At 42.5% G+C, this 144,179-nt stretch overlaps 2 protein-coding genes and 1 long non-coding RNA gene across 5 annotated transcripts; all 3 read right to left on the minus strand.

The window, feature by feature from the left end:
• Window positions 1–10,623: 10,623 nt before the first annotated feature.
• On the minus strand, window positions 10,624–20,311 carry LOC129821914 (protein YIF1B-like). 3 transcript variants are annotated; one of them, XM_055879650.1, is made up of 8 exons: window positions 20,142–20,311; window positions 13,065–13,291; window positions 12,848–12,952; window positions 12,632–12,710; window positions 12,483–12,540; window positions 12,218–12,373; window positions 11,954–12,047; window positions 10,624–11,824 (listed from the first exon to the last, which is right to left on the minus strand). In XM_055879650.1, the coding sequence occupies exons 1-8, from the start codon at window positions 20,182–20,184 to the stop codon at window positions 11,669–11,671; spliced, it is 918 nt and encodes a 305-aa protein (XP_055735625.1). In that variant the 5' UTR covers window positions 20,185–20,311; the 3' UTR covers window positions 10,624–11,668. The 3 variants fall into 3 exon arrangements, with proteins under 3 accessions (XP_055735625.1, XP_055735626.1, XP_055735627.1); XM_055879651.1 differs by having other exon boundaries at window positions 20,113–20,311; XM_055879652.1 differs by lacking the exon at window positions 20,142–20,311 and adding an exon at window positions 14,312–14,634.
• Window positions 20,312–28,064: 7,753 nt separating this feature from the next.
• LOC129821915 (HHIP-like protein 1) lies at window positions 28,065–45,150 on the minus strand. The gene is made up of 9 exons (XM_055879653.1): window positions 44,582–45,150; window positions 37,177–37,823; window positions 36,844–36,987; window positions 31,441–31,769; window positions 31,174–31,300; window positions 30,827–30,972; window positions 30,332–30,413; window positions 29,829–29,911; window positions 28,065–29,705 (listed from the first exon to the last, which is right to left on the minus strand). Exons 1-9 carry the CDS (start codon window positions 44,867–44,869, stop codon window positions 28,699–28,701), a joined length of 2,853 nt encoding a protein of 950 aa, XP_055735628.1. The 5' UTR covers window positions 44,870–45,150; the 3' UTR covers window positions 28,065–28,698.
• Window positions 45,151–53,477: 8,327 nt separating this feature from the next.
• LOC129821916 (uncharacterized) lies at window positions 53,478–89,827 on the minus strand. The gene is made up of 3 exons (XR_008754427.1): window positions 89,619–89,827; window positions 57,043–59,661; window positions 53,478–55,129 (listed from the first exon to the last, which is right to left on the minus strand). It is a non-coding gene; the product is annotated as an uncharacterized LOC129821916 (long non-coding RNA).
• Between the last annotated feature and the right edge of the window lie 54,352 nt (window positions 89,828–144,179).

The raw sequence follows: 144,179 nt of genomic DNA on the forward strand, positions 1-144,179 counted from the left end.
TTTGTAGTCCTGAGCTGTTTGATCAGGATACGATGGGGATGTTACCATCGCGGTGCTGCCAGAACCACCACCAGTTCCAACGGACCAAGGTTCAGCCGGTCTCCTCCACCACTTCAAGACCAAGTCCCACGCCATCACCTAAGCTCTCCAATCTGGTACAGATAATAAATATAAAAGACATCTCAGATAGTGAACATTTGGGGACTGAAACTGGTTATGAGGAAAGGGAGAATATGTGGTTGGCCTAAAAAACACTTAATGGAAAGGACTGTGTCGTATGTGAACATGCCAGACCTATTCTGGCTGCTCACCCATTTGTCCTAAGTAATGGGGAAGGTTGGATGTGCATATTGGAAAAGTTCAAGCCAAATTCAACCCTGTGTAAGACTCTGAGTCTTGTGTTCCCAGTGGTCCCTCCCCAGAAGGTACCGTGGGGAGTTAAGGCATATGGGGGACATAACAGCTGTATCACTGGTACAGGTAGAGGTATAGACTATGGAAGGCTCCCTGCTACTACCTGCATCACTAATACCACTATTAACTAGAGGTGTTGCTGATGTATGGTGGATGTGTGGACCTGCCAGGCGGTTGACCCCATTTTTGAAAGGAAATTGTCGTTGCTCATGTGTTTTGGCCAGTCTGATACCACCATTGCCTATTATTATAGCTAATCAACTTCTGGGAGCTACACAGGACACAGAGGCTTGGGACCAACCCAGGAGACGGCAGAAACGTGACGCTCCTTGGTCCGAGGGTACAGATAACATGCACACCAACCTGTTGGGGGTCCCAATAGGGGTCCCCCACGAATTCCAGACATTAACCAGGAATGATGGCCTGTGGCATCTGATGCCCATCATTGGCCCAGCTATTGTTGATGCTAAAACAAAAGGTCTGGATCAATTATATCTACTATAATTAATGATGATTTGTCAAACACACCCACACAGGACTTACAGGGATGGCTGAACAATTGGATGCTACCTCACAAACCAGTAGACACAATAGACTAACACTGGACATAAGTCTGGCCAACAAGGGAGGTGTAACAGTGTTGCACGTTTGTTCCTAACAATACTAGTCCGGATGGGAGCATTTCAAAAGCTCTGAGTGGGTTGGCAAGGTTATCAGTGGAGATGAAGGGTCTTGCAGGTGTGGAGGAGAGTGGACTGTTCCCCTGGCTGGGTGGTTGTTTTGGTAAGTACACTGCAAGGATGATTACTGGATTTCTGACACTAGTTGTGGTTTTTCATTTCTGTGTTGCCTGTATCATACCTTGTTTGAAGAAGTTTGTTACAGATGTGTAAGGGGCCTCTGGTTGATGCTCCAGTTGGAGAGGCTGATACGAAAACGAGCTTCCGCAGGAGAGTGGGCTGACAGAGGAGGACCCTTGGTTTGCTGTAGATGATGTTGTTAAATGAATAAAAAGTGATGTTTGTCCTCCCTGTGGTGAAGGTTTGAAGTTCCCGGGTGGCGACGAGCCCACCTGGTACAGGTTGTATAGAGGGATGGACCGGAGGGTTTAACATATTCTCGTTTTTTGGTTTACTAATGTGTGGTTGGCCACTCCAGGAGTAGTTATTGGAGTGGTCTCCTTTTTGGTCCTTGCTCATTTACGACTCAACTTACATTGATGATATTGGTGTCCCCAGGGGGGTACCAGATAAGTATAAACTGGTTGACCAAGTGGCCGCAGGTTTTGAATCATCATTTTGTTGGTGGTGTACAGTTAATAAAAATGTGGACAGAATTAACTACATTCATTTTAATGTCCAGAAACTGGGCAATTGGACTCAACAAGGCTTCGAGGCGGTCCATGGACAATTGGCAGCTACGTCCCTGATGGCATTTCAAAATAGAATCGCGGTTGATATGTTATTGGCTGAACGGGGGGGGGTCTGTGCAATGTTTGGTGAACAGTGTTGTACTTTCATTCCCAATAACACAGCTACGGATGGGAGTCTGACTGTAGCATTGGAGGGACTTCGTACCCTTAATGGTAAGATGAAACAGCATTCTGGAGTGGACACTACTATGTGGGACTCATGGATGGATGCTTTTGGTAAATATAAGACGCTGGTTTCCTCCATCCTAGTATCAATTTCTGTTTTTGCGGCCATTCTTGTACTTTGTGGATGCTGTTGCATTCCATGTGCGCGCACGCTTGCTAGCCGTGTTATAACTGCAGCCATAGACCCTAATCAGGAAAGGGCCCAAATGTTTCCATTGCTTGAGGATGGGGAAGCTGGACCTGTCTATCTATTTGAGGACTAAGATACTTTTATGTCACGTCTCTTGTGAGACGTGAAGAGAGGGAATAAAAAATTTGTCTTCTGACAAATTTTATCCCTTAGCTTTGTCTTTTTATACTTTTATGTCACGTCTCTTGTGAGACGTGAAGAGAGGGAATTAAAAAAATTGTCTTCTGACAAATTTTATCCCTTAGCTTTGTCTTTTTATACTTTTATGTCACGTCTCTTGTGAGACGTGAAGAGAGGGAATTAAAAAATTTGTCTTCTGACAAATTTTATCCCTTAGCTTTGTCTTTTTATACTTTTATGTCACATCTCTTGTGAGATGTGAAGAGAGGGATTTGTAAGGAATTGTAATAGAGACTGAAAACTAGTAATAACTACATTTCAACATAAGCCATATTTTATACATAAATACACATACTCCTCATTTCTCTTGGATATATGCTGGACTTATTAAGACACCGACTACAGACACACATAATTCCCCTCCCCCATAATAACCACAGAACACTCACAACACATGCTTGGAGCTCAGGACAAAGAACTGTCTCAGGAACCAATGGAACGTGGACACCAGGCCTGTTCGGGACTACCCAAGACCCAGATCGACCAATCGGAAGGCCAGGCTCGCAGATCTACCTACTTTGCTTATTGTCTATATAATACTGTACGAGTCTTGAAACTTTCTCTTTCCGGACGATTTCATACAAATCAGACAGAAAGAGCCGTGCTGCACGCTTTGCCTAATATCTTTACACTTGAATAAATCTGCCTTATTATACAATTATCCACCTCGTCCTATTGTCTCCTCTTGTTCTCCTGTCAACAGTAAACGTTTTACTAACACTATCCATAGGACTGTACAAAACATTGTACAAAGTAATAACGTGTCTTTTACACATCACCTTCACCCTTTCTGTCCCGTAACCTAAACTGTCACTTGCACTCAACACTGAATACACATAGCCTACATAATACTCTGTATCACTGATATCCAATACTTTCAACAGGACATTTAGGAGTGTTTCTATGGGCTCTGACATGTCAGGTTCTCTGACAAGCATTTTCATGTCTCCAACAAGTCTCTTTACTGGTCTAACAACCCTTCCGTACCTTGTATGTGTCACACTACCCTCTAAATTATTCGTAGAGCTTTGACTGTATCGTGGAACTTGTCCATAACAATGTATTTTAGGGGAGATAGTCTGCTGCTTCGGGCCTGCTCACTTGGGCCAACTTCACGGACTCTGATACTATTCTCGGTGGCCGATTTGCTTGTTTGAAATTGATCACTTGGGGCAAAGTCACTGACCCTTACACTGCTTTGGAGGACGTTTCTATTTCATCAGCCAAGGGTTGCAAGGAATCATCCTCAGTGGCAGGGGTTTCCTTTCTGGGTCTCTGTCACTATTGCTCTGAAATTCGGAATGCTCCATGTGACCAGAGTCACTAGCTCTAGATTCCTGCTTGCTTTCAGACTCTCCCATTGACTCAGTTTCTCCATTACACTCTTGTCCTATCAACGAGGACCCGGAAGCGTCCATAGCCTCGTTCGAAGACCTCTCATATTACCAACCTTACTACAATGGCAGCAAATATTTTTATGAATTCAGTACCACCAAATGAAAGGAAACTTCATTTATATCACCCCTTTTCCTGAAGTGAATGGTTTCACCTACTACTCTACCGCGGACTGCGGCGTTCTTTGATATCTACTGTCGTGGCCAAAAGTTTTGAGAATGACACAAATATACATTTTCACAAAGTCTGCTGCCTCAGTTTGTATGATGGCAATTTGCATATACTCCAGAATGTTATGAAGAGTGATCAGATGAATTGCAATTAATTGCAAAGTCCCTCTTTGCCATGCAAATGAACTGAATCCCCAAAAAGCATTTCCACTGCATTTCAGCCCTGCCACAAAAGGACCAGCTGACATCATGTCAGTGATTCTCTCGTTAACACAGGTGTGAGTGCTGACGAGGACAAGGCTGGAGATCACTCTGTAATGCTGATTGAGTTTGAATAACAGACTGGAAGCTTCAAAAGGAGGGTGGTGCTTGGAATCGTTGTTCTTCCTCTGTCAACCATGGTTACCTGCCAGGAAACACATGCTGTCATCATTGCTCTGCACAAAAAGGGCTTCACAGGCAAGGATATTGCTGCCAGTAAGATTGCACCTAAATCAACCACTTATCGGATAATCAAGAAATTCAAGGAGAGCGGTTCAATTGTTGTGAAGAAGGCTTCAGGGCGCCCAAGAAAGTCCAGCAAGCGCCAGGACCGTCTCCTAAAGTTGATTCAGCTACGGGATCGGGGCACCACCACTACAGCACTTGCTCAGGAATGGCAGCAGGCAGGTGTGAGTACATCTGCACGCACAGTGAGGCAAAGACTTTTGGAGGATGGCCTGGTGTCAAGAAGTGCAGCAAGGAAGCCACTTCTCTCCAGGAAAAACGTCAGGGACAGACTGATATTCTGCAAAAGGTACAGGGATTGAACTGCTGAGGACTAGGGTAAAGTCCTTTTCTCTGATGAATCCCCTTTCTGATTGTTTGGGGCAGCCAGAAAAAAGCTTCTCCAGAGAAGACAAGGTGAGAGCTACCATCAGTCCTGTGTCATGCCAACAGTAAAGCATCCTGAGAACATTCATGTGTGGGGTTGCTTCTCAGCCAAGGGAGTGGGCTCACTCACAATTTTGCCTAAGAACACAGCCATGAATAAAGAATGGTACCAACACATCCTCCGAGAGCAACTTCTCCCAACCATCCAGGAACAGTTTGGTGACGAACAATGCCTTTTCCAGCATGATGGAGCACCTTGCCATAAGTGGCTCGGGGAACAAAACTTCGATATTTAGGGTCCATGGCCAGGAAACTCCCCAGACCTTAATCCCATTGAGAACTTGTGGTCAATCCTCAAGAGGCGGGTGGACAAACAAAAACCCACAAATTCTGACAAACTCCAAGCATTGATTATGCAAGAATGGGCTGCCATCAGTCGGGTTGTGGCCCAGAAGTTAATTGACAGCATGCCAGTGCGGATTGCAGAGGTCTAGAAAAAGAAGGGTCAACACTGCAAATATTGACTTTATGCATCAACTTCATGTAATTGTCAATAAAAGCCTTTGACACTTATGAAATGCTTGTAATTATACTTCAGTATTCCATAGTAACATCTGACAAAAATATCTAAAGACACCGAGGCAGCAAACTTTGTGAAAATTAATATTTGTGTCATTCTCAAAACTTTTGACCACAACTGTACATTGCGCGCGAGGTTGATGGAAACTCTACATTTTCACTTTGTTACACTGAGCTGGGGAGCCAGCATTGTCATCACCACAGACCCGGAAACCCCAAGCCCCTCATAATGTTGGATGTCAGTGGTGAACCCTGTGCAAACTATAATGTCCTGGACAAATCCTGTCTTCACATCACACATGACAAAGAACTTGACCTGTCACTTTACTCCCTCTTCGGCCTCTAGGCCATCAGGCTGCTGATTATCTCGCACACCTGTCACCATCATCTCGCGCACCTGCGCCTCATGACACTCACCTGGACTCCATCACCTCCTTGATTATCTTCCCTATACCTGTCACTCCTCTTGGTTCTTTCCTCAGGTGTTATTGACTTTGTTTTCATGTCGGTGCGTTGTTTGTGTTACGTGTTTATTTAATTAATTTATTAAAACACTCACTGAACTTGCTTCGCGACTCTCAGCGCACATCGTTACATGACCCCAAACCTGTGCGTTTTGGAGGGAATATATTGACGTAACGCAAGCCTACCTTTCCATAACATCAGGGACTCCTCAATGCATAGGTCCTTGTATGGCACAAAGACCTGACCAAATGCTGATGTCAGGCTGGTAAGAACATTTTTTATTTTGTATAACGGGTCATTTAGGATGGCAGTAGCATTGTTGACGAAATGCAGGCATCGCAGCATTTGGGAAAAGACGGTGGCAAAGAAGGAAGTTGCAAACATAGGATCTGTGCTCCAGTATTCTCTTAGGGAGTTCTTCTTTACTATCCCCATGAGAAGGACTGTCACCAGGAAGGCATACAGTTCACTAATTGTGGTCACCCATTTAGCGAGTTTTCCCCTCACTCCTGGCTCTCTCTTCTCCTGTAGCTCCAAGGCATAGCGATTGGTGTCCTCTACTATGTCTCCCACCAGCTCCTCTGTCAGAAACAACTTCAAGCACTGCCTCAGATGAAAATGGCAAGGGGCGTTGCACTCCAGACTGGGACTCGTCAAAGCAAACTGCAGGGCCAGGAGGTGTGAAATGGCTGGCGGCCTTCCAGCGACCACAGAACTCCTGTACTTGATCCACTGTCAGTCTGCCTCCATCACCACCAGCATCTTCAAAGGGAACTTGGACTTTGTCAGTGGACAAGGGGTCCTCAGATTCAGGGTTCTCAATGGCTACAAGATGGGGGGCAGCTCCTCACTGTCACTGTCAGAATCTGATTTCTGACTTTCATACTCAGACTCATTGTCAGAATTTTTTTACATCTCTAGAATTTCTGCATTTGTGAGTTGTCTCATTTTGAAAGACATTGCTAATGCTACAGCTTGGCTCACTAGCTACATACATAAACAACAGTACTGAATGGCTCAGTGTGGGAGTGAGAGGTTGTATGATTGACTGTCGGCACATGCCACTTGTATCAATGAATCACTTTCAGAAAATGTTTTGTGTGGTAATTACTTATATGTTTACTGTTTTATTCAGGTTTTCAAGTGCCGGTGACAAATCACGCATTCTGATTTTTTTTTTAAATAAATTGTAATGGGCACAATACTTGTGTAAAATACTTTTTTGAAGGCTGTACTGATTATGATGAACCAAGCTAATTCCAGTTGTGTGTGAAGATATGTTTGTTGACATACAACACATTCTGGGTTTAACATAATTGTCTGTCGGACCAAAGATGTTATACCAAAATGAGGTGAGTAAGGGTTCACTAATTTTATTGAGAACTTCAGGAAGTGAATGTTGGGATGTGAACGATGGTAGACAACACACCCCCTTCAACATGCATACTATAAACAGACCAAACTAATTTTGTCTTATCTTTGGTTTCAGTGGGAAGAAAAGCATGGCAGCGCACAGAAACGACCCATCGTCAGATTATCTTCGATTTCTAGAGTGTTTTACTCAATTATTTTGATCAATGGTGAGCTCACCCGTGAAGTGATTAATTATAAATAGTAATTGCTATAAGCTAATTCATATTGTAGTTTCTGTCAGCCGAGAGTTATAAAAATGACCACTTGTGTTACGTCAATCTTTTCTCAGCGCTAGGCCAAATATAGCCTACATTTTTCCAGTTTGGATGATTGTGTTATGCTGTAGATACTTCTGTGAATGTCTGAACATTGCATCCAAAAATAAACTCACTTTTTGGTCATAACTTTGTAAGGACTGTTTGTGCAAAATGTTTCTGAAAAAACAGTGTGGCCAGATCAAATGCGGATTGTTGCGTCATTCGAAACTGTCCGTTCTAAATAAGCATTCTAATCACACCGGTTTGATCGTATGTTACAGGGACCACTGTAGAATGATCACACCCATGTGAAAAGGTTAAAGGTCTGCGCACATTGGCTACGGAGAGCGTGATCACAGTCATCTGGAACAGCTGGTCCTTTCATGCATGATTCAGTGTTGCTTGCCTCAAAGCGAGCATAGAAGTAATTTAGCTCGTCTGGTAGGCTCGTGTCACTGGGCAGCTCGCGGCTAGGTTTCCCTTTGTAGTCCGTAATAGTTTAAGCCCTGCCACATCCAACGTGCGTCAGAGCCGGTGTAGTAGGATTCAATATTAGTCCTGTATTGATGCTTTGCCTGTTGATGGTTCATCTGAAGGCATAGCGGGATTTCTTATAAGCGTCCGGATTAGTGCCCCTCTCCTTGAAAGCGGAAGCTCTAGCCTTTAGCTCGGTGCAGATGTTGCTTGTTATCCATGGCTTCTGTTTGGGAAATGTACGTACGCTCACTGTGGGGACGACGTTGTTGATGCACTTATTGATGAAGCCGGTGACTGAGGTGGTATACTCCTCAATGCCATTGGATGAATCCCGGAACATATTCCAGTCTGTGCTAGCAAAACAGTCCTGTAGCATAGCATCCACGTCATCTGACTACTTCTGTATTTAGCGAGTCACTGGTACTTCCTGCTTTAGTTTTTGCTTGTAAGCAGGAATCAGGAGGATTGAATTATGGTCCGATTTGCCAAATGGAGGGCGAGGGAGAGCTTTGTATGCGTCTCTGTATGTGGAGTAAATGTGGTCTAGTTTTTTTCCCCTCTGGTTGCACATGTGACATGTTGGTAGAAATTAGGTAAAATGGATTTAAGTTTGCCTGCATTAAAGTCCCGGGCCACTAGGAGTGCCGCTTCTGGATGAGCATTTTGTTTGATTATGGCCTTATACAGCTCGTTGAGTGCGGTCTTAGTGCCAGCATCGGTTTGTGGTGGTATATAGACGGCAATAAGAACTGCAGTGCTGCTGGGTTTTTCACCCTCAACAGTCAATCATGTGTATCAAGAATGGTCCATCACCCAAAGGACATCCAGCCAACATGACACAACTGTGGAAAGAATTGGAGTCAACATGGGCCAGCATCCCTGTGGATTGCTGTCGACACTTTGTAGAGTCCATGCCCCGACTAATTGAGGCTGTTCTGAGGGCAAAAGGGGGGTGTAACTCAATGTTAGGTGTTCCTAATGTTTGGTATACTCAGTGTAAATGTTGCATTGAGACATTGTGGCTGCTTACACAAGACTAGACAATCCTGAATAAGGAGTGTTCATGTACTTGTTTGAAACTCTAACATGCATTTCATGAACATCATTTCCCCACATTACATTTTTGTGATAAATTTCCAAGCCATTGCTGTATCATACAATATTATGTGTCCCAGTCCTTATACCTGGTTCGTCTTTTCAAGCTGGGGGTTCGGGAGGAGTTTTGTGAAGAAGTCAGGCAGGTTCCAAGATAAACAAGATAAAGCTGAGACTCCTTCTCTGAATCCCCTTCAAATCAACTGTCAACTAAACCAGGCCTAGAAAACTTTCATACCAGTCAAAACTTTCATACCAGTCTTGAACCTGAGGGCCCGGAACGAGTTCTTCCCCTATGAGTTCACTGTCTGCATCTCACCATTGTTTGACTTTGATAACGTCCTGCAGATGGTGCAGACCCTGGAGATGTGTTGACTGTTGGGCGTGCAGCAATCTACAGGAACAGCTGCAGCTGAGCTGCTCAGAGAGTCCTGGACCACAATGTGGAGAGAGACTTCGTCAAGGTCATCGACTGGCCTGTGACCTCATACCTCAACCTGTGCAAGGGGTGGCAATGGTCCCATTCCCCGGGAGACCTGCACTACAGGAAACGTATGATCTCTGTAATTGCAAACAAAGGTTTCTGTACCAATTATTAAGTTCTGCTTTTCTGATGTATCAAATACTTATGTCATGCAAAAAAATGACAATGAATTACTTAAAAATCATACAATGTGATTTTCTGGATTTTTGTTTTAGATTCAGTCTCTCACAGTTGAAGTGTACCTATGATAAAAAAAATTACAGACCTCTACATGCTTTGTAAGTAGGAAAACCTGCAAAAATCGGCAGTGTATCAAATACTTGTTCTCCCCACTGTACATCCAGATATTCAGCTTGTTTGTGCGGTGATGTTTTTTGTATGGCTGTGGACAGGTCGAGGTTATCAGGACTATAGCCTATTACGGCCAGTCTTAAATCGTTGGATAACAAAAGTAGGCTGTATTGATGAATATAAAACTAAAAGTGTGCGGTTTTCTGTCAATTTATACAGCTTGCGTCATAACGGAAGGTCCAAGTCAGGTTGAATGAATTTGCATACAGGGATGGACCATGGCATCTGGGCACAATGCAGACGCAGTGGCAGATAAGATACACATTTAATTACCATGTGTAGACACAACAAATCTTGATCAGATAGCAATCCATGATGAGAACATGTAAATGCAAGGTGTAAATTATGGCTTCTGTTATCTGATTGTGGCAGAGTATGATGCATTTGGTTTGGAATGCCGACTCAAGCGTTGGTTCAAGATTGACAGGAACATCTGTCAAATACATCTGCTAATGTCAAGATAAGCAGGATTTATCATATCATCCTAACTTGGGGCAGAGAGGGAAAAGGGCTAAGGTGTTAATCTTACATAGATACAACCTAACCATAGACCATTAAAGCTTATTTCCTGTTCGATTTTTTGGGGGGATCAATGGAAATCAAAGTTAGTGTGATAATGATATTGGACATGAGACATAATCAGCTTCATAACAGTTACATTTTTAAAAAAGCCATAAAAAATGTGTACTCCAGTTTCAGTTTATTTATCAGGTTGTAGAGAGCATAAGAGGATCCATGTTATTACGTTTCTGTATATCAATTATTCATAAAAGCAATTGAAGCATGGCAACGCAACACCATTTTAGCATGATATTTCTAGTAATTAAGCCTACATTTCAAATGGAAGTTAGTAATTATAACATCTAAACCTTTGTATATTTTGTCATGTTCAATTACAGTGTCATATGCTCATGTTTTTTTGTCAAGCTTATTTAAAAAAGCATCAGCTGTAATGTAAGATTTCTAAATGACTTTGTTACATGATAGAAAGCCTTTATTTGGGCTTCAGTGTGTCACCAAGACGTCAGACATGTACAATTTCCCCCCCCTTATTTACAAACAACACATCCACAAATCTGTTTAAATACATCATCCTATGAATAAGGACAGAGTGCTTTTTTTGTGTTGACTGGACGGCGCAGGCAAATTATGCTAAAGCCCTTCAGTCAACCTAAGTGTGTAACGCAAGAACACAATTAGTCACGCGAAATGGCTTCCCTGCGTAGTTGTGACACGTTACAAATTTTAGGCTGCAAATTCGGCAATGCAATCCTGCAGGACAGACGTTTTGCGTAGCTAATTGCGTCGCATACTTACATAGGCTATACATTTGCCTTAACTGTGCTTCCATCCTTGGCTCAGTCAAAGCTTTTGAGATTGAGGGCCCAAGCTAGATTGCTAATATACAACCATATGTTCACAAATGCTTAGAAAACATAATTGACTAAATTACAGTATACAAAACATGACAAGCCAGTCAATTATTACTTTTAGACAATTACATAAAAAACTATACAAAAAGACAAGTCAACCCTACTGTTACAGTTGTGCTGTGAGACTTGGCAATTCTGATTCCACAATGCCATTTGTGTGTTTTTATTTATCTGTGCAAGTGTCCCGCACCTCCGCAGCGAATGGTTGGGAGAGGTGACGGTCAGTGAACAGTCTTAACTTTCCATAGAGAGGTAGTGTCTTGTCAGATGAAACGCTCCTGGTCAGCTCGTGGTATTACCCGACCAGGTGATAGGTCAACCAGTACATGAATATGGGCTGGGCGGCTGCAATGGACATGGTCAGGTACATCCTCAGCTGGTTCCTGGCCCCGTGGATCAACACGCCTTGGGCTGCTGCCTCAGACAGGAGCTTTAGTCTCAATGTGCGGATCTGAAGAGAGGACCAAGACAGAGGGAGCAAAAATGTAGGTTGTAAACCTGAGTGCAGCAGTCAAGGCACTGGCAGGGGAAATTGGGCGGAGTAAATTAGATTCTAAAGTTAGCTCTTCCTGCTACTCACCATGAAGATGAAGATGGATATACAGCACCATAGCAGTGTTAGGTAATAACCCGTTCGACCAAATAGTAACCCTGCCACGACCTCTACAATCATCCTGCACACACAAGGGAATCCTTCACAATCCATCCGAGTAGTTGATGTGTCATCATGTCTATATAACTTTTTGTTTTGTTTTAAATCAGACGACATCAAAGTTGAAAGACAGGAAAATCCAAAACCACAAAGTCATACTAATCATGTCAGAGAGCGAGAGACCATCCGTACCCCACATATTTGTATCCGGAGAAGGCCACAAGGTCGATGGTGGTGAGGTCTGTGTTGACTGTGACCAGGTAGAGACTGAGGAGGACAGCCAGCACCTCCATGATGAGCCACACCAGGGCCGAGCTGGCCTGCATGCCCAGGATCTCAGGGGTAAACCTAGAGACAGATGGGAGGTTGAGGTTAGGGTAGATACAAGTTTCAGTATACTATTTATACAGAAAACTGGGAAGGTGCAAAAAAGTGAGTCGAAGTGGACCACCTTTACCTGTTCTGTGTTCCAAGTGCTAACCCAGACACCAGGATGTATGTGATGAAACCCATTGCTGCAAAACAATATAAAAAAACAATAGGCTAGTTGTGGGTCTTATTAGTTTGGTTCAGTCAGGGTGGTAGACCTGACCAAATCTCCTTTACCTGGAATGTACAAGTCAGGAGCGTTGATATCAAAGCGTGGAGCCACTGGGGTGTCCTGTTGGTAGCTCACTTCCCAGTTCTAAAACAAAAACATACATCTTCTTTAGTCACCCAATCAATGAGTGTCATCCTAGGGCGTAAGTTCAGTATCAGCTTGGTAGCTCGGAGTCTGGACATGGACACAAGCAATATGAACAGATGGTGACCAGATGGTACCTGGTGCATGTAGGGGAAGACTAGCAGTCCGAGTTTCTTGCCCACGTAAACTGTGTCCACAGCAAAGTAATACTTCAGTTTGGAGATGGGGAGGAAACGATCCAGCTGTAGAGTAAACGGAGCAAAACCAAGACGATTTAGCCCTTCTTAATGGCACTCATGTTGCTACTTACTAACTGGTACGACAACTATTTACAATCAGTACCATGAGTCTTACATTTTTGTCTACCAAGTCTTTGCCCTGGCTGGCCAGGCTGCTTCCGTACGCCATGGCCATGTTGGACATGGGGTCTGAGAGGATGGTCTGGCCAGGGTAGCCCATCGCCCCAACACCCTGGCCCGAGAACCCAGCGGGCTGCACCCTCGACGCTGTGCTGGTGTCGTCAAACAGCTGGCTGGGATCTGTCCCGTCCTTTGATGTGTTCCTCATCCTCAATTTGGGATCTATTACACAAGAGGAGGATGAAACCACATTCTGGTCAGTGGAGTGGGGGATACAGACTGCAAGTACTGCGCAACACATGCACGCATCGTTAATAGCTGTGATGTTATGTGAAGTTTTAAGGTGACAAAAGGACCAACATTTTTTTGATGAAAAAGGAGCTACGCAGTGCACTTTGACACGTAGCAACAAATAGCCTGGCCGAATCAGACAGTGCCAATAATGGGGTCTCTTCACTCCATGTGTAAGACAAACCCTGCTCTCAGTCATCAATTCTGGGTGTGTTTTATCCCCCGAGGGATAAACACACTAAGCAGAAGGACACCCTTACGTCACCCCAGCCTCTTCCTATCAATTTATGCTTTGTCCTTCTTTAACAGACATTCCTTGGCCTGCACTGTAGGCTAATCGTATTATTAATGCTTAACAACAAGATCCCTTGAGATTAGGAACCTCCTTCTCAAAGAGAGATATCTGGCTAGAAGTCAGCCAGAACAAGTAGAGGCTCTATTTCAAAATGGACCAATGAAACATTCAAACAAGGACATTTATAGATCTTCACTTGTGGTCTACTGTAGAGCTGGGTCGATAAAAACGAAAATTTGCGATACTTAACCAAACCAAGGATTTATCGAGGACATTTGACTGAAATCGATAATAATGATAATTAGCTTTGTGACGTTTAATGAAATAAGTTTGCTAATATGGGCTATTGCTAAATGGGCAAATGGTACAATATTACAAGTAGTAGTTTCAAAGGGTCATATAAAAAAGTAACTGGTGCACACTAATGTCAAAGTTATCATTCAATTCATCATTATCGTGACAATTGGGTCAATATATCGTCCAGCTCTAGTCTACTGTGTCAAAAAAGCTTAAAAGCCTATAGGCCTAAATAATGAAATACAATGTTTGTTATTCAAAACAAGCACATCTCTTAATAATATCTGTATTTCTATTTCTGAAAACATTTCATGGGTAGGCCTATTGTTTCCTATCCTTTACAAAATCAGTAAATTTACCATGGCGCTCTTAGCCATTCTCATGACTCCAATTCCATTCCATTACAGTGTAGCCAATCCACGTCCCATTTTGACTTGTGAGTGAAATGGCCCGACGCTGCCCAAATGCTCTGTCTAAGTTCAAATACGGCTCACTTGCGATATGGTTTTGGAAACAGTTGGAACTTAACTTTCATATATGCGAGAAAATAATTGTTCAAATACAAAAGATACACTTGCTGTACACAGTTTAGGAGAGGAAATGGAATTGTCCAATGGAAATGTGAGAGGATGTGTCGTAGCCGAGGCGGTGTGTGAAAACACCTGGGTGCAACTTTGCTAAACTGTGCACAGTAAGTGTATATTATTTGAAATATTCTTTCTCTCCTATATGAGAGTTAAGTTCCAAAGGTTTCCCAAACCGTATTGCTAGCAAGGATTAATAGTTTCAAAAAGTTTATGAAATGTGTATTTATTGCAGATTTCAAAAGTGCTATGTGTTATTTTCTGCAAAATCCTCTAGAGGGCAGAATATGAAAAAAACTATACCGGATACCAAAACGATACCACGGCAACAAAAAAAAGGAAAGAAAGTGGGGTTGATTGTGATTTCCCCTAGTTTATTTATTTTCGGTCTAAAAATCACACTTTTTTTTAAACAGAAAAACAACAAAAGTGGATGTTCTAAGTCCACAACAATGCTTAAACACTTTAGAGGACAATTGTTTTGAAAATTATATATTTTTTGTGTAGTCCCCCTTTAATTCAGGTGCGCGCCAGCCAGTTGTGTTTGGCTAGCCGTGTTTCTGTAGCGCACATGTGATGGGAGTTTTCAAAACAAATGGCCACTGGATTGATGCAAATAATTAGGTCTGCTAGGCATTTTTTATGACCTTTTATTTGCTTTCCAGCTACCCGAAAACGGTTAGGCTATCATTAGCATTGCTAACGGCTACACAAAGTGGTAGACTGCACACAGCAGGGCTCGACATTCAGGTAAATGTGCCAGTGGCACACTGAAAAAAAGATATACTGTCCCGGGTCAAGATCTGACAGGAAAGCGAATGATGCGTGCATAATTTCACTAGGGGGTAATTTTATCTTTAATTTAGCCTATAAAGGGTTCATTCAGACATTCGCAAGTCAAATTCAATGACTTTCAAGGACTTTTTCAAGCACTTAATTATAATTTTCAAGGACCTACATTTGATATTAAATTGATGTAATAGCCTATAGAAAAAAAATGTATCCCTCCTAAATGTATGCATTAGGTTAACGGGCTACTGATGGGGATGATTGACTGGCCCGGAGGGTCTCCAAATCTCCTCTGTATGTCGACCCTGACACACATAAACGGGCATTCCTGTGCTGTTGCTGCCACTTCAGAAAGTTGGTTTATTTTTGGTCAATTGCAAATTGCCACGATGATTAAAAAAAGCCAATTGTGAACCAAAAACTAACATGACCAGGTACCTTTTTTTCCACTGGCACCCTTGCAACCAATAAAAAAAAAAGTGTTGCACTGCTAACTCAAATGGTCGCAGGATCGAAACCTGAATGTGCCAAAAAAGGTATCTGAATCGCTGATTTCTGAAGATGTCATCATCAATAATTGTAATATTTTATCTTCTAACATGTCAAAATGTATATGTAGGCTACATGTGAATAGTCATGGATGTGAGCTGAATTAAACTATATACAATGCTATCCTATTAACTGTTATTCATTAAACAGACTTCTAGAAACTTGCTGCATAGCCTACATTACAATGTAAAATACCATAGGAATGCCAATACATTTTCCCCTATTTGTACTTGGGGGTGGCAGGTAGCCTAGTGGTTAGAGTGTTGGATTTGTAACTGAAAGGTTGCAAGATCAAATCCCCGAGCTGACAAGGTAAAAATCTGTTGTTCTGCCCCTGAACCAGGCAGTTAACCCACTGTTCCTAGGCCATCATTGAAAATAAGAATTTGTTCTCAACTGACTTGCCTAGTTAAATAAAAAATAATGTTCTGGCCCCGACCATCCGCTCAAGAAAATCTAGATGATGCTGAATCTAGATGATGATCCCTGTACTTGGATAACATTTTAATCAAATACATTTTACATGTTTGAAGATGAAATATTGCAAATACCATCTTCAGAAATCAGCAATTCAGACAGCTTTTTAGGCACATTCTTACCACAATTCTGTGAATAATTGAACATCTTTATATACTGTATCTAGCACACTGGCTCATCTGGTTGTGTATTCTACATCACTATAAAAAAACTTGGGCATACTACAATTATATTTCATGCGAAGTTGTCCAATAAGACCTCATTGAGTTGTTTGGCAGTCATATTGGAAAAAGGCTTCTGTGGGTTTAATGTGTGAATTCTGTGATGGCCCTGTATCTACAAATATTTTGAAACACCTGTTCTAGCTGTGTGTGTGCAATTTGGTGCCTTTATCACCAAAACACAGCTGCCCCATTATATTGAATTTTATGTCTATGCTTCCAACATTCCCATGCCAATGGCACAATATACAACACTAGTTATAGCTGGTGCTTTTAAAAGGTTGGTTATATTGTATATCATTTGAAAGGTAATTTCATGACCTTTCAGAACCACATTTTAAACTTTGTTTGACAAGTATCAGGGTTTCCTTTTTAAAGCCATTTATACAGGCAACTCTAAAACGTACCCTAGAGGTCAAAGTTATGTTGGCCTAAACATTCCCGAAAATATGTCTGATGGATAGCTGTGAATCTATGCTTTCCAATGATATATGATTAAAGAGTATAAGTGAACAACAACTTGCTGTATATTGACATTGTTTGTCATAGGGTAAAATCCCTATGGGAATATTGAATGGGATGGAGTGATGAAAGAGAGTGATAACACACAGAAGGCTACCATTGCTGCGCTGCTCTCACACATTTTCCAACTCTAGGGATATAGACCTTAAAAAAAAAAAAAAAAACACTAAGAGTGTCGACCCAAGTGAGCCTAACCGACCCCCCTGGCTCATGGTTACCTTGGATTTGTGAAAGATTGGGGGCTCTATCATAGAGCATAGAGTCTATGCCCATTCATTTCCATTGCATCAAACAACTTCATATATATAGTATTATTTAGCAGAATGAATCACCAACTCAGTCAATAGTACTACCTAGGTTTATTATGGAGCCGTCCAGGAAGTCAGCCACCAGGTCCTACAAATCCCAAGTTCAATTGCACAAGATGTTGCCAAATTGGGACACCCTGTAGTAGGCCATTGTTGGGCTTACCACAGCGGTGCCAGTTATTTTAGCAAGTACAATGCCTTCAGAAAGTATCTACACACCTTTACTTTTCCCACATTTTGGTTGTGTTACAGCCTGAATAAAACGTTTATTAAATAGTGATTTTGTGTCACTGATCTACACACAATACCCAATAATGTCAAAGTGAAATTTAGTTTGTAGACATTTTTTGACATAAAAAAAAAAAAAATGAAATGCCTAGAGTCAATAAGCATTCAAAACCTTCGTTATGGCAAGCCTAAATAAGTTCAGGAGTACAATGTGCTTAACAAATCACATAAAATGCATGGACCACTAATAGTGGTTAACATGATTTTTTTGAATAACTATCCCATCTCTGTACCCAACACATATGTAAGGTTCCTCAATCTAGTAGTGAATTTCAAGCACAGATATAACCACAAAGACCAGGGAGATTATTCAATGCCTCGTAAAAAATGGGCACTGATTGGTAGATTTGTAAAAATAACAGAAGCAGATGCTGAATATCCATTTGATCACGGTGAAGTAATGAATTAGGCTTCGGATGGTGTATCAATACACCCAGTCACTAAAGATAAAGGCGTCCTTCCTAACTCAGTTGCCGGAGAGGAAGGAAACTGCTCAGGGATTTCACCATGAGGCCAATGGTGATTTTAAAACAGTTACAGAGCTTAATGGGTATGATATGAGAAAACTGAGGATGGACCAAAAACATTGTATTTAATCCACAATACTAATCTAAATGACAGTGTAAAAAGAAGGAAGCCTGTACAGAATAAAATAATTTCAAAACATGCATCCTGTTGACAACAAGCCACTTAAGTAATACTACAAAAAAGAAAAATGAACTTTTGTCCTGAATACAAAAGGTGTTATGATTGGGGCAAATCCAACACAACACATCACTGAGTACCACTCTTCATATTTTCAAGCATGGTGGTGGCTGCATCATGTTATTGGTATGCTTGTCATCGGCAAGGACTTGAGAGTTTTCTGGGATTAAAAGCAACGGAATATGGGGCCTCCCGAGTGGAGCAGCACATTTACTTGGCTAATCGTGCCCTAGAAACTCCTTGTGGCGGGCCGGGTGCCTGCAAGCTGACACCGGTCAGAGGACGCGTGACTCCACCTTTGCCTCTCCTGAGACCGTTGGGGAGTTGCAGCGATGAGACAAGATGGAAATTGGGGAGAAAAAAGGGGGGTCAAAAATTTAGAAAAAATATTAAAAAGTAACAGCTATAAGCACAGTCAAAATATTCTGAGGAAAACCCGGTTCAGTCTGCTTTCCAACAAACACTTGGGATTCACCTTTCAGCAGGACAATAACCTAAAACACAAGGCCAAACCTACACTGGAGATGCTTACCAAGACAACATTGAATGTTCCTGTGTGTCCTAGTTACAGTTGACTTAAATCGGCTTGAAAATCTATGGCAAGACTTGAAAATGTCTGTCTAGCAATAATCAACAAGCAACTTGACAGAGCTTGAAGAATTTAAAAAATATTGTACAATCCAGATGTGAAAAGCTCAAAGATTTACCCCATAAGACTCATAGCTGTAATCACCGCCAAAGGTGCTTTTACAAAGTATTGACTCAGGGGTGTGAATACTTAATGTAAATGAAATATTTCTGCACTTCATTTCCCGAGTGGCGCAGCTTTCTAAGGCACTGCATCTCAGTGCAATATATATACAGTACCGGTCAAATGTTTTAGAACACCTACTCATTCAAGGGATTGTCTTTATTTTTACTATTATCTACATTGTAGAATAATAGTAAAGAAATCAAAACTATGAAATAACACATATCGATGTAGTGACCAAAAAAAGTGTTAAATAAATCAAAATATATTTTATATATTTGAGATTCTTCAAATAGCCACCCTGTGCCTTCATGAAAACTTCTGAGAGAGAGAGAGAGAGAGAGAGAAAAAAAAAAATCAGGATGTAACACAAAATGTGGAACAAGTCAAGGGGGTGCTAAATTATTACAAATGTAATGTATGAATACTTTCTGAAGGTGGCTACTGTAGCTCTGTTTTGGGAACAAGTTCTGATTGGACACTGGGCGGAGAGACCAACAAGTACCTAACGTTAGCTAACATAACCAGAGGCACAGTCCCATGACCCAATTTAGAAGCAATGGGGGGGCAGTACGTAAAGGCTTGATAAAAGAAAACGTAACTCTAGAGAGCGAATAGCGCGACCTTCTAACGTAAACCTGAATAATGTAGCCCGAAACTGATCTGATGACAACCTATCTGGTGATATTATCTAATGTGGCTAACCACGAGCAAGCTAGCTAATTTAGTCTTGTGCAACATGGTGTCAGCTAGCTATATTAGCAAGAAGTTTGCTGTTATGATTGATAACACACAAGATATGACAAAACAATTAGTTGGCTAGATACATTTCCCAGGTAGTTAGGTTCGTTTTGGTTTGAAGAGCAGACATGGAGTTGGTTAGCTTGCTAGCTAGTTATTAGCATGCCGGTTAACTAGCTAGCATACGTTAGCTAGATTTCTAGGTCAAAAAGCAAGACATCTTACCAGTACTTTGACCAACGTACGTAACTTACACTGTGTGAACCCACTTTGAGTTGCTGTGTAATCCATGTCCATCAATTATTACAGGTAATTTGGGATATCGTCTATAAAAACGCTGATATGAAACCATTCAATACGCTTCTACAAAATTAGTACACAGCCACACCCATGTGTCATCTGGCCAATGATAGTATCATACAACTAAAAAAAGACAAAGGCGTTCCTGGTCAAATGTGGACCAATCGAAATAATCCACTATAATTATTTACTTACGCAGGGAGTGCAACTTCATGAATTTTTTTAGGTGTTAATTACAGTACAGAACACTATGTTAACTTTAGTACTTTACACCACTGATTTTCACCTATATTTTTGACACATTACATCTCCTGCACAGTAATGTGCAGCTGTATTGCATCCTGTTTCTAATGAGCAATGGTGTTCTAGTCTCTTGCTGCGTTCAAACGAGGTATCCTGCACGTTTTCAATTTAAGTCAACATTTTCTATTACTCCTCAGTTAAATTTACTTCACATTTAGGTAGCTAATGTAATGGTTTGTTTGCCAGTGCAAGTCTAGATAGCACTAGCTGAATTATGCCTACAACAGTGAAGTTTCAGTCCGCTAGGTGCATCTCTACAGCATGGACATATCTCTGGGTGACGTGGACATCCCCATGCATGCGCCTTATCAATATATGACGTTCAATTTTGCACAATCCCATTCTCTGGGCTCTGTCTGCAATCATAACCAGTAGTATCTACCAGGAATAATGAAACATAGAATAATAATAGATGTTTGGTGAGTATTTTAATTATGTATGACCACTGGAGTCTTTGCCACTCAAAATATATTTTTATAGAATACTTTCAGATTAATTTCGTCACTCAAAATCTGCCAAAGCATATTCTGTGGGAGTGGTTAATATGAATTCAAAATAATTTTACATGATTTATATGAACATGAACAGATGAACTTTGAAATGAACAAGGGAGAGGTTAAACATAGGCTAAATCTGGCATAAACTTATTCCCAAACTTTACAATAACTCTGTTGCAGTGGTCCTAGGTTGTCTCAGTATAAGCTATTCCCTCCATCGAGACACTGCTGCCCAGTTGAAGACATTGTGATCTCCACGCAGCACCACAGCACCATGCGCCTTCAGAAAAGCACCCCTTAGCTTCAGAAAATGTCCTTCTGGAGGCATGCAACCATAGTCATTATACCCTAATGTGGGCCTTTTTGCCTACTAGCCAAATAAAGTGCAGAGCATGCATGATGCTTGCAACGTTTCATTGCAACGTTTAATTCCTCGTTCAGTCAGTCAGTATGTCATCCATTGTCATTTGTATGAGTTACAACAGGAACTAAATCAAAGAGAATAGAAGTCATAACCATTTGTTTATGGAAATCTAAATTCTCCAAAGTTCTTTAGCCTACCATTTTAATAATTCAATGTTTCATTTAGGCCTATCCAAATAAATAATAGGCCTTCAACTTGTAGGAATTGCAATTTAGGCTTTCATTTTGGGTACTGGTGTCTTGCCGAATACTTTTAGAACTCTATTTGTGTTTTATAACTGTTGTGAATGGATCTGCTTGTCCGAAGCACCCTAACACAGGCGGGAGGCATAAAATGAATTGACCAGAGGCAGTGGTTGTGGTTCCTTTTGTATCGTTTACTAGACGGGTCTTCTTTCATCCGACAAAATAACTCCAGTACAGGGAACATCCAACGCTGAAAACACCAGTGTAACGAAACAAATAAAAATAAACTAAGCCGTTGAACAAAAGGCCAGTGGCCAAAAAGAGAACGCAAAACAACAAACGGCTACTCCTGTCTTAGACTATCGTCTACACATAAGTTACAGGAGGAACGCTTTTCTCTACTTAAAGCCTGCCTAGGTTAACAGAGAGACAGGGTGGCCAGTCACAGAAGCTTTCTCTGAGGTAGGCAAAAAAATATATTATAATAATAAATAAACAAACAAATCTCTTCTCCTGACACACCTATATAGAGGAAGACACAAAGCAATTAGTGGGCCCAGCTGTGTACTAATTGGCTTTACAATAAGTACCTATCCCCTGAGGAGGGTGCTGTCGTTTCGTCTTCCTCCGCCTGTCCACTGAACTCTCACTCTGTTTTTACTATAGGGATCCCCTTAAAAAGAGACCCTAGCTCACAGGTCTCTAAATATAGCTTCTAAATACATTTGAAACAAAATAGTTGATGAATCACATGCAGTGGCTGATAGGGAAAACATATCTTGCAATAAGAATAGGCTATCTGGCAGAGTTACTCCACATCAAGAATTCCATTTGGCGAAAGGCTCGGCACGCACATACTCAGCCTGACTGGCTCTCGTTCAGGCAAATTAGAAATAAGTGCACTCAGGCTACCCGGAAGGCTAAAGTGAGTTACTTTAAGGAGGAGCTCTCTCTCTGTGGGTCTAACCCCAAGAAGTTCTGGGAAACGCTGTAAGACCTGGAGAATAAACCCTCCTCCTCACAGCTGCCATATGTCCCTTAATGTTGTCGATGTGGTTCTTCCTCTCTCTTTTCCCCCTTCCCCATTACATAGTTTTTCCCTGTAGACGGTCAATGAGTCTAAGGTGCTAAAGGAGCTCCTTAAACTTGACCCCAAAAAACATCTGGGTCAGATGGTTTAGATCCTTTCTTCTTTAAGGTTGCATCCCCTATCATTGCCGAGCTTATCTCTGACCTTTTAAACCTGTCTCTCTTCTCTGGGGAGGTTCCCATTGCTCGGAAGGCAGCTACGGTGCATCCTTTATTTAAAGGAGGAGATCAAGCTGATCCTAAATGTTAGAAGCTAATTTTATATTTTGCCCTGTTTACCAAAAGTGTTGGGAAAACTTTGTCAATATTCAACTGACTGGCTTTCTTGATGTCTGTAGTATTCTCTCGTGTCTGCAATCTGGTTTCCGCTCAGGTTATGGATGTGTCACTGAAACCTTAAAGGTCCTAAATTATGTCACCATTGCCCTTGATTCTAAGCAATGTTGTGCTGCTATTTTTATTGACTTGGCAAAAAGCTTTTCATACAGTAGACCATTGCATTCTTGTGGGCCTGCTAAGGAGTATTGGTGTCTCTGAGGGGTCTTCAGCCTGATTTGCTAACTACCTCTCTCAAAGAGTGCAGTGTATAAAGTCAGAACATCTGCTGTCTCAGCCACTGCCTGTTACCAAGGGAGTACCCCAAGACTCGGTCCTAGGACCCACTCTCTTTTCAATTTACATCAACAACATAGCTCAGGCAGAATAAAGCTCTCTCATCCATTTACATGCAGATGATACAGTCTTATACTCAGCTCACCCCTCCCCGGATTTTGTGTTAAACACACTACAACAAAGCTTTATTAGTGTCCAACAAGCTTTCTCTTCCCTTAACCTTGTTCTGAACACCTCCAAAACAAAGGTCATGTGGTTCGGTAAGAAGAATGCCCCTCTCCCCACCGCTGTGATTACTCCCTCTGAAGGTTGAGAGTACTTGGGAGCATGGCTAGACGATACACTGTCCTTCTCTCAGCACATATCCAAGCTGCAGGCTAAGGTTAAATCTAGACTTGGTTTCCTCTATCGTAATCGTGCCTCTTTTATCCCAGCTGCCAAATGAACCCTGATTCAGATGACCATCCTGCCTATGCTAGATTATGGAGACGTAATTTATAGCTCGGCAGGTAAGGGTGCTCTCGAGCGTCTAGATGTTCTTTACCATTCAGTTTGCCACCAGTGCTCCTTATAGGACACATCACTGCACTCTATACTCCTCTGTAAACTGGTCATCTCTGTATACCCGTTGCAAGACCCACTGGTTGATGCTTATTTATAAAAACCCTCTTAGGCCTCACTCCCCCCTATCTGATATACATGCTGCTGCCCTCATCCTCCACAAGCAACACCGTTCTGCCAGTCACATTCTGTTAAAGTCCCCAAAGCACACACATTCCTGGGTTGCACCTCTTTTCAGTTTGCTTCTTCTAGCGATTGGAACGAGCTGCAAAAAACACTCAATCATGGACACTATTACTGACACTTGTGGCTGCTTTGCGGGGTTTATTGTTGTCTCTACCTTCTTGCCCTTTGTGCTGTTGTCTCTTCCCAATAATGTTTGTACCATGTTTTGTGCTGCTGCCAGGTTGTGTTGCTACCGTGTTGTTGTCATGTGTTGCTACCATGCTGTATTGTCATGTCTTGCTGCCATGTTGTGTTGTTGTCTTAGGTCTCACTTTATGTAGTGTTGTGGGGTCTCTTGTCGTGATGTGTGTTTTGTCCTATATTTAAAAATGTTATCCCAGCCCCCGTCCCTGCAGGAGGCCTTTTGCCTTTTGGTAATCCGTCATTATAAATAAGAAATTGTTATTAACTGACTTGCCTAGTTAAATAAAGATTAAAAATTAAAATAAAGTCTCCATCCTTCTCACACAATTAATTTGCAGAAGGCCCAAGACTATACTACTCCATCTACTGGTATAACGTCGCTATTGAATGCAGTTATAAAACAAGCTATATACTTTTATTTTGGAAATGAAACCGGAAGATGCAGAGCAACTAACGTCTGGGCTAGAGTTGCTTGATTTACTAACTAACTTTGACTAGCTACGTTCGGTTCATGTCCTTTGCAGATGCCACATTACTGATGAATGTTTGTACATATAAAAAAGATCTGTAACCGAGTAAAGGGAGACGTAAAATAAGAATTTAAAGTGTAAATGTTAATTCATAGTCGTAACATATGTTTACAGATCTAATTTAAAGTTTACGTTTCATATTTCATGCATGGATTTTCTTACGATCCTAATGATACCTCAACCTCTTGGCAGCTATCTCCTTCCATTCTCATAGTTCCCAGTGGGAAATTCTACTTGAATGACCCTCCAAATAGGAAGTACAAGCAGTGGTGGAAAAAGTACACAATTGTCATACTTGAGTACAAGAGCAGCTCCCTTAATAGAAAATGACTGAAGTAAAAGTGAAAGTCACCCAGTAAAACACTACTTGAGTAAAAGTCGGAAAGTATTGGGTTTTAAATATACTTAAGTATCAAAAGTAAATGTAATTGCTAAGAAATACTTAAGGGAGTTAATCATAATAAGGGTTACATGGAGAAAATCGGACCTCTCGGAAATGAAAATGGGTGGCCCTTCCTTATTTACATAAAATCTCCCTGAACGCTTGAAAAAAAACAAGTGACCCTCCCCTATACCCAAAATAATAATTAAAACATGTGGATAGGAGAGAACATGTCTACCATTTACCATAACTTATTGGACAGACCAGAGCCTTGGATATGCAGTTTTAGAAACTGTTCTTTGTCCTGTAAGCATTACATGGGGATTTTGATAGCGCACAGGACTCCAGGCCAAATGGTTGTGTATCTGCAGACCACTATGGACCAGAGTAGGGGTGGAAAGATCTCCTATATAGTAAAAGCAAAAATAGCCTTTTAGAAACATTTCATGCAATTCTACGTAATTTTACATATTAGCAGAATCTTTTTTTAATAGTAATTTTACATATTAGCAGAATCTTTTTTTAATACCACACAAGTTACTGAATTTACAGGCTAAGAATGGACAGAGAGATAGGCATGTGTTCATCTTATCATGTGTCTCCAATGACATATCAATGTCTTGTTTGCAACAAACCTGTTTGCAAATAATAAAATCTGAGACATCATTAGGAATCTGAGCACGGTACTGTACTTTCAAATATTAGGCCTACCTTTCCACCCCAGACCGAGTAGGCCTACCAACGCAGAAAAATGTAAGCTTTAACTGCTGGCTACTCTTCTTCCGTGGCTTAACTCAACGAGAGAAGGTCACAAGTGTTTCCCTAAAAGCTGTCTGGGTTTAAACATTTATTGTACGGAAAGTGAATAGCTTAATGAATTGATAGTGACAGAATTCGATTATTTCCCAAGCAAAGTACATTTCTTGTCTCCTCGGGTATAGAAGGTTGTAGCTCAGCCTCTGAATAACAAAGATATCCCCATGTGCATCGGAGTCATGTGTTTTACAGGTATTTTACAGCTTGTTCATAGCATAAAGCATCGCAGACCTAAGCGCTGTTATAGATCACTTTATATAATCGGCCTCAGGTTGGAATATCCATTGCAGCGTGTAATGCAGCCTAGTTTTATTTACACCATCCCAGCAGCCATCTTCAAAATATAACTTTGCTCTGTGCTTCTCCAAGCATGCACTTCGTAGCTTATAGGCTATGGATAATTTGATTGAGACCACACTAAATAGCCTATAGGGACACTTGACATTGCACGCCAAGCAGGCAATCAGAGATGAGGAGCGGCATCTGGCACACATCAATCTATAGCCTTATAAGCAACTCATTCTAAAACAGTGAGAAATCTAGACATTTAGTCAATTACAAGTTACATGACCCTCCACTGGACTAGATTTAAAAAACTAAATAAACCCCTTGACTGAAATTGAAAAAGCATGACCCTCCACCATTTTCATTCAGCTACCCATTATGTAAATTACGATCCATCCCTAAGTATCAAAAGTAAAAGTTTAAATCATTTCTAATTCCTTATTTTAAGCAAACAGGCAGCACCATTTTGTTGTTATTTTTTATTTAAGGATAGCCAGAAGAACACTTCAACCCTCAGACATCATTTACAAATGAAGCATGTGTGTTTAGTGAGTCTGCAAGATCAGAGGCAGTAGGGATGACCATGGATGTTCTCTTAATAAGTGCTTGAATTAGATTTTTTTTTCTGTCCTGCTAAGCATTATAAATATTAATGTCAAGTGCAGATAGACAACAAAATAAATAAACACCAGTCTCAACATCAACAGTGAAGAGGCGACTTCGGGATGCTGGCCTTCTAGGCAGAGTTGCAAAGAAAAAGCCATATCTCAGACTGGCCAATAAAAATAAAATATTAATATGGGAAAAAGAACACAGACACTGGACAGAGGAACTGCCTAGAAGGCCAGCATCCCGGAGTCGCCTCTTCACTGTTGTTGTTGAGACTGGTGTTTTGCGGGTACTATTTAACGAAGCTGCCAGTTGAGAACTTGTGAAGTATCTGTTTCTTAAACTATACACTCTAATGTACTTGTCCTCTTGCTCAGTTGTGCACCGGGGCCTCCCACTCCTCTTTCTCTTTCGGGTTAGAGCCAGTTTGCGCTGTTCTGTGAAGGGAGTAGTACACAGCGTTGTACGAGATCTTCAGTTTCTTGGCAATTTCTCACATGGAATAGCCTTCATTTCTCAGAACAAGATAAGACTGACCAGTTTCAGAAGAAAGTTCTTTGTTTTCAGCTGTGCTAACATAATTGCAAAAGGGTTTTCTAATGATCAATTAGCCTTTTAAAATGATAAACTTGGATTAGCTAACACAACGTGCCATTGAAACACAGGAGTGATGGTTGCTGATAATGGGCCTCTGTCCGCCTATGTAGATATTCCCTAAAAAATGTGCCTTTTCCAGCTACAATAGTAATTTACAACATTAACAAAGTCTACACTGTATTGCTGATCAATTTGATGTTATTTTAAAGAACAAAAAAAAGGACATTTCTAAGTGACCCCAAACTTTTGAACAGTAGTATAGCTAGTTTGACCATGTGTCAATGTTAAGCAAGCTAGCTAACTTTATCATTAGCAATGTTAGCTAGATTATCAAGCTAGCTAACATCTCATTGGTTGAATAATTGTTCAGACTCCAAAGACACTTGAACACATTCATGTTGTATTTACGACTTCCTAATTTCCCATGAGCACACGAAACCACACTCTCCCTTAGGGTCCAGCATTATGCCGCGTTCACGCGCTAGTCGGAACTAGGAAACTCTGAAATGTCCAACTTGCTAAATGGTTGAACGCAGCTCGGCTCGTGTATAACTACAACCTATTGGCAAGTCGGACATTTCTGAGTTTCCTAGTTCTGACTAGCACGTGAACGCAGCATTAGTCCTCTGGATAACAGTGTAGTTTAATCTGGTTCTCCATGGGTGATGCAGTATGCTTGACTGAGTAGAAATGAGGAGCAGGAATGAAATTGAAATCTCAGTTTATTAACCTCAAAGGCACCCTGTACCCTGAAAAGAGTTTACAAATATAATCTGTCAAATTAAACAATAATAAAGCACACAATGTCCAGCATTTTCCTCACTTATATCATCATTATTATTATTTTGACTGATATCACTTTTTTTGTATTAAAAAGATAAAGAAAACATATATATATAGATGTGATTATCAATTCATACAATGTCAAAAATAACAAGGTTTTCAACAAAATGTATTCATTTTTTCCCAGCAGAGGGCAATATTGTAAAGTGATATACATTTTTTTCTGGCAGGGAGGCAAGTGAAGGGAAGGAAAGGGTTGCTGCCTCTGAAGTGAAGCATCAGAACGTCTAGTCTACAATCAACAATTGTTGTTAATCATCATGAATTCGTGTGTGTGTTTACATGAGTATGTGTGGGGGAGTAGAGGGGTGAGATGTGTCTGACCACAGTGGAAGTACAGTACATAGAGGACGTTTCTGTTCAAGCACAGGAGAGTAGTAATGATCCTTTGAGGACATCCTTTGGCTCATTATTTATCCTCGTCGTGGTGGTAGCCACACACCACCCCCACATCCTCATCGTGTGCACAATTGTGCTTGCCCACCTTTGCCCGTTTGCAGTCCAGTAACGTCCTCTCTGTGCCCTCACACTCCACATCATCTAGCAGGATACTGCCACTGCCACCCCCCAGCTCTGCCCGTTTAGCCACACGCAGGGCTACAGGGAAGCCTAGTTGCTGGCAGACCACCGTAGCCGCTTTACTACTAAACAAGTCATCACACACTGTGCCCCACTCCCCCCGTATGTAAATCTCCACCCGCCCACGGTCCGACAGCTGCTCTGCACTGATCAGCCGCACCGACCCAGCCCGATGCTTCCGGCGCCGTTTGGAACCCCGGTTCTTCTTGTTGACCCGGTTCCCTGTGGAATGTTCTATCTTGTCACTCTGGCCTTTCAGGAACTTGTCCTGGGCCTTTGAGAGAGGGGAGTTAGGTCTCTGGGTGGTGGGCTTTGTTGCAGCTGTCCAGTACGTAGGCCTTGGTGTGGTCTGGGGCCGATTGGTCGTAACTCCTAGTGGAAAGGGTCTGACTGTGGCGTGTGGTTGTGGTCGGGTCAAGGGTCGTGCTGTTGGTGGAGAGGGCCTTCTGGCCCCAGTTGTCAACAGTGGTCGGGGCTTCGGGGTAACAGTGGGCCTGGTGTAGGACAACGACGGTCTCTGCCGGGAAGGAGTGGTGGCATGACCTGGCCTGGCCGTCATTACCTGCCTCCATGAGGTGGTCAGGGCAGTTGTAGCGGTACCAGTAGGCCTCTGCTGCATTGAGGTGGGGTTGGAAGGTGTTGTTACAGGTTTAACAGTAGCCCTTATCGTTGCAGGTTTAGCAGTAGCCTTCGGGGTTGCAGTTGGAGGTGTGTAGGTAGGTCTCGTCGTCGTGGAGCGCATGGTGGTCGGAGGAGTACGGAGTGTGGTGGTAGCTGTTGTTCTAGCCGTAGTAGTGGGCGCAGCGGTGGTCGTCGGCTTCTTGTCAATGACAAACTCTGTAGAGAGGAAGTCAAGCGAGAGAAACAGCCCTTTAGAGAACTCCAACTGACCGAGATGTGTTGCACTGTGACTCACGAGAGCCTGCAAAGGAACGCGTGTTTGTTTGTGGTGTCACTTACCCTCCTTTGGTTGGAAGTGAATCAGCTTGCCTTTAATCTTGACAAGAGTTGGCTTGAAGCTGCACTTGCCTGGAGGTGCTCTCCTAGATGGTGAGAGAAATCCATCAAACAATCCATTTATTTTAATGCCGCCCATTACAACTCTATCTCTTACTAATACAGTATAGAGTCATTTGAATCATACATTATCATAACCACATGAAGAACAGTTCTATCATTGATAAGCACATTATATTCAGTAAATTGCCGTTAGGGTAAAAGATTTATCAGATATTCCCTTAGCGTGACACAGAGCGATTACATTAGCTGATTACATAGTTAAAGTAAGAGATGTACTAAACAAACACAGAGGGATTGAAGACCACATCAATAATTGGATGGACAATAAACATTAGTATATCTGGCAAAGGTATGTCTGTTTTGGGAATCTGCCATTAATCCGAGATAGGGATGAATTCCCAGAGCCACTTGGCTGTTGGGACACTGTGACCCTTGTTTAATACCTGGATGGATCCACTATCTTATAGATCACCCCCGCTCTGGCAGACGCACTGGGAGCTCCCGTTGCCAGGAAGTACAGCTCCCCTAGAAACAAGAGGAAAAAAGGATCTAAGACCCAGCACAAAGATATCCAACACTTTCAAAGTGAAATCAAGACAGCCCGTTTCTTTTGAACCCCTTCCCACTCTACTCAAATCAGCTTTGAAGTCAAGTTTTCTGAAAGAGTTTGCTTGTTGAGACTTATCTGAAGCTAAAGAGCATGCACTAAGTGGTACACCACTGGGTTTGAACTGGGTGTGTTATTTCTTTATTTCTGTTCAAAAGCAGCAGAGGCTCATCATGAAATAACTCAGAGAAGCAGACAATTTTCCATGGTTGTCTTGGGTGACTGAATTCACAAGCAGCATGCATCACCTAATGGCCTGTTCATGTACGGATCAGTACGAACAAAACACAAAAAAGACAGAAAAACATGCAAAGCTAGTTGTCAAGGTTACCTGCCTCATCTTCAGCAAAGGATATGATGTATTTGTAATAGCTGTTGATAAGTTTGGGGAATCGGCACGTCTGGTCTTTTCCCATACAGATCTCCTTGTACTCCCACTTCCCAGTGTTTTGGTTCTCCTTCAGTGACATCAGGCGCCTAGGCAGACAAGGAGTCACTCAGATTGTGCATGTGTCAAGTGAGTTTTAGGGCGTTTGAAACATTTGTCAATGATCTTTCAATTGTAAGAACATTTGTGTATCAACTTTTTTTCTAGGCATGACAATCTATGATTTTTTTTGGTGCATTTTAATCAGTATAACATTGGATAAATGTTGGTTATGTTGTATAAACACACACCCACTCATGAAATCCCCGAATATGTAGAGGCCATTGAGATTAGGCATCTGGCAGCCGCGGTATATGTAGCCTCCAGTGACAGACTTCCCCAGTTTGTGGGGGTAAGCAAAAATAGGCAGGATGTCATCTGAGGAGAAAATATTTTTACACTGCTTATTAAGGGATTGAATACATATCTGAATCTCTTCACCAAATAATGAATTGATTCTTCATAGAGAATCAGCCTGCCACCTCTACCAAGTTCTGTTGGAGGAATAGCCTACTCACCAAGAGAGGAGTTGCGACACAGCCTGTTGTCATAGCAAGAGAAGCCCTCCTTGGCTCTCCAGCCATAGTTGCCACCCTTGACGATGAGGTCCACCTCTTCAAACTTGTTCTGTCCCACGTCCCCGCAGAATAGTCGGCCACGGCCCTGCCTGGTGATGAGGTCGCCTCGGTCGATGGAGCAGCGCCACATGTTACGCACCCCGTAGGCGTAGATCTCAGGCAGCGAGCCCTTCTCCCCCAGGAAAGGATTGTCCGACGGGATGCTGTAGGGTTCCACGTCATCGTTGTGGTCCACATCGAGACGCAGCACCTTGCCCAACAGAGTGGACCTACACACACATGGGTTTAACTGAGTTGTACTCATAGGAAAATGTGTGAGTATTTTAGTGTGGGCTTCTGTCATTGTTTTTCATTTGTGTATGTGTATCCAACCTGGTCTCAGAGCGTTTTGTATTATTCTGTATGTAAATCTGAGACACTCCTTTTAGTATGATATGTTCCAAATTACAATTGGTATTATATGTTACGACCTTGCAAAATGTACAACATGTTAGGAATTTGCTAAATATACGACATACAAATTCTAGCTAGGTGGCAAGGTTCTAGCTAGGCTAGGGGTTAGTGTTAAGTTTAGGAGTTAGGTTAACGGGTTAAGGTTAGGGTTAGCTAACGTGCCAAGTAGTTGCAAGGCAGCGAAGTAGTAAGTCGTTGAAAAGTTTCTAATTAGCCAAAATGCTAAAGTTATCCGTGATGAGATTCGAACTTGCAACGTATGGGTTGCTAAACATTACAGTCATACCAACTGTAACGTGTCATACTAATTTGAGTGTCCCGGATTTACGTTTACTATGTTACGAGACCAGGCTGGTGTGTCACAACAGTCATCAAAGACATTTACGATTAATGAAAGTTATAGATGCACAAAGATCATGCCCCCAAAGCATTTTTTTTAGGAGGAATGATATTTATGCCTCTGTGACTTTCTCACTCATCATTATTCACGATTCATTCATGATTATCTGTAATCATGGTAACATCCGCATTAATGAAGAAGTGTTCAGAAACATATTCTATTCTTATTTACAATAAAACTGACTCCAATGACATCATACACTGCTCCAAAAAATAAAGGGAACACTTAAACAACACAATGTAACTCCAAGTCAATCACACTTCTGTGAAATCAAACTGTCCACTTAGGAAGCAACACTGATTGACAATAAATTTCACACGCTGTTGTGCAAATGGAATAGACAAAAGGTGGAAATTATAGGCAATTAGTAAGACACCCCCAAAAAAGGAATGGTTCTGCAGGTGGTGACCACAGACCACTTCTCGGTTCCTATGCTTCCTGGCTGATGCTTTGGTCACTTTTGAATGCTGGCGGTGAACTCACTCTAGTGGTAGCATGAGACGGAGTCTACAACCCACACAAGTGGCTCAGATAGTGCAGTTAATCCAGGATGGCACATCAATGCGAGCTGTGGCAAAAAGGTTTGCTGTGTCTGTCAGCGTAGTGTCCAGAGCATAGAGGCGCTACCAGGAGACAGGCCAGTACATCAGGAGACGTGGAGGAGGCCGTAGGAGGGCAACAACCCAGCAACAGGACCGCTACCTCCGCCTTTGTGCAAGGAGGTGCACTGCCAGAGCCCTGCAAAATGACCTCCAGCAGGCCACAAATGTGCATGTGTCTGCTCAAACGGTCAGAAACAGACTCCATGAGGGTGGTATGAGGGCCCGACGTCCACAGGTGGGGGTTGTGCTTACAGCCCAGCACCGTGCAGGACGTTTGGCATTTGCCAGAGAACACCAAGATTGGCAAATTCGCCACTGGCGCCCTGTGCTCTTCACAGATGAAAGCAGGTTCACACTGAGCACATGTGACAGACGTGACAGAGTCTGGAGACGCCGTGGAGAACGTTCTGCTGCCTGCAACATCCTCCAGCATGACCGGTTTGGCGGTGGGTCAGTCTGGTGTGGGGTGGCATTTCTTTGTGGGGCCGCACAGGCCTCCATGTGCTCGCCAGAGGTAGCTTGACTGCCATTTGGTACCGAGATGAGATCCTCAGACCCTTTGTGAGACCATATGCTGACACATGCACATTTGTGGCCTGCTGGAGGTCATTTTGCAGGGCTCTGGCAGTGCACCTCCTTGCACAAAGGCGGAGGTAGCGGTCCTGCTGCTGGGTTGTTGCCCTCCTATGGCCTCCTCCACGTCTCCTGATGTACTGGCCTGTCTCCTGGTAGCGCCTCCATGCTCTGGACACTACGCTGACAGACACAGCAAACCTTTTTGCCACAGCTCGCATTGATGTGCCACCCTGGATGAACTGCACTACCTGAGCCACTTGTGTGGGTTGTAGACTCCGTCTCATGCTACCACTAGAGTGAGAGCACCGCCAGCATTCAAAAGTGACCAAAACATCAGCCAGGAAGCATAGGAACTGAGAAGTTGTTTGTGGTCACCACCTGCAGAATCACTCCTTTTTTGGGGGTGTCTTGCTAATTGCCTATAATTTCCACCTTTTGTCTATTCCATTTGCACAACAGCATGTGAAATTTATTGTCAATCAGTGTTGCTTCCTAAGTGGACAGTTTGATTTCATAGAAGTGTGATTGACTTGGAGTTACATTGTGTTGTTTAAGTGTTCCCTTTATTTTTTTGAGCAGTGTACATTATTTACCATTAATTTCTACTAGGCAAAATCCGAAACACAGCCAATGCAAACTGCAAATGCATCCAACAAGTTTGTAGGGTCACAAGCTTGATGCAGTCGTTGCGTGCTAAGAATATGGGACCAAATACTAAACTTTTGACTAAATGTAATACACTATAAGTGAATTTGTCCAAATACGTATGACACCTTCAAATGGGGGGGATTAGATACACAAAGTGCTTTCACTTCTAAATGATAAAACAGATATGTATGAAAATACCCTCAAATAAAAGGTGACATTCTGCAGTGTCACCTCATATAAAACATTTGATCTCAAATCCAGAATGCTGAAGTATAGAGCCAAATGAATTGTTTTAGATTCACTGTCCAAATAAATACATAGGGGATTCTCTTTCTTTCTCGCTCTCTCTCTCTCTCTCTCTCTCTCTCTCTCTCTCTCTCTCATATACTCATATACTCATACTATTATGCGGCCCACAGCGTCTTGTGTAAGTATTAGCCTTGGCACGGCCCAAAACCCTCATATCCCTGGCCTTCCACTCATTGGCTGTCAAGAAACCCTCTGCTCATCTTTCTTCTCCTGGGATGAGCTGAAAGGGATGTTTCCACCCAATGCAACTCAATACAATACCGCACCCGAGATAAAGCTGTGATGTGTAGAACCCTCTATTTCGGCATGCATAAATTCTGCTATCCACTAGAGCTACCCAACTATGAACTAGACATAACCCTCTTCTGAGAATAACGCATAACAAGGTTGATTTAGAGCACCTGCTCTTACTCATGCCACTGTTGAAGTTAGGAGGGTGGGCTCATTGTTATGGCTGGAATAGAATAAATGGAACGGAGTCAATCATGTGTTTTCCATATTTTTTTGTGATTCGTTTGATACCGTTCCATTTTATTTCATTCCAGCCATTACAATGAGTCCGTCTTCCAATAGCTCCTCCCACCAGCCTCCTTTTACATCTACATCGTAATATTCTGAACAGAATAGCAGATATTCTACCTCCATTCAGGTCTTTAAAAGGAGTGGTAAACGTCCCTTCAAGCTCAACTATGCAAGACTGTAGTGATTATCACATGGTAAGAAAATGCCCGCCATTGCTCAACAACATTCTCCATAAATATTTAGCCTGGCACAGCAGGTCCAGACTCTGGCCACTGACCAAAGCGCTGTGGGGGTGGCACTCACAACCTGACTGGTACTGATATGCCCTGTCCTTGCCCATGGTTCAAAATAAAATGCATTCTAAGACACAGACTGTCCAGACCTCAGTGGTGTTTTTCCTCAAAGAATGTTTTAGAGTTTCTCATAATATCACTGTGTGTACAATTCTGTCATGGTGTTATAACTATAGAGGCAGGTCATTTTCAGCTAAATGTTTTGGGTTGCCTTTGAGTCCTTTCTGAATGGCCCTGTGACACTATGTAGATTCTGGACACTGCCAATCCCTGCCCTGGCCCCTGCCAGGAGAAAGCTAAACAGTGCCAAGGCTAATATTGTGAACAACTGTACTGTCTGTCTACATGAATGTACACATAGCCTTGAGCTGAGTGTTTGTCATGTCAAATGCTCAGGGGTTGAGGCCATAGATGGCGATTCTCTCCCAATGTTACCAAAGCGTTGGCGCCATTGGCAAGTCAGGTCATAAAATCGCACTTTAATTAATAGCTGCTGAGTGGCATTGCTGAAGGTCCTGTATAAAGTTAATTGCGCTTCAATCCATAAATTTGTCACTCTCTCAATGTCTAGAGCTTGTCAATTTCTAGTCAAAGTTTTTAGTAAAAGATTCTTCTACCCTCCGGAGTCAATTCATCTTCTGGAATATTAAACTTGTTTGTGACAAGTTGACAACAACTCAGACACAAATTTAATCTAAACGACGTGTATTAGTCAACCATGAATACAATCATTACTAGACATTTACCAGGGCAACAGGATTTTCCATTCTTTAAAAATAGAATCATGTATCACTATGTTATCATATGAGAACGTCACATAATTTGGCAATTGAGTAATACAGTTTACAAACCCACTAAAATACTAATTGTGCCCTGTGGTCCCTTTACTGTAGCTTATATTTACATCAACAAAGATGTCACGCTATAGGTTAAACTTTTTGAACTCCTATTTTTCCAGATTTCTTTTATATCAAATAAGTATACTATGAAGAGCCAGATGTATCACATTAAGGGTTTCACTCCACTACTAACTATAATTGTCACTTCTACTCCCTCTCCGGCGCTCGAGGTCGGCAGTCTGCTGATTATTACGCACACCTGTCACCATCGTTAAGCACATCAGCACCTCATCCGACTCACCTGGACTCCATCACCTTCCTGATTACCTTCCCAATATCTGTCACTCACTTTGGTTCTTTCCCTAGGTGCTATTGTTTCTGTTCCAGAGTTCATTTTGTACTCTACCTGTGTTTCTTGGTTTGTTCTATGTTCATTTAGTTATTAAAATATCTCTTTGAAATTGCTTCCCGAATCCCAGCGTACACATTGCAATAATACTCCAACACCACTGTTTAGGTGTCCTTTGTTGAACCATATCTTCAACTTTAAAAACGTAGGTCTCTGAAGCAAACATATAATTCTGACGTTCAAAAAACATCAACATGGGGTGAAGGCTAGATATACACTAAATTACTAAATGTCACCCCTTAATTTGTTTCCCCTGAATTAGTTTTGAAATGTATAGAGCACAGGGACTCACTTATTCTGGGAGTTCCCAAACTTGCCAAAGGGGTCCCCTGCTCTTCCCCCATCGCCGATGAAGATATAGAGGTAGCCATCGTGCCCGAAGAGAAGCTGGCCCCCGTTGTGGTTCGAGGCAGGTTCCACCACTTCCAAAATAGTTCTACAAAGAAAACCACGCATGACCAAACATCACTAAATTCTAAATCTGATAGGATGATTGTAGTTGCAGATCTTTATTTCAAATCTGCTGATTTGTATTGTTTCAAAATGTCAAATACATGTATGTGAATGAGCCCATGACACCACAGGTTCTGATTCAGTCCATGTCATTTGGTGATACTTCTCTTACCTCTCTGAGGAGTGATCTAGTTGGTTCATATCGTCAGCGGACAGTGTGAACTCACTAATGCGGATCCTCTCCTCCTTCTTCACAGACACAGAGTAGTAGACATAGGCCTTCTGCACCAGCGTGAAGCGCGGGTGGAGGGCCATGCAGAGGAAGCCTCTCTCATCCCCTGCCCAGGGAGAGGTGAGCACTGCCTTAGTCAGGTTGAGGAAGGGCCGGTCAATACGGGAGCCGTTGGACAGGTACGTCCACACGTAGCCCAGCTGCTCGGCCACAAAGAAGCGGTGGGTCCCGTCGTCGGCGTGGACCATGGCCACCGGGTTCCTCAGGCCGTTGGCCACCTCCTGCAGGCACAGCTGGAGACAGCCCTCAGGGTCCGCCCGAACATCTCCCAGGTTGGCGTTGAGCCTGTCGTCGGAGAGCACGTTGGGGTAACAGTACTCCCTGTCTTTTAGCTCCAGGAAGTTACAGAACTTATTGCGGTCCTCCTCTATGCCCACTGTGGCGTTGTTGTCGGTGAGCAGGCTAATGGTGTAGCGGCACTGGTGCCAGAACTCAGAGCAGTAGTCTCCGCACAGGCCTGGCAGCTCCCTCATGGGTGTGTTGGCATCCTCAGCATCGTACAGGTGGGCAGAGTAGGGAGAGCACTCCTGCAAGGATGAGGAAAGCTTGTTTGAAAAGTGGCAGAGGTATTGGGGCTCGGACTACACACGCTTATGAGCAAAACTTAGTAGATCTACCTTGTCGGCTGATAACTTTCATAATGAGCTACCACTTAAACTGTAGGCTATAGCCACTTTGTGTAATCTCATATTGAAACTTCAAAAGCATAGTCTGCATGTTAATGCTATGTCGGCAGGGTAGCCTAGTGGTTAGAGCGTTGGGCTAGTAACCGAAAGGTTGCAAGTTCAAATCACTGAGCTGACAAGATACAAATCTGTCGTACTGACCCTGAAAAAGGCAGTTAACCCACTGTTCCTAGGCCGTCATTGAAAATAAGAATTTGTTCTTAACTGACTTGCCTAGTTAAATGTAAGTTGCTCTGGATAAGAGCGTCTGCTAAATGATGTAAATGTCATGTCTGTTCATGATACTGTGCAGCTATTTTCATGATGAACTCTCCCTACGCTTGTAAACATTTGAAATTCAGCGTGTCCTCATTTCCTCCCAGTACTCACCAGACCAGCTGGTAATGACTACTCTGGCTATAAATAAGACCTGTTTAAATGCATCTTGGAACATCCAATCCCTTATTAACTCAAAGCCACACAATTACACCCATTTTGACACTGGTAAACCGTTGGGACAATGATGCAAAACATATAAACCACTGTTACAGCTGGTACTGAAATAAACAATTCTGTTACAAAAACTCTGATTAATAATAGAATGATTCCAAGTCTTAAGCAAAGGGGGCATAATGTGTTCTGGAGTTCTGCTGAGTCATTTTTCATTTCTTTCCATTTAAATCTGGGATATGCTCTCTCAAAAGGTGTCATCAAACAATGCTCAAAAACTCTACATCAAAGCGTTTAACATCAACAACACTTGGCCACCTCAGGGTTTAAATCTGTTGCTGACCATAAGTTGCACGGTGAATTATGCAAATCACATGATTCCCAGGTAGTGACGTTAACAAAAAGGGGACAGTCTGGAGGTGGTATGTGTTACGCACAGCCACATGTCTGAGTTGGGGGTACAGTATAAAACTACTAGGTAAGAACTGACAAATGTGGGCATATACAGTGGGGCAAACAAGTATTGTCAGCCACCAATTGTGCAAGTTCTCCCACTTAAAAAGATAAGAGAGGCCTGTAATTTTCATGATAGGTACACTTCAACCATGACAGACAAAATGAGAAGAAAAATCCAGAAAATCACATTGTAGGATTTTTAATGAATTTATTTGCAAATTATGGTGGAAAATAAGTATTTGGTCACCTACAAACAAGCAAGATTTCTGGCTCTCACAGACCTCTTTAAGAGGCTCCTCTGTCCTCCACTCGTTACCTGTATTAATGGCATCTGTTTGAACTTGTTATCAGTATAAAAGACACCTGTCCACATCCTCAAACAGTCACACTCCAAACTCCACTATGGCCAAGACCAAAGAGCTGTCAAAGGACACCAGAAACAAAATTGTAGACCTGCACCAGGCTGGGAAGACTGAATCTGCAATAGGTAAGCAGCTTGGTTTGAAGAAATCAACTGTGGGAGCAATTATTAGGAAATGGAAGACATACAAGACCACTGATAATCTCCCTCGATCTGGGGCTCCACGCAAGATCTCACCCCGTGGGGTCAAAATGATCACAAGAACGGTGAGCAAAAATCCCAGAACCACACGGGGGGACCTAGTGAATGACCTGCAGAGAGCTGGGACCAAAGTAACAAAGCCTACCATCAGTAACACACTACGCCGCCAGGGACTCAAATCCTGCAGTGCTAGACGTGTCCCCCTGCTTAAGCCAGTACATGTCCAGGCCCGTCTGAAGTTTGCTAGAGAGCATTTGGATGATCCAGAAGAAGATTGGGAGAATGTCATATGTTCAGATGAAACCAAAATAGAACTTTTTGGAAAAAACTCAACTCGTGTTTGGAGGACAAAGAATTCTGAGTTGCATCCAAAGAACACCATACCTACTGTGAAGCATGGGGGTGGAAACATCATGCTTTGGGGCTGTTTTTCTGCAAAGGGCCCAGGACGACTGATCCGTGTAAAGGAAAGAATGAATGGGGCAATGTATCGTGAGATTTTGAGTGAAAACCTCCTTCCATCAGCAAGGGCATTGAAGATGAAACGTGGCTGGGTCTTTCAGCATGACAATGATCCCAAACACACCGCCCGGGCAACGAAGGAGTGGCTTCGTAAGAAGCATTTCAAGGTCCTGGAGTGGCCTAGCCAGTCTCCAGATCTCAACCCCATAGAAAATCTTTGGAGGGAGTTGAAAGTCTGTGTTGCCCAGCAACAGCCCCAAAACATCACTGCTCTAGAGGAGATCTGCATGGAGGAATGGGCCAAAATACCAGCAACAGTGTGTGAAAACCTTGTGAAGACTTACAGAAAACGTTTGACCTCTGTCATTGCCAACAAAGGGTATATAACAAAGTATTGAGATAAACTTATGTTATTGACCAAATACTTATTTTCCACCATAATTTGCAAATAAATTCCATTAAAAATCCTACAATGTGATTTTCTGGATTTTTTTTCTTCTCATTTTGTCTGTCATAGTTGAAGTGTACCTATGATGAAAATTACAGGCCTCTCTCATCTTTTTAAGTGGGAGAACTTGCACAATTGGTGACTGACTAAATACTTTTTTGCCCCACTGTAGCTGCTAAAAGGAACATAAACAAAAGCATGTATTTAAACTAATTTGCTAATTTAAACTTAATTTAAACTAAATGTAAGATATGTTTCGTCATGGCACATTGTGAGGCCCATGTCTTTAACGTACTGTATCTGTGACCAACAGATGCATATCTGTGTCACGATCGTGTGGCGGATTAACGGACCAAAATGCAGCTTTTGGAAAATAAGCCATCTTCTTTTATTATAACACGAAGATGAACACGACACAAAAACACTTTAACAAAACAACAAAACGACCGTGAAGCTACAAACGTTGTGCACAAACATACAGGCTACTAACGTTCTTACATAGACAAACGTAAACTCACGAACAGGAACGGACATCGAAACATACGAACAGCCAAACAGCTCCAAAAGTGAATACAACGAACATAACGAAGACATCACAGGAGACAATCACCCACAAACACACAGTGATAATGCCCTACCTAAATATGACTCTTGATTAGAGGAAAATGCAAACCACCTGCCTCTAATCAAGAGCCATACCAGGCAAACCGAAACCAACATAGAAACAGGTAACATAGACTGCCCACCCAAAACACATGCCCTGACCAAAAACACATAAAACTAACATAAATAGGTCAGGACTGTTACAATCTGTAGTCCAAGTCATGGGAAATGCATAGATTAGGGCCTAATAAATGTATTTAAATTGACTGATTTCCTCATATGAACTGTAACTGTAAAATATTAGAAAATCTTGCATGGGAGAGATGAGAAAAGGGCCAAGTTTTTCAAAAGTTATCTCTCTGGATTTCGCCTATCGGATAGGATTAAATGCATAGAAATAGAATGATTAGAACGGGTTTCCCCATTCAAGTCAATAATTTGACGGTTCTATTAATTCTATTTCTATGCATTTAATCCTAAACCAGATCACTTTTGAAAAACTGGGCCCTGGTCATTGTTTTTTGTCATATGGGTGTTGACTCCTCTGGCCTCTACTGCAGGCAGCCCTGATAATGCAGTCACTTAGCCAACTATAAAATTCTGTTTAAATTCTTTGTAAATACTGTGTTGGATGGGATGGGGAGCCCTGAAAACAGCAATCCGTCAAACTTAATTCCACATGCCTTTTGTTCACAGAGATGGCAACCAGATGTTACAGTACCTTCCAAAAGTATGCATCCCCCTTGGCGTTTTTCCTATTTTGTTGCATTACAACCTGTAATTTAAATAGATTTTTATTTGGATTTCATGTAATGGACATACGAAAAAGAAGAAAAAAAATTGGTGAAGTGAAATTAAGAAAAAACTACTTGTTTCAAAAAATTATAAAAATAAAAAAATGGAAAAGTGGTGCGTGCATATATATTCACCTCCTTTGCTATGAAGTCGCTAAATAAGATCTGGTGCAACCAATTACCTTCAGAAGTCACATAATTAGTTAAATAAAGTCCACCTGTGTGCAATCTAAGTGTCACATGATCTGTCACATGATCTGTCACATGATCTCAGTATATATACACCTGTTCTGAAAGGCCTGAGTCTGCAACATGACTAAGCAAGTGGCACCACGAAGACCAAGGAGCGCTTCAAACAGGTCAGGGACAAAGTTGTGGAGAAGTATAGATCAGGGTTGGGTTATAAAAAAATATCTGAAACTTTGAACATCCCACGGAGCACCATTAAATCCATTATTTAAAAAAATGTAAGAATATGGCACCACAACAAACCTGCCAAGAGAAAGCCGGGGGACCAGGCAGGGAGGGCATTAATCAAAGAAGCAACAAAGAGACCAGAGAAAACCCTAAAGGAGCTGCAAAGCTCCCCAGTGGAGATATGAGTATCTGTTCATAGGACCACTTTAAGCCGTACACTCCACAGAGCTGGGCTTTACGGAAGAGTGGCCATAAAAAAGCCATTGCTTAAAGAAAAGAAATAAGCAAACACGTTTGGTGTTTGCCAAAAGGTAAGTGGGAGACTCCCCAAAAATATGGAAGAAGGTACTCTGGTCAGATGAGACTAAAATTGAGCTTTTTGGCCATCAAGGAAAATGCTATGTCTGGTGCAAACCCAACACCTCTCATCACCCCAAGAACACCATCCCCACAGTGAAGCATGGTGGTGGCAGCATCACAGTATGTCTTTCATCGGCAGGGACTGGGAAACTGGTCAGAATTGAAGGAATGATGGCTGGCACTAAATATAGGGAAAATCTTGAGGGAAACTTGTTTCAGTCTTCCAGAGATTTTAGACTGGGACGGAAGTTCACCTTCCAGCAGGACAATGACACTAAGCATACTGCTAAAGCAACACTTGAGTGGTTTAAGGGGAAACATTTAAATGTCTTGGAATGGCCTAGTCAAAGCCCAGAACACAATCCAATTGAGAATCTGTGGTGTGACTTAAAGATTGCTGTACACCAGCGGAACCCATCCAACTTGAAGGAGCTGGAGCAGTTTTGCCTTGAAGAATGGGCAAAAATCCCAGTGGCTAGATGTGCCAAGCTTATAGAGACATACCCCAAGATACTTGCAGCTGTAATTGCTGAAAAAGGTGTCTCTACAAAGTATTGACTTTTCTGTCGTTTTTTTAGTCTTATTTCTTGTTTGTTTCACAATAAAAAATATTTAGCATTTTCAAAGTGGTAGGTATGTTGTGTAAATCAAATGACACAAAACCACCAAAAATCTATTTTAATCCTAGGTTGAAAGGCAACAAAATCGTAAAAATGCCAGGGGGGTGAATACTTTCGCAAGCCACGGTATGTTACAAATTGTACATTTTATCGTGGAAACAACCCTAGACTAGTACTACCACACGCACACCCACAAACATTGCGAGAGTAAAGAAGGACAGTAGTAAAATGGTTAAGTACACGGTGCAGGGTGAGCTGGTAGGGTTAAAGCTGTGTGTGTTGGTTTCCTTTCCTCCATGAGTCACCAAAGTCAACATAAATACACTCAAAGAAACCTCTAAAACGGCCCTCCTTCCAAAAGGGGTGGGCAGTAATGAGAGAGTGCACATGTGCCACATCGTATAGGACAACCCTTCAACGTTCCACGTTGCCACGATCACTGTAAATGTGAGACTTCTCAGCTTCCAAAGTTGGGAAGGAGGTATAGGATAGGCTGTATTTAGTTAAATGGTTGACGTCAATGTTACTAATTGTTTTGTAACCCAATAGTCAGCCTTAATCCAACCACAAGTAGATGGTATAGTTCCTTCAACTACTTCAGCTGGATTCAACTCCTCACCTCCCTCTCCCTCCTGTCCTCCCTCCCTATCCCAGTGGAAATATGATACTGTATATCCTGTTCAGTGACCAGAGAGGAAATCCATGTTTGGCTGGAGGTCAGTGGGCCTCTTGACAGATCACAAGCATCCCCCTGTATCTTTGATAACTGTCTGGACAAAGGGCATGATTGAGCAGAGTTTACCCTGGCTAAGTGGCCTTGGGCATTGGGTCGCCAGCCACTGACCACACTGCCTGTACCTAAGCATGGCTGATAGGAGAGCTGAGAGCTGAGCACAATAGCTAATTTTCACTGGATCCAAAACCAAACAAAGCTGAGGACACGTTCACATGGTCTGCAATTCTCTTCATTGGAAAGGAGAACAAATATATTCCATCCAGTAGTGATGTTGTGGTACTGTGGTTCAGGCCCCAAAATCCATCATTGGTAACAGTACTGTCGTATCTCATGGTTGAACAGACAAGTCAACGCTTGACATAATCCCTCCAACTGTAATTTGTTCCAATCTACAGCGTGCACATTTGGAAAGGCCTGGGGTATGTAATTATCATGATGTTCACATACATTTCAGTAATGAAGGGGGTGTCAATTTGTAAAAATTTGAATTAAATATAGTTTCATGAAATATGATAGATTAATCTGTATAAAATGTTTTATATCCTGTGATGAAATAGAATTTTATTACAAGTGAAAATGTTTTAAAAACATGCCTGAAGATAATCCATTCTACAAATGCACTCTTAGGAAAAACAAGGTATTATCTTTTTGTGGAAAGTTTTAGATAAGGAGGCATTAGCTAACATCCGACTACTGACAGACTTCAATTTACCTGACAGAGGATGGTGCGTATGTATTTCGCACAGGTCATGTAACCCGAGTAGTCAAAATAGTCCATGATCTTGTAGAAGTTTTGGGAGATCTTGTCATCTTTCTCCAGGTCACAGCAACCAAACTTGGCGTACTCCTTACAGAAGACCAGAGGCTCCCGTGGCTGGAAGGGGGGCTTGTAATCCAGGCACTGGGGATGGGTGTTCCCATGTCGGGGTGCGTGTAGGACCAGTAGGACCAACAGCCAACGGGACAGCAGCTCAACTCCCTTTACACTTACCCTGCTCATTGCAATAGTAGTTTACCCTGCCACCTGTAGGGCTAAGTAATGGAGAGACGCAAGATTCCAAAAGGTCTGTGTGTAGTGGTGATTCTGTCCCTTCCCCCTGGAGCCTGACTGTTGGAGAGCCTTCCTATGTTTGCTCTGGACATGTGCTCTTTCGCGGGACAAAAACGAACGGTGGCGGAGAGCAACAGGCCCTTTCATTCAGCAGTCCGCCCTGGCCAGCCACGATGCTTCCACTCTCCACTCAGAACCTATTCCCTCCCTCCTTCTGCTCCCTCCTCCCCTTACTCTCCCTCTCTCCTCCTCTCCCTCGCTCTCTGTCTGTCCTCCACAGACACATGGCATTCTTTCCCATTGCGGCCTGTCTATATCACCCTGCTGTAGCTCTCCTCCCCCCTCTACATACTCAGCCTTTTCTCTACTTCACACACACCTCCCTACCCTGCCTCAGACAGATTCACTGAATGACTCAGGACGTGTGCTGAAAGAAGAGAGCAATGGATCCTCCACACACCACAAACAATGGCATAGCCTATAAGAAACTGTATGTTTATGATGGATTACACATGGATAATGCTCATGTGTTTCATACAGGCTACTGCTGTTATTCAACAGGCATTTGTAAACCACTTGGTGATATGAAATTGACCTAAAACCAGTAGACATCAACTGAAAATCTGTCCTAAAGTGAATTGAGTCTAACGATAAAAGGCGAGACAGCCTTTGAATTGGCTTTCTGCTGAATGTTGTGTCCTAGACCTACAGGGTATACAACTACCAAAGACATATGTCTTTCATTTGGACTCAGCCACCTCCCTCCCATGTACTTGGTTTCAGATCTGACATATTTGCACAGCACATCTTAATTTCTCTGGTAACATCATAGGAACTGTTTTTATTTCCTCTTGCAACGACATATTTTGAACATGTGGATATTAAACCATCTGCTTCCGGATAAATAAGTACAGCCCGCTATTATTAGAGGAAAGGCTGGATAAGAAGCCCATTAATCAAATGTTGATTATTCAAACCGGTATCTTTTTAAATTTCTTTTCCACTCAGACCTTTTCAGACCTCGCATTGCTGTCTGTGTTTAGTGCTTTATTGAGGTGAAACGGCTGTGAGTCAGAGTGAGTCAGAGAGAGTTTATCTGCTTTCTGAGAATTGTACTGCCTCATATCAGTAAGCCAAGTCTCTTAAACACTTCAGATAGACAGAATTAAGACGTAGATTGGGTCATGACTTTTTGGAAAGGCTATCAAATTATTTTTATAATAGGCTAGTAGTCTGTAGGGTGTAGTTTGTCTTACTGTACCATTTGGAAATACTTCTTCCATTGGCAAGTGGTGCAGTCTATTCCTGCATGTACAATGATAAAACTTAATTTCAAAGAAAGTGTTAAATGATACAGAATGCTATACTTGGGGAGAGAGAGAGAAAAAAAGCAATGTCTCATCTGAATGAAAGAAGCCTGGTGTTTGAAGGTCTGGACCTGGAGACAAGGACAGTAAATCAAATCAAGAGTGCAAAGCCTGTCATCAAGGCAAAGGGTGGCTACTTTGAAGAATCTCAAATCGAAAAAAATATTTTGATTTGTTTAACACTTTTTTTGTTACTACATGATTCCATATGTGTTATTTCATAGTTTTGATGTCTTCACTATTATTCTACAATAAAGAAAAACCCTTGAATGAGTAGGTGTGTCCAAACTTTTGACTGGTACTGTATATACATATATATACAGTGGCAAGAAAAAGTATGTGAACCCTTTAGAATTACCTGGATTTCTGCATAAAATGGTCATACAATTTGATCTGATCTTCATCTAAATCACAACAATAGACAAACACAGTCTATTAACATTCACAGTGTAGGGTGCAAAAGTATGTGAACCCTTGGATTTAATAACTGGTTGACCCTCCTTTGGCAGCAATAATCTCAACCAAACGTTTTTGGTAGTTACGGATCAGACCTGCACAATGGTCAGAAGGAATTGTGGACCATTCCTCTTTAAAAACTGATGCAGTTCAGCAATATTCTGGTGTGAACCGCTCTCGAGGTCATGCCACAGCATCTCAATCGGGTTGAGGTCAGGACTCTGACTGGGCCACTCCAGAAGGCGTATTTTCTTCTGTTGAAGACATTCTGTTGTTGATTTACTACTGTGTTTTGGGTCGTTGTCCTGTTGAATCACCCAACTTCTGTTGAGTTTCAATTGGCGGACAGATAGCCTTACATTCTCTTGCAAAAGGTCTTCATCAACATGGGAATTCATTTTTTCGTCAATGATTAGATTAGATTCAACTGTATTGTCATTGAACAAGTACAAGTACAGGACAACGAAATCTAACCAGAAGTGCAAATAAGAGTACAACAAATGTATAAGTGAAACAATTAAGTACAATGTATATTATTAAGTGGGATGTACAAATGTGCAATGAAGGCAAATGGCAAGTACAAATGGCAAGTCTAAATGGGCAATGAAGGCAAATTGAAAGTGCAAGGAGGTATGCAACTGAAATACAGGAAAAGCAGCAATGAGGTTACCGAGGTAGACATCTACGTGTACAACTGAATAATGTCTTTAATCAGACTTTGCAAAGCAATATCAGAGTCCAGTAGTACCGTGAAGAGTGCAAAGTGAGTAATGCAACAAGGTCCCTGAGAGGCACTACTAAGCGGTGGGCTGGTGGATATGGCTCAGCAGGGTTACAGTAGCTGGAAAGAAACTGTTATTGAGCCTGCTAGTGCGGGAACGTAGAGACCTGTTCCGCCTGCCTGATGGTAGGAAGGCAAACAGTTTGTGGCATGGATGTGAAGGGTCCCTGATGATGCCGCGGGCACTACGCAGACACCGCTTGCTCTGGAGGTCTACGATGGCAGGGATCTGGGCACCAGTCATGTGCTGGGCTGTTTTCACCACCCGTTGCAGGGCCTTCCAGTCGGCCATGGAGCATCCGCCAAACCACACTGTGGCGCAGTTAGTCAGAATGCTCTCGACCGTGCAGCGGTAAAAGTTCACCTGGATCTTGGGAGACAGGCGGGCCTTCTTCAGCGTCCTCAAAAAGTACAGGCGCTGCTGTGCCCTTTTGACCAGGGTTGAAGGTGTTGAGGGTCCAGGAAAGGTCCTCGGAGATGTAGACACCCAGGAAATTGAAGCTGGGCACAAGCTCCACCTCAATGCCATCAATGACAACTGGGGCGTGGCTGCAGCTTTTAGACTTCCTGTTATCCACAATGAGCTCCTTGGTTTCCTTTGCATTGAGGACCAGGTTGTTGTCAGCGCACCATGCAGCCAGGTGTTTGACCTCCTCCCTGTAGGCTGTCCAGGCCCTGAGGCAGCAAAGCAGCCCAAACCATGATGCTCCCTCCACCATACTTTACAGTTGGTATGAGGTTTTGATGTTGGTGTGCTGTGCCTTTTTTTCTCCACACATAGTGTTGTGTGTTCCTTCTAAACAACTCAACTTTAGTTTAATCTGTCCACAGAATATTTTGACAGTAGAGCTGTGAAACATCCATGTGCTCTTTTGGGAACTTCAGACCATGGTGTCCTCCCATGAACACCGTTCTTGTTTAGTGTTTTACGTATCGTAGACTCGCAAACAGAGATCATATCATGTTCCAGAGATTTCTGTAAGTCTTTAGCTGACACTCTAGGATTCTTCTTAACCTCATTGAGCATTCTGCGCTGTGCTCTTGCAGTCATCTTTGCAGGACGGCCACTTCTAGGGAGAGTAGCAACAGTGCTGAACCTTCCCAATTTATAGACAATTTGTCTTACTGTGGACTGATGAACATCAAGGCTATTAGAGATACTGTTGTAACCCTTTCTAGCTTTATGCAAGTAAACAATTCTTAATCTTGATCTCTTTTGGTCGAGGCATGGTTCACATCATTTGTCATTATGAGGTATGTGTGTGTAGATGGAAGAGGGAAAAAATCTACGGAATCAATTTAGAATTTTCTGAAGGCAGCAGTCTCTAAGGTGCAGGGTAGAAGAACCGGTTGATAGCCAGCTAATCGGTCCTTGATGATCTTCTTGACCTTCCTGTGACACCGGGCGCTGTAGATGTCCTGGAGGGCAGGTACAACTACAGTCAATGTATGTTATGTGATAACCTGTGAGTCCAATCTAAGAATGATAACTTATCAACACATCTAGGATCTAAGGTTACCCTGTAGTAATTCAACATAAACTTTTTATACTTCTTTCTCAGGAAACTGTGGTATAGTGTAAGTGTTTTGTACTGAGTGTACAAAACATTAAAAACAGTTGCTCTTTCCATGACATAGACCAGGTGAATGCTGTGATCCATTTTTGATGTCACTTGTTAAATCCATTTCAATCAGTGTAGATTGAAGGGGAGGAGACAGTTTAAAGAAGGATTTTTAAGCCTTGAGAGAGTTGAGACATGGATTTTATGTGTGCCATTGAGGGTGAATGGGCAAGACAAAATATTTAAGTGCCTTTGAACGGGATATGACAGTAGATGCCAGGCGCACCGGTTTGTGTCAAGAACTGCAACACTGCTGGGTTTTTCACGCTCCTGCAGCTATGGAACCCTGACCTGTTCACCGGACGTGCTACCTGTCCCAGACCTGCTGTTTTCAACTCTCTAGAGACAGCAGGAGCGGTAGAGATACTCTTAATGATCGGCTATGAAAAGCCAACTGACATTTACTCCTGAGGTGCTGACTTGCTGCACCCTCGACAACTACTGTGATAATTATTATTTGACCATGCTGGTCATTTATGAACATTTGAACATTTTGGCCATGTTCTGTTATAATCTCCACCCGGCACAGCCAGAAGAGGACTGGCCACCCCTCATAGCCTGGTTCCTCTCTCAGTTTCTTCCTAGGTTTTGGCCTTTCTAGGGAGTTTTTCATAGCCACCGTGCTTCTACACCTGCATTGCTTGCTGTTTGGGGTTTTAGGCTGGGTTTCTGTACAGCACTTTGAGATATCAGCTGATGGAAGAAGGGCTATATAAACACATTTGATTTGATTTTGTGTATCAAGAATGGTCCACCAGCCAAAGGACATCCAGACAACTTGACACAACTGTGGGAAGCATTGGAGTCAACATGGGCCAGCATCCCTGTGGAATGCTTTTGACACCTTGTAGAGTCCATGCCCTGGCGAACTGAGGCTGTTCTGAGGGCAAAAGGCGGTACAACTCAATATTAGGGAGGTGCTCCTAATGTTTTGTACACTCAGTGTATATCTTGCTAACGCCAGTTCCCACTCGCCCTCTTTCTCTCCTTGCCTGCATGCCTCTGATTACCATCTCAGGGTTGAGTATCCATTAACTCCGGAGACAACGCTGGAGCAGTGCATTTCATGCTCTGACGCTTCCCTCTATCTCCAACCTAGGAGCCAGACAGGGTGAGTCAAGGAGTGGGAGAGGGTGCATTCGGATCGCCCAGGAAAGTGATGAGCGTCTGGGGTCGTTCAGGGGTAACCAGTATACCATGCTGCTCTTTCAGAATGATACACAGCCAAATCCCCCCTTTAGTTTAGCATCACTAAGCATAAATTATTATGTGATATGTTGGTTTTATAAACGGTGACTGCTTGATTGTTATGCAATTCCAACATTTGAAAAAAGTGGTGAAAAAAGGTATGAGATGACTGTGTTATGCTTTAGAGTCCCCCACGCTTCTCTATACCAAGTCCCTCTCGTGAACACGCCTTTCCGATGGCCTCCCAGGCACCATCCCACTTCTGGCATCAGTGTAGCGAAGTTGGGGGTACCTCCGACAGGGATTCAAACCTGGCTCTAGCAATTGTACACTTCAGCCACATATGGTTTTACTGTGTTTGTGCATTCCAGATACTCTGACCTGAAAATCAAGGCATATTTCAGTGTTAAAATCAATAAAGGATTGATATTTCACTGTGGCCCAGTGGAGACTGTATTGAGGAAGTGGAGGATAGCACTCTACTCTAGAGTAAATTGCTGTGACATCATTGGGATGGCAGCAAATTAACATGTTTTGTTAAGCTTTAGAATGCCCAGTGGGCTAACAGAGGGGTATTCCCAATATGTGTGTATTCTCTCCCCAAAGACACATATGTGGCAGGACTACAGATGGCTTATCATGGATTGCCTGGAGCCCAAACATCCTAAACTGTACAAAACACACCCAGTGTGTCTTACGTATACACATCAACTGCTTACCGTACTATAAAACTATCCAAGCATGCATTTAAAATGTAATATACTCTGTACTTTCATACCACCTATCAAAACGTTGACAAATATTATTAGCCTTTAACCTAAAGATTTACTGGTTTTCCACAGCGACTGACAGTCAGGCTGACACCAATACTTTTGGTATTAATATTCCTAATTCCTATGTAAGCCAATTTCCTGACATATTATGTAACACATCAGCCAAGTAAAGTTCCCGCAATCCAAGGTTGATCCAGCTCTAAAACGTCAGGTGGATTAGTGCTTTTACCTCGTGGTTCACCCCAGTTCCTCTCAGAGAAAAAAACATTTCAAGAAATGCTTAAATGGCCCTGAAAAAGCCCCGGATTTAAGCTTCAGTCAAATTTCTACTGACACTAATTGATTCTCATTTTAATTGTATATATGAGAAACAGAAGAGCCACATACAGCTGAAGTTGGAAGTTTACATTCACTTAGGTTGGAGTCATTAAAACTACAGTGTTGGAGTCATTAAAACTAGTTTTTCAACCACTCCACAAATTTCTTGTTAACAAACTATAGTTTTGGCAAGTTGGTTAGAACATCTACTTTGTGCATTACACAAGTAATTTTTCCAACAATTTTTTACAGACATATTATTTCACTTATAATTCATTGTATCACAATTCCAGTGGGTCAGAAGTTTACATACACTAAGTTGACTTTTCCTTTAAACAGCTTGGCTTTAGAAGCTTCTGATAGGCGAATTTACATAATTTGAGTCAATTGGAGGTGTACCTGTGGATGTATTTCAAGGCCTACCTTCAAACTCTGTGCCTCTTTGGTTGACATCATGGGAAAAGCAAAAGAAATCAGCCAAGACCTCAGAAAAAAATGGTAGACCTCCACAAGTCTGGTTCATCCTTGGGAGCAATTTACAAACGCCTGAAGGTACCACGTTCATCTGTACAAACAATTGTACCCAAGTATAAACCCCTTGGAACCACGCAGCCGTCATACCGCTCAGGAAGGAGACGCCTTCTGTCTCCTAGAGATGAACGTACCATGGTGCGAAAAGTTCACATCAATCCCAGAACAACAGCAAAGGACCTTGTGAAGATGCTGGAGGAAACAGGTACAAAAGTATCTATATCCACAGTAAAACAAGTCCTATATCGACATAACCTGAAAGGCTGCTCAGCAAGGAAGAAGCCGCTGCTCCAAAATCGGCATATAAAAAGCCAGACTACGATTTACAACCGCACATGGGGACAAAGATTGTACTTTTTAGAGAAATGTCCTCTGGTCTGATGAAACAAAAATAGAACTGTTTGGCCATAATGACCATTGTTATGTTTGGAGGAAAAAGGGAGAGGTTTGCAAGCTGAAGAGCACCATCTCAACCGTGAAGCACTGGGGTGGCAGCATCATGTTGTGGGAGTGCTTTGCTGCAGAAGGGACTGGTGCACTTCACAAAATAGATGGCATCATGAGGTAGGAAAATGATGTGGATATATTGAAGCAACATCTCAAGACATCAGTCAGGAAGTTAAAGCTTGGTCGCAAATGGGTCTTCCAAATGGACAATGACCCCAAGCATACTTCCAAAGTTGTGGCAAAATGGCTTAAGGACAACAAAGTCAAGGTATTGGAGTGGCCATCACAAAGCCCTGACCTCAATCCCATAGAACATTTGTGGGCAGAACTGAAAAAGTGTGTGCGAGCAAGGAGGCCTACAAACCTGACTGAGTTACACCAGCTCTGTCAGGAGGAATGGGCCAAAATTCACCCAATTTATTATGAGAAGCTTGTGGAAGGCTACCGGAAACGTTTGGCCCAAGTTAAACAATTTAAAGGCAATGCTACCAAATACTAATTGAGTGTATGTAAACTTCTGACCTACTGGGAATGTGATGAAAGAAACAAAAGCTGAAATAAATCATTCTCTCTACTATTATTCTGACGTTTCACATTCTTCAAATAAAGTGGTGATCCTAACTGACCTAAGACAAGGAATTTTTACAAGGATTAAATGTCAGGAATTGTGAAAAACTGAGTTTAAATGTATTTGGCTAAAGTGTATGTAAACTTCCGACTTCAACTGTAAATGTTTTATTACAGTATAATAGTCCAATTTGAGTCTATCTCCTTGCAAGGGACATTATCTCTAGAAGGCCACTTGAGTGTGGCTGTGCCAGAACAAATAAGCTGATTTCAGTTTTGAACTGGAGTTGCCATTTCAGAGCCAATGCCAATTCTGAAAGAACAAGTTCTCTCTTTAAATTCTGATAAGTAACCCATCACTATGAATTGGGGGAAAAACATTTGTTCAAAGGATGAAATGAGTCCACTGCGGATTCCACCCCATATGAGCAGGACATTGACAGATTTGTGATAGCACAATATTATTCATTCACATGCAAATGAAGAATAACCTGACAGGACAACCTATCATTTTCACATTCTTATCAATTTAATTGAATTAAACAGGAAGGTAAATCATGAGGTTAACAGACGATATAGATTTTTTTTATTATGCAGGGTAAAACATATTTACTTCTAAGCTTTTCTGGTCACCTGCAAGAGTGTGTAAAAAAAAAACACATCAAGACTTTAGCTGCGATGTTTCTGCACTGACAATTGCTAAAACATTGGAAAAATGTACATGATCAATAAAAAGTTTACAAAAAAACACATTCCACATTAGTTCTACATATTTCTTCATGTACAAAGTAATGAATCATCCAAACAATATTCCACAAGATCATGATTATTACATTATTTCTACCTTACTGGAACGCAGCTTGCAGAGTTGTCGACTCGCAACATTTTGAAACGGAAGTAACACAACATATGCAAACAAGCTAAGTAAGCTCATACTAAATCAAAATATCACAACAGAAATTGAAAACACAAGAAAATGATCGTGGTTGAACTGTCATGTGGTCTCGTACCTGCTGCATTTAAGTGTTTTCCATATTAAGATGTCTTTGCAATGAGCATGCACACATGGCTTTGGATGTTGGGACTACTGGTAGTGAGGAGCCTATGAGCAACAGAGCTGGTCTAATTTACTGACGCGTACACATCCATTATCCTTATAAAAAGGTACACATATTGAAGCCTGGCTCCTGTAATGCGAGCCACGTTTCACAATGCGCCTGTGCACATGTTTTGGTTAATCTAGCATGGGAACAAAATAATAATGAGCCTCAAATATCATGTTAAAAATAAAAAGGGTGTCAATAACCCCCATAGTGTTTATACTGTACACTGCAATCATGCTTATACACATACTGAAATTAAAAGAAAACCCCCAAAATGTTAGATTTCCTTCTTCTTCTTTTTTTACAAGATATCTTTTCAAAGTAGGTCATACATTTATGGATAGTCAAGACAGAAAGTGTTCCCCTCCCCCTCTAGAAATGTAATTTAAAACAATTGCAGTGACATGACTCTGTGCAGTGTTTTGCATGAAGCAATTGTTATAGAACGCTTTTGTGAATGAACATTGTGAATTAATTGAACTAATACAGCTCCTGTATTTAGCCAACAGCCTTTCTGTTAATCAGTATTTCGTAGTGGTAACCCTGACACCTACAGGGAGCGATCAGAACTTACAACACTGCAACTGGATGCACGGAAATGTAGAATCCAAGTCTTCAGGGTCAACAAAGTCGATAAATATCCATTCATTGAGTGCAATGAATATGTGAATCGCTGTCAGAAATCCATTTCAAAACAAGACATACAGGGCTCCAGAAGGATGGACATAGTGTGGTTTCACTTTCTAGGTCCTTTGAGTGTCGTGAGTCACAGCACATTCCAAATAAAGTTAGCTACAAGTAACCTTGAATAAGATATGGTATTATTTGTGGAAGTCATAAATACAATGTCTGTTACTGTCACCTCTCAAGTCCCACCTATCCACAATATTCCTCCCAGCCTCCATGTAGTCTTTATGGGTTTCCTCTGGGTGCTTTTATAAAGACACAGTCCCTAGTCAACCATACTGTCTCTGCTGTACTCAGGATATAGGAAGTCAGCTTTAATTAGCATATATATTCCTGGAGGCCGAGGAAGGATGGAAAATTCCTGGGAGTCTGTGGAGACAAACACAAACAAGCCATCGGGTTAGGGGAGCCGCTGTGAATCAGCAGGGAAGGGATATGATGTCCGGCAGCATTAAAGTCAAGAAGCATTCTCATATCTCCGACTTATCAAACATGCAGCGAAGCCTCGTTGGGTAACGCAACATTCTGCAGAGGAAGAGAGCTGGGATGCTTAGCGTCTGACGAGGACCCAGAGAACACCACAAAAGTGAGGTGATCTATGGAGGGTGTTCCCATGGCAACAACACATAGAAACACACACTGAAGTCTGACTATATTTTCATTACCCCGCTAGGTCATTGGTCAATTTATACATGGGTATTTCATGATATGTGAACTGTTGGATTCAAAAGCGTTTAAATATTTACAAATTGTTGAATTTATAGATTTTATGAATTATAGAGCTCCCAAGTTAGTTTGGGGGAGCATATTTACGCAACATAGTCTAGGGCTATAACTCAGCGGTAAGCATGTTTGAGTGTGAGTGAATAACTTCAGTATGACATTCAGCAATACAGTGCTTATTAATTCAAACAAAATTATAACTAGTATAATTGGATTGAATATTAGCCTCAGGCCTCTATTCAATCTTTATTGCAGAAGTGCAGCGTTACATCGGGATTGACATGTAAAGGAAATGTTAGTGGAGACTGCATTCTTGGTAAATTCTGCATTATGTCAGCTCAATTACCTTCACATTTCTATCACACAATCTGTAATGCTTCCGCGATACAGTCTGAATAGATGAAGCGATAGACTGAACAGAATCCAAAATTGAAGCTTACTTAATCTAGCTCAACTTTAAATGGCCCCTATAAATGTTATGATTTGCTATAACTAAAACTATGATGAGAAAATGGTGTAAAACATTTACAATGTATTGAAAGATAAGAACAAAATACAAACCCTGAGAGCACATAATGACATCATAGCATTGTCATCACAACCATGTTATAGAAAGGTACATTTACATTGTGTGTGTGTGTGTTCGCTTATATACCCAGCTGCTCCTTGCTCCTACAATTCTCCTCTCGTAGGAGTGACTTGTCCATTTCCCCAGCAATGGCCGGACTATTTCTTGTTGCCTGGGAAGGAAGAGGCATGTGGGCATGAGGTGCCCTGCCTCGGGTCAGAGGTCAGTGCCAATGCAGAAAGCACGGTCTAGTGCTCTGCATGGATGGAAGGAGAGAGAACAGAGGGGAAAGGAGAAGGAGGATGGAATGCTCTATGGGGTGTGATTAAGCAGACTTCAGTCCCCTCTGGGCCTAGGGAGGGAGGAAGTCAAACGTGGTGAAATGCATCTGTTGGTGGAGGGAGCACTCCATGGCCACGTCTCCCCCATTTAACAGCTGTAACTGGCAGGGTCTACATGAGTATTGTCATAGTAGTATTTCTTTATGAATGTGACATTTATCATATAATACAGTATCACAAGTCTACACACGCTCTCAGGTAACACAGTAAAGAGATTCATCCATTCGAACAAATAAGGAAATGACATGCTTAATGGAATTTTTAAACTCAATATGTAGTGTAGACTTAGTATGACTGAAGTAATGTTGACTTCTAGAAATAAAGAAACACAGTACATCAAACAAATACGATTATGAATGAACCATCACTCCAAGTTACCCAATACTAAAAAAGAACTATTCCTTTTAACAGCCAGATGCACAATGTATAGCGCAACAATTCACTTTTTACATGGAGGCAGTAATTAAAAACAAATTTTAAACAGTGAAGGGCAGTTTCCCGGACACAGATTAAGCCTAGTCCTGGAATAAACACTAAGCTCAATAGAGAATCTCCATATAATATTTTTTGTTGTTGTCCAGGATTAGCCTTATTAATCTGTCCGGTGAACCGCGCGCCTAAGTGACATTGCAAACTGGTTCACACGGTACCTGGGCTTGAGGCTGTGATGACGTTTTGTGGTGTGTAGGAGGACCATCATCCATGGTGGTCAAGGGGCGTCCATGGTCAATAAGTAGTTGACGGGTAGGAGTTGTGTTAGTCAGTTCAGGCACATAATTCGAGCCGTAGACAGTGGGCACCTGAGCCTTAACCAGTCCCATGTCAAAGCACACAGCCGATACAAGGGTAGAAGAAATTCCTATTATAGCTAACTGGGATTCCTCACCTAGCTAGTTCATATGAATTTTGCTTCAGAATAATTACAGTATTAAAGTAACTACATAGAGTGGGGATGTATAATTCTAACTTGTTAGCGTTATCTTGAGTTATTGCCAGCAGATACTTATGAAGACCCCATTCAGTGCGATTGTTGTTGTTTATTGTAACAGACAACGGATTAATGTTCCCGCAGGTTTCTGGCTAAGCTCTCTAAGGACCCTGAAAAGGACCGCTCAGAGATGCCATGATGAATCGGTCTCTTGTTTTCATTAACTCTACTGTACAGTGAGATCAGGGCAATTAGCTGTGTGAAGTGACGGCTCAGCCAGACCTTTGATCCTAAATCTCTCAATTTTCAAACTTTTTATTCCACTTCGTTGATTTCAATAAAAATAATGGAATTTTCCATTCAACTTCAAAAAAAGTTTTGTATTTCAAAGCGATGACATGGAATTTGGCTGTTATAAATCAATTCCCATGCAGTCACTCCTCTCGTCTACTCCTCTCTCCTTCCCCTTTCTCTCTATCAACGAGTGCTGATTAAATGAGGAAGTCACACTCTAAAAAATGCACTTGAAGCACTATCTTTGTTCAGAGCAGCTGAGTGCAGCAGGGATCAGCTCTGTTCTGATCACCACAGCGCAACGGGAGGTCAGTGCTCGCTTTAGGAAAGAGAGAGAGGCATTACATCTCATTAAAGCCCTGCCGGTTTGACAAGTCTGTGGCCCGACTCCACTGGGTGCATGGGAGACAGCACAGCACAGAACTACTGGGGCTGCTGCCACCTACACACACTAGTCTACTGAGAGACATTCTGAGGCGAATGTGAGATTCTGCATGCCTGGCACAGCAACTAAAAAACGAATGTTAACCGCAATGGGGTTTCTTATGACGAGAGAACTCACTTGATTGCTAGCTCAACAGCTTGAGGCTGTTGTAGCAGCGGTCTGGTAATGGTGGGTGGCTCAATGATTTAGTGCGATGTAATTGGTGGTTCCGTAACATCAGATAATGTCAGCAGGGGTGGTATAACATCTGATTTGTTCTGACAACTTCATTCACTCATTTGGCTTGTGGGTGACACTGTGTTTCTATACATTTGTCTCACTCATAATCATTAACCACTGCTATCCCACTGACGGCAATTCGACATCTATTCCATGTTGGTTCAACGTCGTTTCATTGAAATGACGTGGAAACAACATTGATTCAACCAGTGTGTGCCCAATAGGATGCCTTCACTGCATAGTTAAACTGGCACAGGTCTACAGCCACTGCAGAACAATGCAGTTCAAATGGAAGAAAACTCCCTACTTTATTGCGTTTTATAAAGTGCTTGGGGAGATTTCTATCACTGACAGGCTGATGAGGACAGGACAGAGCAGTAATGGTGAATGGTAGTGCAGCGGTCACAGGAAAGAACACCAGGTACTGGGGTCACTGCCAAGCCTGCCCTGGGCCCCTCCGCTGTCCCCTCTGCCCCACTACCAGCCACCATCTGTCACATATCTCTCCACTGGTCTCCGAGACGATGGCCAGCCACAACGAGAACTGCTGATGATTTATTTCACCCTTATTTAACCAGGTTAGTCTCGTTGAGATACAAATCCATTTTTCAAGAGAGAACTGGACCAAGACAGCAGCATCAACACATCCATTCCAGACAAACAGTCACATGACATCAACAAGACAAAGATATATGGTGTGGTGTTCTGTTCAGGTTAATAGGCAGAGGGGATCTCACAGCTGTACACTTCCCTAATCCTTTAGGCTGACCTCTGGCGGAAAGCAGAAGGGAGGCTCACTCAGCTGCTTTATATATTTCCCACTTCTTTAACTAATGTACCATGTTCATTAGAAAAAGGCACAGCCCACATCTGCTCACTTCACCGTTTCTCATAAAAAAATGAACAGTGTGAGACATAGGCTTAAGGTAAGATACAGTATGGTAACTACGGAGGATTGTTTCTCTCATTCCTAGTCCTAGAGAACATCCGTTAAGCCCGTCCCTATATTTTCACTATCATATTCCGTTGACCCTCAGAACAGGGCCTTTGCTTTAATATTATGGATGGACACTTACAAGAGTAAAATGAATACAGGGATAGGTTCAAGTGGAGGAAAGATGGGGCAAGAGGGATGTTCGGCTGTGTGCTTGTAACTAACGGGTCTTAGAAGGCACAGGCGCAAACCACTGCTACCACTACTATGTTGCCGATGGTTGCAATGACGGCTACCCAAAGCCAGATGGCGTCGCTGGAGTACTTGCCCTCCTCTTCCACCTCGGTCGGCCGGGAGAAGTTGGCGTTGAGGTTGGAGGTGGAGGTCTGGAGGGACGTGTTGCCATTGTACGGGGAATCCATGAAGGCCCCACTCACAGCCGGAAAATGCTGAAGGACAAAAGAAAAGAGGAGAGAGATGAAAAGATGACTTGGATCAAGGCCAGCATAATAGCATATCAGAGATAGCCCGTATGTACAGCAGCTCTGTAACGCTGTGACCAAAAAAAGCATCTGGAGAGTAACAGGTATCATAAGGTTGATAAAATGGTCCAGAATGCAGTTATTGAAGTACTGAACACTAAATGTATTTTAAAGGGTATAATAACGAGACACATCAGTGTGACATGTAGACACTTGGGAACATCCCACGTATAATGTGAACTGTATGTTGTGAACAGAAATACCCTCAGTGCTGTGAACAAGAACAATCAAGAGCATCTGGTTAGTCACTCTTGGGGTTTCTACCCTGTGTTCTATTCTAACGATCACAGCTGCATGACCTATATTATCCAACAGTCAGTCATTGTCTCCCTCTCTCCTATGGGACTCACCAGTGTTTGTATATAAGCTTTACTCAAATCATTTACTGAGTCAAACTATACTACTCAAAATTAAAACCCATTAACAGTTTAAAGGTGCAGTTTCATGGCCATAAATAATAAAATAAGAATATTTTTGCTGTGGCTTTGTTGATGTGATTCTTGCAAATGTGCAGCTTTAAACTAGCTAAATAACTTACCAGACAAGAGTGTTTCTGCTGTTACACTACATGACCAAAAGTATTTGGACACCTGCTCGTCGGACATCTCATTCCAAAATCATGGGCATTAATATGGAGTTGGTCCCCCCTTTGCTGCTATAACAGTCTCCACTTCTAGGAAGGCTTTCCACTAGCTGTTGGAACATTGCTGGACCTGCTTCCATTCAGCCACAAGAGCATTAGTGATGTCAGGTACTGATGTTGGGCAATTCGGTGTTCCAATTCATCCCAAAGGTGTTTGATGAGGTTGAGGTCAGGGCTCTGTGCAGGCCAGTCAAATTCTTCCACACTGATCTCGACAAACCATGTCTTTATGGACCTCGCTTTTTGCACGGGGGAATTGTCATGCTGAAAGAGGAAAGTGCCTTCCCCAAAATGTTACCACAAAGTTGGAAGCACAGAATCGTCTAGAATGTCATTGTATGCTGTAGCATTAAGATTTCCCTTCACTGGAATTAAGGGCCTAGCCCGAACCATGAACAACAGCCCCAGAACATTATTCCTCCTCCACCAAACTTTACAGTTGGCACTATTCATTAGGGCAGGTAGCGTTCTCCTGGCATCCGACAAAGCCAGATTTGTCCATCGGACTGCCAGATGGTGAAGAGTGGTTCAACACTCCAGAGAACGCGTTTCCACTGCTCCAGAGCCAATGGCGGAGAACTTTACACCACTCCAGCCGACGCTTGACATTGCGCATGGTGACCTTAGCCTTGTGTGCGGCTACTCGGCCATTGAAACCCATTTCATGAAGCTCCTGACGGACAGTTCTTGAGCTGACGTTGCTTCCAGAGGCAGTTTGGAACTTGGTAGTGAGTGTTGCAACTGAGGACAGACGATGTTTGCGCGCTACGCGCTTCAGCAATCGTTGGTCTCGTTCCGTGAGCTTGTGTGGCCTACCACTCGCGGCTGAGCCATTCTTGCTCCTAGACGTTTTCACTTCACAATAACAGCATTTACAGTTGACCGGGCCAGCTCTAGCAGGGCAGAAATTTTACAAACTGGCTTGTTGGAAAGATGGCATCCTATGACGACGACACAATGAAAGTCACTGAGCTCTTCAGTAAGGCCATTCTTCTGCCAGTGTTAGGCTATGGTGATTGCATGGCTGTGTGCTCAATTTTATACACCTGTCAGCAACGGGTGTGGCTGAAAAAGCCAAATCCACTCATTTGAAGGGGTGTCCAAATACTTTTGCATATATAGTGCATTTGGAGGATTGTTTGGAGGACACGGCCAGGTTTGTTTTCACTCCACGTACTTCTTGGTGTTTTCTGTCTTCTTCACCCCTCTTCACCTTGCCTGGCTTAAAACGCACATCCATTTATCAGTTTAGTCTGAGTTGGCCCACCCTGCTCTAACATATGGCAGGACCAGCCAGACGGGACAACTGCACCCAGTGATGGCCCAATCATTTAGCTGTTCCCTGTCCCCGCGCCTCATTGCACCGCCGGTCTAGATGGAGACATACTCGATCCATCAGGAAGGGACAGGTTCATCATTCTCTTCCTCCCATCTGCTACTGATAAGAAGAGAGAGGAACCAGGAGGAACCACCGTCTACCTCCACTACACCTCCTATCAGGAAGAGTGATCAGGGAGAACTTGGTGTCAAACAAAGTTTCAATTGATCAGCAATTAAAGTTGTGTAGTGTTGTCAAACTGTCAGAAACCGTATCAGGGAAGCTCATCTGCGTGCTGGTCGTCGTCACCAGGGTCTTGACCTGACTGCAGTTTGGTAACCAACTTCAGTGGGCAAATGCTCACCTTGCAGAAGTGTGATCTCCACAGATGAATGTCAGTTTCAACTGTACCGGGCAGATGGCAGAGAGGATGTATGGCGTCGCGTCGTGTGGGCGAGTGGTTTGCTGATGTTAATGTTGTGAACAAAGTGGCCCATGGTGGCGGTGGGGTTATGGTTAAGGGCAGACATAAGCTACGGACAATGAACACAACTGCATTTTATCGATGGCAATTTGAATGCACAGAGATACCGTGACGAGATCCTGAGGCCCATTGTCGTGCCATTCATCCGCCGCCATCACCTCTTGTTTCAGCATGATAATGCACGGCCCCATGTCGCAAGGATCTGTACACACATCCTGGAAGTTGAAAATGACCCAGATCTTCCATGGCCTGCATACTCACCAGACATGTCGTCCATTGAGCAAGTTTGGGAAATTGTTGCCTGTTACATTTATATTATTGTTCAGTGTATCATGTTGATTTAAAACAGCTGGACATAGTGGTTCAAGTGTTTCCATTACCTATTTAGGCAAATTGGCCATTAATAAATTTGCTTTCTGCCTGTATGCCCTCCCACCTATCTGTTTCATGTCTCAGGTCTCCCGCATGGATAGAATGCAATAGCTGACACATATTCTAATCATTCTCATGTGTCAACGTATCGCCACATCGGCTGCCTAGGTTAGTCCATGCCATGGTGAAACTTTCACTCCCGTAGATCTGAAATATTTGGATGGTGAAACTTGCCAGCCAACCAGAAAAGCAAGGCGAAGAAATTCAGGCATTCTTGAAAGTCAGGACAATCCTTGTATTGCAAAGAAACATTTTTATAATTAAACATTATTATTTCGCAAGCAGTAGGCATTTAGAATTAAATGCAAAGTGGAGCTTATACAGTAATTACTCGATGACGTGCCCCATGTACCTATCTAAAGTATTCGGCAATCCTAATTCATTTCCATCAAAATTTGTCGCAATAAAGAAAGTTAGGCAAAATAAATCCACCCGCGTCGAACGGATAAAATGTCGCCGATCTATAGAAAGGGTATCCTATATCCGCCGTTTCCAATACACATGTCGCAATGATTGCTTTTGTCGAATAAACTTGGGTTAATGGAAAACTGCCTAATGTCTCTCAATGGTGACGATGTGTATAAGGCCCTGAGCTACTGTGAAAGACCTCAGACACAGGCCCGGTGAATGAATGAGACAAATTACTTTGATTGGCTCACAATGAGCTCTGTCTTTCCCTGGAGGCCAATGAGAAACCCATTGAAACAGACAGAAGGAAGCAGCAAATTAAGACTTGAGGTTCATCAATAGCGACCGCTGTTAGGAGTTGTAATTAATACTCTCTAACAAGGCAATGGGAAAAGAGCCAAGCATTCACTGGCAGGCCGGGGAGCCTAACTGACAGGCTTCTGTTTCCTGTCACAGCACGAGAGGAGAACCCTGCTAAATAACAACCACAACTTTGATTATGTCATCCCAGTTTTATTTCAGTGTGCTATTAAACCCCGGGAGGACCACGCAGGCTGTAAGGCCACCAGAGAAGTGTGGTGTCATGACAGGGATGATAAATGTTGAAGTAAATAACATACAGGCCCCGCGGCTGTGTTGTTTTGCATGATGATCACACACACATCAAATGACCAGCTGCCTCCAGCTTTGAGTTGTTTTTTCCTTTATCCAAATACTGTTCACCAGACAAATGATTACAGTTGTTGGTGTCAGGTGTTTAACTGTGCTGAAATGTGTGCCAAAAGCGTGTTCCACTGAGGTAACTAAAAATGAACTTTCCACTGAAACGTATATCACAGTCAACAAACATCTGGGTCCCAAATAAAGCTCTGGTTGTACTCCACAACATGCAGACCCCCTATATAGAATAGGACACTGGATATTCATAGCAACTCATTTCAGCAAAGTTAATAACCAGTTTAGGTTCCAGGGAGAGTTCTGAAGGTGTCAATCCAGCCATACATGTGCTATATGTGGATTGACCAATCACCATGCATACCACGAAGGTCCTAAAGACCTTACGCTTTTCCCCACTCCTCGACTTAGTTTAAAAGCAACCAGAGGTGATGTGCCCCGCCGCGTTTGGATGGAAGAGTTGTCTGCGGACGTTGTCACTGAAGTGGAGGCAAGGTGTGAGTTCACCGATCAATTCTTCTTTTAATGATCAGTCTGTCTGATAACGTCTCCCTCACCTCACCAATTGTCAGTGAAGATGACAAAACCTAATCTAAGGCTCAGGTACAGCCCATGGTGTCAAAGCGAAAGTTCTAAACATTGACCTTTCTTACAGTGGAAGATGATTTGTATTATGGAAGATAATATCCAAGACAATATCCAAAATTCTATATCCAGATGGTTTAGATATCAATCTTCTGACAGAGAATAGAAAACATCAACTCACATGGTCACACAGAGGAGGCCTGTGTGAAGGATGAGCGAACACATCTATAAAACATCACAAACGTCATAGTTATTCACGTATGCATAGCAGCACTTAAGTGATCTCTTACCACAGAGGTTCATCATCTGTCTCCATTCAAGTGTTGTGCTCCAGATAGGGATGACAGGGAAGAAGAAGAACTAAGATGCAATTTAGACTATGAACAATAATGTATGAAGGAGAAAGGAGAAGTTTGCTTTTTTACAACCAAATGTATGTTTTATCACGAGCGATACCTCTCCGTCCAGTCTACAGGTAACTGCCAAAATAAAGGAAACCATTTAGTAAATGATGGGTCCAGACACTTTTTGTTGTTGTTGTTGCTTTCACTTGTTTTTGAGGAACTTACCCTAACAAGCATTTCATTTCCTAATGAATGAAAAAATAAAAAAAACATATTTTTTTAACGGTCTCCATAAACCTCGTAATATGTATATTTAATTAAAGTGGCAAGATTTTTAAGAGAATAAAGAAAGGCCGTTTAAGAGATCTGAGTGCTTGTAGTTCCCTTTTTGTTTTCGTAGTAAAGACTGAGCCCGACAAACTATATGTGGTTGTAGTTGAACTATCGAACTATCCTCATTATCACGTATTGTATTGCAAAATCAATGAGTAAGACAGCTAGCAGTTGTGACCTATTGGTCTTGTTTGTTTACATTTTGTATACAAAGTCATGCTTCTAATTCCAAACATCTTAAAACATAGCGATGTGTCAGAATAATTCTGAGAATAACAATTCAAGGTCAACACACAATCCCTGGTCTAATGATTAATTTACCACATCTTCACTCGCACAGGAGAGAAACGACTGACATAAATGGGAATGTTGTCAACCCAGCAAAAAATGAAAGTGATGGTTATATTAGCCTAAATGTTAATTCCACCATGTAAAGTCCGTCATGAGAGTCAGGTCATTAGTCTACCAGTTTAGAAGGCTAAAAGCCTAGGTCATTTAACCATGCACCATTAACTTGCCAATGCATTTAACAATTCACAATTTACATGCACCAATCATACTTTGTTTAGCATGTCCCAAACATGCTCTGCCCATGTGTTCTTTCTTCAATGTGCATTACAATCACTAGGCAGAGTGATTGGAAGTGCAAGAGCCGCTTCAAGTGAAACTACACTGTGAACCACGTATGCCACAATGTCAGCAAAACAAGCAAAGTACAAAGTTGAGTTGTGTAGAGGATGCAGGGACAGCGAAAGACAAAGTCTAGGGTCGACCCAGGGAAACGGGTGATGGGGACGACACAATATTTGAGGGGGGTGGGAGAGTACGAAAAAGAAGAGTGCTGGAGTACCTACTGTAGGTTGTTTCAGTAGACTTCTCTACCACTTGCTGTATCACCGGAGGGCTGCGCTGCGAGTGCTGATTCACCACAGAGAGGGGGATTTAAAAGGAGAGCGCTGGACTCAGACAGCACTGAGCAGCGATTGGACCAGTGCAGAGAGACTCATGACTCTGTGTGTGTGTGTGTGTGTGTGTGTGTGTGTGTGTGTGTGTGTGTGTGTGTGTGTGTGTGTGTGTGTGTGTGTGTGTGTGTGTGTGTGTATGCGGGAGGGGCAAGGGGAGCAGAGGAACAGGGGTGAGTCTATAATTTAGCAGTGGGATTTCAGTAAACAGATTAAGGTCAGTCTACAATGATGTTTTTGCTTAGAGCTAACTCTTTGGGAATCTAAAACCCAAACAGACAAAGTCCACCTGGTCCCTGTCCGAATCCTGGATCTGCCGTGTGTACAGCCACACTACGTCCCCATTTCCCCCAGCCGCCCCCCTTTGCAAATAATATCATTATTCCACTAATGTATAAAGCCTTGCAAAGACAGTTGACACGATAGACTCCTGACATGCACAATGGACATCCTGACATACAAATTGCTGTGGGCTTTTGCTCTAATGGACAAATAAGGTTAAACTCTCTGTTCCATTCAGAGAAGAGGAGAGAAGGTGGCTAATCCCGCCAAGGAGTGGCAGTTGCATTATGATCTTATGAAATATTACTTAGTTGAGAGGAGATGGAGTATCTCTTGATCTTTCATCAACCTGAGCCCTCGGAACCAATATCAGAGAAATGACTGTGAATCGGGGATAAAGGGAGATCATCTTGGAGAAGGTGTGGGGTCATACTAATCAGAGATGGGCAGTATTTATGTTGTTGTATTTGAAGTACGTATTTAAATACCTTGAGTATTTTGTCAATTGTATTTCACTGGCGTGAACTACAGTCCAGTGTATTTTGTAACAAGATACTCTAGAGAACTGTATTTTGTATTTTCAAAATGCAAAATACTTTTCAACAGTCCTGATAGAATATGATATAGGTATTTCTAAAATAAGTTGATATTAAAAAAAACGTTGGTGTTCACACATGCATTTGTTCAATTTACAACTGCACGGGATATTTTACTTAAATAGTCCATTCTTTTTTTGGGACTACTTTAAAATGTATTTTCTGTATTTAAAAATGTTATTTAGTTATTTATTTGCATACATTTTGATGTATCTTTTCCCATCTCCAGTCATTCAAATGTGGTCTTGTTTGGAGGTGGAGCTAATTAGAATAAGAATACCATATGGTCATTTTTATATTTAGGTCATTTTGCATCGCGAGCAACTTAGTCAGTGCATTCAGCTAGTAGATAAACAACCACATCACAGTCATAGCAAGTCAAACATTTTTGTTACCATTACTGTTGTTCAGGTTAAGGTGGGAAATTGCTCATGTATTTTGAAAATAATAGATACAGTACTTTTCTTTTATTTAAATACAATACTTTGCAAAAGTATTTTGTATTTTATTTTTGATACATTAGGCTGTGTTGTAATTGTATTTTGTAAATATCTGACACTAATATTTAGTCAGCATCGTGTTTAAAAGAGGGGGAGAAAAAAACAATTAAAGATGAGAGAAAGGAAAATAAGGAATTTGTATATGTAACCACCAGGGTGTTGTGCCTGCATTAACATGAATTATGAATGCCGTCACAAAGAAGCTAAAATATTCAGGGTACAATTATGTAATGACATTCTCCGCTGGGAAACAACGGACCAACTCTCTCTCTACTGTCACATGTTAACAGCATCCTCACAGCTCCTTCTACCTCCGTCATACATTTATGACAAGGCAGGTGTTAAAAATACATTGACATCCACAAAAACAAGCCCACTTTGCCACAGTACAGAGAAAGCCCTTTTACCCAGAGCCGACATTTTACAGTGCAATTAGCCATCTCTAAAGTGCTGTTGTGTAGAAGAAATTGCACTCTCTGTTGGCTTGTCTCCACAGCCCCTTCTGAAAAGAGAGGGGGGGAAAGGCTGCAGAGCAAGCAGATGTTTCTCCCCTCTGTAACATCTGTCTGAGCGATAGGTAATCAGTTGCAGAACTTTACTGTTTGTCCCATTTTTAGTAGTACACCTCAAAACAACGTGGTGGAACCATTTAAGAGGTAAAAGCATCGGTAGGAGAAAAGGCATCAAGGTCTACAATGGCGTCTCGGGCATACTTATTGTTAAAAAATGAGGAATATAAATATTGTATGTTTCATGCAGCTTCAGCTAAAAAGTGATGAGCCCTGGGGTGAATAGTGTGGTGTTCCGTTGTCTTAACTGTCAATGTGACAGAAAGCATACACAAAACAAATAGCGAAAAGCGCTGACCCAGTTTCCTATAGATAGATTACTCCAAATGAAAAGTGTAAAGTACTGACACTGATGAATTTCCGACACGGATCTAAACAGATTTTTTGGGGTATTATAACCGTGCATCTAAACGTCCTTGGGGGTGAAAGGTCGTCTTCATGAGGTGGCAGACAACCATGGGCTTTTCTAAATAACACCAGTCTTTCCCTCCACTTAAAGTCCAATCTCACTGATTTGGCATGTCAATGTCTCGCTGTGTATCCTACTCTTGTAGTGAGCCATATTGTCCTCAATATGTTCTCAGAACATTGACAAAAAACGTACAGGAAATAAAATGGACGTGTGTTCTCTTTTATTGATGAGCCCCTAACCAGTTGAAGGGAAATGCACTCTGAACATGACAAGTGGCTGGATTTGGCCTGGAGCGAGTGTAGAAAGGATGGGGAACACAGTGCTTACTGTCTGACTTGTTTTACACCTCTTCTAAAAACTCACTGTGCTCTAGAGTGGACTTACACTGCACACACACACACACACGAGGCAGTGGTGTAATGTACTTAATGTAATGTACTTAAGTATTACTTAAGTCGTTTTTCAGGGTATTTGGGGTACAGACTTTTGCTCAAGTAGTAGTTTACTGGGTTACTTTCACTTATACTGGAGTCATTTTCTTTTAAGATATCTTAACTTTTACTCAAGTACAACAACTGGGTACTTATTCAACCACTGCTCAAAGTACTCTCTCTTACACACACACACAAACACCGGTCTTTCCACTCATTTGATCATGCTTGCCCTGAAAATAGTCTATTCGGCTCAATTTGCTCTGTTGAACTGACATGTCAGCACTGTTAAGCTTTTCTACACATGCTGTTCATCATGCTCGAGAAAACAACTGAGCTGAGAACATTGCATCAAACATATTTGTATACGTGTATACATTTAATTGGTGGGAGATAAGGCTGCTACAAAAGCATTGTTTTGAGTTAAAATATATTTTTTACGGAACATTACAGCATTAAAACTAAGTCTCAAATGTTCTGAACATGTAGTCAGAGCAAAACACACATTTGACTGCATTTTTCTTTCACAACTAATATTACAGACAGTCCATCAAAGGGCCCATGTTTGTACTTCTGGTCAGGTGGCATTATGTGTTCAAAAGGAGGATGTGATGATGTCCAATGTTTGTTCCATGTGATGGCGGATAACCACGGTGATTATCCTGTACTAAATTAGCTCTCCTTGATTATTGCTGTGTATTTAAACTTATGGTCTGTATTAAGCACTGGTGTAGAATGTCCACAGGCGTTCTGAGGGCATCAGATTCCCCTAATTCAACCTCATCTTTTCAAGGCCTGAATAGCTCCCAAATCTAATCTCTTCCCAGTGAACGGCACAAAGCGCTGTGTCCATTACTCCACCGTTGTCAGATTATGTGATGTATGTGTGGATGGATGATCCCTTTCTTCCGTGAAAGAATTATTAACACGGGGGTTTGTCATCTCCTCAAACAGGGCTCTGGGTTGTATAAGCAACATCATCTGCTCCTCTGTGTTATCCCCTATTAATTGGACAGGTTTGTCATGCTATCGACCCTGATGACATGAGAGAGCGCATGCTCCAGTACCTGCAAAACACCAGTCTCAACAGCAAAGAGGCGACTCCGGAATGCTGGCCTTCTAGGCAGAGTTCCTCTGTCCAGTGTCTGTGTTCTTTTGCCCATCTTAATCTTTTATTTTTATTGGCCAGTCTGAGATATGGCTTTTTCTTCGCAACTCTGCCTAGAAGGATAGCATCCCGGAGCCGCCTCTTCACTGTTGACGTTGAGACTGGTGTTTTGCGGGTACTATTTAACGAAGCTGCCAGTTGAGGACTTGTGAGGCATCTGTTTCTCAAACTAGATACTAATGTACTTGTCCTCTTGCTCAGTTGTGCACTGGGGCCTCCCATCCCTCTTTCTATTCTGGTTAGAGCCAGTTTGCGCTGTTCTGTGAAGGGAGTAGTACACAGTGTTGTACGAGATCTTCAGTTTCTTGGCAATTTCTCGCATTGAATAGCCTTCATTTCTCAGAACAAGAATAGACTGACGAGTTTCAGAAGGAAGGTCTTTGTTTCTGGCCATTTTGAGCCTGTAATCGAACCCACAAATGCTGATGGTCCAGATACTCAACTAGTCCAAAGGCAGCCAGTTTTATTGCTTCCTTAATTAGAACAGTTTTCAGCTGTGCTAAAATAATTGCAAAAGGGTTTTCTAATGATCAATTAGCCTTTTAAAATGCTAAACTTGGATTAGCTAACACAACGTGCCATTGGAACACAGGAGTGATGGTTGCTGATAATGGTCCTCTGTACGCCTATGTAGATATTTCATAAAAAGTCTGCCGTTTCCAGCTACAATAGTCATTTACAACATTAACAATGTCTACACTGTATTTCTGATCAATTTGATGTTATTTTAATGGATAACAAAATGACATTTCTAAGTGACCCAAAACTCTTGAACGGTAGTGTACATGAAAACTTAAGTGGAAAAGTAAATTGTGTGCACTACGTCACTACGCGCGGTTTTTAACCGCAACAAGTGTGTTAGGTGGAAACACACTACTGGTGGGAATATTTGCATATTCTCTTTATTCAGATTTTTCGCATGAAAATCTGTTGCCAATTGGATGGGAATCTAGCTACTGACTCCTCAGATGCAGCTGCAAATTGGTATTGGACTGAAAGAGCGGCACAAGTCGTCGGACACTTGAAAGGAACGGGACATCAAAAAGTGAATGCAGCGTTGACAGAGACAGGTTAGTTTATAAATGTAAACCAATCCATACATTTTAAATGAAGTACTGAATTTGGAAAAGTTGACACTTGTTCCACTGCTTTTAGTTTGTGTGTTTCCTTCTTTCTTTCTTTATTTGTTTGAGATTCCAATGTTCAAGACCATTTGTTTATTGGGCAGAATAACTTATTGTCTCCTATAATTTAACAGGCTCTGTGTCACGACTTCCGCCGAAGTCGGTCCCTCTCCTTGTTCGGGTGGCGTTCGGCGGTCGACATCACCGGCCTTCTAGCCGAGGTGGCAGAAGGCGACCGCCGACCGTCACCGCAGTGAGGCCATCGGGTCTGGCTCTCGACCCGGAACCTGCCCCTCCGCCTGCCCTGCCGGAAGCTGGGCCTGCGGTTTGTGGGGCCATTCAAAGTCCTGAGGAGACTGAACAAGGTTTGTTATAGGTTACAGCTTCCCCCAGATTACCGTATTAATCCCTCGTTCCATGTGTCTCTCCTCAGTCCGGTGGTGGCTGGAAATTCTCTTGTATTTTGATGACTTTGAGTAAAGTTACTTTTATTTACTCATCTATACTGTCCTGCGCCTGACTCCTCTGCACCAGCTACACATAGATCTTTACACTCTGGCCAGTTGGACAATTGAAGAGAAGCACCGATTTGCGGAGGCAACTGAAGACATGATGTCTGATGTGGAGACAGACTTAGAAGACCCAGAGGAAAATACTTTGTCAGAAGGAAAACCGTCCACATCCTCTGCAGCCCTACCCAGAACATTTGATTGTGCAATAGACCACAGACAATGCCCACATCATTAAGGAATTAACATGGTCCTCACACACCCAAACAGTTATGAAGAGGGCACAACACCACCTTCTCCTCAGGAGGCTGAAAAGATTTGGCATGGGCCCACAGATCTTCAAATTTCTACAGCTGCACCAATGAGAGCCTCTTGACTGGCTGCATCACATCTTGATACGGCAACTGCACTGCACTGCACCCGACCACAAGACGCTACAGAGGGTGGTGAGTACAGCCTAGTACATCACTGGGGCCGAGCTCCCTGCCATCCAGGACCTCTATACCAGGCAGTGTCAGAGGAAGGCCCCCAAAAATGTTCAGACTTCAGCCACCACATAGACTGTTCTCTCTGCTACTGCACAGCAAGCGGTACCAGTGCAACAAGTCTGGAGCTAACAGCACCCTGAACAGCTTCTATCCCCAAGCCATAAGACCACTACACAAGACTGCTGGACACATTGGCAGTCAGGATCTCTAGTCTCCACCAAGTATTGTTAACAACCCATGGTTCCCCTTATCGAACTGTCCTAAGTTCTTCCGACTGGCATGGAAGTGGGCGGCTAGAGTCTTCAGAGGTGTAGTCCCGTGTAGCTCAGTTGGTAGAGCAGTAATTTGTGGAGCGGTTCCCGAAAAGCGTGCATCGACTCAGCCTAAGGCACCAACCTGGGACCTGGTTTAGTCTTGGACGCTCTGTGAGCCTCTGTTTGAAACGTTGGAGATTGTGGACCTGCATGTTCTTTCCTAGAAGACTGCTCTGCTCATGGCCTTGCCGTTGACCAAGCGTGTTGGGGATCTCGACACGCCATCAGTGCAGCCTTCCTGTTTGGAGTTCACACCTGGCGACTCCAAAGTGATGTTATATCCTAATGCAGCTTTTGCTCCTAAGGTTATGCCTGTGTTTTAAGGCGTCAGCATGCTTCAGTTCGGCTGTGGCCTAGCCAAACTCGGCTAGGTGAAACAAACGAGTGGGCTCACATACTCCCTTAAAAAGACTGTTGCAAAAAAAACTAGAAAAGCACCAATAGTACGGTTTGTTCATTTTGAGACGCCATAGCCAGTATACACTTATCCTCAAAACAGAATTAATCTAAGATGATAAGAAATCTATCATTCATTCAAGTTTCTGCCGAGGAGATCTAGGCAATTGTACATCTAAGATTTTTGCTGCAGTATTTCTCGATGAAAAAATGTGCTTATAAATGAGTTGTCTCTTGTTGAATGACAGACTTTATTGAAGAATCCCTACTGTTTACCAATCACCGACGAAGGGGCGTAGACTTTGGCTACCAACTTTCGCTTGTCTCAAGAAAACTTTGTGTGCCCGAACGGCCCAAAAAACCTTACCGAAGTCCAAAAGGAACAAAGACATCACAAAATGTTGTAATAATATATGCATGAACTCTTCTGAACTGTTTTGACTGGGAAGCATGCAGGCTCCTTTACAGGTCCCTGGCTTGAGTTGTTCCCTTTCTCACACCCTTCGTTTGCTTCCAGTGAACAACAGAGGTTGCATGGCCTGTGTCCAGTGCGCCCTTTACACACGTATATAGATATCTGCATTTGTGACCAGCTTTTTTTCTGTTTGCTAATCCACCTCGGGATAGGGTGCTTTCTAAGCAGCATCTTTTTCAGTGGATTGATCTCCCTGGAATATGACAGCAAAGGACATGGGTTGCTTAGCGGTGTGCTCACTCCACTAGAGGTGTGGCAACTTCTTGGGCATTGTTCAGTGGCATGACCATTTGGTGATATCTGCGCTGCAGCGAGTTAGGGTTCCCCACATACCTGTATGAGGTTTTATTGCTTGGATGTAACTGCTCCCAGTGTGGCTCAGTGTTCTTATGGCTGGGTCCGGGAGTGTGTGTTAGGCAGCGTTGCGATTGCATATTTATCTGGGTTACAACAGTTCCCTGTGGGTTTTTGCCTTGGGGTGTGGCAGGGCATAAAGTGTGTATTATCATGGCTACCACAGTTTCCTGTGGGCTGCCCTGGAAGAGCGCGAGTACACAGTTTCCAGGTTACTGCAGGTTTCCTGTGGGTTTGAGCCTCGGGCTGCCGTGCACTTTACCAAGAGTTCTGTTATTTCAGGCTTGCAAGGTAAGTATTGTTCTTGGAACCGTGGGGTCTATTGGCAGCATGTCAGTGCACATAGCCATGTTGCAGCAGGTTCTGGTTTCCTATATGGGGATCTGATAGTTCAGGCTTCTTGGGTAATTATTAGGGAAAAAGGTGGCTTCTGTAACCACTTTTTGGAGCCGGTGGAACCTGTGTGTGCATGGGCTGCCGTGGGCCTCCTAGTTTGGTACTCTCTGAGCCGGCATGACGCGTGATTGTATATCCCCATAGTATGTTATACCGAGTGACCAACTGAAAGGGCACATACAGTTATGAATATAACTACTGTTCCCTGAAGAAGGGATAGAGGTTTAACATATTTTGGCCCAGCGCCGTCAAGGGGTTCGGCTAGAAAGACGGGACATCCGAGGGAGGCCTTAGCACCCTTTTTTGGGGGGTGGGGGGGGGTGAATATGATTGGTCATTGTCTCCCCATAGTATGTTATACCCCGTTCCCTACTTCAGGGAACAGAAGTTGTACTCATAACTGTACGTTTCCGTCAGATAGATTACAAGTGTAAAGCACAATACTTACTGATGAGTTTCCGACACTGATCTAAACTGATTTTGGGGGATTATAACTGTCCACCTAATCGTCCCTGAGGGTGAAAGGTTGTCTTCATGAGGTGACAGAGAGACACCAAATGGGCTTTTCTACATCACACCAGTCTCGCTAGTCCAATCTCACTGATATGGCATGTCAATCTATTTCTCGTGTCGTGTGTAGCCTACTCTTGTAGTGTGCAATGTCCTCAATTTGTTTTCATTACATTCCTTGACAAAAACTTGCAGGAAATAAAATGGAGGGAAATGGGAAAAGGGAAATGCACTCCAAACATGACAACTGTGCTGGATTGAAGTCCACTGTGCTCTACAGTGAACTTCAACAGCACACCCATACACACACACTCCTCTCTAACACATGGCGCAGCGGTCTAAGGAACTGCATCTGGTGAGTCAGTGGATAATATACAAGTTTTAGACATTTTTCAATTTAAGAAGTCATCTGACCATTTTATCCACTACAAATTCGCTAGATACATTAAACTCTCAGAAAGGTAGAATATAAAAACTTTGTGTGATTTGTTAGAGAAATATTTTTGGGGAATAATCTTTTGATTGTCGTAAGCGGTTTACTTTTCATTATCATTCAAATTGGAAATGGCCTTGGTTCAGCTCACAGAAAACAAAGACATTAACCAAATCTTGTTGAAAGTAGTAATGCTCTCTTGCTAAATTTATTAGCATAGGAACATTTGAGTCATTTTGCATGAGATTTGCTTGAGGAAGCATTTAAAGTGCAACCAATTACGTCTTCCATGGAGACTGATGTGTCATTGTCAAAATGGACAAAGAATAACTTCTTTTTTTTTTAAAGTACGATATTACCACAAGTGAACATTTACACTGTTAATGTGGACATTAAACATTTCTATGATCTTGTAAGCCACCCCCTGATGAATTTGTAATAGGTGTTATGACTAACGCAAGAGTGCAGGTTACATGTACCATTAGCATAACAGTAGTTCAACCATTCAGTATCCCAATCCTTCTCAGCTGCAATGTGACTAATTTTGTTACATTATTAAAGCTTTGTCACCCTCTCAAACCCTAGTCCCCCACCCTCTCAATATGCCTCCCATCCAAAAGTCCATGGAGCATAGAGGAATTACAGTCTGGACAGAGGATGTCTATGGTGAAAAACAGGGACGTCTGGTCCAATGCTTGTAAGCCACAATCATTTACTCTCCATCTGCTGTGATGGCCAGAGGACTGAGAACGAAGGACAGAGACAGATGAAGCCGACTGGAAGTTCACAGAAACCCGAGAGATAAGGCCACACTGAAACATACTTATCCTCACTGTTGCTTTCTTCGTTGCTCTACCTCATTCACATACAGTGCATTTGGAAAGTATTTAGACCCCTTGACTTTTTCCACATTTTGTTACTTTACAGCCTTATTCTAAAATGGTTTACATCGTTTTTTTCTGCTCATCAATCTACACATAATACCCCATAATGACAAAGCAAAAACAGGTTTAGACATTTTTGCTACTTTATAAAAAATAAATAAACTGACATATGACATTTACATAAGTATTCAGACCCTTTACTCAGTACTTTGTTGAAGCGCCTTTGGCAGCGATTACAGCCTTGAGTCTTCTTGGGTAGATTCTACAAGCTTGGCACACCTGTACTTCGGTACTTTCTCTCAAGCTCTGTCAGGTTGGATGGGGAGCGTCGCTGCACAGCTATTTTCAGGTCTCTCCAGAGATGTTCGATCGGGTTCAAGTCTGGGCTCTGGCTGGGCCACTCGTGGACATTCAGAGACTTGTCCCCAAGCCACTCCTGCACTGTCTTGAATGTACATTTACATTTAAGTCTTTTAGCAGACGCTCTTATCCAGAGCGACTTACAAATTGGTGCATTCACCTTATATCCAGTGGAACAGCCACTTTACAATAGTGCATCTAAATCTTTTAAGGGGGGGGGGGGGGGGTTAGAAGGATTACTTTATCCTATCCTAGGTATTCCTTAAAGAGGTGGGGTTTCAGGTGTCTCCGGTAGGTGGTGATTGACTCCGCTGACCTGGCGTCGTGAGGGAGTTTGTTCCACCATTGGGGTGCCAGAGTAGCGAACAGTTTTGACTGGGCTGAGCGGGAACTGTACTTCCTCAGAGGTAGGGAGGCGAGCAGGCCAGAGGTGGATGAACGCAGTGCCCTTGTTTGGGTGTAGTGAAGGTCATGTGTACTGAAGGTCATTTTCCTGTTGGAAGGTGAACCTTCACCCCAGTCTGAGGTCCTGAGCACTCTGGAGGAGGTTTCTCTCTGTACTTTGCTCCATTCATCTTTCCCTCAATCCTGAATAGTCTCCCAGTGCCTGCCACTGAAAATATCCCCACAGCATGATGCTGCCACCACCATGCTTCACTGTAGGGATGGTGTCAGTTTCCTCCAGACGTGATGCTTTGCTTTCAGGCCAAAGAGTTCAATCTTCGTTTCATCAAACCAGAGTTGTTTAGGTGCATTTTGGCAAACTCCAAGCGTGCTGTCATGTGCCTTACTGAGGAATGGCTTCCGTCTGGCCACTCTACCATAAAGGCCTGATTGTTGGAGTGCTGCAGAGATGGCTGTCCTTCTGGAAGGTTCACCACTCTCCACAGAGGAACTCTGTCAGCGTAACCATTGGGTTCTTGGTCACCTCTCTGACCAAGGCCCTTCACCCCTGATTTCTCAGTTTGAAAAAGAGTCTTGGTGGTTCCAAACTTCTTCCATTTAAGAATGATGGAGGCCACTGTGTTTTTGGGGACCTTCAATGCTGCAGACATTTTTGGTACCCTTCCCCAGATCTGTGCCTCGACACAATCCTGTCTCTGAGTTTTATGGACAATTCTTTTGACCTCCTGGCTTGGTTTTTGCTTTGACATGCACCGTCAACTGTGGAACCTTATATAGACAGGTGTGTGTGCCTTTCCAAATCATGTCCAATCAATTTAATTTTCCACAGGTGGACACCAATCAAGTTGTAGAAACATCTCAAGGATGATCAATGGAAACAGGATGCACCTGAGGTAAATTTTGAGTATCATAACAAAGGGTCTTGTTTACTTATGTAAATAAGGTATTTCTGTTTTTTATTTGTAATACATTTGCAAAAATTTCTAAAAACCTGTTTTCGCTTTGTCATTATGGGGTTCAGTTTTTTATTTGTAATACATTTCCAAACATTTCTAAAATGTAAAATGTTTTATTTAATCAATTTTAGAATAAGGCTGTTAGCATACCACCCTGCCTACCACTGCTGGCTTGCTTCTGAAGCTAAGCAGGGTTGGTCCTGGTCAGTCCCTGGATGGGAGACCAGATGCTGCTGGAAGTGGTGATGGAGGGCCAGTAGGAGGCACTCTTTCCTCTGGTCTAAAAAATATCCCAATGCCCCAGGGCAGTGATTGGGGACACTGCCCTGTGTAGGGTTCCGTCTTTCGGATGGGACGTTAAACGGGTGTCCTGACTCTCTGAGGTCATTAAAGATCCCATGGCACTTATCGTAAGAGTAGAGGTGTTAACCCCGGTGTCCTGGCTAAATTCCCAATCTGACCCTCAAACCATCATGGTCACCTAATAATCCCCAGTTTACAATTGGCTCATTCATCCCCCTCCTCTCCCCTGTAACTATTCCCCAGGTCGTTGCTGCAAATGAGAACGTGTTCTCAGTCAACTTACCTGGTAAAATAACGGTAAAATAAAATAAATAAATGTAATAAAATGTGTAAAAAGGGAAGGGGTCTGAATACTTTCTGAATGCACTGTATGCTCTTCACTCTCACTCACATGCACTTACTTGGTCAAATACATGTACATACACACACAAACGCAAGCACATCTATGCACGCATGCACATTCTGAAGGGGATTGTTGGCCTGTGACAGTGAATCTCTTGAGAGAGGATGACCTAGTACATTTCAAGTGCACTTCAGATGACCATGATTACAAGCTCAGTGGAGTCACTGTCAGCTACCAACGTCCTCCACTTTTATCCACTGTGTGCCTTGTGCAATAGACATTATGGTTAAACTATTTTGCTCAACTAACTCATTCTTTCCTTCTATCACACTTAAGCATGATGTAACGATCGTCGTCCTCGTCTGATGAGGAATAGGAATAGGACCAAACTGCAGCGTGGTACGTGTCCATGTTAAATTTATTACAACTGAACTCTGAATACAAAATAACAAAAGTGAAACAACGAAAATCAAAACAGTCCTATCAGGTGACACAACACAAAACAGGAAACAACTACCCACCAACACAGGTGGGAACAGGCTACCTAAGTATGGTTCTCAATCAGAGACAACGATAGACAGCTGCCTCTGATTGGGAACCACACCCGGCCAAACACATAGACATACAAACATAGAATGCACACCCACATCACACCCTGACCAAACAAAAATAGAAACATACAAAGCAGTCTATGGTCAGGGCGTGACACATGATCTGTCAATACTAGCACGATCTGTCAATACAATAACCATGCCATTGTTCCTGGTGTGCACACATGAAAAAAAAACATGGAAAAAACTAAAAACGGGGAAAAACATTTAATCACTTCCAGTTCAAAAATGAGAACCATATACTAAATAAGTTTGAAATTGTGTCTATAGACATTTAATAAGCATAGCACTCAATGGCTTTTACTGTCAAACGTGTGTTTCTATAATTATAGCAGCTTGGCAATGGAGCAGATGCGCAGTACATGCAAGCCTGTGCTCTACTTAAGGCATCTCATTAACATTCTGCCACTTGATTAAAAACTGCCCAAAGAAAGAAGGTGTTAAAACTATTACCAGCTGCTTATGCCCTTCCATCAAGTTTACTCAGGTGTAAAATAATCCAAACAATGGAGGAGATTGCTTTAGTTTATATGCCTTAACTTTTGAAATTTCTAACTTGAAACTTTAACATAATGATTATTAAAGGAGAAATTATTTGGAAAGAGGAAGCGAAGTACTTTATGCACATGTTCACTTTTCGGTCTCCTCCATTTCCACTAACTGAAGTTAACTGTAGGGATTTGTTTTTATAAAAATAGTGTAAAATTAACAGCTGTACAGAAAGACTTGTGTGAGGGCCAAATTGCAGGGGAGGAACGTCTTGATGCAATTAAAGCCTTTAGGCCAGGGGGAAACTCCAGTGCTGGATGGCATAGCAGTTGAGGTATATGAAGAAAATAAATCTACTCAAAGATCCACTATTAGCAAGTTTGAACCACTCCTATAAAAATGGTAAACTATCAGGTAACAGCGAGAAGGTTTGCTTTCACCATTACTGAAACAAGACCCAGGTGGTAAGTACAAAGATCACGTCTATCAAGAAAACTAGAGGCCCCTTACACTTCAGTGTTGTGATGCAAAACTCCTGTCTATTTGTGGGGGGGAAATCCCCCTGATTAATTATTTAGTCATATCCCAGTTTACCTACTGACCACATGTCAGTCTTTTAAATTACTTTTGCAAAAAAATACTTTATTTGGAATTACAAGCCAGACAAAATAAAACGTGCTTATTTATATAATGAATCTGAGTTCCGGTGGCTAACATTACTAAATATTAAAGGATTAAACCTCTCACTAAATGAATCAGTCATACAAAAGTTATAATTAAACCCAAAATGGTTCTCCAGTAGATTAGTAAGAATGGCTCATCCCTTGTTCAAAAATTGCCATTTTCCCTTTATCCAGACTACAACCTCTCACTTCCAGTTAATTGTAAATGTAACCTTTTTTTTTTCTTTTTTTTACATCGGCCTTTCTAAAACAATCCAAACAAAGCTGGTTGCAATTCCAGTTTCATCCTCCAGAAAATACAACAAATATTACAAGAAATAATATGGTTAAATTCATATAAACATGATAAATATGAAAATTTGATATTATGAATAGGAAAGGTGGAGTTGTGACATGTGCTGTTAACAAACATACGGAAATGTTTTCTCTATCCAAAATTACAACCAACCGATTGCACCATTACAGCAAAGAAAATAAGGAATGGGGAGAAGGTAGGGAACTTGTTTGCTTGCCATTTATTAAAGATCATAATTGGCAAAAATAATTAATTAATTGTCATAAATTAAAATATACCAGTTTTACTTGAGGACCAACATGTTTGAACACAACGCCATACAGGTTGCAAAATAGTTGGGAAGAGAATTCCGATGTGCCGATTCCGTGGCATATGGTTTGTAAACTGATATAACAAAACAACACTTGATTCAAAACTTAGAGAGTTTTTCAATTTAAATTATACAAAATTGCCACAAACAGAATGTTATGTATATGGGGCATACAACCATCTCAGATCGGCAAATTTTGCTACGAAGAGACAGAATCATTAGATCACTTATTTTGGTATTGCCCCTATGTATCTTGTTTCTGGTCACAGGTGTAGGAATGACTGAAAAATCCCCAAAAATATATCTAAAATTAGCCCTACAAATAGCACTGTTGGGAGACTTGGAAAACCATTCCAATGGTCAACAGCATTCAGAATGTATGTGGAACATCAAAGCACAGTTAAACAGTACATGGCACATGGAAATCATAAGAGGGCGGTTTACAGAGATAGATGGGATAGCCTAGGGGTGGTTTTAAATGCTCATGTTCTACAATAGTTATGACAGAAAACACGATTTATAATGTATAAGTACTATCTAGATGTAATGCATATCAAAATAGTTTATTCTTTCTATGTAACTACTGTAAAATATATATTTTTTGTTTAAGTGCCATGTATGTAAAATGTGTGTAGAACCCTAAATGTAACAAAAGAAAAAGCTTTAAAAACAAAGTTTATTTTTGTCCGAAGACAGGTGTAACGATTGTCGTCTTCTTCCTCTTCCTCGGACGAGGAGAGGAGAGAAGGATCGGTGGACCAATACGCAGCGAGGTATGTTGACATAATGAATTTATTGAAAAGACGAAGACTGACACGAACTATACTTGACTTATACAAAATAACAAACAACGTAGACAGACCTGATCATGGAACTTACATAAAACACGCAGAACTCACGAACAGGCAAAACGAACGAGACAGTACCGTGTGGTGCAATAAACACAGACACAGCGACAATCACCCACCAACAAACAGTGAGAAACAACCTCCCAATGTATGTCTCTCAATCAGAGGAAAACGAAAACACCTGTCTCTGATTGAGAGCCATACAAGGTCAATTAACAAGGAACAAACACAGAGAATGCCCACCCAGCTCACGTCCTGACCAACAAAACAAAGCTATACAAAAGGAAAACAAGGTCAGGAACGTGACAACAGGGGTACGTGTGCCTTTCTGTCAGTTTAGATAGAAAGCCTTAGCATCTAACACGAAATGTGAATCAAAGTAAATAATTGAGAATGATATAGGCCTGTCTGTCTTTAAAGGGGCAGTGCAGTCCATTTAAAAATATATATATATTTCCACACTAGGTATAAATAACACTGAAATTGTGAAAATTATGATAATGCCCTTTTCATGTAGGAGCTTTTTTTACACCTGGAATATCAGCCTGTTCAGTTGGGATGGATTAAATTGCAATCTGATTTGATTATTCTGAATCATGACCAGGTCTTTTATTTACGTATGTATCCTCCAACTTTGAAGGGGTTAGCGGGGTAGGGTCTAGAGTCTAGATGATCATATCCGCCAATCAGGGCTGTGTACGTACAGTTGAAGTCAGAAGTTTACATACACCTTAGCCAAATACATTTAAACTCAGTTTTTCACAATTCCTGACATTTAATACTTGTAAAAAAATTCCCTGTCTTAGGTCAGTTAGGATCACCACTTTATTTTAAGAATGCGAAATGTCAGAATAGTAGAAGAGAGAATAATTTATTTCAGCTTATTTCTTTCATCACATTCCCAGTGGGTCGGAAGTTTACATAAACTCAATTAGTATTTGGTAGCATTGCCTTTAAATTGTTTAACTTTGGTCAAACGTTTCGGGTAGCCTTCCACAAGCTTCCCACAATGAGTTGGATGAATTTTGGCCCATTCCTCCTGACAGAGCTGGTGTAACTGAGTAGGGTTGTAGGCCTCCTTGCTCACACACACTTGTTCAGTTCTGCCTACACATTTTCTATAGGATTGATGTCATGGCTTTGTGATGGCCACTCCAATACCTTGACTTTGTTGTCCTTAAGCCATTTGCCACATTTTGCTGATGGCTTGAGATGTTGCTTCAATATATCCACATAATTTTCCTACCTCATAATGCCATCCATTTTGTGAAGTGCACCAGTCCCTCCTGCAACAAAGCACCCCCACAACATGATGCTGCCACCCCCCTGCTTCACCGTTGGGATGGTGTTCTTCTGCTTGCAAGCCTCCCCCTTTTTCCTCCAAACATAATGATGGTCATTATGGCCAAACAGTTCTATTTCTGTTTCATCAGACCAGAGGACGTTTGTCCAAAAAGTACGATCTTTGTCCTCATGTGCAATTGCAAACCGTAGTCTGGCTTTTTATGGTGGTTTGGGGCAGTGACTTCTTCTTTGCTGAGCAGCCTTTCAGGTTATGTCGATGTAGGACTCGTTTAACTGTGGATATAGATACTTTTGTACCTGTTTCCTCCAGCATCTTTACAAGGTCCTTTGCTGTTGTTGTGGGATTGATTTGCACTTCTCACACCATAGTACGCTCATCTCTAGGAGACAGAACGCAGTACGCTCATCTCTAGGTGACAGAACTTCCTGAGCGGTATGACGGCTGCGTGGTCTCATGGTGTTTATACTTGCATACTATTGTTTGTACAGGTGAACGTGGTACCTTCAGGCATTTGGAAATTGCTCCCAAGGATGAACCAGACTTGTGGAGCTCTACAATTCTTTTTCTGAGGTCTTGGCTGATTTCTTTTGATTTTCCCATGATGTCAAGCAAAGACGCACTGAGTTTGAAGGTAGGCCTTGAAATACATCCACAGATACACCTCCAATTGACTCAAATCAAGAAGATTCTAAAGCCATGACATCATTTTGGGGAATTTTCCAAGCTGTTTAAAGGCAAAGTCAACTTAGTGTATGTAAACTTCTGACCCACTGGAATTGTGATACAGTGAATTATAAGTGAAATAATCTGCATGTAACAATTGTTGGAAAAATTACTTGTGTCATGCACAAAGTAGATGTTCTAACCAACTAGCCAAAACTATAGTTTGTCAACAAGAAATTTGTGGAGTGGTTGAAAAACTAGTTTAAATTACTCCAACCTAGTTGTATGTAAACTTCCGACTTCAACTGTAAATATATAACACGTTATATCAACATGCCCACACAATCAGACTGAGTATTTCAATGACAAAAGGGGGCTCAGGGAAATAAGTGATAAAAAACATATCTGGAGTTATTTTCATGAAATATACAGTGATTATTTAAAAACTCAATTTAAAAGACGGCATGGGGGCTTGAAGAGCTGGAATGTTTACCCTTAAAGGGATACTTTGGGATTTGGGCAATGAGGCCCTAAAGTGGAGTACTTTTTTTCAGTTCTTAAGGAAAGTCATATTACAGATTCATATATTGAGAGACGAATAGCGAGGTGTAAGAAAAATTGAAAATATATAACTCTCAACTTTGATCTGATGGTCCTAGAGCAATGCACGATTCAGAATGCCCCATGGTTCTGCAGACGTGGAGAGATGTGATAAGAACTCGGACGGGGACTCCAATAACTACTCTCAAGTGTTGCTCTGAAAGACCTGTGCTGGGTCATGCCTGGAGGCGCATCCTAAACTTCAGTAGTGATGTGGATACTGGATATACCTATGACGTTTGTCTCTTAACCCATCTCTCCTCACTCAAAATCAGTGGTCTAAAGGAAGATATCTAAATTGGCAATTACTACAGTCACACCACTCACAAGTTGGGCTAATGTAGTTAAACTAACAATGTGATACTGTAAGTTCTAAAAACGTCACAGTTTGTCCAGCCTAATGTTTTGGTCCAGTCCCGTCAATATTGGTTGCCTTCATGAAAGTTAGACAGCTGCTTGGCCACCGAACATGCAACTTAGACACAGTTCCACTGTATTTAGGTAAAAGGCCCCATGAAATGTTCCATGGGGACACGGGAAGGACACATTCTGGGAACTATTTAGAGAATCTCGTGGGTGAAACACTTGGGCAATTGCTTAAAATATTACTTGAAGATGAGTTGACAAGAGATATCGGAGCAAATTGCTGAAAAAGATGTGAGCAACTGCTTTCTCCTAAATTCAAGGAAATGACTCAGACAAACTATGTAGATCCTTTTATCATGTGTTTGGACAGTGTCTATGAGGGATATGTCCCCCATTGAGCCTGTTTGGGATGCTCTGGATCAACATCTATGACAGCGTGTTCCAGTTCCTACCAATATCCAGCAACTTCACAGAGCCATTGAAGAGCTGTGGAACAACCTTCCACATTCAACAGCCTGATCAACTCCATGCGAAGGAGATACGTCACGCAGCATGAGGCAAATGGTGGTCACACCAGATACTGACTGGCTTTTCTAATCCACGCCCCTACCTTTTTTTTTAAGGTATCTGTGACCAACAGGTGCATGTCTGTATTCCCAGTCATGTGAAATCCATATATCAGGGACTAATAATTTATTTAAATTGACTGATTTCCTTACATGAACTGAAATTGTTGCATGTTGCATTTATATTTCTGTTCAGTGTATACACCTTTCATAAAACTATCAAGTGGGTAATGTCAAATGTTGCAATAACAGCAAGATTCCAGGAAACCTCTCAACTTCAAAAGGCACAATGCACAGTACAGTGCATTCGGAAAGTTCAGACACCTTCCCTTTTCCACATTTTGTTACGTTACAGCCTTGTTCTAAAATGTATTCAATTAAATAAAAAACTCAATTTACACACAATTCCCCATAATGACAAAGTGAAGAAGTTGAGAAATGTTTGCAAATTATGAAAAATAAAAAACAGAAATACCTTATGAACATACAGCTTCCAAACACTTAGGTTGGAGTCATTAAAACTCGTTTTTCAACCACTCCACAAATTTCTTGTTAACAAACTATAGTTTTGGCAAGTCGGTTAGGACATCTACTTTGTGCATGACACAAGTAATTTTTCCAACAATTGTTTACAGACAGATTATTTCACTTATAATTCACTGTATCACAATTCCAGTAGGTCAGAAGTTTAAATACACTAAGTTGACTGTGACTTTAAACAGCTTGGAAAATTCACCAAAATTATGTTATGGCTTCTGATAGGCTAATGGACCTCATTTGAGACAATTGGAGGTGTACCTGTGGATGTATTTCAAGGCCTACCTTCAAACTCAGTGCCTATTTGCTTGACATCATGGGAAAATCAAAAGAAATCAGCCAAGACCTCAGAATGTTTTTGTTAGACCTCCACAAGTCTGGTTCATCCTTGGGAGCAATTACCAAACGCCTGAAGGTACCACATTCATCTGTACAAACAATAGTACCCAAGTATAAACACCATGGGACCACGCAGCCATCATACCGCTAAGGAAGGAGACGCGTTCTGTCTCCTAGAGATGAATGTACTTTGGTGCAAAAAGTGCAAATCAATCCCAAAACAACAGCGAAGGACCTTGTGAAAATGCTGGAGGAAACAGGTACAAAAGTATCTATATCCACAGTAAAACAAGTCCTATATCAACATAACCTGAATGGCCGCTCAGCAAGGAAGAAGCCACTGCTCCAATACCACCATAAAAAAGCCAAACTACGGTTTACAACTGCACTTGGGGACAAAGATTGTACTTTATGGAGAAATGTCCTCTCGTCTGATGAAACAGAAATAGAACTGTTTGGCCATAATGACCATCGTTATGTTTGGAGGAAAAAGGGGAAGGCTTGCAAGCCTCAGAACACCATCCCAACCGTGAAGCACGGGGGTGGCAGCATCATGTTGTGGGGTGCTTTGCTGCAGGAGGGTCTGGTGCACTTCACAAACAGATGGCATCATGAGGTAGGAAAATGATATGGATATATTGAAGCAACATCTCAAGACATCGGTCAGGAAGTTAAAGCTTGGTTGCAAATGGGTCTTCCAAATGGACAATGACCACAAGCATACTTCCAAAGTTGTGGCAAAATGGCTTAAGGACAACAAAGTCAAGGTATTGGAGTGGCCATCACAAAGCCCTGACCTCAATCCTATAGAAAATGTGTGTGGAGAACTGAAAAAGCATGTGCGAGCAAACCTGAATTAGTTACGCCAGCTCTGTCAGGAGGAATGGGCCAAAATTCATCCAACTTATTGTGGGAAGCTTGTGGAAGGCAACCTGAAACCTTTGACCAAAGTTAACCAATTTAAAGGCAATGATACCAAATACTAATTGAGTGTATGTAAACTTCTGACCCACTGGGAATGTAATGAAAGAAGTAAAAGCTGAAATAAATAATTATCTCTGCTATAAATTCTGACATTTCACATTCTTAAAATGAAGTGGTGATCCTAACTGACCTAAAACAGGAAATGTTTAATGGGATTAAATATCAGGAATTGTGAAAAACTGAGTATAAATGTACTTGGCTAAGGTGTATTTAAGCTTCCGACTTCAACTGTAAATATTCAGACCCTTTGCTATGAGACTCGAAATTGAGCTCAGGTACATCCTGTTTCCATTGATCATCCTTGAGATGTTTCTACAACTTGACTGGAGTCCACCTGTGGTGAATTAAATTGATTGGACATGATTTGGAAAGGTACACATCTGTCTATATAAGGTCACACAGTTGACAGTGCATGTCAGAGCAAAGATCACCATGAGGTCGAAGGAATTGTCCGTAGAGCTCCGAGACACGATTGCGTTGAGGAACAGATCTGGGGAAGTGTACCCGTATTGAAGATCCCCAAGAACACAGTGGCCTCCATCATTCTTAAAGGGAAGAAGGTTGGAACCCCCAAGACTCTGCCTAGAGTTGGCCGCCCGGCCAAACTGAGCAACCGGGGGAGAAGGGCCTTTGTCTGGGAGGTGACCAAGAACCCGATGGTCACTGACAGAGCTCCAGAGTTCCTCTATGGAGAAGGGAGAACCTTCCAGAAGGACAACCATCTCTGTAGTACTCCACCAATCAGGCCTTTACGGTAGAGTGGCCAGACGGAACCCACTCCTCGATAAAAGGCACATGACAGCCCACTTGGGGTTTGCCAAAAGGCACCTAAAGGACTCTCAGATCATGAGAAACAAGAGTCTCTGGTCTGATGAAACCAAGATTGATTCAGATTCAGAATATGTTAATGCCCTCAGAGAGGCAATTCATCTTGCAGCAGTCATAAAACATATCACATAAGATTTTTTTATAAATAGCAAAGGATATTTCCAAGCAAATAGGCAAGGTAAGTGCAGTTTCATAGTGCAAGTGCTAAGTGTAATTAGTCCAACATTTTGTTTTAAGTTGCAGAATTGCATTTGGAATAAAAGAGTACTTGGCCCTATTTTTTAACCTTAGGTAGGCTGTACCTGCAGCCAGAGGGAAGGAGCTGGAATTCAGGATGGAGTAGATGGGAAGAGTCGACCGCTATTTTATTCCCCTTAAGGAGGGCTCTGCCCAGGTAGAGAGGGGACAGTTCTTACTGTGGCTGCCCCGTGATTCTTCCGCATGTCCTGACTATCTTGCCCAACCTATTTTTCTGTGCAACCTTGATATTCCCAAACCAACAGGTCATGCAGTAGGACAGAATGCTCTCAATAAATGATTTATAAAAGAGAACCATGATGGTTAGATCAACATTAAAAAAAGTGCCGTTTCCATAGGAAATACAGTCTGTTGGCCTTTCTTAAAAAGAGCGTCAGTACACTGATCCCAGGACAGATTGTTGTCAAAGATTAGACCAAGGTATTTGTACTCTTCCACTATTTCAATGGGCTCACCTTTTATCAGTGATGGTGTGTGCATGGTAGCGTTGGTAGTGAACTCTTTGGCCTGAATGCCAAGCGTCATGTCTGGAGGAAACCTGGCACCATCCCTACGGTGAAGCATGGTGGTGGCAGAATCATGAAGTGGGAATGTTTTTCAGCGGCAGGGAGTGGGAGACTAGTCAGGATCAAGGGAAAGATGAAGGGAGCAAAGTACATAGAGATTCTTGAAGAAAACCTGCTCCAGAGCGCTCAGGACCTCAGACTGGGGCGAAGGTTCCCCTTCCAACAGGACAACGACCCTAAGCACACAGCCAAGACAGCGCAGGAGCGGCTTCAGGACAAGTCTCTGAATATCCTTGAGTGGCCCAGCCAGAGCACGGACTTGAACCCGATCGAACATCTCTGGAGAGACCTAAAAATAGCTGTGCAGCAACGATCCACATCCAACCTGACAGGGTTTGAGACGATCCGCAGAGAAAAATGAGAAAAACTCCCCAAATACAGGTGTGCCAAGCTTGTAGCATCATACCCAAGAAGACTCGAGGCTGTAATCGCTGTCAAAGGTGCTTCAACAAAGTACTGAGTAAAGAGTCTGAATACTTATGTAAATGTGATATTTCTATTTTTATATACATTTGGATACATTTCAACAAAACGGATGTTGCTTTGTCATTATGGGCTACTGTATGTAGATTGTTGATGGGGGAAAAAACGATTTAATTCAGTTTAAAATAAGGCTGTAACAAAATGTGGGAAAAGTCAAGGGGTCTGAATACTTTCCGAATGCACTGTATATACACTGATGTCAGTGAAAGGTAAATGCAGTGACAAATCTGCATGATCATTAGGCTATAATTTCCATCTGATTATAAATGTATGGCAATGATTATGTTTATTATTAGGCTGTTATGAGTAGTAGTGATGGTAGTTGAGGTATGCTAGTAAAAGTAGTAAGTTGCCAGGTTTATACTCAATAAAAATGCACAATATCCCAGATGGAACAATTTGCCAGAGGTGATCATTTTCCCGCAGTCATTCATTAACCGACAGCAAGAAATAGCCTAATCCCGTTTGTCAGCTGCTGCACCTGATAGCCTACCTAACACTGCATATCATCTCAGTCACCTGTGTGCATCCAAATGTCATTCACCTGTCCCGAAGTAAGTGAGACACTGCAGACTACTGTTGCCCCACACGTGCTATGACGTAGGCTGCATTGAAAAACAGCCTATCCGAAATCTCATAACAAGTCTTAACTACATTACTTTGATTGGCGTAATTGTAGCCTAAACACCATGATGTCATTGAGCTCTAAAATATTACAGTTACAACGGAAGGTTTCTTACCTGCGCTGAAATCAAGGATAACTCCATCATTAGGTATGTGGGGTTCAGAAATCGGCAGACTGTTAGAAAATTCAATACACTAACAGGGTGTAAAATGTACGATTTGAGTAAAAGGGAAGCTTCGTATTCAGCGAGGTCTCACCAGTGTTGAACACTACTACGCTTCACTGGCACAGCGCGCTCTTGATTCGTCATAACGCACTTAATGGAATAGCTTTTTTCCCTCTGCCGGAGTGGATTTGTGCTGCAGGCGCGCAAGGCAACCTTGCAGAATTATTGATGCAAGTTTGCCTTTGACAGTTAATAAACTCGTTTGACACCTCTACCCCCTACATCTCCTTCCTCTTTTCCTTCAGATGATTTTGAGGGGAGGACATTATACTGGAGATGGATTGACATTAAATAGGCAAGCTCTGTTATTCCCATTGTAACTCAGATTGGACTGGCCATTTGGCATTTCGTGCAAATGCTATATGTGCTGGTCCATTTGTAGCCTAGTGGGCCTGTCTTCACTTGGGTTTTTTGCGCAAAATTATAATTATCTGGCTACTAAATCGGGGCCTCAAGGAACAAAAAATGTTGCCAGTGTGAGGGCCTTGAGGGGGAAAAAATACCATAGATTATTACTGGTTCCAGTCCGGCCCTGCTTCTAACTTAGACATGGTTTTAAGAGGGATATTAACCAGATTTACCCTCCTAGACCTGTGGTAGGCTAAAGTCATACGTGGATTAAGTCATTGTTGTTTCATGAAGACCTAGAAACAAGAGAATCCCAGTGGAGAGACGGGAGCCGGCCAGGCTCTAGTGCCTTGCCGTTCACCTTCACACCCCTGGGCCAGACTACACTCAATCATAGGACCTACTGAAGAGATCAGTTTTCAGTAAAGACTTAAAGGTCAAGACCGAGTCTGCGTCTCTCCCATGGATAGGCAGACCATTCCTAAAAAATTGAGCTCTATTTTGCTTCAAAATTCGAGGAGCAATAAGGTGGCCTGCATCTTGTGACCGTAGCGTACGTGTAGGTATGTACGGCAGGACCAAATCAGAGAGATGGGTACTGTAGGAGCAAGCACATGTAATGCTTTGTAGGTTAGAAGTATAACCTTGACAATCAGCCTTAACCTTAACAGGAAGCCAGTGTAGAGAGGCTAGCACTGGAGTAATATGATCAAATGTTTTGGTTCTAGTCAACAATCTAGCAGCTGTATTTAGCACTAAATTAAGTTTATTTCGTGCTTTGTCCAGGTAGCCGGAGAGTAGAGCATTGCAGTAGTCTAATCTAAATGTGACAAAGGCATGGATTACCTTTCTGCATAATTTTTGGACAAAAGGTTTCAGATCTTTGCAATGTTATAAAAAAAGCTGTCCTTGAAAAATTGTTATGTTTGTCAAAAGAGAGATCAGTGTCGAGAGTAAGGCCGAGGTCCTTCACAATTTTATTTGAGACGACTGTACACCCATCAAGATTAATGGTTAGATGCAACAGCAGATATCTTTGTTTCTTGGGACCTAGTTTAAAAGTAAAACATTTGCCGCCATCACCCTTCCTTATGTCTGAAACACAGGCTTCCGGGGTGGGCAATTTTGGGGCTTCATCGAAATGTATCTGTGTAGCAGTGAAAGGTTGACATTGTGTTTCCGCATGACATCACCAGGAGGTAGAATACATAGTGAAAACAATGTGTCTGAAGGAAGGACTCTGCCTACCCGGCTCGACTCACTGTCCCTTTTCCCTCCCTCCGCTGAGAAAAGGGGACACAGTCTTCCAGCTGATGGCAAAACTTAAATTGCAATGCGTTACTTTTGCTGTCATCAAGGCAAAGGATGGCTACTTTGAAGTATCACAAATATAAAACATATTTGGATTTGTTTAACAGTTTTTTGGTTGCTGCATGATTCCATATGTGTTATTTCATAGTGTTGATGTCTTCTTATTTAGTCTACAATGTCGAAAATAGTAAAAAATTAAGAAAAACCTTGTAAAGAAAAACATATATATATATATGTGAGATGAACTCAGCAACAAAAAAAATGTCCTCTCACTGTCAACTGCGTTTATTTTCAGCAAACTTAACATGTGTAAATATTTGTATGAACATAACAAGATTCAACAACTGAAACATAAACTGAACAAGTTCCACAGACAGGTGACTAACAGAAATGGAATAATGTGTCCCTGAACAAAGGGGGGGGGGGGTCAAAATCAAAGTACCAGTCAGTATCTGGTGTGGGCGGGCACCAGCTGCATTAAGTACTGCAGTGCATCTCCTCCTCATGGACTGCACCAGATTTGCCTGTTCTTGCTGTGAGATGTTACCCCACTCTTCCACCAAGGCACCTGCAAGTTCCCGGACATTTCTGGGGGGAATGGCCCGAGCCCTCACCCTCCGATCCAACAGGTCCCAGACGTGCTCAATGGGATTGAGATCCGGGCTCTTCACTGGCCCTGGCAGAACACTGACATTCCTGTCTTGCAGGAAATCACGCACAGAACGAGCAGTATGGCTGGTGGCATTGGCATGCTGGAGGGTCATGTCAGGATGAGCCTGCAGGAAGGGTACCACATGAGGGAGGAGGATGTCTTCCCTGTAACGCACAGCGTTGAGATTGCCTGCAATGACAACAAGCTCAGACCGATGATGCTGTGACACACCACCCCAGACCAAGACGGACCATTCACCTCCAGATCCCGCTCCAGAGTACAGGCCTCGATGTAACGGTCATTCCTTTGACGATAAACGCGAATCCAACCATCACCCCTGGTGAGACAAAACTGCGATTCGTCAGTGAAGAGCACTTTTCGCCAGTCCTGTCTGGTCCAGCGATGGTAGGTTTGTGCCCATAGGCGATGTTGTTGCCGGTGATGTCTGGTGAGGACCTGCCTTACAACAGGCCTACAAGCCCTCAGTCTAGCCTCTCTCAGCCTATTGCGGACATTTTGAGCACTGATGGGGGGATTGTGCGTTTCTGGTGTAACTCGGGCAGTTGTTGTTGCCATCCTGTACCTGTCCCGCAGGTGTGATGTTCAGATATACCGATCCTGTTGTTAGACGTGGTCTGCCACTGCGAGGACGATCCGCTGTCCATCTTGTCTCCCTGTAGCGCTGTCTAAGGCGTCTCACAGTACGGACATTGCAATTTATTGCCCTGGCCACATCTGCAGTCCTCATGCCTCCTTGCAGCATGCCTAAGGCACGTCCACGCAGATGAGCAGGGACCCTGGGCATCTTTCTTTTGGTGTTTTTCAGAGTCAGTTGAAAGGCCTCTTTAGTGTCCTACGTTTTCATGACTGTGATCTTAATTGCCTACCGTCTGTAAGCTGTTAGTGTCTTAACGACCGTTCTACAAGTGCATGTTCATTAATTGTTTATGGTTCATTGAACAAGCATGGGAAACAGTGTTTAAACCCTTTACAATGAAGATCTTTACGAATGGAATGGATTTTTACGAATTATCTTCGAAAGACAGGGTCCTGAAAATGGTCCGTTTCCTTTTTTTGCTGAGTTTATATACACACACACACAGAACAAAATATAAACGCAACATGTAAAGTGTTGGTCCCATGTTTCATGAGCTGAAATAAAAGATCACAGACATTTTCCATATGCACAAAAAGCTTATTTCTGTCTCACATTTTGTGAACAAATTTGTTTGCATACCTGTTAGTGAGCATTTATCATTTACGAAGATAATCCGTCCACCTGACAGGTGTGGCATATCAAGAAGCTGATTTAAACAGCATGATCGTTACACAAGTGCACCTTGTGCTGGGGACAATAAAAGGCCAACCTAAAATGTGCAGTTTTGTCACACAACATGTCACGATTGTCGTCGGGAGAAGGAGAGGAGGACCAAGGTGCAGCGTGGTAAGTGTTCATTATTTTTAATCAAATAAACTTAACACTGAACACAAAATAATCACCCACAACTCAAAATGGGAAAACAGGCTACCTAAGTATGTCTCTCAATCAGAGACAACGATAGACAGCTGCCTCTGATTGAGAACCATACCAGGCCAAACACATAGAAAAGGAAAACCTAGACCTACAACATAGAATACCCACCCACATCACACCCTGACCAAACTGAAAATAGAAACATACAAAGCAATCTACGGTCAGGGCGGAACACAACACAATGCCACAGATATCTCAAATTTTGAGGGAGCGTGCAATTGGCATGCTGACTGCCACATGTTTGCAAGGATCTGTACACAATTCCTGGACGCTGAAAATGTCCCAGTTCTTCCATGGCCTGCATACTCACCAGACATGTACCCCATTGAGCATGTTTTGGATGCTCTGGATCGACATGTATGACAGCGTGTTCCAGTTCCTGACAACATTCAGCAACATCGCACAGCCATTGAAGAGGAGTGGGACAATATTCCACAGGCTGCAATCAACTCTTTGCGAAGGAGATGTGCCGCTCTGCATGAGGCAAATTGTGGTCACTCCAGATACTGATTGGTTTTCTGATCCTCACCCCTACCTTTTTTTTTAAAGATATCTGTGACCAACAAATGCCTATCTGTATTTGCAGTCATGTGAAATCCATATACTAGGCCCTAATGAACTTAATTTTACTGATTTCCTCCTTATATGAACAGTAACTCCATTTGTTTTGTTGATATTGTTGGGTTTTTATTTGTTCAGTATATATATATATATATATATATATATATATACACATATACACATATACACTGCTCAAAAAAATAAAAGGAACACTTAAACAACACAATGTAACTCCAAGTCAATCACACACACTTCTCCACTTAGGAAGCAACACTGATTGACAATAAATTTCACATGCTGTTGTGCAAATGGAATAGACAAAAGGTGGAAATTATAGGCAATTAGTAAGACACCCCCAAAAAAGGAATGGTTCTGCAGGTGGTGACCACAGACCACTTTTCAGTTCCTATGCTTCCTGGCTGATGTTTTGGTCACTTCTGAATGCTGGCGGTGCTTTCACTCTAGTGGTAGCATGAGACGGAGTCTACAACCCACACAAGTGGCTGAGGTAGTGCAGTTCATCCAGGATGGCACATCAATGCGAGCTGTGGCAAAAAGGTTTTGTGCACATTTGTTGCCTGCTGGAGGTCATTTTGCAGGGCTCTGGCAGTGCACCTCCTTGCACAAAGGCGGAGGTAGCGGTCCTGCTGCTGGGTTGTTGCCCTCCTACGGCCTCCTCCACATCTCCTGATGTACTGGCCTGTCTCCTGGTAGCGCCTCCATGCTCTGGACACTACGCTGACAGACACAGCAAACCTTTTTGCCACAGCTCGCATTGATGTGCCATCCTGGATGAACTGCACTACCTGAGACACTTGTGTGGGTTGTAGACTCCGTCTCATGCTACCACTAGAGTGAAAGCACCGCCAGCATTCAAAAGTGACCAAAACATCAGCCAGGAAGCATAGGAACTGAGAAGTGGTCTGTAGTCACCACCTGCAGAACCATTCCTTTTTTGGGGGTGTCTTACTAATTGCCTATAATTTCCACCTTTTGTCCATTCCATTTGCACAACAGCATGTGACATTTATTGTCAATCAGTGTTTCTTCCTAAGTGGACAGTTTGATTTCACAGAAGTGTGAATGACTTGGAGTTACATTGTGTTGTTTAAGTGTTCCCTTTATTTTTTTGAGCAGTGTATATATATACACATGCAATAGACATATTTTATTATTATTATTATTGAAATCAAAGTACTACTCATATGACAAAGTAAGTGGTAAAGCTTCATTTGGCACCAATTTTAGTTTTGTAGCATCTACAGATGAAACATGATGGCGTCTTAAAGAAGGCCTGGGTAAGGCCAAAATGTAATAAATATGCAAACTTTGGTAATTTCTCAATAATGCTTTTAGATACAACATGTCAGATATATGTCAACAATCCTACTTCCAATGAACTATGCTATGCATTAAATTGTGTGTCACGCCCTGGCCTTAGTATTCTTTGTTTTCTTTATTATTTTAGTTAGGTCAGGGTGTGACATGGGGAATGTTTGTGTTTTGTCGGTTTTTGGGTGGTTATATGGTAAAGGGGGTGTTGGGTGTAGTGTATGGGTTTGTGTTGAATGAATGTGTCTAGCTGTGTCTATGGTTGAGTGTAGGTTCTAGGAAAGTCTATGGTTGCCTGAATTGGGTCTCAATTAGAGACAGCTGGTTATTGTTTTCTCTGATTGGGAGCCATATTTAAGGCAACCATAGGCTTTAGCTGTTTGTGGGGAATTGTCTATGTCGAAGTGTTTTGTGTCAGCACTTATGTTTGTATAGCTTCACGGTTGTCTGTTCTGTTTGTTGTTTTGTTTTTTCCTTTAAAATAAAAGAAGATGTACTTTCCACGCGCTGCGCCTTGGTCCTCATTCTCTCCTAAAGACGATCGTGACATTGTGAAAGTCCCCCAAATCATTATTTTGTTGTCTGGGTTTTGTACGGAATCACACTTTATTCTAAGATTAGAGAAATATATCCTTTTGAGTATAGAAAACATTCCTCTCTGGGTTACTTTGAAGGGATGGTAAAGCTTTCACCTGTTGGTGAAACGATTACATGCAGAGAAGATTCAGAAACATACATTTCAAAACAGATTTAACTTTAGGGTATTCAGTGGTCTTATTCAAAATTTCTATTTGGGAATGTAATTGTTTTAAAAGACAGAATTTCTTGACGCCTTGAGTAACTTACGAAGCTAGGCGTGACATCTGTCCATTAACTTTCAAGAATTGAAATTATCACTGCATGAACCAACGCCTAAATATAGTCATTTTATTTTATTTTTTGTTTTCACCCTCTTGGCACTTGCCTCCATGTTAGATAATACTCATGGCCACCTTCCCTGAAGCCCAGATGCCCAGTGTACAGCTTCAGTGGCTATTCTTTACCCATTCACTACCCTTAGTTTTTAATTTCAATAGAGAATTGGTTATTAAAAGCTCAGTCTCAGTTTTTTGACTAAAATGTTTATTGCATGACTCCTATTATTTTCCACAGGGAAACTGGTGACTGCTTCAGTCATTTTCAAAAACAAATCTGTCAATCTAGCGCGCAATGACATATTAGCAGAGATTCTCTTCACAAAGAGTTTACGCCTCTATCCATGTATGTCTCCCCTCAATAAGTCATACCTTTTGATTGATGTTTGGATTTGGATAAACATTGACTGATTTTCGATTATGAGAGGAGGATGCTGCAGAGGAGCCTGACTGAATCTATGAACAGAACATTATTCAACGGCCAGGACACTGTTTTTTTGGGCAGATAGATTGCCTCTCTCACTTCCAAATGAGATGCTTCTCCCACAAGAATACATGATAATCAAAAACAAACATTAAGCTGGTCACTGACGTGTGATGTGTGAATCCCTCCCTTTGGCATTGGTAGAAAGGTCTGGAAGGTAATGTAGCATGTTATCCGAACTACTGTAGCTTCAATGACCTGACTCCCGGTAGGCATAGTTTGGCTTGGTGACATGCCACTATCTATCTCCTCGTTCCAGGTAAGGTTCATGATGTAGCTCGACAGAATCTCCACACTAGATCACTCGATTCACGATGATGACTGAATGGATTTGGCCTAGTTAGTTTCGCATGTTTAGAAGTCACCATCATTCCTTTGTTCTTGTGGGCGATGCTCGACTGAGCAAATACCAGGAACAACACACATTGAAGTTACACTCCCCTACATATTTATTAGGAGGGTGAAGCTAAAACTTTTAATTTGTCTCTATACTCCAGCATTTCGAATTTGAGATCAAATGTTTCATATGAGGAGACAGTACAGAATGTAACTTTTTTTAGTTATTTGAGCGTTTTCATGCGTATCTGTTTTACGCTTTAGAAATGAAAGCACTTTATGTTTCTAGTCCCCCCATTTGAAGACGTCATAAATATTTTGACAAATTCACTTAGATGTGTATTAAAGTAGTCTAAAGTTTAGTATGTGTTCCCATATTGCTACGTATGGGAGCATATGTCAAACTTCATTCTGGCGTCAACACATCCAAGTTCCCATTCTTTGTTGTTGCAGTTGCAACGAGTGCGGCTGTCTCAAATACTATGCCGCAACTTTTTTGTTCAAGCAATTGACTTGTTTTGTTCACTTTGTGGATTATCTTAAAACCCTTTTGAGTTGGATTTGTACTAGATTCTTCTGACAGGACCCCTCTACCAAACCTCATTCTATTCACATGTAACACACTCTGCTGCTGCTTCTAGTCTTGACATCCGACTGAAGTACAGTATTTTCTAATTGCTCTGCCAATGTGTAGATACTTGAGACAGAGTCTGTCTGAGAGTGTTTCAGCCACAGCCTTAGTACTTTTCTCTTGCCATCTTCTGTATCTCCCTTTCTGTCTAAGATGAATGGGTTTCGGGTCAAATTCATTAAAACCTGAATCGATATCCGTCCTAAAGCTCTGTGCCAAGGGCACTGTATCCCTAAAGTAGGAGTGAGCGTCACAAAGCAAATCAGGAGAGACTTCCCCTTTGGCAAACAGTAGTATTCCATATATACTATTTGTTTAGTTTTCATTAGTACATATTCCTCATTGAGTCAAACACATTGTTACAACCACTAATATGAATAAGCTACTATTAGTACGACTCTAGTACTATAGATAATGTGTACCAGTGCTACTCCTTATGTGCTATTACTACACATATTATCATAACAATAGTATATGACAACAAATACCATCTCTCTTCTCTCTACTGTATGTTCTGAATTACTCGACTCCAAGGGGATTGACCTCACTGCCCTCTATCGCAGTTACAGCATTCATAATGGTACTGTGTGGGATGTGTGGCGGCTCAGCAGTCATACAATTAAAGGCATACATTGGCAGGCGAACCGTAATAGTTATGAACATGCCTCAACCGCCCCACACTCCCTTAGCCGACAGATGTTTAACCTTTAACTGCAGTGGGCTAAATCAGGGTCACACAGAGTGTTTCTTGGTAGTCTTAAATCTACTTTAAAACAGAAGAATACACATCACACAGATGGTAATGGTCTTTAAAAAAGAAGACACCTGTACCATATCAGATATAGAGTTAAAATGTATAATACTGTATGTTGATTTTGCATCCCAGTATTGCACTTTATATACATCACAGAAGACCATTTGACATAGAACACCAGATTTTTGGCTGCTTTTTGGAAATAATGTATATTCATTATGAAAAATATGAATAACGTTCCACCCATGAGGCCACTAGGTCATTTGACTGCAGGAAAGGGCTATGCCTTCTCATGCGTGTCTGGACTGGGACAAGTGCTTGAGGAGGTTCCCATGCTGACTGTGACCACCATCCTACTGTACCCAGCCCACTTGTGTCATCATAGCCAACATCACTATAAGCTCCCCAACCAGAGCAGGATCCAAAGTGTTTTGAGAAGGAGGAATATGAGGGGACACTTGGGAAGGCCTGATATCTTTGTTGCATTGAACAGTGTTTAGCTCCAGCTAGTGCCATAGTGTTGCATGGCTGGAGATCAAAGATGAAAAGAGTGTGTTGTACATTACCATTACATTGTCTTTAGTAGTTGCTCATGTGAAAACAATGGAGTTATTATGTACTGAAAAGGCATCAGTTGGAGATGACAAACTCCTTAGGGTGTGGTTTTGCTCAAGAAAATGTACAAGGAGGGACCCATATAGTTAAATGGAGTCTTTGTAGTTCAATAGAAAATGAACTGAAAGATTCTGTAAACAATTGTGGCTGTCTTGTAGGCAGTTCTAACATTGCCAAGCTGATAATGTTATCGATTTCTCTGTCCAGAGATGCGCAGCTATTGACGATCTTCCTACGTCCTGCCGTATCCACCCACATCCCAATTTCCCATTCCTTGCTGCTGGGGGGGGATCAGAGTGCAGCGTGGGTATGCGCCTCTCGAGCAAGGGTTACAGCTGAAGTCACAAAACCACCCGTGGCGGTGTACTTTTGTGTACGTTTCTGAGAAAAGCATGATGCTCGCTGTAATTCGCCAGTCTGCGTGCGTCCTAGTGACTTTGTTTTGTGTTTTGTTCGTGTTGCATTAGCAGCTCATGACAATGCTTACAGTAATGTAGCTATAGCATGCGGCCGGGAGAGTGCATGGAGTCTTGTTCAATGGAATGAGAACATCATGGGGGCTGATGCTGACTAATATATTGTGGATGTGCTGAGTAGCTTGTGACGTCCACTTGCACATCTGTAGGATTAGTTGCAAACATCACAACAAGTACACTCAGCAGAGCCAAACCCACTCATGTTGATTAATAGTCTCTCCAAAATAGCTGGAGACCGGTTAGTTTATGGGATATCCCAGTCATTGTACTGATGAACTTCACATCACTCCTGACAACAACTTTGTGTGAATGGCTTTCTCTTCAAACCTCAATATGTTCACCATGTTATGGGACTCTTCTTACTTCCCCAGTCATGCCTTCTCCTTCAGTCCTTGCAGTGAATGCACAATCTTTAACAATTTTCAATTGTGATTCTCAGTAGCCCTCTCTTTGATTCTGCACCTTAACCCTCTACTTCGGTGGTCTACTTCAAGGCATTCCGAGTCGATCACCAAACATTTCTGTAGAAAAGCCAATGATAAGGGCATAAAGGCTTGTGCTCCTTTTCATTTTGTGTTGCGCAGTTGACTGTATGTGCACTTGATTCAGAAGCACTGCGCACCGGGTAGGCAAAGTGTTCCCATTTTGAACCATTTCATTAGTCCAAAAAAATTAAACATACTCCGCCTACACTGCGGACCTTAGAACCTACTGCTCTGACCAATCGGATAGCTCAAATCACGACCTTGGCCACACCAAAGTTTGATACTAGCCTATGTGAGGTTTCATAACTTTTAAAACCATGACCAGAGAGAGACTGATAAAGAATACAGCAAAGGGACTGCTGTTTTCATGAGTGAGTTCATGTCCGACTAAGTTTTTATTCAACACTATTACAAAATGCTCTTCTCTCTACATCCACTTGCGCTGCAGCTGCAATGAATGAGTAGCCAAGTGTATCGATAGCCTTTGCTTTTAAAGATTATTATTATCAGCTCGTGTCTATTTTAATATCGAGGAATATTTCACTTGCTCTGGTCAAAGAAACATGAATGTTCCCTAGTGCCCCGTTGTCCTGAAAGCAGCATGGCCATCAGATGCAGGTACCATCAGTCTAGTAACATAAAAAAGCACATGTGCTAATTATTTCAATTTATGCTCAGCTGTGCCTCGCAAATACACCAAATGATCTATTTAATTATCAAAGCTTGAGTTTTGAAATATAATATGGTCTGAGAAGAACAATATTGGCTGGCCCTCGCTTCATACTCGTCGTCAAACCCACTGGCTCCAGGTCATCTACAAGACCCTGCTAGGTAAAGTCCCCCCTTATCTCAGCTCGCTGGTCACCATAGCAGCACCTACCTGTAGCACGCGCTCCAGCAGGTATATCTCTCTGGTCACCCCCAAAACCAATTCTTCCTTTGGCCGCCTCTCCTTCCAGTTCTCTGCTGCCAATGACTGGAACGAACTACAAAAATCTCTGAAACTGGAAACACTTATCTCCCTCACTAGCTTTAAGCACGAGCTGTCAGAGCAGCTCATAGATTACTGCACCTGTACATAGCCCATCTATAATTTAGCCCAAACAACTACCTCTTTACCTACTGTATTTATTTATTTATTTATTTTGCTCCTTTGCACCCCATTATTTCTATCTCTACTTTTTTCTATCTCTACTATCTCTACTTTTTTTACTTTTTTTTACTTGCTATATTGTATTTACTTCGCCACCATGGCCTTTTTATATTTTTATTTATTTATTTATATATTTTGTTTGCCTTCACCTCCCTTATCTCACCTCACTTGCTCATATTGTATATAGACTTATTTTTCACTGTATTATTGACTGTATGTTTGTTTTACTCCATGTGTAACTATGTGTTGTTGTATGTGTCGAACTGCTTTGCTTTATCTTGGCCAGGTCACAATTGTAAATGAGAACGTGTTCTCAATTTGCCTACCTGGTTAAATAAAGGTGAAATAAAATAAATAAATAAATTGGTAGGCCAGGCAGATAGCCAATATGCTGTGATAAAGTATCAGGCCTACTGCACAAACCTCATTCCTACAGAACGGTTTTTATTAGCTTATTGTTACATTTTTGAAGTCACGTTTAAAACAAATTCTGAGCGGTAGATCTCGGCTCGCGTTGTCGTGGTTATTTCTCTATTACTCAATAAAGAGAGAGAGAGAGAGCCAACCACACACAAGTCAGAGTTAAATTATATATTCCATTTTTAATATATATACAAGCTTCACCAAAGCCCTTTTTTCAATTCTCAGATCAATTCAGTGTCTATAAATGAATTCTCTGAGAGTCCTTACAAAACAATTCTTAGTTTAATTTATAGCCAAGATACACCCCTCTCAACTTACAAAGAATCCTTTACCCGAAAGAGGAGTATCCTATCGCTAGACAGCATCAGCTATAAATCATCGTTCAGTTTGATCTCCCAAGACAAGGTTTCAATCTCATGCTTGATACTTCACTGTCTACCAAAACATCACCTCATCCAATGGCATATATCAATTGTCATTTCTAGATATTCCCAAACCTGGACAAACTCAAAATCAGATAGTGAGCCCCTTAGGTCAAATACTAGGTCAAGATAAGGGCAACCTCAGAGGGGACATACAATGGTTCCAAACACGGCCAAACTCCTTCCCCCTATGAGAAAAGTAGGGAGTGACTGGCGTACAGACATTGTATGAGATAACTAACTGGTTCCCCAATTAATAACTCCATCCCGTCACATGGTTTAGGAATAGTTACAAACAACGTTCCCATAAGAAAACAACGTTCCACTCTGTCCTCCTCCCCTTCTAACATTCTACTTAGCACCACGTGGTTTAACAGATACATTGACATATGAAGACAAGCCTGACCTCTCCCCTCTCTGGCCCCAATCTCTAGCTCAGAAGATTCTAATGACAAGTATCTCACAAGCATATGATGAAAATAACATCTAATCTATCTATGTTAGTTAGCTAAATCTGATTCTGCCACGACAGCGTTTTGACTGTGAAAGTGATCTTGATTCAGAAAAGGTTGGTGACCACTGCTCTACTTTGTTCACTTAACATGAGGTATTCTCTCGTTCACTTTGCCAAGTTCCTTTATCACATTGAGACCCATTAAGGCTACAGTGCACGTGCTATGGCGTGTTTGTCCCTTTCACATAGGTAAAGCCATTGTTGGAGAAATGGATAGCACACTGTTGCTAGGTCAGTTAGGGCATGTTTCTCCTCTTCTGGTAGTATTATACGCAATTTTATTGGTAAAGCCATGCAAATTCCTGATTTTGCTCTATTAATGGGCAAAGAACCTCAAATAGAGCTTGTTACGGATTCTGCTTATGGGAGGGATTTTCATATGGGGTAATGGAGCCAAATAATCTTCTGAAACTTGCCCTAGGTCTTGAAACCGAAGATAATACAGTGCAATTTTGCATTTCTCCTCAAAAAACAACAAACAAAATTAAAAAGTGGTGTAATATGAAACACATTACACATCTGGCATTCTCAAGTTCCTATTGTGTCATTAATCTATCAGGTTCGAATTCAAAATGAAATGGGAAAATATGAATTGACTTTGCATGTTACTTCAAATGGAAGTAAGACTTTTAAGGTCACCTTTTTTTTGGGATACCTCTGAGCCATTTTAAAAATGAATACATCTCAAAATAGCGAACAAGGTGAAAGAGCTCAAGTGTAATGCTCACAGCAGCATAGGACTAGCTGCTCTTCTTATCACAAAATAAGACACTATTTGGTGGTTAACAGATGATGCCTCGGGATGACAAGACAAAGTAATCTCCCCGTTTCTCTTTACACTTCCAAGACGATAACTGTGCTATGCAGAATGTGCAGTTTTGAAAGGCAGTTATGTCACAGCTCTCAATTAAAGTGCACCCACTGGCAAAGTGGCATATATTGTCAAGAGAAATATAACAAAACTCAATGTATTTTTTAGCTGGCATTATACATAAACATCAAACAGAATAAACTTTTCAGTGGCCCTAACTTCTGGACTAGCACTTTGTGGCGCAGGGTTGAAGCAAGGTCAGGTTTCCAGTAGTAGTTGTGAAAGTAGCATCATGTTTTCTCTGAGCCTTAAAAAATAACTCCCCCTTTCTGGCACAGAGTGTGAATGTACCCTATTACTGATGATGTTGCTGGTTCTGTGAAAACGGTTGCTGTTCATGAAAACATTAGGAACACCTGCTCTTTCTATGACAGTCTGACCAAGTGGAAGCTATGATCCCTTATTGATGTCACTTGTTAAATCCACTTCAATCAGAGTAGATGAAGGGGAGTAGACAGGTTAAAGAAGGATTTTTAAGCCAAGATACAATTGAGACATGGGCTGCAGTCCAAACTCAAAGTAGACAGCCCTCGTCCCTAAAACTTCAGACCTTGAATGTCGTTTTAAATCGTCACATCCTAGTGTACCTTAAATGTCCCTTGTCCAAGCGAGGGAGAGTGATGATTGGAGAGGCAACGTCATTGGTGGAAATCTTGAAGTTGAGCTTAAAAGACCCAAACCTCAAAGCTATTAATGTACTGAGCAACCTAACAGAGCTAGAAAGCACTCCTGTCAGGTAGCTAGCTACCCATAGCTCGGTCATTTATTCAAATACATTTCAGAATTCTCAAAAATATGTTTATGAAGCTAGCTATGTTTTATGGGCTCCTCACTACAAGACTAAGTGAATTTGCCAACGTTAAAATCAATGTCATCTTGATTGATGATTTGGGATGAGTTGGACCGCCGAGTGAAGGAAAAGCAGCCAACGTGTTCAGCATATGTGGGAACTCCTTCAAGACTGTTAGAAAAGCATTCCTCAAAGCAATCCTCATGAAGCTGGTTGAGAGAATTCCAAGAGTGTGCAAAGCTGTCATCAAGGCAAAGGGTGGCTACTTTGAAGAATCTGAAATATTAAATATATTTTGATTTGTTTAACACTTTTTTGGTTACTACATGATTCCACATGTGTTATTTCATAGCTTTGATGTCTTCACTACTGTTCTACAATGTAGAAAATAGTACAAATATAGAAAAACCGTGGAATGAGTAGGTGTGTCCAAACTTTTGACTGGTATTATATATTTTTTAGCAAGCTAGCGTCATCATTTTGTCTAACATGCCGAAAATGCAGAAGTGTTGATTAAATGTGACACTTCGCGGCCACCAGAGTTTGACACATGACTATAGTTTGTATTGATTTGTGGGTCATATTAACCCCACAAGTGATCAAAGTTCTTCACTCACTCCCTCAAGCTCTGTCAGGTTGGATGGGGAGCGTCGCTGCACAGCTATTTTCAGGTCTCTCCAGAGATGTTCGATCGGGTTCAAGTCCGGCCACTCTTGAACATTCAGAGACTTGTCCCAAAGCCACTCCTGTGTTGTCTTGGCTGTGTGCAAATGGTCATTGTCCTGTTGGAAGGTGAACCTTTGCCCCAATCTGAGGTCCTGAGTGCTCTGGAGCAGGTTTTCATCAAGGATCTCTATGTACTTTGCTCCGTTCATCTTTCCCTCGATCCTGATTAGTCTCCCAGTCCCTGCTGCTGAAAAACATCCCCACATCATGATGCTGCCACTACCATGCTTCACCGTAGGGATGGTGCCAGGTTTCCTCCAGACGTGATGCTTGGCATTCAGGCCAAAGAGTTCAATCTTGGTTTCGTCAGACCAGAGAATCTTGTTTCTCATGGTCTGAGAGTCCTTTAGGTGCCTTTTGGCAAACTCCAAGCGGGCTGTCATGTGCCTTTTACTGAGGAGTGGCTTCCGTCTGGCCACGCTATAAAGGCCAGATTGGTGGAGTGCTGCAGAGATGGTTGTCCTTCTGGAAGACTCCCATCTTCACAAAGGAACTCTGGAGCTCTGTCAGAGTGACCAGCGGGTTCTTGGTCACCTCTTGGTCACCTCCATTATGGTGTATTGTGTGCAGATTGATGAGGGAAAAATAATATTTAATCAATTTTAGAACAAGGCTGTAATGTAACAAAATGTGGAAAAAGTCAATGGGTCTGAATACTTTCTGAAAGCACTGTAGACCTCCTGGGGGACTATATTGCCTGTACGTTGCTGTTGCGCCCTCAGATCAAGTTAAACTCGTTGTGAGAAATTTATGTTTTTCAAAGCAGAACCATAGGGACCTTCCAAGACAATTGGGAATAATTTGTATTAGCTTAAATGTAATGCTTCCACATCTCTGGGTTAATCTGCACTCAAATGTCATTACACTGGCATGACTGTTACAACTCGCCAGATATCCTGCAGCAAAACAATGTGAAATCCTCTCAAAGTGATGGCCTGTTAGGATTGTTTTTTAAAGACAAATTCACAATGCTTAATGGCCCTTTTTGTTTCAATATCAAATCACTTCTAGGTAACAATTCAATACTTTACTATGATGCGTTTACATAATTTAAAAAATAAAATAATAAACAATCGCTTTTAAGCAAAAGATCCTTTCTCTAACAATCATTTTGCTGGGACTGTCTGGGAGTGGTGTAAGAGATTTGTAGGGATACTGTATGTTATCTGAAAACTAGCATTGGTAGAGAGGTTTGGAACACATTGTTTCAAGTTTTTTAATTTAAAAAAATATATTTTACCCCCATTTTCTCCCCAATTTTCATGGTATCCAATTGCTGGTAGTTACTGTCTTGTCCGCACGGACTCGGGAGAGGCGAAGGTCGAGAGCCATGCGTCCTCCGAAACACAACCCAACCAAGCCGCACGCACTGCTTCTTAACACAGCGCGCATCCAACCCGGAAGCCAGCCGCACCAATGTGTCAGAGGAAACACCGTACACCTATCGACCTGGTCAGTGTGCAATGTGCCTGACCTGCCACAGGAGTCGCTAATGCACGATGAGACAAGGATATCCCTGCCGGCCAAACCCTCTCTAACCCGGACGATGCTAGGCCAATTGTGCGCCGGCTCCCGGTCGCGGCCGGCTGCGACAGAGCCTAGGCTCGAACCCAGAGTCTCTGCCTTAGACCACTGCGCCACCCGGGAGGCCCCTTTGTTTCAAGTTTTCATGTCACATGCACAGTGAAAAGCCTTGTTGCAAACTCAAAACCCAACAGTGCAATAATCAATAACAACGTATTGCTACTAAAAAAAGATTAGAAATAAGAAGAAATAAAGTAAATATGTAAGTGAGCATATACCCTCCTCATTTGTTATTGGTCTATGAACTTATACTGCCTGGTGATGTCACCAGGTAAGCCAAAACTCCATCCATGCAAAACCTGCTGATTAGAAGGTCCTGTGTATATTGTATTTTCAACCAGAAAATAAGTGATCATATTTTTCCACACTTTAACAGTGTTAGTTTCATCAGCAATATGATACAAAACACTGGATATATCGAATTTTGACTGCACAGTAATAATTTAAGAACACTGCGCAGTTGGCGCTTTCCATTGACTTTGCTTTTCTTCCTGTTGTCTAAAACAAGTTACCTTGTCATCTTAAAACATTTTTGGGCCTGAGTCCAATGGACCATAGGTTTGACTGCAGGGATGTTACTACCTTTAAAGTGCTCAGCAGGTATTCCCTTTTTTATGCTTTTATTCTTTAGAAATGCACCTAGTGCACCATAGAGACTGTAGAAATAAATGGGTACACTATACGTATATGTAGGGCAGGAGCAGTGAGACCAAACTGGTACTTCTGACCTGAGTCAATGACCACAGGGTGTCTAGACCCATGACAATCTGGTGATTTTTTTTTAACCTCTTGTGCATGTCACACACCCTGATCTGTTTCACCTGTCTTTCTGATTGTCTCTACCCCCCTCCATGTTTCGCCCATCTTCCCCAATATCCCCTGTGTATTTATACCTGTGTTCTCTGTTTGTCTGTTGCCAGTTCGTCTTGTTTGTCAAGTCAACCAGCTTTTTTGTTCTCAGCTCCTGCTTTTCCCAGTCTCTCTCTTTCTCACCCTCCTAGTTTTGACCCATGCCTGTCCTGAGCCTGCCTGCCTGAACACTCTGCCTGCCCCTGAGCCTGCCTGCTGGCCTGTACCTTTGCCCCACCTCTGGATTATTGACCTCTGCCTACCCTTACACTGAGCCTGCCTGCTGTCCAGTACCATTGACCAACCTCTGGTTTACTGTCCCCTGCCTCCCTTGACCTGTCTATTGCCTGCCCCTGTTGGATTATTAAACCTTTGTTAATTCGACGTGTCTGCATCTGGGTCTTACCTTCATACCTGATAGTGCATCCAATTTAGTGTGTCCTTAGACTTACTCATTTCCCACCGTGCTCATGCACCCTCAAGTAAGCTGACCTCCCAAATATGTCAGCAATGTGGGAAAGGATAGCTATGACAGCTCCAGAAGACACTTGGCCAGGCTAACATGTTAAAATGCATCTCTGGTTGGACATCGAACCATCCAAAATGGCATGAATCATTAAGCAAGGCTGGCTGAATGCTATCCTTTAAACATCCATGCTACGGATCTGTGTGATCGCTCAGTGGGCACCAGTACACAGGAAATCAGACATTCCATGGACAACCTATTGCAAACACACACACTCACAAACAAACACACCGCAATTTAGAATGCTACCCATCTGCATGTTAAAACTGGTTCATACTCAGACTCATTTAGCCTTCCTGACGATGAGGAACTATCACGTTATGCTTTCCACATGCCCACCAGGAGGCTCCAAGATGGGGGTATATCCCTCTCTCTGCCCTGGGATGTGCTTTATTAATCCCGAACAACATACTGGAGAGAGGGACACATATGCCCAAGGTGCAGTGATTTCACTGTAGTGCAAAAGGCGCCACACACACACACACACACACACACACACACACACACAGTGAGACATACACAAACAGAGTCACACACTCATACAGTATACCCACACAAACAGATAAAAAGAGCCTCTAACGCTGAGCTGCACGCAATATCTTTCACAGATGAGCTGATGCTCCCTCCCCTCTCTCCTACACTGGCTACGGTACAGCTCAAAACTCTGTCACTAACATTCACGTCATACAAACATGCACAAAGCAATGATCTCAGGTCAGGTCCTATACAATGAAACAGTCCAGGGTGGTACCAGGGTGGTCAGACAATAGACACCCTATTACATGACATTGGTTGATGAAGACGAAGCACGGTGGTTTAGGGTCAAACGTTTGACAAGCAGGGTCTATGATGGTTGAGAGAGAGTGTGGAACTATAACCTCACATGCATTGTTGGTTAGATTACAAGGCAGAGAGAATGGAGGGGACAAAGAGGAAATCAAGTCACATTGTGCTGTTTCATACCTGAGGAAGGAGTTTGTTCTTCTGCCATTTTGTCTTTTTAATAGTCTTGTCTTTAGATGAGTTAGAGGCTACAGTGTATGCAGAAACAGTGCTTTCATGTGCTGTTACTGTGAATGGAGAATTGTCAAACGAGGCTATGCAGGTGGGAAATTAGGGTCAGTGTTCATAACCCTCACTCCAGTGTCACAGAACATGAGCATGAAAACAAATGAATCTGAGAATGAGACTGATTCATCCAGATCCCTTCATTTAACATTTACCAAAGCGAAGTAACACTGCTCACTTTAAAATGCAATATATCAAGCAAAATTCCATCGCATATCTCTTCACAAATCTACACAGGGAAAAAAATGGAATGGCTTCCCTCTATTCCTGCCAGTAGTCATTTAGTTGGTTGGTCTGTGAGCCTGAGTCCTAGTCTTCCTGTATAGTTAATGTACTTTGTTCCCAGCGAGGGGAGAGGTGGAAAGGATGGGGATGGGGCAGCAGAAAGTGAGAACAGAAGATGACAAGCTCTAGTAGCATCCAGGGTCAGCTCTGTGCCCCCGGTCGTGGCAGTCGGGCTACTGTACAGACCACCCGGACGGACGGAGGGAAGGCTGTGCTGCCATGAGCCTGGGGGTCTCAGTGGAGCAGAGCATCATCATGTAGCTCTAGTCCCCTGAGCAGCCGCTTGGCTCCGTCTGTTATTGCTGGGGCCGCCCCACCCCGTACTCGCACATCGTTGTTCCCAACAGAGATCCAGCACCCTCCGTCACCCTGATCTGTGCCCACTGAGCCCTGGCAGGGCAGGCACCCATGGAGGGGGGGTGGGATGGGTGCCGGTAGAGATAGTGGCTGTATGACAAGTACTGAGGCCATGAAGGGACAGGGATTGACAAAGACCCTGGCACTCAAAAGGTCAAACTTCACCAACCAGTAATAAGATGACTCACATGCAATGAGATGCATTCAGGACTTCTGATTTGTGCAAGGCCACAGAGAGACAAAATACTTGTTTTAACCACTGCTAGTGGTCGAGGGGTTTTGAAAACTCTCTCAGTGAGAATAACCTCCTACGTAAATAAAGATGAGGCATGCATTTACAAGTGACCTCATTTGACCTGCCCAAAACGCCCCATCATCTCATTGCATTACATAACTAATGGATGCAGGGGGTGACGTAATCTACAGCTGTGGGAGGTTTGCAGCGCATCACAAACGCTGCTATCAGAAACAGGTGGAAACAGAATAGGACCTTTCTAAGAGTCAATAGAACTCCCTCTCTCACTTTTAACATACTCAGAATCCATCAGGATGAGCCCAATTGGTGGGATGTGGTCAACACATCTCACGGACCATCCACTGCCTCACTGATAAACAATGTGAGGAAGAGCCATCCAACTGACTTACCTGTCAGCTAAAATTATTAGTTGCCAACCCAAAGTCTACCAGATTCTTTCTTTCACACACACACACACGCATGTACGTACACATACATTTTTCTGTGCAGTTCAAACCTTCAATTCAAATGTTCTGACCAGCAGAGGGCAGGCACGCATTGTGTGTCTTCATCACGGAAATTTTGAATAATTTATACATGGTTGGTTAGACGAGAATTTTGGAATGGCGAATGTTGATTTCTGGAGGCTGCCATCAAGGAAAAGAGTAAAAAAACAAAAAAAATCTGTTAATTCACTTCAACGAATCACAACCCGCCATAGGATATCAACAGTGACAATGGTTAGCTGCTATTTAAGTAATAGTTTGACTGTCAAATCCATGTGTTGGTGTGTGGCCAGCAACTTTTATAGACGGGAATTATCCGTGCCAGATTTGAGTTTGAAAATTAACTCTGTGTTCTAAGTTCTAAGCCTTCTAAGTCTAAGTTCTAACCCAGCTCGTGACAAAACCAACGGTACATCATCAAAGATATTGATCCGTTTTAAACAATTGAACTTATGTCAGTGATGAATGTAAACTTTTATACAAACATCACCAATCTGAGGTTAAAAGGATGTGTAATTCCCCTCAATTTGATGTGTTCAAAACGTGAGCTTGTGTAATGTAGAAACAGTGTCCACATCAAGGAAAGTAGCCTATATACAAATTAAATATGGAAAAAATTATTACGTATTTTAATTTAGTATGATAGTAAATTAAGCACACTAGCAAACTTTTACAATAATGACATATTTCACTAGTTTAACCATTTAGAAAGTTTAAAAATGCTCTTATGCACAATTTAACCGCGTGCTCTAGAAAGAGTTGGGTAACCTACATTAAGGGAACATGTTGTTCTGCTGTTCTCAATTGTTGCTCATATGATAAGCAGGTATTTGTTACATGAGAAATATAAGGAAAGCTATTATTGCCACCAATACAGGCATTGTGAAAAACACAAGACTCGTCGTTAATGAATTGCGTGGTTTCTTTTCGCAGTTTGATGTGAGTGATGTAGTGATGTCCCATTCCCTAGGCCTTATGGATCTCTCCCTACCACTAGTTGTGCTGTTTTCGGTGCCACTCCCCCACCAAGGAACACACGTAAACAAGGGGGAGAGTATTGAGATTGAGTCCAAGTGCTCAGCAGGTAGCCCCTTATGAATGCACTTAGCGGACCCATAGAGACCGTCGAAAGTAAAGGGTGTACTGTAAGTTAATGCAGGACAGGAGCAGAGAGACCAAACTGGTACTTCTGACCTGAGTCATTGACCGCTGGGTGTCTAGACCCTTGACAGTCTTGTGAATTTGTTTCCAGCCTCTCCTGCACATCCAATTAAAAGTGTCTTTAGACTGACTTGTTCATTCCCAGTGGTGTTCATGCACCCTCAAGTAACCTGACCTCACAAATATGTCAGCAGTGGGGGTAAGGATGGACATGACCTGAACACACTTGGCCAGGCTAACATGTTAAAATGGATCTCTGGTCGGACATCGACAAATGGCGTGACTCATTGCCTGCGAGGCTGGTTGAATGCTATCCTTAAACATGTATGCCACGAATCTGTGTGCTTGCTCAATGTGCACCAGTACACAGTAAATCAGACCTTCCGTGGACAACCTAACCCCCCCCCCCCCCCCCCCCCCCCCGCCCCCGCCCGCCCCAAACATACAACGCCCTCCGTCCACACATTAAAACTGATTCATACTCAGTTCCTCATCATCAGTTGAGGAATCACTTTTCTACATGCCCACCAGGAATCTCCTAGATTGGAGGATATCCCTCTCTCTGCCCTGTGATATGATTTATTTATCCATAACAACATACTGGAGAGAGGGACGCACATGCCCAAGGTGCAGCAATTCCTCAGTAGCGTACAAGAGGCCACACACACACACACGTGAGAAATACACAAATACTGAAAATCACACAGAAAAAAGGCACTCTGCTAATGGTGAGCTGCACGCAATATCTCTCACAGATGAGCTGCTGTGCAGGTATAGCTGCCTCACCTGCTCTCGTAGGAAGACGCTGTAGACCGCCAAGTGCTAAAAGTCAGTATTCAAATCAAAATCAAATCAAATCAAATGGTATGTTTCACATGCTCCGAATACAACAGTGAAATGCTTACTTACAAGCCCTTAACCAACAATGCAGTTAAGAAAAATACCAACAAAAATAAATAAATAAAAGTAACAAATAATTAGAGAGAAGCAGTAAAATAACAATAGCTATATAGGCTATATACAGGGGGTACAGTCAATGTGCGGGAGCACCGGTTAGTCGAGGTAATTGAGGTGATATGTACATGTAGGTAGAGTTATTAAAGTGACTATGCATAGATAATAACAGAGAGTAGCAGCAGCGTAAAATAGAGGGGTGGGGGCAGTGCAAATAGTCTGGGTAGCCATTTGATTAGATGTTCAGGAGCTAGACCTAGCGCTCTGGTACCGCTTGCCATGCAGTAGCAGAGAGACTACCCTCTGTAGTGCCTTGCGGTCGGAGGGTGAGCAGTTGCTGTATTTGGACTACATGTGTGAAATGTTGTGTGTTGAGTGAAATATTGACTCGTTGTCATCAAGCTGTCCACTCAAAACCAAGCTGTAACCAGTGCCTGCAATCTGGTTCAAGTTCAGTCAACCTACCAGGGTATTTACAAACTGAACAGGAACCAAATCATCACATCTTTACTTATGTTGTGTTGCAGAAATCTGCTCTAAAGCAGCATCCACACCCATCGGATGTAGTGATCATATAATAGCCATATCTTGACAAACCAAAGTTCCAAAGACTGGACCTAAAATTGTTTATAAATGATCATACAAAAAGATTTGCAATGTCGATGTGTGTAATGAGGAACATCCTGACGCTGCACTTCTGAAATTATTCAGACCCCTTGACTTTTTAAGTTACAGCCTTATTCTAAAATTAATAAAAAGAAAAACATATTCATCAATCTACACACAACACCCCAAAATGGAAAACTGAAAACTGTTTTTTAGACATTTTTGCAAATTTATAAAAATAGCACAGAAATACCTTATTTACATAATAATTCAGACCCTAAGCTATGAGACTCGAAATTGAGCTCAGGTGCATCCTGTTTCCATTGATCATCCTTGAGATGTTTCTACAGCTTGATTGGAGTCCACCAGTGGTACATTCAATTGATTGGACATGGAATTGTCTGTAGAGCTCCAAGACAGGATTGTGTCGAGGCACAGATCTGGGGAAGGGTACCAAAATATTGCTGCAGCATTGAAGGTCCTCAAGAACACAGTGGCCTCCATCATTCGTAAATGGAAGAAGGTGGGAAACACCAAGACTCTTCCTAGAGCTGGCCGCCTGGCCAAACTGTGCAATCGGGGGAGAAGGGCCTTGGTCAGGGAGGCGACCAAGAACCTGATGGTCACTCTGACAGAGCTCCAGAGTTCCTCTGTGGAGATGGGAGATCCTTCCAGAAGGACAACCATCTCTGCAGCACTCCACTAATCAGACCATAATGACAGAGTGGCCAGACGGAAGCCACTCCTCAGTAAAAGGCACATGATAGCCCTCTTGGAGTTTGCCAAAAGGCACCTAAAGGACAATCATCCCATGAGAAACAAGATTCTTTGGTCTGGCAAAACCAAGATTGAACTCTTGGCTTGAATGCCAAGCATCACGCCTGGAGGAAACCTGGCACCATCCCTACGGGGAAGCATAGTGGTGGCAGCTTCATGATGTTTGGATGTTTTTCAGCAGCAGGGACTCGGAGACTAATCAGGATCGAGGGAAACGGAGCAAAGTACATAGAGATCCTTGATAGAAACCTGCTCCAGAGCACTCAGGACCTCAGACTGGGGCAAAGGTTCACCTTCCAACAGGACAATGACCATTTGCACACAGCCAAGACAACACAGGAGTGGCTTTGGGACAAGTCTCTGAATGTTCAAGAGTGGCCGGACTTGAACCCGATCAAACATCTCTGGAGAGACGTAAAAATAGCTGTGCAGTGACGCTCCCCATCCAACCTGACAGAGCTTGAGAGGATCTACAGAGAAGAATGGGACAAACTCCCCAAATCAGATGTGTCAAGCTTGTAGAGTTATACCCAAGAAGAGTCAAGGCTGTGTTTGCTGTCAAAGTGCTTCCACAAAGTACTTAGTGAAGAGTATGAATTGTTTTAAATGTTTTATACATTTGCATAAATGTCTAAAAACCTGTTTTTGCTTTACATTAAAATGTAAATGTAATGTAAATGTAAGGTATTGTGTCTAGATGGATGAGGTAAAAAACTATTGAATCCATTTCAGAATAAAGCTGTAACATAACAAAATGTGGAAAAAGTCAATGGGTCTCAATACTTTCCGAATGCACTGTATGAAACTTCTTCCTCCAGTTACTGATAGGCATGCGCCTTCAAGAAACGGATTTATGTGTTAAAGCCTACAGTATGCTGGGTATTCAATGCAGGTCTACATTGAATGAAACTTTTAAAAACGTTTTTACATTATTTACATTTGAGTAATTTAGCAGACGCTATTACCCAGAGGGTTAAGTGCCTCGATCAAGGGCACAGACATATTTTTCACCTAGTCGGCTTGGGGATTCGTTCCAGTGACTTTTTGGTTACTGGCCCAATGCTCTTAACCACTAGGATACCTGAAGGTCTTGACATAAATTAACGATTTACCATAGGCCAAATAGGTGACTGTAAATTTTATTGTATGTTGCAAGAATCCACTTTGCAAAATACAATTCATTATTATTACCATACAGAGAATCAGACAATGTAGACTACCCCTCTACTGGCCTATTTGCATATTCAAGCCTGTTTTAAAATGCAACACTGTCAGTGAGTACTGTCTGACTCGCTTTTCAAAGACTGCTTGAAATGTAGCCTACACATTTTGTGCTATTGTAGGAAGCAGTAACTCCCCATTGCTGGCCTGTACTTATCTGTAACTGGGTAAATTACTTGATCACTAGCAAAGAATATCAACAAAATGTGCACCCACTCTGGCTCTGCCTACAACAAAACCACAGACTCAATCTTGCAAAGTTAGATTTGTTTTGGTTTCTTGCATTGAAGAAGGGCTGAAATAATGTTGATTCGATAACAGAAAAACGTTGATTATAAAGTGCAAACTAACGCAGCGAAGTTCAATCGTGCATATTTTCACGGATTGGCATTATCTGCGCTGCACTTGCGCAGATTAGAGGGAACATTGCTCATCTGTACAACACAAGACATGCAACCAGAGGTCTCTTCACAGTCCCCAGGTCCAGACAGAGTCTGGGAAACGCACAGTATTAAATAGAGCTATGACTAAATGGAACTCTGTCACCCCAGGTAACTCAATCTAGCAATAAAGCCAGATTTAAAAAAACATAAAAACATATATATATATTGTATTGTAATTTGCACTGTACTATGTATTAGACTTTGATATTGATATATTTGATATAGATATTGTGCATGTACTGATATGTAGGCTATGTGTGACGTTTTAAATGTATGTACTTCAGTCCTTGACAAACAATGTTCTGTACTACGTATTATGTCATGTTTCATGTGGACCTCAGGAAAAGTAGTTGCTGCTTTTGCATCAGCTGATGGGGATCATAAGAAATACCAATGCCAAACTCTGTCACTACCATTCACATCATACCGACATGCTCAAAGCACTGATCCCAGGTCAGGTCCTATACAATGAAACAGTCCAAAGGTACCAGGGTGGTCAGACAATAGACACCCTATTACATGACATTGGTTGATGAAGACGAAGCACGGTGGTTTAGGGTCAAACTTGCGACAAGCAGGGTCTATGATGGTTGAGGGAGAGTGTGAAACTATAACCTCACATGCATTGTTAGTTAGATTGTAAGGCAGAGAGAATGGAGGGGACAAAGAGGAGGAAATCAAGTCACATTGCGCTGTTTCATACCTGAGGAAGGAGTTTGTTCTTCTGCCATTTTGTCTTTTTAATAGTCTTGTCTTTAGATGAGTTAGAGGCTACAGTATATGCAGAAACAGTGCTTTCATGTGCTGTTACTGTGAATGGAGAATTGTCAAACGAGGCTATGCAAAATCAAATCAAATCACATTGTATTTGTCACATGCGCCGAGTACAACCTTACCGTGAAATGCTTACTTACAAACCCTTAACCAACAACGAAGGTTTAAGGAAAACATTTCCTAAATAAACTAAAGTAAAAAATAAAAGAGCAGCAGTAAAATAACAATAACGAGTCTATATACATGGGGTACCGGTACCGAGTCAATGTGAGGGTGTACAGGTTTGTCGAGGTAATTGAGGTAATATGTACAGTAGCAGTCAAACACTTGGACATATCATCTACTCATTCAAGGGGTTTTCTTTATTTTTACAATTTTCTACATTGTACAATAATACTGAAGATCAAAACTATGAAATAACATATATGGAATTATGTAGTAACCAAAAAAGTGTTAAAAAAATCAACTTTTATTTTATATGTCTTAAAGTAATGATGGACTGTCATTCTTTGCTTATTTGAGCTGTTCTTGCTAAATAGGGCTATCTTCTGTATACCAACCCTACCTTGTCACAACACAACTGATTGGTTCAAACACATTAAGAAATTCCACAAATGAATTGTTAACAAGGCACACCTGTTAATTGAAATGCATTCCAGGTGACTACCTCATGAAGCTGGTTGAGAGAATGCCAAGAGTGTGCAAAGCTGTCATCAAGGCAAAGGGTGGCTACTTTGAAGAATCTAAAATATATTTTGATTTGTTTAAAGCGTTTTGGGTTCCTACATGATTCCATATGTGTTATTTCATAGTTTTGATGTCTATTATTCTACAATGTAGAAAAAAGTAAAAAATAAAGAAAAGCCTTGAATGAGTAGGTGTGTCCAAACTTTTGACTGGTACTGTACGTGTAGGTAGGTGTAAAGTGACTATGCATAGATAATAAACAGCGAGTAGCAGCAGCGTAAAAAAAAGGGCGCGTCAATGCAAATTGTCCTAGTAGCCATTTGATTAGCTGTTCAGCAGTCTTATGGCTCAGGTGTAGAAGCTGTTAAGAAGCTTTTTGGACCTGGACTTGGCACTCCCGTACCACTTGCCATGTGGTAGCAGAGAGAACCGTCTATGACTAGGGTGGCTGGAGTCTTTGGCAATTTTTAGGCCTTCCTCTGACACCACCTGGTATAGAGGTCCTGGATGGCAGGAAGCTTGGCCACAGTGATGTACTGAGGCCGTACGCACTACCCTCTGAGGCCGAGCATATGCCATATCCATTGCACTGTATTGTGTATTACGTATTACAGGTGGGAAATTAGGGTCAGTGTTCATTACCCTCACTCCAGTGTCACAGAACATGAGCATGAAAATAAATTAATCTGAGAATGAGACTGATTCATCCAGATCCCTTCATGTAACATTTACCAAAGCGAGGTAACACTGCTCACTTTAAAATGCAATAAATCAAGCTAAATTCCATTGCATACCTCTTCACATCTACACAGGAAATGTAACATGTTGTGGCTTCCCTCTATTCCTGCCAGTAGTCATTTAGTTGGTAGGTCTGTGAGGGGGATGGCCTTTCTAGGAACCACGAGAACTCTCTCTCTACTCAGAATCCACTTTTCCATTGACCTCGTTCACTTCTCTGTCAGTGTTCTCCTGTGGCTGCCTACTGCATTCGCTATGATGTAATTACTTAAATGTTCGTATACTCAAATCAGGATGAGCCCGATTGGTGGGATGAGGTGAACACATCTCAGGGACCAATCCACCTCCTCACTGATAATGTGAGGACAAGCCATCCAGCCGATTTACCTGTCAGCTAAAATGATTAGTAGCCAAGCCAAAGTCTAACAGTTTCTTTCGCACACACTTTTCCATACAGTTCTCATCACAAACCTTCACCAGCAGAGGGCAAGCATGCATCGTGTGTCTTTATCAAAGCCAATTCCACTCATTTCATGTAATGCATTCTTCATTACTAACACTAGAGGGTGCAATGGCCAAATTTAAATGCCAAGTATTTGTACTGACTAAAGGATAACCATGCAGTACTGTAATAATACTCATACGCACACACACATGCTTCAACATACAAGGCACTTTGCTCCTAAACTGATCCTGTTCTCCAACCTCTCTCTCTGTTTGTGGCTCTGACGCTCGTCAGATGTGGCAGGGCCTGCAAACCATTACAGACTACAAAGGGAAGCACAGCCGAGAGCTTCCCAGTGACACGAGCCTACCGGATGAGCGAAACTACTTCTATGCTCGCTTCGAGGCAAATAACACTGAAACATGCATGAGGGCACAGGCTGTACCGCAAGACTGTGTGATCACGCTCTCCGCAGCCGATGTGAGTAAGACCTTTAGACAGGTCAACATTCACAAGGCTGCAGGGCCAGACGGATTACCAGGATGTGTACTGCGAGCATATGCTGAGTGTCTTCACTGTCATTTTCAACATCTCCCTGTCCGAGTCTGTAATACCAACATGTTTTAAGAAGACCACCATAGTCCCTGTGCCCAAGAACACTAAGGTAACCTGCCTAAATGACTACCGACCCGTAGCACTCACGTCTGTAGTCATGAAGTGCTTTGAAAGGCTGGTCATGGCTCACATCAACATCATCATCCCAGAAACGCTAGACCCACTTCAATTTGCATACCGCCCCAACAGATCCACAGATGATGCCGTCTCTATTGCACTCCACACTGCCCTTTCCCACCTGGACAAAAGGAACACCTGTGTGAGGATGCTATTCATTGACTACTGCTCAGCTTTCAACACCATAGTGCCCTCATAGCTCATCAATAAGCTAAGGACCCTCGAACTGAACACCTCCCTCTGCCCCCAGGTGGTACAGGTAGGTAACAACACATCCGCCACGCTGATCCTCAACACAGGGGCCCCTCCTGTACTCCCTGTTCACTCATTACTGCACGGCCAGGCACGACTCCAACACCATCATTAAATTTGCCGATGACACAACAGTGGTAGGCCTGATCACCGACAACAACGGGACAGCCTATAGGGAGGAGGTCAGAGACCTGGCTGTGTGGTGACAGGACAACGACCTCTCCCTCAACGTGATCAACACAAAGGAGATGATTGTGGACTACGGGAAAAAGAGGACTGAGCACGCCCCATTCTCATCGACAGGGCTGCAGTGGTTGAGAGCTTCAAGTTCCTTGGTGTCCACTTCACCAACAAACTAACATGGTCCAAACACACCATGACAGTCGTGAAGCGGGCACGACAAAACCTATTCCTCCTCAGGAGACTGAAAAGATTTGGCATGGGAACTCAGATCCTCAAAAGGTTCTACAGCTGCACCATCGAGAGCATCCTGACTGGTTGCATCACTGCCTGGTATGGCAACTGCTCGGCCTCCGACCGCAAGGCACTACAGAGGGTAGTGCGAACGGCCCAGTACATCACTGGGGCCAAGCTTCCTGCCATCCAGGACTTCTATACCAGGCGATGTCAGAGGAAGGCCTAAAAATTGTCAAAGACTCCAGCCACCCCCCTCCCCTCCCCTCTCCACACCACTGCCACTCTCTGTTGTCATCTATGCATAGTCACTTTAATTAACTCTACCTACATGTACATACTACCTCAACTAACCTTTGCACCCACACATTGACTCTGTACCAGCACCCCCCTGTATATATTATTATGTTTTACTGCTGCTCTTTAATTACTTGTTAATTTTATCTCTTATTCTTATCCATATTTTTTTTAACTGCACTGTTGGTTAGGGGCTCGTAAGTAAGCATTTCACTGTAAGGTTGTATTCGGCGCATGTGACTAATACAATTTGATTTGATTTGTGTGTCTCTCTCTCTCTCTCTGTGTGTGTCTCTCTCTCTCTGTGTTTGTGTGTGTCTCTCTCTCTCTCTGTGTGTGTGTGTCTCTCTCTCTCTGTGTTTGTGTGTCTCTCTCTCTCTATGTGTGTGTGTCTCTCTCTCTCTCTCTCTCTCTCTCTCTCTCTCTCTCTCTCTCTGTCTCTCTCTCTCTCTCTCTCTCTCTCTCTCTATCTCTCTCTCTCTCTCTCTCTGTGTGTCTCTCTCTCTCTGTGTCTCTCTCTCTCTCTGTGTTTGTGTGTCTCTCTCTCTCTCTGTGTGTGTGTCTCTCTCTCTCTATGTGTGTCTCTTGGCAGGGTTGGAACAAAGGAAGACATTTCAAATAGACTTTTGTGAGGTGAATGCTTCCATGTCTGCACACGTGCCTGTTTGAAAGCATGTGCGTACATGCATGCGTCGCTCGGGTTGGGATGATTGGGTTGTTATGCCTGCAGCTTACTAAAATGAAAACCTCCGTCCCATCTGTTTTGGTCCTGAGCTATAATTCACCCAGACAACTTTATGCTAATCAGTGCCATTGTAAACAGTCTGTCACATCAACTGATCCTCTGGGTCAGACAATCTATCCTCTCACACTGAAAATTGTTTTCAAACTGATGATCCCCAGACATTCATCATATAATAGTGAAAACTATTGCGGTTCTTGAGGATTGATTACATCTTCAATGCTTATTTAGATGGAGAGATCAGTGAGCTGGCCGAAATGAAGGAAGGAATGAAAGGAACGATGTGATGACGCCATTGGGCAGCCCACTGAAGTGCTGCATACACAGTGACCTCATGTGACCAAAGATCATGACCTCCTCAGCTATTCCCTCCCCTGAGGTGCTAACCCTCCGTCAGTGAAACGCCTCCACAGCTCTTCCATAATAGTACAATTACCCCTCTTCATTATATAAACTGGCACAAGTCATATAAGCTTTTCTATATGTGTAGTTCTTGGCATGCAGTGAACTACAGATCTAAAGGGTTAATGATCTCAACATTATGTTTCAGTACTGTTTCTGTAGCATCTTATACATACTTTTTGCCTCTGGTCAAATTAAATCTCTCAAAGATTTCGGGTTCTGTGAAATGACAGGGATTCAACACATGATAAATCCTGCCCACCTGCTCCTCTCATAGGGTATCTGAGACATCCATCATGATGGGAATAGAACCTGACCTCCCTGTGTCTAGGGTTTGCTCTCACCACCATAGCCAGTCACAACTAAGCTGACAAGTGTATTCAGATAGGCAATCAGGGTGGCTTTAGCCTCATGGTAAAGTGCACAAAGGGCATTCTATAGGCCAGTAAGCTGTGACAGGTCCACATAGCAACTCTGGACCACTAACAATTGGAAGAGAGAAGGGGCTCTCCCATTTACTTTTCCCAAATTCTCTGATTGTCAACAGGCTCCTTGGGGATTTATGGATGTGACAGACAGACAGAGATCTGTAGCAGCTCTGTCATGCATTGACCAAAGGAGATAAAGTCTTTGTGTTGAAATCAATGACATGCAATTTTCTATGGTGACAGACACGATGCACAAGACACAGGGCAAATGCCTAAAAGCACACAGACCTCCGTCTCAAGGCCCGGAATGGAACCTTAGCTGTTTCACTGAACACTTTTTAGTGGTACCAAGTTTTTGTGCAAAACATTTTTTTTGTGGACTCCAGCTTTGAGAGAGAGATCATTTTTACGCACACGAGTTAACTATAGATAACAGTTAGGGACAACAAATCAATAGAGGCACAACAAGGGGAACTCGAATAAACATTTGCTGAAGACGGATGACGGAAAAGAAAGGAAAAACAGATCACACAAGATAAATCGGTCAGCTCTTGAGTGGAAGTACGATAGCTCTAGGGGTGGGGGCACAGGGTGCCTTCAATCATTTTTCAACTCAAACTAGCTAGCTAACATTAGCTAACTAGCCAACTAATTTCAACTCGCACAATGATATTGACAGCTAACTAAACCAGATTTGCAAGTCAGGTAGCTAGCTAGCCGGTTAGGTGAATTCCATCCCAGAAAAGTGGTAGTATGTTTGCTTTTGATCAGATGTGACCATCCTGATTAAAGTGTCCTCTAGAGTAATGGAGGACACATTGATCAGGTAGGTAACACCTGATCTGGTCAAAGGCAAAACATACTACCACTTTTCTGTCCTGGAATTCACCTAACCATCAGAGATGTAATCAGTGCTGTGTGTGTTTGTATGCATGTGTCTATGTTGTAAGGAGGTGCCCCCTTCCACAGTCCCTTGTAAATTAGGTGTGAATCATATGTACTGATGTGTGCGACTGGTGGATTCTGCTGAGTGAGAATGTGATATAGGGAAATGAAAATCGAAATGGTAGACAAGTTGCTGACGTGGAAACCATTAAGTTGAAACTGTAAGCAGGAGGCAACTCCACACGATTCCAGGCATGACTGTTGCATCTTCCCCAACGAACCCCATAGTGGGTGTTAATGTAACAAAAAGGCCTGGAAGTTCAAGAGATTACAGGTTACAGGTTAATTTAACGAACAAGAAGGCTGCGCTCACATCAGGGGAACATAGCAGGGGTGAAACTTAGGTGCATACGATGTTATATATGGCTCTGTTCACGCCAGGGGAGCAGAGCAGGAGTTAACAACTTTGGTGAAAGTCCACATGGTTTCATGTGTTGCACTTGCATTTAGTAGAGTCTATGAATCACATAATAAGGCATAGTAATGGCGTCAAACGGAAGAATCAAGGACACGGATGGTTCCTGATGTTGTGAGATTCTCTCCGGTGTTTACAGAACTGGTGCTGTGCGATTCTCTCCGGTGTTTACAGAACTGGTGCTGTGAGATTCTCTCCGGTGTTTACAGAACTGGTGCTGTGAGATTCTCTCCGGTGTTTACAGAACTGGTGCTGTGAGATTCTCTCCGGTGTTTACAGAACTGGTGCTGTGAGATTGGGATATCAGGAATCAAGGCTGCTATGAGATTAGGATATTAGGACCTGCTTAGACCATGCAAGTGTAACAGTACCGCAAAGAATGCAATATATGAAAAAAAATGAATGGCTGCAGTATTTCCATTATAATGAGTAAATGATGCTTGGAACTCTAAAGCATAAATATATGAAAGTGTGTATTCTTATTTTAAAATGTATATAGTTCTGTCCTTGTGCTGTACCTGTCTATTAATGTTATGTATTATGTTTTGTGTGCTGCTTTAGCTAATGAGAATCCTAATAAAATACTAAATCATGACCAGTATCTGTGAAGTGAGGGGCCTGGAGCTGATCTACACTGCCGTGCTCATCAGGCACCTGACAAACACCCTGAAAAGAGACAACAACTAATAAGACAGTACATCACAAGTGTTTAGTAATATCAGAATCCCATTTATTCACCAAATACATTTGCATGGAGTCCTCCGACTGAAAGACAGGTTGATGCTGTCAAAAGGGAGGGCTAGGGGGGTGTCAAGTGTCGGAGGCCGCTCTGGTGCGGGGCGAAGAACCCGCTCATCCCGCGGATCCGCCAGCATCGGGGGCGGCTCTGGTGCGGGCCAAAGAACCCGCTCATCCTGTGGATCCAGCCATGGAACTGGGCTGAATACTGTGCCTGGACTGGACCTCAGTGTCAAGGAAGACTCCTACCATGGAGTGGGACTGGACAACAGATCTGGACTGGACATCAGTGCAGAGGAAGGCTCCTGCCATGGATCAGGATTGGACGCCGTATCTGGACTGAGCCCCGTGCAGGGGAAGGCTCCCGCCATGGACCGGGACTGGACGCTATGCCTGGACTGGGCACCAACGTAGAAGAAGACTCTGGCTTTGGAGCTGGACTGGACGCCATGCTTAGACTGGGCATCGGCGCAGGGGAAGGCTCCGGCCATGGAGCTGGAGGTTTTGGACTGTGGACCGTCTCAGGAGGTTCCGGACCGTGGACCGTCGTTGGAGGTTCCGGACTGTGGACCGTCGTTGGAGGTTCCGGAATGTGAAACTTCGCTGGAAGCTCTGGACTGGGAACTGTCGCCGGAAGCTCTGGACTGGGAACTGTCGCCGGAAGCTCTGGACTGGGAACTGTCGCCGGAAGCTCTGGACTGGGAACTGCTGCCGGAAGCTCTGGACTGGGGATCATCGCAGGAAGCCTGGTGTGTGGGGCCGGCACTGATGGTACCGGACTGGTGACACGCACCTCAGGGCGAGCGCGAGGAGCAGGCACAGGACTTACCGGTCTGGGGAGGAGCACTGGAGGCCTGATGCGTGGGGCCGGTACAGGTGGCACCGGACTGGTGACACGCACTTCAGAGCAAGTGCGGGGAGAAGGAACAGGACGTACTGGGCTGTGAAGGCGCACCGGAGACCTGGTGCGTATAGCCTGCAACAATGGTACCGGAACGATGACACTTTTCGCATGGCGAGTGCGAGGAGCTTGCACAGGACGTACTGGGCTGTGGAGGCGTACATCTGGGCGAGTGCGAGGAGCAGGCACAGGACGTACCGGACTGGGGAGGCGCACTGGAGGCCTGATAAGTGGGACCGGCACAGATTGCATCGGACTGTTAACACGCTCCTCCAAACGCCTGCGTTGCCGCATACTCCTTGCCAACTCCATTCTCCGGTATCGCTCCTCGCACTGTTCCATTGACTCCCAGGCGGGCTCTGGCACTCTCCCTGGGTCAACCGACCACCTCTCTACCTCCTCCCATGTTGTCACTGATTCACACCTCGGCTCCGCCGACCACTCCGTGTGCCCTCCCCCCCAAAACATTTGGGCTGTCTTTTGGGCTTTCCTTGTGGCCTTAAACCACGGCATCGTCGCTGTTCTCCCTTCTCTCCTTGTGTCTGCTGTGACTCCTGCCAAGGAAGGATCTCCTGTCCTTCCATTATTTCCTCCCAGGTCCAACTTATTTTCCCCATTGTAGCACGCTGCTTGGTCCTGGTGTGATGGGATATTCTGTCACGTTCGTTTGTAGAAATGGACCAAGGTGCAGCGAATGTTGAGTTACACATCATTTATTAATAGTGAAACTTAACAAAAATAATAAACGAACAACGAACCGTGACTACAGTGGTGGTACATACACTTCCTCAAAATACAATATCCCATAAAACACAGGTGGAAAAAATGCTACTGAAATATGATCCCCAATTAGAGACAACGATTACCAGCTGCCTCTAATTGGGAATCATACAAAATCTCCAACATAGACAAACAAACCTAGAACCTCTCATAGAACTAATGAAATAGGCTAACCCCCCAGTCACGCCCTGACCTACTCCACCATAGAAAATAAGGACTCTCTATGGTCAGGACGTGACACCTAGTTACCAAACATTTCTGACATGCAGCAGATAGGAAGATAGAGGTGAAGCAAGAGCGTTTACTCCGCTCAAAAGAAACCGAAAAATAAGTCCACAAAGTGAGGAATTTTTGTATTTGAGCAAATAGAAGTTCCGTAATGGTAAGGTTGTTAAGAATGCACTGATATAAGTAGACTTGTTGTAACGGCAGTCCTCCTCCTCTTCATCTACGGAAGAGGAGGAGTATTGAGGGAACCAAGGCGCAGCGGAGTGAAAAGCAACAAACGGTGTAGACAGACCTAGACGACGTACTTACATAAAACAAGAAAAACGCACGAATAGGAACATAGGCTACACAAACCGAACAAACCGTAAACAGTCCCGCATGGTGTACAGACACAGACATGGAAGACAATCACCCACACCTAACATTGTGAAAACGCCTACCTAAATATGACTCTTAATTAGAGGAACGCCAAACACCTGCCTCTAATTAAGAGCCATACCAGGCAACCCAATAAACCAACACAGAAACAGAAAACATAGAATGCCCACCCAACCTCACGTCCTGACCAACTAACACACATAACAACTAACAGAAATAGGTCAGGAACGTGACACTTGTGGCATTTCCATTTTTCTTTGATTAATAACTGTAAACTGACTAAAAAATCAAAAAAATCTAACTCCCTCTTCTTCAGTCCTTCACAAATCCATATCTCCCTTCTCAGGCTCCGAAGCCTCGTAGCTCTTCCGCCGACAAGTCTTCCAATCCCGGAACCAGTCTTCCGCAACCACAATGATGTCCATCTTTCTGGACTTCCTCTCCACCTTGGCAATGCCATTAATCACAATAGCTATAAAGGCGACACCATGCTACTCTTCAGGAGGACCATTCGAACCCTCAACCCTTTTAACAGCTGCTGCATATGAAATGCTCTCGACAGCCCTGACTTTAATCGCCTCGTTCTCTTTCACCCTCGTCGGGCAATAAAAAGATGTGACTTCATGGTTAAAAAAAAAAAAAAGTTCATATGGAAGTGTGCCAGTTGTTCACACGCGTATCTACCCTCTTATTGGCTAGAATGTTCCCACCTGATCTCGCCTCCCATCCATCTTTGAGGACGTGTATTTCCATTGTTAGACCGGTCACTCTAATATCTTGTCAATATCATTATAACTGTCACCTGTCCTTTCTGAACCAGTGTGCCAAATAAAAACAAGGAGTGAGAACCGTGTAGCGATAACTTGACCCCTAGACCTTTTTTCAATTTAGAGACAGTATAAATATGCACAACCCCAGCAAAAAGCAAAGCACTTTAACCCTTGTGTGGTGTTCATGTTTTAGTTATTCACCCAATGTTCGCTGGTCTGATGGACCCACAACATTATTGGGTTTTTAAAACAATACAGCCATAACAATTTACGTAAAAATACTTAATACTTAGATGTTGACCTATATCAATTACAAGCAATATGGACAGCATGCATGCTTAATATTTGCCATCTACCTCTGCTAGATCACATTTATCAATAAAAGCACTGTTTTTTTTTTAATCAAATGTGATTTTTGAAAACAAAAATCTATTATAATGGGTGGAATAAATAATTTTTTATCTTGAAAAGATATAAATGAAACAAGGTTTTCATCACTATTGATGTTTATTGCTTTGAACTGAACAAATTGACAAATTTTACATACAGTATTTTATGGAAATGATAAATGAGCCCCATTGAACACAAATTACACACCGCATGAGGGACAGAGTTTTACTGTGTGTGTTGGGTCCACACACATCGCAGTGCTTGTTCTTGTTGCTACCGGCTGCAATATAGAATGATGAAAACACTTAGTTCAGGAATTTTACTAACGTCTCACTCACTCACTCACATATATAGTTACAGCAGGCCAAGGTGTCAGTCACGCAAACATGCAACAAAGTTGAAGTGATTCAGTTCAAACAAAAATGTCCTTTAAATCCAAGCTTCTCAAAAATAATTACATTCAGATCTTTGAATTCGTTCCCAAAAAAAGGTAAGTCCACAACAAAAAACAACATTTTAATCCAATGGGAATACACGCATAACCTTTCATTCTGTTTAATTTCATATCACATTTAATATGGAGACATTACATAATAGAACATCTTCGGTGAGAGCAAATGGAGTTTGTGTTGAAATGTATAATGGGGAACATGGACACCTGCCTGCTGGACTGTGTCAGCATCTTGTCAATATAATAGATCATCTTTGTATGCATTTAGAATGGCTTCCACCTACTGACCAACCCACTTCCTATTTCACTTCTTCTTCTGTGAGGTTTTATGGCGAACTACACACAAAAAGGTGTATTGCCGCCACCAACTGGACACTTTATAGTGTTTGTAATGCACTATAACTTGGTAACTACTTGTCTTGTTGATTATGCTGGAAACATGGCCTTTGCTTTGGACATAATACTTTGGGAAGTGGTACCATTTTCCATTTGTATTTGAATACTCTATAATATAAACAATACATTTCATGGCATTCGTTTTATTCTCAGGATATATACACTTTTGGTAGCAACATTGTAATATAGCACAATTTTGCTAACATTTCCAAACACAAATAAAAAGAGTTAGACAACTGCATAGAAATGCAGAAATATAATTCTCTGTTATAATGCCCAATTCTCCTCTTTTAAACTTTAACATAATTTATAACTCTGGCAAAAGATGAGTTTCGATTAGATAGAACTATCAAATATTTCAGTATTTCAATATTTCATGACTTTAAAATAAGAAAGAGGGTTGAAACGTTTTCATCTTGTTCAGACACATCTGAATCATCCACCAAATATTCCCCTTAGTTCCAAAATACAGGTCACTCATACATCATGAATGACGTTGGATTGTCAGAGTTAAAGTCTGGAAAATAAAATAAAACCCAATGCATAGACAGAAGATCAAATTCAATGAAACATACACAGTGGAAAAATAACAGGTGCTGCATCACACCAATGTGAAATAAAACAAAAACACATTTTGATTTTAATAAAAGGATGCACAAACCGAGTGATTTTTCTACCCTAATACTGTACGCAAACTGGTGAAATTAATGGTGCTGAAAAATTCTGAGCACACACAGGGCAGTGAGGACACGCAGTAAAAACTCACATTCTGAGGTTCCATTTTACCCACGAGTCCCTGAATTGAAGTATTTCTGTCAGTTCAGTTTAAGTAGTGGAATAATGAGATGGAGAAGGAAGCCGTTCTGGCTCTGGCTCTGTTCTGGGTTGAGGAGGTCCCACTGTCCACAGGGACAGCAGATGGTCTTGAGTCTGCTCCGGGCTCTTCCCTCCCATTGGTCCCTGGTCACTTCTCGTCTGGTCCAAAGCAAAAGCTCTATAATGTCAGAAAGCCCTGCACTGCAGCTAGCTAACTATATACCGGACTATATCGTACACACCCATAGACACACACAAAGAAAAGATGGTCGACTCCATGACTTTTCTAGTGATGTGTTGCGCTATTAAGACTTGTTTTAGCAAGCTTTGTTATTCAATGGTTAGCTGTGTGTAAACAGTGTTTTGGGAATTTGAAGCATGCTTACAGTCAGTATCTTTGTGTTGTTATGATATAGGACACAGTACAGTTGTATGTTGTACTGTATAACTTAGTATACATCGCCATGCACTACAGCCTAGACCAGTGTTTCCCAACTCCGGTCCTCGAGTACCCCCCAATAATACATGTTTTGTTGTGACCCCGGACAAGTACACCTGATTTTACTTGTCAACTAATCATCAAGCCCCTGGCAAGATGAATCAGGTGTTTTTGTACGGGGCTACAACAGTAAAGTGTGCTTTTGAGGGTAGCCTACTCGAGGACCGGAGTTGAGAAACCCTGGTCTAGACAACAATCAGCCCAAACATGCCACGGTATTGGGTGGTTTAAGTACGTCTATCTGGCAATAGAGAGTCCATTCTGTCCATCCCCACTTCACTCCGATTCACTTCATTGTAGAAGCTCAATGGGACGGTATAGTGAACTGGAATCATGTCATTATACCAATATAAGTGATTGTGTTTAAAAAAACAAAAAACATCAGGAAGCATTTCCATTTCAGCTACCAAAGTGTCTCTTCGATGACATCAGTAAGGCAAGTGTTTTTCAAGGTGAGAAGTGTGGGTCTGTGTTCTGTTCAAGTACTGGAGATTGATTTGGGATGTATTTTTGCAGCAAGGTTGGCAATTGGGGCAAAACAAATGTGCTATACTAGTGTATGAGTGACACTCACGGAGGTGACCATGTAATGCTAGGCTACACAGCACAGCAGGATCTCAAAGCTACATCTGATGCCCTACCGGTTAAATACTCTGACATCAATTGTCAATGGAAACCCAATATTTTGCTTTAACTGGTGCAGTGACAAACCCTACTCAACATTTCAATTGAAATTGGCATGTCGGCTGCAATGGGAGTGGGGGATAGTTTCTGTGAAAGCACACTACATTCCAAAGATAAAATCTAATTAATTACAGCGTCAGACATGATTGTGGGGAAATATAATAATCATAAATGTATAACAGTGCTATAAATTAGCTTTGACTCTTATCCATCGCTTTTGTTATTGTAGCTAACATTTATAATCACAAGATGAAACGTGTGTATCAAACAGGTGTATGAAGCAAGAGTTCCACGGACATTCTCATGGTATCATGTCTTCTCAGGTTTGAGCTTGTTCGTAGAAAAGAGTATGTTGAGGATGAAGTGAATATTGAGGCCTGCTCCATGTACAGTGCAGTGATATTGGGGACTCAATAAACAGCCTCTCTTTTTCACTATGTCAGGGGGAATGTCATGTCCTTCAGCGTTGGAATGTGGTCCAGGTGACATTTCCATTTTGACCAGGATAAAATCCTCCATCATTTCCACAATGTGGAGGGTCTTTGTGCTTGTTGACAAATGTTAACACTAGCGAACCATAAAGTGTGAATCCAGAACAAAATGGCCAACAATAGAGTATAGTTAGTCAAATGTGTGGCCAATTAATAATCAAACAGGGTGAACTCTACAAAAAATACACGTGAGAGGGTCAGTACAAAACAATAGAATTGTCATCAAAGAAATGGTGGAGGTTTCCTACGTTTTTGATTTCAAAATGTCCGCACATGAATACGCCTGCTCCTCCTCACCCTTCTGAGCCTAAAGAGGGAATGGACGGCGATATGGTCAGGCACTGCTTAGATTTTGGGGGCAAAGCTCAATGACACTGCTGGTCTTGACAGGCTTGGTCCTACTCCTTCTTGGTCCACCTCCATTTTCTCCCTGTCGCTGCATGCGTTCCCCTCTCCCTTGGTGACGTGTGTGTTAGCCTGGACCGTGATCCAGTACTGGTTGGACGGTTGCGGTGGTGGTGGTCAGATGGTGGTGTATATGTAGACGAAGATGACCACCAACAGGTTGAGCACGGTCCCGATGATCCCCAGCACGGCCAGGATGCGCTCCTCTTGGTCGTCCACAGGGTCTGCGGCGTGGGCGTGGCAGACATGCCGGCCGTGGGGGACCATGTTTACCATCAGTGAGCCCCACCCCCACAGGGTGCTATGCCTACAGAGGGGAGGAGAGAGATGAGTGGGATACTACCATTTACCATTGTAAGTGTTTATGCTGTACTTTATGTAGAGGTCTCCAATTCAGACAGACAGACAGACAGGCAGGCAGGCAGGCAGGCAGGCAGGCAGGCAGGCAGACAGACAGACAGACAGACAGACAGACAGACAGACAGACAGACAGACAGACAGACAGACAGACAGACAGACAGACAGACAGACAGACAGGTAAGCATGACAGTGAGATGTTGGTCCCTGCTCCTGTCCCTTTTCCATGCAACAGCCTCATGTGTTAATTCAAGATGATGCCCATGTCAAACTGAACTTTTTATCGTCCAATTCCAGCCTCATCATGGGCATGACAGTTTTGTGCTACTTTGTCAATGAGGGGCCATTCAAGTGGACTAGAGAGGACAGATTGTAGTAGGTGTCTGTGGAATGCTCTTACTGATACAGCTTACAAGAAGTGAGCCCAGGTCAGTTTGTGACAAAACAGAAACAAACTCTCTCCTGTACTGCACTTGTTGGCTTCTCGCTGCACAACACAGGGCCGAACAGAATAAACAATATAGGAGCCAACCGAAGTTGTGGCAGCATAGGGGGCCCCGGTGAGGCCTGGGAGACAGTGATGTCTCCCTCCCTCTGCTCTGATGTGACTTAGCCATTCAGCGGTGAAACGCGATTATTTCCAACCCAATTAGGGGGAAATACATGTGGCACCTCCTCGCTCCAGGCCCCAGCCAGGGAGTCACTCACTCACACATGGCCCCGGTGAGTCCTCTCCATGCTGGCCTCTCAGAGGGGGAGGGGAAAAAAGACTGTTCCCCTGCCAAATGACGAGAGAGAGAGAGAGAGAGAGAGAGAGAGAGAGAGAGAGAGAGAGAGAGAGAGAGAGAGAGAGAGAGAGAGAGAGAGAGAGAGAGAGAGAGAGAGAGAGAGAGAGAGATGAAGAAAACAAAATAAAGAAAAGGTAGAGGGGGAAGAAGTATGAAGAAAATAGATAGTAAAACAGAAATAGAAGGAGAGATGTGGCGGTCTTCAGCAGTGTTCTTAATAGATACCACACTACCTCTTGATGCAACGGAAACAAACAGGCTACAATGGTTTTAAAGTGCCTCCAGTGGAACATTGACATTGAAAGATCCTTTTCCTGTCTACATCCAGGTATTGATTCTGAGTTCTGCACTCACCTTTAACTTATCCAGCTTTATTGGATCTCATCATAACTGAATTAACGTGCAACTGATAGCCCACTGGCTCTCTGTTGTTCACTGTATACCCATAAAAAGGGCCTCTCCCAAAGCCCCATGTGTAACAGTGAGTCACTGGATGCTGACAGTGGACAGGGATCTGATGGGATGGGTGGGGATGAGTCACGGTATGTGCTCCCTAGCCCAGCTCCCGTGTCACTGAGAAAACCCATAGCACTGTGATGCATATTGTCCTATAACCAAGGCATTACCAACCCAACATACTGTATGTTATCTTTACAAGCATCAACCAGCATTGAAAATTATTTTGTGTAGATGGTATTAAAATATTTTCTTTAGATATATCGCTCCTCATACAAGTTGCAGGCATATACTGTATGTTCCTCATTTACCCACCACAGCATATGGATTACACTAACCTATTCTATAAGATCCACATTGGACTGAGGTAGATGATAGGAAATTGATGCTCTATTGGCAAATCCCTCAATGGCCAGACATTGTGATTGACATGGCAGCCAGCCAATCGGAGGCATATTCACAACCATCATCAGTAAAAGAGAACATATAACCTGCTTATTTCGAGTCCTTAGCAATGTTCTATCTTAGCCAGTCTGCACACAATACAGGCCTGTTCAGAAAGCATGATGTGATGGTTCATAGGCTCGCTGAGGTTACAAGACTTACAAGACTTCACCCTGCAACATTAATATCATAAGGGATCTGAGCGAGACACCATCGATGATTAATGCACTTACATTTGCTCTTTAAAGAGGACTAGCACAGTGGAGTTAGAGACAGAGAGAACACTACTGAAGCTACTTTCATAGCAGAGCCTGGATGGACCTCCATCTGCAGTCCTCATTAGAGTCAACTGAAAACGATTACAGTCTAGTTAAACAGCGTTCAAATGGGACCAAAATAGCAGCTCAGTTCAGACATTTTCTCTGCAAGACTCTAATGGAAGCTTCTTGATGTTTTATTGTTCTGAAACCTCTTTAAAGACAACCACCAAAATCTCCAAGCTCAGACTCCACAATTAAAAATGTAAAAAATTCTGAAGACACAGAGGACATGGTCTACTAATGGACTGCACATCTGAGCACTTTACATCTCAAGTGTAATGGGAAAGGTTTTGAGAAACAGTCAAATGTAATTGTGTATACATCTACAGTACTAAGTACCTTGCCCTGCTCCCTCTCCCATTTTAGCAGTGGCAGGTAGAGTTCTATTGGACTGCCCTCTGTACACTGAGCTCGATAAGGAGCTATCTTTAAGTTCATAAACAACTGCTGCTGGCATCCAGTCAAACCTTTTAAGCACTAAAGAGAGACCAGAGCTAGTTATTGATGAAGTGTTGGCGACATCGGACCGTTCACCTTGAGGAATCATGCGAGCATGCACACCTACACGGCAGGTCCAGAGAACTCCGGGTCACCGCTGCTCAGAGAGGAGGTTGATAACAGAATGTTCCCAGTTTTACTCAACACTAATTGCCAGTTAAATCAATCATGCTAATTACTGTCAAAGAGTAGAGATTCATTCTTATATAGTGTGTTACTACTATTGTAGTGTTACTGGCAAACAGCAGGAGAGAAGTGGTACTGTACACGTGATTTACAAAATACAGTAAAACCTTCCATTACAAGGCTTTGTGCAGCTTCAAGTTTTTCCTGGCTGTGGGTTGGGCTGTGCTGTCTCTCCTTGTGCCACAACATTATGTATTCAGCCAGAGGTGGAAATATGAAGGAATAATGAAAGTGAAACAGAGATAAAAAAAAAGGAGATACACTATATGGTCAAAAGTAAGTGGACACACCTTCAAATTAGTGGATTTGGCTATTCAGCCTCACCCGTTGCTGACGTGTGTATTAAATTGAGTACACAGCCATGCAATCTCTATAGACAAACATTGTCAGTAGAATGGCCCGTACTGAAGAGCTCAGTGAGTTTCACTGTGGCACCGTCATAGGATGTCTTTCCAACAAGTCAGTTTGTCAAATTTCTGCCCTACTAGAGCTGCCCAGTCAACTGTAAGTGCTGTTACTGTGAAGTGGAAATGTCTAGGAGCAACAACGGCTCAGCCACGAAGTGGTAGGCCACACGAGCTCACAGAATGGGACCACCGAGTGCTGAAGCGCGTAGCAACAGTCACTACTGAGTTCCAAACTGCCCCTGGATGCAACGTCAGCACAAGAACTGTTCGTCTGGAGCTTCATGAAATGGGTTTCCATGGCCGAGCAGCTGCACACAAGCCTAAGATCACCATGCACAATGCCAAGTGTTGGTTGGAGTGGTGTAAAGCTCGCCGCATTGGACTCTGGAACAGTGGTAACACATTTTCTGGATTGATGAATCACGCTTCACCATATGGCAGTCTGACAGACAAATCTGGTTTTGGCGGATACCAGGGGAATGCTACCTGCCCGAATGCTGTAAAGTTTGATGGAGGATGGTTGTTTATGGTTTGGGCTAGTTCCAGTAAAGGGAAATCTTAACGCTGCAGCATACAATGACATTATAGTCGATTCTGTGCTTCCAACTTTGTGGCAACAGTTTGGGGAAGACCCTTTCCTGTTTCAGCATGACAATGCTGCCCCCGTGCACAAAGCGAGGTCTATACAGAAATGATTTGTCGAGATCGGTGTGGAATAATTTGACTGGCCTGTACAGAGCCCTGACCTCAACCCCATCAAACACCTTTGGGATGAATTGGAAGGCCGACTGCGAGCCAGGTCTAATTGCCCAACATCAGTGCCTGACCTCACTAATGCTCTTGTGGCTGAATCCAAGCAAGTCCCCACAGAAATGTTCCAACATCTAGTGGGAAGCGTTCCCAGAAGTGTGGAGGTTGTTACAGTAGCAAAAGGAGGACAAACTCCACATTAATGCCCATGATTTTGGAATGAGATGTTCGATGAGCATGTGACCACATACTCTTGGTCATGTAGTGTATATTTAGGAGATGTCCTCAAACTGTGGTTTATTTTGGTCCTGCATTAAAGTGGTCTATGCCTTCTAGCTCCGTGTTCAAGGCTGTAACCATGCCATTGTAATTTCTTCGGTGCACATATACAACACTAATATGCTATCCTTTGACAAATGTTTGTGTTTCGTCCCACAAGAGAAGCGTTGGGGCTTTCAGACAGATCCTTCTGGCCTGAAACATTGACCAACCACCTTTCCTATGCTTCCTGGCTGATGTTTTGGTCACTTTTGAATGCTGGCGGTGCTCTCATTCTAGTGGTAGCATGAGACGGAGTCTACAACCCAAACAAGTGGCTCAGGTAGTGCAGTTCATCCAGGATGGCACATCAATGCGAGCTGTGGCAAAAAGGTTTGCTGTGTCTGTCAGCGTAGTGTCCAGAGCATGGAGGCGCTACCAGGAGACAGGCCAGTACATCAGGAGACGTGGAGGAGGCCGTAGGAGGGCAACAACCCAGCAGCAGGACCGCTACCTCCGCCTTTGTGCAAGGAGGTGTACTGCCAGAGCCCTGCAAAATGACCTCCAGCAGGCCACAAATGTGCATGTGTCAGCATATGGTCTCACAAGGGGTCTGAGGATCTCATCTCGGTACCTAATGGCAGTCAGGCTACCTCTGGCGAGCACATGGAGGGCTGTGCGGCACCACAAAGAAATGCCACCCCACACCATGACTGACCCATCGCCAAACCGGTCATGCTGGAGGATGTTGCAGGCAGCAGAATGTTCTCCACGGCGTCTCCAGACTCTGTCACGTCTGTCACATGTGCTCATGTGCTCAGTGTGAACCTGCTTTCATCTGTGAAGAGCACAGGGCGCAAGTGGCGAATTTGCCTATCTTGGTGTTCTCTGGCAAATGCCAAACGTCCTGCACGGTGTTGGGCTGTAAGCACAACCCCCACCTGTGGACGTCGGGCCCTCATACCACCCTCATGGAGTCTGTTTCTGACCGATTGAGCAGACACATGCACATTTGTGGCCTGCTGGAGGTCATTTCGCAGGGCTCTGGCAGTGCACCTCCTTGCACAAAGGCGGAGGTAGCGGTCCTGCTGCTGGGTTGTTGCCCTCCTACGGCCTCCTCCACGTCTCCTGATGTACTGGCCTGAATCCTGGTAGCGCCTCCATGCTCTGGACACTACGCTGACAGACACAGCAAACCTTTTTGCCACAGCTCGCATTGATGTGCCATCCTGGATGAACTGCACTACCTAAGCCACTTGTGTGGGTTGTAGACTCCGTCTTATGCTACCACTAGAGTGAGAGCACCGCCAGCATTCAAAAGTGACAAAAACATCAGCCAGGAAGCATAGGAACTGAGAAGTGGTCTGTGGTCACCACCTGCAGAATCACTCATTTTTTGGGGGTGTCTTGCTAATTGCCTATAATTTCCACCTTTTGTCTATTCCATTTGCACAACAGCATGTGAAATTTATTGTCAATCAGTGTTGCTTCCTAAGTGGACAGTTTGATTTCACAGAAGTGTGATTGACTTGGAGTTACATTGTGTTGTTTAAGTGTTCCCTTTATTTTTTTGAGCAGTGTATATTATATACAGTTAAAGTTGGAAGTTTACATAAACCTTAGCCAAAAACATTTAAACACAGTTTTTCACAATTCCAGACAGTTAATCCTAGTAAGAATTTGGTCAGTTAGGATCACCACTTTATTTAAAGAATGTGAAACGTCAGTATAATAGTAGAGAGAATGATTTATTTCAGCTTTAATTTCTTTCATCACATTCCCAGTGGCTTAGGAGTTTACATAAACTCAATTAGTATTTGGAAGCATTGCCTTTAAATTGTTTAACTTGGTTCAAACATTTCGGGTAGCCTTCCACAAGCTTCTCACAATAAGTTGAGTGAATTTTGGCCCATTCCTCCTGACAGAGCTGGTGTAACTGAGCCAGGTTTGTAGGCCTCCTTGCTCGCACACGCTTCTTCAGTTCTGCCCACAAATGTTCTATAGGATTGAGGTCAGGGCTTTGTGATGGCCACTCCAATACCTTGATTTTGTTGTCCTTAAGCCATTTTGCCACAACTTTGGAAGTATGCTTGGGAAGACCCATTTGCGACCAAGCTTTAACTTCCTGACTGATGTCTTGAGATGTTGCTTCAATATATCCACATCATTTTCCTCCCTCATGATGCCATCTATTTTGTGAAGTGCACCTGTCCCTCCTGCAGCATGATGCTGCCACCCCCGTACCTCACAGTTGGGATGGTGTTCTTCGGTTTGCAAGCCTCCCCCTTTTTCCTACAAACATAACAATGGTCATTATGGCCAAACAGTTATATTTCTGGTTCATCAGACCAGAGGACATTTCTCCAAAAAGTACGATCTTTGTCCCCATGTGCAGTTGCAAACCGTAGTCTGGCCTTTTTATGGTGGTTTTGGAGCAGCGGCTTCTTCCTTGCTGAGCGGTCATTCAGGTTATGTCGATATAGGACTTGTTTTACTGTGGATATAGATACTTTTGTACCTGTTTCCTCCAGCATCTTCACAGGGTCCTTTGATGTTGTTCTGGGATTGTTCTGGCGTCTCCTTCCTGAGCGGTATGACGGCTGCGTGTTTATACTTGCATACTATTTTTTGTACAGATGAACGTGGTACCTTCAGGCGTTTGGAAATTGCTCCCAAGGATGAACCAGACTTGTGGAGGTCTACAATTTTTTTCTGGGGTCTTGGCTGATTTCTTTTGCTTTTGTTATGATGTCAAGCAAAGAGGCACTGAGTTTGAAGGTACACCTCCATTTGACTCAAATTATGTCAATTAGCATATCAGAAGCTTCTAAAGCCATGACATCCTTTTCTGGAATTTTACAAGCTGTTTAAAGGCAAAGTCAACTTAGTGTATGTAGACTTCTGACCCACTGGAATTGTGATACAGTGAATTAAAAGTTAAACAATCTGTCTGTAAACAATTGTTGGAAAATTACTTGTGTTATGCACAAAGTAGAAACTGTAGGTTGTTAACAAGAAATTTGTGGAGTGGTTGAAAAATGAGTTTTAATGACTCCAACCTAAGTGTATATAATCATATAACACCAAACAATTGGTTAAAATACACTGTTTTTCAATGAAGGTCTACAGTACCTTCAACAGCACTGCCTGGGGTAGCATAATGATGTAGCCAGAGGACAGCTAGCTTGTGAAAGTATTCACCCCCCCTTGGCATTTTTCCTATTTTGTTGCCTTACAACCTGGAATTAAAATAGATTTTTCGGGGGATTGTATTGTTTGATTTACACAACATGCCTACCATTTTGAAAATGCAAAATATTTATTTATTGTGAAAAACAAGAAACAGAAAACTTAAGCATGCTTAACGTGCATAACTATTCACCCCCCCCCCCCCCCCCCCCAAAGTCAATACTTTGTAGAGCCACTTAAAGCCATTACATCTGCAAGTCTCTTGCGGTATGTTCTATAAGCTTGGTATATCTAGCCACTGGGATTTTTGCCCATCCTTCAAGGCAAAACTGCTCCAGCTCCTTCAAGTTGGATGGGTTCCACTGGTGTACATTCTCAATTGGATTGAGGTCTGGGTTTTGACTAGGCCATTCCAAGACATTTAAATGTTTCCCCTTGAACCACTCGAGTGTTGCTTTAGCAGTATGCTTAGGGTCATTGTCCTGCTGGAAGGTGAACCTCCTTCCCAGTCTCAAATCTCTGGAAGACTGAAACAGGTTTCCCTCAAGAATTTCCCTGTATTTAGCGCCATCCATCATTCCTTCAATTTTGACCAGTTTCCCAGTCCCTGTCAAGGAAAAAGTCGCTCTGGATAAGAGCGTCTGCTAAATGACTTAAATGTAAATGAAAAACATCCCCATAGCATGATCTGCCACCACCATGCTTCACTGTGGGGAGGGTGTTCTCGGAGTGATGAGAGATTTTGGGTTTGCACCAGACATAGCATTTTCCTTGATGGCCAAAAAGCTCAATTTTAGTCTCATCTGACCAGACTACCTTCTTCCATATTTTTGGGGAGTCTCCCACATACCTTTTGGCGAACACCAAATGTGTTTGCTTATTTTTTTCTTTAAGCTATGGCTTTTTTTCTGGCCAATCTTCCGTAAAGCCCAGCTCTGTGGAGTGTACGGCTCAAAGTGGTCCTATGGACAGATACTCCAATCTCCACTGTGGAGCTTTACAGCTTCTTCAGGGTTATCTTTTGTCTCTTTGTTGCCTCTCTGATTAATTCCCTCCTTGCCTGGTCCTTGAGTTTTGGTGGGTGGTCCTCTCTTAGCAGGTTTGTTGTGGTGCCATATTCTTTCCATTTTTTAATAATGGATTTAATGGTGCACCGTGGGATGTTGAAAGTTTCTGATATTTTTTTATAATCCAACCCTGATCTGTACTTCTCCACAACTTTGTCCCTGACCTGTTTGGAGAGCTCCTTGGTCTTCATGGTGCCGCTTGCTTGGTGGTGCCCCTTGCTTAGTGGTGTTGCAGACTCAGGCCTTTCAGAACAGGTGTATATATACTGAGATCATTTGACAGATCATGTGACACTTAGATTGCACACAGGTGGGCTTTATTTAACTAATTATGTGACTTCTGAAGATAATTGGTTGCACCAGATATTATTTATGGGCTTCATAGCAAAGGGGGTGAATTAATATATATGCACGCACCACTTTTCAGTTTATTTTTTTATACTTTTTTAAAATTAAGTTATTTTTTTTAAATTTCACTTCACCATTTTGGAGAAAACAAATTGTATGTCCATTACAAGAAATCCAAATAAAAATAAATTTAAGTTACAGGTTGTGGTAGACTGGCCAACGCTGCCGAAAATGTTGTGAACTTTTCGTTGGAGCAAATGAAAAAGGTGTGAATTAAAAGCGAGGGTCGACCTCTGCCTGAGATCAGTTTCATGAAGAAGGATGACAAGGTGAGGGTGTTCAACACCACCTGGTATCAAAAGTATAGCTGGTTAACAGGGAGTCTTTCATCAAGCCTCCTGTTTTGCTGGACTTGTCTGCCGTTTGGAAAGTCTGAGCCTTGGTCGAAAGGTGGGTACAGTGACCCGAAGAACATTGATCGTTCAGCTAATCGGCAAAACAAAAGCAGGGAGCATATAAGTTCCCACATCAGAATCAAGCTTCTTGGAAAAATCTGCATCGATTAGTACAAAGGTCTGCGTATTCAAACTGCGGAACACAACGAGAATGTAAGAAGAAACAGGGATGTTCTCAAGCAGTTTATCAAAAACCACTGCGTTTTTGGGCAAGCAAGAATTTGCTTTAAGAGGACACGGCAAGAGGGAAAGTTCTGCCTACAATTACAACTACAAGGAGCTTGCAGATGTAATTTCATGTTACAATGCTTTACTTGCTGAACATTTTGAACTTTCAACTGTCAATTCTGAATGATCATCATCCATTCAAATATTAAAGAGAGGTTAATGCAGCGCATATCTTCATTTAGCAAAGATGATAACACATCATTCCGGCCAGACACAAGACAAAACTCATGACATAAATGTTGCAGCAGCCTAGGCCACACCTAAACATCAGAGATCTGACTTGCTGTATGGGATGAAAACGAGACTATTATTCAGTCTGATTAACTGTAGGCTACTAATAATAGCAGCTGCATACAGCCTATGTGCCCTGTCCATCTGGTCAGGGTAAACTAATTGGTAACGTTATGTATTTATAGTCCATTTGTGCGTCAGGAGAAAATGTGAATGTAATCAAATTTAGTTTATATTCAAAATTGGGGTGGCTAGGCTGCCTATATGTTTTTAATCCAAAATTATTAGCTGGATATAATGAATCAACAGAATAGGGATGAAGGCCTACAGTTGTATAGGCCTGCATGATGCAAACATGCATAAAGCAAGCTCAGCCCTGTGAGTTCCATTGTCTATCAGTTGTTGTCTCTGTGTCTGGGTAGAGGAAATCCCCCTCCTAATCTAATCTAAATATAAGTTATGTCAACAAATGTAAGGTAGCTGCAGTTTGAAAGGGTTTTCATCTCCCCGACCAGGTGTTTTTTTCAAGAGTTTTTTAAAAACCCAATGATTAGGAAAAACTGGTCCCATCATGGCCCATATGAAAACATTTTACGACTGATTAAGCACTGTCATACCTTATAGGGTCCAGAATTTTCCTAGTTCCAGGCACCAGGGGGGCCTGAGGGGGTAAAAATTGCCCCACCGCTCTGGAACCTCTGGTGGCACCAACCTGCTTGCAGTTGTCTGTTATCATCAGGTATGTGGATAATCAGGGCTTTATTCAGGAGCGTTTCTTGGGCTGCTTTGATGTGTCAAGTGGGCGAGATGCGCAGTCTGTGTTTAACTTTATGAATTTTGAGATGTCTGAGTTTAAGTTCTTAGAGAAACTCGTTGTCCAAACTTACGATGGCACAGTTGTAATGGAATGTCTCTGCTATTTGTATTTACAGCTAAGTCCCCTCATGTTCCCTGATTGGGAGGTGATGACCACTCCACTCCACTACCATTGTCATCTCTCTCCTGACATGAACTGAAGCCACGTCTCATGTGCCCGCTCATCCACTGGCACATTGAATGTACTCCAGAATGTTATGAAGAGTGATCAGATGAATTGCAATTAATTGCAAAGTCCCTCTTTACCATTCAAATGAACTGAATCCCCAAAAAACATTTCCACTGCATTTCAGCTCTGCCACAAAAGGACCAGCTGACATCATGTCAGTGATTCTCTCATTAACACAGCTGTGAGTGTTGACGAGGACAAGGCTGGAGATCACTCTGTCATGCCGATTGAGTTCGAATAACAGACTGGAACCTTCAAAAGGAGGGTGGCGCTTGGAATCATTGTTCTTCCTCTGTCAATCATGTTTACCTGCAAGGAAACACGTGCCGTCATCATTGCTTTGCACAAAAAGGGCTTCACAGGCAAGGATATTGCTGTCAGTAAGATTGCACCTAAATCAACCACTTATCGGCTCATCAAGAATTTCAAGCAGAGCGGTTCAATTGTTGTGAAGAAGGCTTCAGTGCGCCCAAGAAAGTCCAGCAAGCGCCAGGACCGTCTCCTAAAGTTGATTCAGCTGCTGGATCGGGGCACCACCAGTACAGCGCTTGCTCAGGAATGGCAGCAGGCAGGTGTGAGTACATCTGCACGCACAGAGAGGCAAAGACTTTTGGAGGATGGCCTGGTGTCAAGAAGGGCAGCAAAGAAGCCACTTCTCTCCAGGAAAAACATCAGGGACAGACTGATATTCTGCAAAAAGGTACAGGGATTGGACTGCTAAAGACTGGGGTAAAGTAATTTTCTCTGATGAATCCCCTTTCCGATTGTTTGGGGCATCCGGAGAAGAAGCTTGTCCGGAGAAGACAAGGTGAGCGCTACCATGAGTCCTGTGTCATGCCAACAGTAAAACATCCTGAGACCATTCATGTGTGGGGTTGCTTCTCAGCCAAGGGAGTCGGCTCACTCACAATTTTGCCTAAGAACACATCCATGAATAAAGAATGGTACCAACACGTCCTCCGAGAGCAACTTCTCACAACCATCCAGGAACAGTTTGGTGACGAACAATGCCTTTTCCAGCATGATGAAGCACCTTGCCATAAGGCAAAAGTGATAACTAAGTGGCTCGGGGAACAAAACATCGATATTTTGGCGTCCATGGCCAGGAAAATCCCCAGACCTTAATCCCATTGAGAACTTGTGGTCAATCCTCAAGCGGCGGGTGGACAAACAAGAACAAGAAACAGAAGTTAATTGACAGCATGCCAGGGCAGATTGCAGAGGTCTTGTAGAGGTCTTGAAAAAGAAGGGTCAACACTGCAAATATTGACTCTTTGCTTCAACTTCATGTAATTGTCAATAAAAGCCTTTGACACTTGTGAAATGCTTGTAATTATACTTCAGTATTCAATAGTAGCATCTGACAAAAATATCTAAAGACACTGAAGCAGCAAACTTTGTGGAAATTAATATTTGTGTCATTCTCAAAACTTTTGGCCACGACTGTATGTAGCGTCAGTCACATACACAATCACATTATTACACATCAACGCTTTTACTCCTTGCTTGGACTAACTCATTCTTAGCTCTTTTGTCTAACTGTGTACTGTGTTGTGTTATTGTTTTTTGTCTTCCCAGTCAAATCCTGTCCTGCACTGGTCAAGCCTCTGAACACCTCAACTCATGCCTCAGACCCTCATTTAATCACGGATCCCTTTCCAACACTGTGTAAGTAGCCCTCCCATTCCCCATAATATTGTACTATAAATGTATTTTTAAATGCTTTAGATTAAAATAATTATACTTTGACGATTTTTGAAACACACTTGTTCGTCTCCGTGCGTTCCGCCTATACCGTGGGTCTCCCATCCTCCTCCATTTTTAAGTCACCAGCCTCCACTGGCGTACTGTATATCTCTAATGCTCAGGGGAAAGAGTTAGGACAATTCCAGTGGGGTGGAAAACAGGAAGCAAAATCCTATTTATAAAATGCAAAATACAATACGATGGATTGAAAGAGCTGCAATTCAATATATTGCCTTACTGAACGCAAGAGTATTGGATTCTCAATTTAGATAATACTGTTATTCCAGCCCATGTGGATGACAGATTATCTGCATCATCTCTTCATCACACAGAGACACTGGATGCCTTGTAGGCCTCTGTCATTGTGAACAATGGTTGTTGATCGATACCTAAATGATCATGGACTGTCTTGCCTATGATGTGAAAGCACAAACATAACACGTCCAAATAGACACCATGATGCCATCATATCCGTTGCCCCTCTCTCTCCCTCAGTCCACCCACTACACGAATGCCTCTGATGCAGAGGTTATTGCATAATGTGGCCATAATGTAATTGTTCTGGGTCACTGCCT

Source organism: Salvelinus fontinalis, chromosome 24 (genome assembly GCF_029448725.1).
Source record: "Salvelinus fontinalis isolate EN_2023a chromosome 24, ASM2944872v1, whole genome shotgun sequence".
NCBI classification, from domain to species: domain Eukaryota; kingdom Metazoa; phylum Chordata; class Actinopteri; order Salmoniformes; family Salmonidae; genus Salvelinus; species Salvelinus fontinalis.

Coding starts and splice junctions, on each gene's coding strand:
- LOC129821914 (XM_055879650.1), bottom strand. CDS start 20,184: ATGGACATGGATTACACAGCAACTCAAAGTGGGTTCACACAGT. Junction 12,541..12,631: donor TCCTGACTTGTACATTCCAG/GTAAAGGAGATT, acceptor ATTGTTTTGCAG/CAATGGGTTTCATCACATAC. Junction 12,048..12,217: donor TCCGGATACAAATATGTGGG/GTACGGATGGTC, acceptor TTGTGTGTGCAG/GATGATTGTAGAGGTCGTGG.
- LOC129821915 (XM_055879653.1), bottom strand. CDS start 44,869: ATGAGCAGGGTAAGTGTAAAGGGAGTTGAGCTGCTGTCCCGTTGGCTG. Junction 36,988..37,176: donor CTAGATCACTCCTCAGAGAG/GTAAGAGAAGTA, acceptor TTTTCTTTGTAG/AACTATTTTGGAAGTGGTGG. Junction 30,414..30,826: donor CTTTGCTGAAGATGAGGCAG/GTAACCTTGACA, acceptor TCTTGTTTCTAG/GGGAGCTGTACTTCCTGGCA.